The sequence below is a fragment of the Phyllobates terribilis genome, unplaced genomic scaffold (assembly GCF_046119375.1).
Source record: "Phyllobates terribilis strain yellow unplaced genomic scaffold, ASM4611937v1 Scaffold_10__3_contigs__length_209671492, whole genome shotgun sequence".
NCBI lineage: Eukaryota > Metazoa > Chordata > Amphibia > Anura > Dendrobatidae > Phyllobates > Phyllobates terribilis.
In genome coordinates this window covers 168679357-168823535 of record NW_027362770.1, presented here as the reverse complement: position 1 = coordinate 168823535, position 144179 = coordinate 168679357, and the positions used below count along the sequence as shown (strand labels likewise).

At 44.1% G+C, this 144179-nt stretch overlaps 2 protein-coding genes and 1 long non-coding RNA gene across 3 annotated transcripts; 1 reads left to right on the top strand and 2 right to left on the bottom strand.

The window, feature by feature from the left end:
* Positions 1-36556: 36556 nt before the first annotated feature.
* KDM7A (lysine demethylase 7A) lies at positions 36557-100522 on the top strand. The gene is made up of 20 exons (XM_073649341.1): positions 36557-36719; positions 57410-57495; positions 75491-75608; positions 75863-76023; positions 81161-81302; positions 81402-81588; positions 83125-83287; positions 84409-84496; positions 84726-84832; positions 84920-85011; positions 87752-87841; positions 90925-91131; positions 91336-91451; positions 94085-94245; positions 94356-94453; positions 96314-96453; positions 97130-97326; positions 97719-97801; positions 97891-98179; positions 99360-100522. Exons 1-20 carry the CDS (start codon positions 36619-36621, stop codon positions 99452-99454), a joined length of 2721 nt encoding a protein of 906 aa, XP_073505442.1. The 5' UTR covers positions 36557-36618; the 3' UTR covers positions 99455-100522.
* Positions 63444-67561, bottom strand: LOC141164209 (uncharacterized). The gene is made up of 3 exons (XR_012250882.1): positions 67407-67561; positions 65212-65344; positions 63444-63597 (listed from the first exon to the last, which is right to left on the bottom strand). It is a non-coding gene; the product is annotated as an uncharacterized lncRNA (long non-coding RNA).
* Positions 100523-107629: 7107 nt separating the features above from the next.
* On the bottom strand, positions 107630-139362 carry LOC141164208 (cystine/glutamate transporter-like). Its single transcript, XM_073649340.1, has 12 exons — positions 138666-139362; positions 121000-121126; positions 120727-120842; positions 118286-118411; positions 112830-112929; positions 112608-112652; positions 112411-112534; positions 110160-110263; positions 109862-109958; positions 108329-108478; positions 108067-108244; positions 107630-107749 (listed from the first exon to the last, which is right to left on the bottom strand). Exons 1-12 carry the CDS (start codon positions 138880-138882, stop codon positions 107685-107687), a joined length of 1449 nt encoding a protein of 482 aa, XP_073505441.1. The 5' UTR covers positions 138883-139362; the 3' UTR covers positions 107630-107684.
* Between the last annotated feature and the right edge of the window lie 4817 nt (positions 139363-144179).

Genomic DNA, 144179 nt, shown 5'->3' with positions numbered 1-144179 from the left:
ATTGTGCATGAGTGACATCATAATCCTTCATTTCTTACAAGATATGTGACATCATTCCTCTTCAGGTGTGACATCACTACCTTCTAAATATTGCTACATTGTGCAGGAGTGATGTCATTCATAAAGACAAAAATGATGACATCATTACTCCCAGGATTATTAGTTATATTATTACATCATAATCCTTCATGTTTTACAAGATATATGACATCATTCCTCTTCAGATGTGACATCACTACCTTCTAAATATTATATATATCACCGCTCTACTGGAGTGACATCACCCCTGTACAGGAAGGACATCACCCCTGTACAGGAAGGACATCACCCCTCTACAGGAAGGACATCACCCCTCTACAGGAAGGACATCACCCCTCTAAATGAAGGACATCACCCCTCTAAATGAATCATAGAATCATAGAATCATAGAATGGTAGAGTTGGAAGGGACCTCCTGGGTCATCTGGTCCAACCCCCTGCTCAAAGCAGGATTCACTAGATCATCTCAGACAGATGTCTGTCCAGCCTCTGTTTGAAGACGTCCATTGAAGGGGAACTCACCACCTCTCGTGGCCGCCTGTTCCACTCATTAATCACCCTAACTGTCAAAAAGTTTTTTCTAATATCTAATCTGTGTCTCCTCCCATTTAGTTTCATCCCATTGCTTCTAGTCTTTCCTTGTGCAAATGAGAATAAAGATGATCCTTCTACAATGTGACAGCCCTTGACATATTTGTAGACAGCTATTAAGTCTCCTCTCAGTCTTCTTTTTTGCAGGCTAAACATTCCCAAATCCTGCAACCGTTCCTCATAGGACATGGTTTGCAGACCAGTCACCATTCTGGTCGCTCTTCTCTGAACTTGCTCCAGTTTGTCTATGTCTTTTTTAAAATGTGGTGCCCAAAACTGTACACAGTATTCCAGATGAGGTCTGACCAAAGAGGAGTAAAGACCGATAATGACTTCACGTGATCTAGACTGTATGCTTCTGTTAATACATCCCAGAATTGTATTTGCCTTTTTTGCTGCTGCATCACACTGTTGACTCATGCTCAGTCTATGATCTATTAGTATACCTAAGTCTTTTTCACATGTACTGTTGCTTAGCTCTATTCCTCCCATTCTGTATATGCTTTTTTCATTTTTATTGCCCAGATGTAGTACTTTGCATTTTTCCCTGTTAAAAACCATTCTGTTGGTTGCTGCCCACTGCTCCAGTTTATTTAGGTCTTTTTGAATCCTCTCTCTCTCTTCTCTAGTATTAGCTATCCCTCCTAGCTTTGTGTCATCAGCAAATTTAATCAGTTTACCCTCAATTCCTTCATCTAAATCATTGATAAAGATGTTGAACAATACAGGTCCCAGGACGGAGCCCTGTGGTACCCCACTTGAGACATTCATCCAGCTGGATGTGAAGCCATTTACAACCACCCTTTGAGTCCGATCACTAAGCCAGTTATGAATCCACCTAACAGTTGCCTGGTCCATTGCATACTTGGTCATTTTTTCAATAAGGATGATGTGAGATACTTTAGATAGAGGGGACATCACCCCTCTACAGGAAGGACATCAACACTCTACAGGAAGGATATCACCCCTCTAAATGAAGGACATCACCCCTCTACAGGAAGGACATCACCCCTCTAAATGAAGGACATCACCCCTCTAAATGAAGGACATCACCCCTCTACAGGAATGACATCACCCCTCTAAATGAAGGACATCACCCCTCTACAGGAAGGACATCAACACTCTACAGAAGTGACATCACCAATTTGGTTTGGTTTTTATCCAAAGTCATATGGTAAGACTCGTTAAAGGGTCGATATTGACTTGTAGGATTGCTACTTCCAATAGGTGGCACTAGAGTTCAAGTCCTCTTCCTCTCTGAAGAGACAATTTGCACACTCTACAGGAGTGACATCACCACTGTACAGGAGTGACATCACCCCTCTATAGGAGTGACATCACCCCTCTACAGGAGTGACATCACCTCTCTACAGGAGTGACATCACCTCTCTACAGGAGTGATATCACCACTGTACAGGAGTGACATCACCTCTCTACAGGAGTGACATCACCTCTCTACAGGAGTGACATCACCACTGTACAGGAGTGGCATCACCACTCTACAGGAGTGACATCACCACTGTACAGGAGTGACATCACCACTTTATAGGAATGACATCACCTCTCTACAGGAGTGACATCACCACTCTATAGGAGTGACATCACCACTCTACAGTAGTGACATCACCACTCTATAGGAGTGACATCACCTCTCTACAGGAGTGACATCACCACTCTATAGGAGTGACATCACCTGTCTATAGGAGTGACATCACCACTCTATAGGAGTGACATCACCACTCTACAGGAGTGACATCACCTCTCTACAGGAGTGACATCACCACTCTATAGGAGTGACATCACCTGTCTATAGGAGTGACATCACCACTCTACAGGAGTGACATCACTACTCTACAGGAGTGACATCACCACTCTACAAGAGTGACATCACCACTCTACAAGAGTAACATCACCCCCTACAGGAGTGACATCACCACTCTACAGGAGTGACATCACCTGTCTACAGGAGTGACATCACAACTCTACAGGAGTGACATCACCTCTCTACAGGAGTGACATCACCACTCTACAGGAGTGACATCACCTGTCTACAGGAGTGACGTCACCTGTCTATAGGAGTGACATCACCACTCTACAGGAGTGACATCACAACTCTACAGGAGTGACATCACCACTCTACAGGAGTGACATCACCTCTCTACAGGAGTGACATCACCTGTCTATAGGAGTGACATCACCACTCTACAGGAGTGACATCACCTCTCTACAGGAGTGACATCACCACTCTATAGGAGTGACATCACCACTCTACAGGAGTGACATCACCTGTCTATAGGAGTGACATCACCACTCTACAGGAGTGACATCACTACTCTACAGGAGTGACATCACCACTCTACACGAGTAACATCACCCCCTACAGGAGTGACATCACCTCTCTACAGGAGTGACATCACCTCTCTACAGGAGTGATATCACCTCTCTACAGGAGTGACATCACCTCTCTACAGGAGTGACATCACCACTGTACAGGAGTGGCATCACCACTCTACAGGAGTGACATCACCACTGTACAGGAGTGACATCACCACTCTATAGGAATGACATCACCTCTCTACAGGAGTGACATCACCACTCTATAGGAGTGACATCACCACTCTACAGTAGTGACATCACCACTCTATAGGAGTGACATCACCTCTCTACAGGAGTGACATCACCACTCTATAGGAGTGACATCACCTGTCTATAGGAGTGACATCACCACTCTACAGGAGTGACATCACTACTCTACAGGAGTGACATCACCACTCTACAAGAGTAACATCACCCCCTACAGGAGTGACATCACCACTCTACAGGAGTGACATCACCTGTCTACAGGAGTGACATCACAACTCTACAGGAGTGACATCACCTCTCTACAGGAGTGACATCACCACTCTACAGGAGTGACATCACCTGTCTACAGGAGTGACATCACCACTCTATAGGAGTGACATCACCACTCTACAGGAGTGACATCACCTGTCTACAGGGGTGACATCACCTGTCTACAGGAGTGACATCACCTGTCTATAGGAGTGACATCACCACTCTACAGGAGTGACATCACCTCTCTACAGGAGTGACATCACCACTCTACAGGAGTGACATCACCTGTCTATAGGAGTGACATCACCACTCTACAGGAGTGACATCACCTCTCTACAGGAGTGACATCACCACTCTACAGGAGTGACATCACCTGTCTATAGGAGTGACATCACCACTCTACAGGAGTGACATCACCTGTCTATAGGAGTGACATCACCACTCTACACGAGTGACATCACCTCTCTACAGGAGTGACATCACCTCTCTACAGGAGTGATATCACCTCTCTACAGGAGTGACATCACCTCTCTACAGGAGTGACATCACCACTGTACAGGAGTGGCATCACCACTCTACAGGAGTGACATCACCACTGTACAGGAGTGACATCACCACTCTATAGGAATGACATCACCTCTCTACAGGAGTGACATCACCACTCTATAGGAGTGACATCACCACTCTACAGTAGTGACATCACCACTCTATAGGAGTGACATCACCTCTCTACAGGAGTGACATCACCACTCTATAGGAGTGACATCACCTGTCTATAGGAGTGACATCACCACTCTACAGGAGTGACATCACTACTCTACAGGAGTGACATCACCACTCTACAAGAGTAACATCACCCCCTACAGGAGTGACATCACCACTCTACAGGAGTGACATCACCTGTCTACAGGAGTGACATCACAACTCTACAGGAGTGACATCACCTCTCTACAGGAGTGACATCACCACTCTACAGGAGTGACATCACCTGTCTACAGGAGTGACATCACCACTCTATAGGAGTGACATCACCACTCTACAGGAGTGACATCACCTGTCTACAGGGGTGACATCACCTGTCTACAGGAGTGACATCACCTGTCTATAGGAGTGACATCACCACTCTACAGGAGTGACATCACCTCTCTACAGGAGTGACATCACCACTCTACAGGAGTGACATCACCTGTCTATAGGAGTGACATCACCACTCTACAGGAGTGACATCACCTCTCTACAGGAGTGACATCACCACTCTACAGGAGTGACATCACCTGTCTATAGGAGTGACATCACCACTCTACAGGAGTGACATCACCTGTCTATAGGAGTGACATCACCACTCTACACGAGTGACATCACCTCTCTACAGGAGTGACATCACCACTCTATAGGAGTGACATCACCTGTCTATAGGAGTGACATCACTACTCTACAGGAGTGACATCACCTGTCTATAGGAGTGACATCACCACTCTACACGAGTAACATCACCCCCTACAGGAGTGACATCACCTGTCTATAGGAGTGACATCACCACTCTACAGGAGTGACATCACCTGTCTATAGGAGTGACATCACCACTCTACAGGAGTGACATCACCTGTCTATAGGAGTGACATCACCTGTCTATAGGAGTGACATCACCACTCTACAGGAGTGACATCACCACTCTACAGGAGTGACATCACCTGTCTATAGGAGTGACATCACCTGTCTATAGGAGTGACATCACCACTCTACAGGAGTGACATCACCTCTCTACAGGAGTGACATCACCACTCTACAGGAGTGACATCACCTGTCTATAGGAGTGACATCACCACTCTACAGGAGTGACATCACCTCTCTACAGGAGTGACATCACCACTCTACAGGAGTGACAGCACCTGTCTATAGGAGTGACATCACCACTCTACAGGAGTGACATCACCTGTCTATAGGAGTGACATCACCACTCTACACGAGTAACATCACCCCCTACAGGAGTGACATCACCTGTCTATAGGAGTGACATCACCACTCTACAGGAGTGACATCACCTGTCTATAGGAGTGACATCACCACTCTACACGAGTGACATCACCTCTCTACAGGAGTGACATCACCACTCTATAGGAGTGACATCACCTGTCTATAGGAGTGACATCACCACTCTACAGGAGTGACATCACCTGTCTATAGGAGTGACATCACCACTCTACACGAGTAACATCACCCCCTACAGGAGTGACATCACCTGTCTATAGGAGTGACATCACCACTCTACAGGAGTGACATCACCTGTCTATAGGAGTGACATCACCACTCTACAGGAGTGACATCACCTCTCTACAGGAGTGACATCACCACTCTACAGGAGTGACATCACCTGTCTACAGGAGTGACGTCACCTGTCTATAGGAGTGACATCACCACTCTACAGGAGTGACATCACCTGTCTATAGGAGTGACATCACCACTCTACACGAGTGACATCACCTCTCTACAGGAGTGACATCACCACTCTATAGGAGTGACATCACCTGTCTATAGGAGTGACATCACCACTCTACAGGAGTGACATCACCTGTCTATAGGAGTGACATCACCACTCTACACGAGTAACATCACCCCCTACAGGAGTGACATCACCTGTCTATAGGAGTGACATCACCACTCTACAGGAGTGACATCACCTGTCTATAGGAGTGACATCACCACTCTACAGGAGTGATATCACCTCTCTACAGGAGTGATATCACCTGTCTATAGGAGTGACATCACCTGTCTATAGGAGTGACATCACCACTCTACAGGAGTGACATCACCACTCTACAGGAGTGACATCACCTGTCTATAGGAGTGACATCACCTGTCTATAGGAGTGACATCACCACTCTACAGGAGTGACATCACCACTCTACAAATATTACTCAACCAATACAGGGAATTAGGCAGCATTATTTTTTGGGCACACCTAGTGGGTGCTGCCGCGTTTCCTGCCGTGGGTGATGTTGATTATAAATGACAATGATGTTTTCGGCTATGTAGGGTGAAGCACACAGAGTGCTGAGATCTAGATACACCGGGCCTGAATGATTCCTCCGGGAATAAACTGCTGAAATGGAAGAAGAGAGGAAGTAAACTGTGATATATTCAGGAACTCGTCTGGATGACTTCATTCACAGTCTGTTCCCTTCTGACACATTGTGTAACAGAACACAGGGGGTTTGTGTAGGAGGCAGAAGAACAGGCCTGATGACTGCAGAAAGGAAGAAAATCACTGACGTCTGTGTTCTGGGGGACGGGGAATCCTGAATCACAAAATTGTTCCTTTTTTTTCTTATTTTTTGAAAGTCTTGTGTGGGCGGTAAAGTGACTCAGTGGTTTCTATTCAATGCCGACGAGGGGACAGCTTGCAGCCTTTACAGACGTGCATGACTCTTCTCAAAGGATTCATTATTCAGGATCAGGTTAACATAGAGAAGAAAAAGCGAATTGTATCAATCCCATCAATTAATCCTGGCAGCATGTGTTTGATTTCTCTGCAGCACTCCCGGAGGGGAAATGAAGTATTACACAACTGCCACTGAAAAAAAAATCAATGGCCATGTAATGTAAGTACAAAATGTAGTTCTTAGTGTCTGATTCATGCCTCTCTATAACTCCCCCCTGAAATCTTACCTGAAAGGTGAACCGAAATTTACAAAATCTACATTAAAAGCATTCTGATTTCTACATTCGAAGTAAAAGGGTTTATTATGCATCTGTCCTGTGTATCCCAGGCTCTGTTCTCTTCTCCTGGATCCGCTGCCATCTCTTGTGCTCCACGTCGGGTTTTGCAGGTTGCCCTTTTAAGGCCCATTGAGACACACCTGTGTCTTGGGATTGAGACTCTTGACTCCTTGTTTGGGGTTCTCCGTTATTTCTATTGCTTTCTTTCAACCCACATTCATCCCTGTTGTTCGTCTGCTCCTGAGTTTCCGGTTAGTCCCAGTCCCCACAATTCAATGTGTCTTCTGGAAGCTGCTCCAATGCCTGAGGTCCATGTGCCCACCAAGACCAGAAGCTTAGTGTCACGCAAGGTGTAGGAAAGACTAAGTACAACACGAAGTGAAGAGGGAAAGGGAGCAAAGACACTAGAGAAAGGAGGAGTGGAGACCTCCTAGGCTGATCTGATATCACCCTGTCTCCCCTATCATCCCTATATTGGTTCCTCACCATTCGACGCACAGAAACCTAAACCCTGTATTTCCCTAGAGCTTGACCCTGGATTTGGAAGGGGGAGATGAGCCCTAGTCAGTCCCCACTAACAACTAAAGACAAAAAGGGAGACAAACACGGGGAAAAAGTAACTTAGCTTGAGCCGACTTCAGAGAAATTACACCAAACGTCCTCCTAGGCACCAGGGAGGAAGTAAGCAGACTGAAATAGCTACTAGCCTTCACAAGGGAACATGTGAATATCACCGGCACCTCCCTGTAGCAAACAGAAAGTATTTAAACACCCAGGCGTGGGTATCAATTAGCAGGAGGGAGGTAGCCACTGGGTCCTAGAGTGATACAGATCTAAGAAGGCGTCTGAAATGCCAAACGGAGAGATCTTCTGCAACCAACTGCAGGGCAACTGTCTGACACATCCGTGACACTTAGTAGATCCACTTCTCCCGGTAAGCCCTTAGAGACCTATTGCCAAATTGGTAAGTAATCATCTAATCACGGGCAGATTCAAGTGATTACGGGGGGGGGGGGGGGGTCCGACCACTGGGACCCCCAATGGGGTTCTGAAATGACTCACCAAAATGGAAGGAGTACCACCTTGCCATTCTTTATTTATAGGACTGCCGGAGATAGCGCATGTGGAGAGATGATGCATGCCAAGTTGAGAATAACTCTTCAACCCCTTTGATCACTAAGTCAAACAATACCCATAATGCATTGCAGTGAACATTCGCAATGCATTATGGGTACCCTTGACTTAGTGATGAAAGGAATTGAAGTAGGGTATCATAAATAACCCCCTGACACAGGTCACATGACACGGGTGGGTGATGAATGATTAAAGTTAGCTTTTTTTTACCCCATGACAACACTTCCTGGCCTGTGTCATTTTCTGAATTTTGTAGCAATTGTATGCGATGCATTTTACTACTTGAATTAAAAGAAAATACACTCGATTTTGATTGGTTGCTGTAAGCCCCCTTTATCAATAAAGCAGAGAGACCTAGAGCAAGAAGTGTTAACTTAGGGGCAGAGGAAAACTCTTCTCACAGAAGGTCAGTAGCTTTAATTTGGCACAGGAAACGGGTAGTATAAAATAAAATAATATTTCTTCAATCTTTGGGTAGATGGCACTTATGGGGCTGTGTCAGGAATCACAGGATGGTAATGATTAAACGGGAAAAAAATAAAATATAATTAAAATAACATGTTATCATAAACTTCACACTTCCAGAAGTCAATGTGTTGTCAATCTGGCAGCGAACCAGCTGGAAGAGGAGTCGTCTCTGCCACAGAAGAAGCAGACGATCACTCAGCGCCTCCGCGTAAGCCCGAACCAAGACGGTAGGAGAATTCACGTTGCCCATGTAAGAACATTTCCTTCTTAAATACGAAAAATATGAGTCATATGTGGTCATCCAGCTTTTCCCACAGTCTGAAGCTGGAATTGTGTCTAGTTATGTAATCTCTGAGCTGTATTAGTGCTATAACACTGCCCTTATGTGCAAGAATATAACTGCTATAATACTGCTCCTATGTACAAGAATATAACTACTATAATACTGCCCCTATGTACAAGAATATAACTACTATAATACTGCTCCTATGTACAAGAATATAACTACTATAATACTGCTCCTATGTACAAGAATATAACTACTATAATACTGCTCCTATGTACAAGAATATAACTACTATAATACTGCCCCTATGTACAAGAATATAACTACTATAATACTGCTCCTATGTACAAGAATATAACTACTATAATACTGCTCCTATGTACAAGAATATAACTACTATAATACTGCTCCTATGTAGAAGAATATAACTACTATAATACTGCCCCTATGTACAAAAATATAACTACTATAATACTGCCCCTATGTACAAGAATATAACTACTATAATACTGCCCCTATGTACAAGAATATAACAACTATAATACTGCCCCTATGTACAAGAATATAACTACTATAATACTGCCCCCTATGTACAAGAATATAACTACTATAATACTGCTCCTATGTACAAGAATATAACTACTATAATACTGCCCCTATGTACAAGAATATAACTACTATAATACTGCTCCTATGTACAAGAATATAACTACTATAATACTGCTCCTATGTACAAGAATATAACTACTATAATACTGCTCCTATGTACAAGAATATAACTACTATAATACTGCTCCTATGTACAAGAATATAACTACTATAATACTGCTCCTATGTACAAGAATATAACTACTATAATACTGCCCCTATGTACAAGAATATAACTACTATAATACTGCTCCTATGTACAAGAATATAACTACTATAATACTGCTCCTATGTACAAGAATATAACTACTATAATACTGCTCCTATGTACAAGAATATAACTACTATAATACTGCCCCTATGTACAAGAATATAACTACTATAATACTGCTCCTATGTGCAAGAATATAACTACTATAATACTGCTCCTATGTACAAGAATATAACTACTATAATACTGCTCCTATGTACAAGAATATAACTACTATAATACTGCCCCTATGTACAAGAATATAACTACTATAATACTGCCCCTATGTACAAGAATATAACTACTATAATACTGCCCCTATGTACAAGAATATAACAACTATAATACTGCCCCTATGTACAAGAATATAACTACTATAATACTGCCCCCTATGTACAAGAATATAACTACTATAATACTGCCCCATATGTACAAGAATATAACTACTATAATACTGCCCCTATGCACAAGAATATAACTACTATAATACTGCCCCTATGGACAAGAATATAACTACTATAATGCTGCTACTATGTACAAGAATATAACTACTATAATACTGCCCCCTATGTACAAGAATATAACTACTATAATACAACCACCCCTATGTACAAGAATATAACTACTATAATACTGCCCCTATGTACAAGAATATAACAACTATAATACTGCCCCTATGTACAAGAATATAACTACTATAATACTGCCCCTATGTACAATAATATAGCTACTAAAATACTGCTCCTATGTACAAGAATATAACTACTATAATACTGCTCCTATGTACAAGAATATAACTACTATAATACTGCCCCTATGTACAAGAATATAACTACTATAATACTGCCCCTATGTACAAGAATATAACTACTATAATACTGCCTCTATGTACAAAAATATAACTACTATAATACTGCTCCTATATACAAGAATATAACTACTATAATACTGCTCCTATGTAAAAGAATATAACTACCATAATACTGCTCCCTATGTACAAGAATATAACTGCTATAATACTGCTCCTATGTACAAGAATATAACTACTATAATACTGCCCCTATGTACAAGAATATAACTGCTATAATACTGCTCCTATGTACAAGAATATAACTACTATAATACTGCCCCTATGTACAAGAATATAACTACTATAATACTGCCTCTATGTACAAAAATATAACTACTATAATACTGCTCCTATATACAAGAATATAACTACTATAATACTGCTCCTATGTAAAAGAATATAACTACCATAACACTGCTCCCTATGTACAAGAATATAACTACTATGATACTGCTCCTATATACAAGAATATAACTACTATAATACTGCCCTTATGTGCAAGAATATAACTACTATAATGCTGCCCCCTATGTACAAGAATATAACTACTATAATACTGCCCCTATGTACAAGAATATAACTACTAAAATACTGCTCATATGTACAAGAATATAACTACGATAATACTAACCCCTATGTAAAAGAATATAACTACTATAATACTGCCCTTATGTACAAGAATATAACTACTAAAATACTGCTCCTATGTACAAGAATATAGCTAATATAATACTACCCCCTATGTACAAAAATATAACTACTATAATACTGCTCCTATGTACAAGAATATAACTACTATAATACTGCTCCTATGTAAAAGAATATAACTACTATAATACTGCTCCCTATGTACAAGAATATAACTACTATGATACTGCTCCTATATACAAGAATATAACTACTATAATACTGCTCCTATGTACAAGAGTGTAACTACTATAATACTGCCTCCTATGTACAAGAATATAACTACTATAATACTGCTCCTATGTAAAAGAATATAACTACTATAATACTGCTTCCCATGTACAAGAATATAACTACTATGATACTGCTCCTATATACAAGAATATAACTACTATAATACTGCCCTTATGTGCAAGAATATAACTACTAAAATACTGCTCATATGTACAAGAATATAACTACGATAATACTACCCCTTATGTACAAGAATATAACTACTATAATACTGCCCTTATGTACAAGAATATAACTACTAAAATACTGCTCCTATGTACAAGAATATAGCTACTATAATACTACCCCCTATGTACAAAAATATAACTACTATAATACTGCTCCTATGTACAAGAATATAACTACTATAATACTGCTCCTATGTAAAAGAATATAGCTACTATAATACTACCCCCTATGTACAAAAATATAACTACTATAATACTGCTCCTATGTACAAGAATATAACTACTATAATACTGCTCCTATGTAAAAGAATATAACTACTATAATACTGCTCCCTATGTACAAGAATATAACTACTATGATACTGCTCCTATATACAAGAATATAACTACTATAATACTGCTCCTATGTACAAGAATATAGCTACTATAATACTACCCCCTATATACAAAAATATAACTACTATAATACTGCTCCTATGTACAAGAATATAACTACTATAATACTGCTCCTATGTACAAGAATATAACTACTATAATACTGCCCCTATGTACAAGAATATAACTACTATAATACTGCTCCTATGTACAAGAATATAACTACTATAATACTGCTCCTATGTACAAGAATATAACTACTATAATACTGCTCCTATGTACAAGAATATAACTACTATAATACTGCCCCTATGTACAAGAATATAACTACTATAATACTGCTCCTATGTACAAGAATATAACTACTATAATACTGCTCCTATGTACAAGAATATAACTACTATAATACTGCTCCTATGTAGAAGAATATAACTACTATAATACTGCCCCTATGTACAAGAATATAACTACTATAATACTGCCCCTATGTACAAGAATATAACTACTATAATACTGCCCCTATGTACAAGAATATAACAACTATAATACTGCCCCTATGTACAAGAATATAACTACTATAATACTGCCCCCTATGTACAAGAATATAACTACTATAATACTGCTCCTATGTACAAGAATATAACTACTATAATACTGCCCCTATGTACAAGAATATAACTACTATAATACTGCTCCTATGTACAAGAATATAACTACTATAATACTGCTCCTATGTACAAGAATATAACTACTATAATACTGCTCCTATGTACAAGAATATAACTACTATAATACTGCCCCTATGTACAAGAATATAACTACTATAATACTGCTCCTATGTACAAGAATATAACTACTATAATACTGCTCCTATGTACAAGAATATAACTACTATAATACTGCTCCTATGTACAAGAATATAACTACTATAATACTGCCCCTATGTACAAGAATATAACTACTATAATACTGCTCCTATGTACAAGAATATAACTACTATAATACTGCTCCTATGTACAAGAATATAACTACTATAATACTGCTCCTATGTACAAGAATATAACTACTATAATACTGCCCCTATGTACAAGAATATAACTACTATAATACTGCCCCTATGTACAAGAATATAACTACTATAATACTGCCCCTATGTACAAGAATATAACAACTATAATACTGCCCCTATGTACAAGAATATAACTACTATAATACTGCCCCCTATGTACAAGAATATAACTACTATAATACTGCCCCATATGTACAAGAATATAACTACTATAATACTGCCCCTATGCACAAGAATATAACTACTATAATACTGCCCCTATGGACAAGAATATAACTACTATAATGCTGCTACTATGTACAAGAATATAACTACTATAATACTGCCCCCTATGTACAAGAATATAACTACTATAATACAACCACCCCTATGTACAAGAATATAACTACTATAATACTGCCCCTATGTACAAGAATATAACAACTATAATACTGCCCCTATGTACAAGAATATAACTACTATAATACTGCCCCTATGTACAATAATATAGCTACTAAAATACTGCTCCTATGTACAAGAATATAACTACTATAACACTGCTCCTATGTACAAGAATATAACTACTATAATACTGCCCCTATGTACAAGAATATAACTACTATAATACTGCCCCTATGTACAAGAATATAACTACTATAATACTGCCTCTATGTACAAAAATATAACTACTATAATACTGCTCCTATATACAAGAATATAACTACTATAATACTGCTCCTATGTAAAAGAATATAACTACCATAATACTGCTCCCTATGTACAAGAATATAACTGCTATAATACTGCTCCTATGTACAAGAATATAACTACTATAATACTGCCTCTATGTACAAAAATATAACTACTATAATACTGCTCCTATATACAAGAATATAACTACTATAATACTGCTCCTATGTACAAGAGTGTAACTACTATAATACTGCCTCCTATGTACAAGAATATAACTACTATAATACTGCTCCTATGTAAAAGAATATAACTACTATAATACTGCTTCCCATGTACAAGAATATAACTACTATGATACTGCTCCTATATACAAGAATATAACTACTATAATACTGCCCTTATGTGCAAGAATATAACTACTAAAATACTGCTCATATGTACAAGAATATAACTACGATAATACTACCCCTTATGTACAAGAATATAACTACTATAATACTGCCCTTATGTACAAGAATATAACTACTAAAATACTGCTCCTATGTACAAGAATATAGCTACTATAATACTACCCCCTATGTACAAAAATATAACTACTATAATACTGCTCCTATGTACAAGAATATAACTACTATAATACTGCTCCTATGTAAAAGAATATAGCTACTATAATACTACCCCCTATGTACAAAAATATAACTACTATAATACTGCTCCTATGTACAAGAATATAACTACTATAATACTGCTCCTATGTAAAAGAATATAACTACTATAATACTGCTCCCTATGTACAAGAATATAACTACTATGATACTGCTCCTATATACAAGAATATAACTACTATAATACTGCTCCTATGTACAAGAATATAGCTACTATAATACTACCCCCTATATACAAAAATATAACTACTATAATACTGCTCCTATGTACAAGAATATAACTACTATAATACTGCTCCTATGTACAAGAATATAACTACTATAATACTGCCCCTATGTACAAGAATATAACTACTATAATACTGCTCCTATGTACAAGAATATAACTACTATAATACTGCTCCTATGTACAAGAATATAACTACTATAATACTGCTCCTATGTACAAGAATATAACTACTATAATACTGCCCCTATGTACAAGAATATAACTACTATAATACTGCTCCTATGTACAAGAATATAACTACTATAATACTGCTCCTATGTACAAGAATATAACTACTATAATACTGCTCCTATGTAGAAGAATATAACTACTATAATACTGCCCCTATGTACAAGAATATAACTACTATAATACTGCCCCTATGTACAAGAATATAACTACTATAATACTGCCCCTATGTACAAGAATATAACAACTATAATACTGCCCCTATGTACAAGAATATAACTACTATAATACTGCCCCCTATGTACAAGAATATAACTACTATAATACTGCTCCTATGTACAAGAATATAACTACTATAATACTGCCCCTATGTACAAGAATATAACTACTATAATACTGCTCCTATGTACAAGAATATAACTACTATAATACTGCTCCTATGTACAAGAATATAACTACTATAATACTGCTCCTATGTACAAGAATATAACTACTATAATACTGCCCCTATGTACAAGAATATAACTACTATAATACTGCTCCTATGTACAAGAATATAACTACTATAATACTGCTCCTATGTACAAGAATATAACTACTATAATACTGCTCCTATGTACAAGAATATAACTACTATAATACTGCCCCTATGTACAAGAATATAACTACTATAATACTGCTCCTATGTACAAGAATATAACTACTATAATACTGCTCCTATGTACAAGAATATAACTACTATAATACTGCTCCTATGTACAAGAATATAACTACTATAATACTGCCCCTATGTACAAGAATATAACTACTATAATACTGCCCCTATGTACAAGAATATAACTACTATAATACTGCCCCTATGTACAAGAATATAACAACTATAATACTGCCCCTATGTACAAGAATATAACTACTATAATACTGCCCCCTATGTACAAGAATATAACTACTATAATACTGCCCCATATGTACAAGAATATAACTACTATAATACTGCCCCTATGCACAAGAATATAACTACTATAATACTGCCCCTATGGACAAGAATATAACTACTATAATGCTGCTACTATGTACAAGAATATAACTACTATAATACTGCCCCCTATGTACAAGAATATAACTACTATAATACAACCACCCCTATGTACAAGAATATAACTACTATAATACTGCCCCTATGTACAAGAATATAACAACTATAATACTGCCCCTATGTACAAGAATATAACTACTATAATACTGCCCCTATGTACAATAATATAGCTACTAAAATACTGCTCCTATGTACAAGAATATAACTACTATAACACTGCTCCTATGTACAAGAATATAACTACTATAATACTGCCCCTATGTACAAGAATATAACTACTATAATACTGCCCCTATGTACAAGAATATAACTACTATAATACTGCCTCTATGTACAAAAATATAACTACTATAATACTGCTCCTATATACAAGAATATAACTACTATAATACTGCTCCTATGTAAAAGAATATAACTACCATAATACTGCTCCCTATGTACAAGAATATAACTGCTATAATACTGCTCCTATGTACAAGAATATAACTACTATAATACTGCCTCTATGTACAAAAATATAACTACTATAATACTGCTCCTATATACAAGAATATAACTACTATAATACTGCTCCTATGTAAAAGAATATAACTACCATAATACTGCTCCCTATGTACAAGAATATAACTACTATGATACTGCTCCTATATACAAGAATATAACTACTATAATACTGCCCTTATGTGCAAGAATATAACTACTATAATGCTGCCCCCTATGTACAAGAATATAACTACTATAATACTGCCCCTATGTACAAGAATATAACTACTAAAATACTGCTCATATGTACAAGAATATAACTACGATAATACTACCCCCTATGTAAAAGAATATAACTACTATAATACTGCCCTTATGTACAAGAATATAACTACTAAAATACTGCTCCTATGTACAAGAATATAGCTACTATAATACTACCCCCTATGTACAAAAATATAACTACTATAATACTGCTCCTATGTACAAGAATATAACTACTATAATACTGCTCCTATGTAAAAGAATATAACTACTATAATACTGCTCCCTATGTACAAGAATATAACTACTATGATACTGCTCCTATATACAAGAATATAACTACTATAATACTGCTCCTATGTACAAGAGTGTAACTACTATAATACTGCCTCCTATGTACAAGAATATAACTACTATAATACTGCTCCTATGTAAAAGAATATAACTACTATAATACTGCTTCCCATGTACAAGAATATAACTACTATGATACTGCTCCTATATACAAGAATATAACTACTATAATACTGCCCTTATGTGCAAGAATATAACTACTATAATGCTGCTCCCTATGTACAAGAATATAACTACTATAATACTGCCCCTATGTACAAGAATATAACTACTAAAATACTGCTCATATGTACAAGAATATAACTACGATAATACTACCCCTTATGTACAAGAATATAACTACTATAATACTGCCCTTATGTACAAGAATATAACTACTAAAATACTGCTCCTATGTACAAGAATATAGCTACTATAATACTACCCCCTATGTACAAAAATATAACTACTATAATACTGCTCCTATGTACAAGAATATAACTACTATAATACTGCTCCTATGTAAAAGAATATAGCTACTATAATACTACCCCCTATGTACAAAAATATAACTACTATAATACTGCTCCTATGTACAAGAATATAACTACTATAATACTGCTCCTATGTAAAAGAATATAACTACTATAATACTGCTCCCTATGTACAAGAATATAACTACTATGATACTGCTCCTATATACAAGAATATAACTACTATAATACTGCTCCTATGTACAAGAATATAACTACTATAATACTGCCTTTATGTGCAAGAATATAACTAGTATAATGCTGCCCCCTATGTACAAGAATATAACTGCTATAATACTGCCCCTATGTACAAGAATATAACTACTAAAATACTGCTCCTATGTACAAGAATATAACTACTATAATACTACCCCCTATGTACAAGAATATAACTACTATAATACTGCCCCTATGTACAAGAATATAACTACTAAAATACTGCTCCTATGTACAAGAATATAACTACTATAATACTGCTCCCTATGTACAAGAATATAACTACCATAATACTGCTCCTATGTACAAAAATATAACTACTATAATACTGCTCCTATGTACAAGAATATAACTACTATAATACTGCCCCTATGTACAAGAATATAACTACTATAATACTGCTCCTATGTACAAGAATATAACTACTATAATTCTGCTCCTATGTACAAGAATATAACTACTATAATACTACCCCCTATGTACAAAAATATAACTACTATAATACTGCTCCTATGTACAAGAATATAACTACTATAATACTGCTCCTATGTAAAAGAATATAACTACTATAATACTGCTCCCAATGTACAAGAATATAACTACTGTAGCATCGGCGTCCCTGCCTCCTGCTAGGCAGGGACGCCGTTCCCCTCACCTCTCCGCTCCGTGCCCGGTGTCTTCCTCCCGCTCTGCTGGCAGCGCGCGCTGCTTCCCGGCCTCTGTGCTTAGGTTGCGCGCGCTCCCCCTCTCTTAAAGGGACCGCGCGCGCCGTCCTAAGGAGTCCCCGGCCAATGGCCGGAGGACCTCACCATATATAAGGCACCTCCTCCAAAATGGAGGTGCCCGAGCAATGTTGTTGCAAAGCCTTTCAACTCTGCTTCAGCCCTCAGGTCCCGTTACCAGTTACCTGCCAGTCACCTGCCAGATTCCTGCTTGATACCTGCCTGATACCTGCCTGATATCTGCTTACCTGCTTGCTATCCTGTGGTCCGACAGTCTGCCTACCAGCACCTGCCAGTCTGTCTATGGATCAGTCCGCCTGCGGACCAGGAAGTACCTGCCAGATACCTGCCTGATAGCTGCCTGCCTGTCCAGAGACTCTTACTCGCTCACCTGGGAGCGTTCACCTGCTACCTGCCTGCTAGCCTACCTGGAGGCTTAGCCGTCACTTGCTGTGACCACCTGCCTGTCCAGAGACTCTTACTCGCTCACCTGGGAGCGCTTACCTGCTACCTACCTGCTAGCCTACCTGGAGGCTTAGCCGTCACTCGCTGTGACCACCTGCCTGTCCAGAGACTCTTGCCCGCTCACCTGGGAGCGCTCACCTGCTACCTGCCTGCTAGCCTACCTGGAGGCCCTGCCGTCACTTGCCGTGACCACCTGCCTGTCCAGAGTCTCTTACCTGCTGACCTGGGAGCGCTCACCTGCTACCTGCCTGCTAGCCTATCTAGAGACTTTTCCCTGCTGTCACTTGCCGTGACCACCTGCCCGTCTAGAGACTCTTACACTGCTGTCACTTGCCGTGACCATCCGCCTGTCAAGAGACTGTCCCCGTCACTTGCCGTGACTTCCTGCCTCTTCTACCCAGAGACTGTCCCTGTCACTTGCCGTGACTACCTGCCCGCCTTCCCTGGGAGCCACCCGCTTCCTTACAAGGACTGCCCCTTTGTATAGTTGCTCAGAGGTTCCACCTCCCAGACCCGTTACAGTTTGCTCGGGCCATGGAACCCGGTGGCACCCAAGCTCCCTCGCTCTCGGACCTATGCCATGAACTGTCCCGTCAGAGGTCCCAACAGGAGTCCATCCTGAGCCACCTGCGTAGTGTTAACTCCCGCCTGGACACACTGACTACATCTTCGGGACCGGCTTCCAGTCGCATGACTCCTACCCCGGCAGCGCCGCTGCCCATCAATTCCATGGCATCTCTTCCCGGTCCCCGCCTCACCGCCCCACCTCGTTTTGGCGGAGATCCCGGTCAGGCACGGGGCTTCATTAACCTGTGCACTCTGCACTTCGAACTGTTGGCACACCAGTTTTCCACCGACCGAGCCAAAGTAGCCTTCATCATGTCCCATCTCACGGGGGAGGCCCTGGCTTGGCTAAATCCTCTATGGGAGAGAGGAGACCCCCTGGTGTCCAATCTGCCAGCCTTTCTCTCGGCCTTCCGGAAAGTCTTCGACGAACCAGGACGAAAGACCTCATCCGCCTCATCTCTGCTATGCCTCCGTCAAGGGAGTCTCACCGTGGGCCAATATGCCATACGGTTCGGTACCCTTGCTTCTGAGCTTGCCTGGGATAACGACACCCTGGTGTCCGTGTTCTGGGAAGGTCTATCTGGCCGGATTAAAGATGAACTTGCCGGTTGGGACATTCCTACCACTCTCGACGACTTAATAACTCTTGCCACCCGGATTGACATCCGGTTCCAGGAGCGTACCAAAGAGGTCCCCCTTGAGAGGAGGTTTCCTCGCCTTGCTCCTACCTTCCAGAATCCCGTCACTTCTTCTGTTACTCCCCAGGCGCACTCACCCGAGCCTATGCAGGTCGACCAGACCAAGATGGTCAAAACCCGTCAAGAGTCACGCCGTGCCGAGGGGAGCTGCTTCTACTGTGGCAGTAAGGAGCACTGGATCCGTTCCTGCCCGGAGAGGTCGGGAAACGCCTGTGTCTAGGATCGCTCAGAGAGGTCACCCTAGACAGAAATAAACCCTCTCCATCTCTGATGCTGTTGGTCTCTATCATCTGCGGGGAGAACCGTTACTTTGAACTAGCTCAACTTGATTCTGGAGCTGCCGGAAATCTAATTTCTCAGTCCCTGGTAGAGAAATAAAGCATTCCCACCAAACCTCTGGCTGTACCCTTATCTGTCGCCGCCGTGGATGGGGGCCTCTTACCACATCCCATCCAACTCATCACCGAATCCATAACTCTGCAGGTGGGAATGCTGCACTCTGAGAGCATCTGCTTCCATGTTCTGCCTGGACTCTCTCACGCCCTCTTGCTAGGCCTACCTTGGCTCCAGAGACATGCACCCGTGCTTGATTGGCAGACCGGAGAAGTTCTTCGCTGGGGACAGGACTGTCATAAGACTTGTTTAGTTCCCTTTCATCCTGCTCGTCCTTCTCCTACCCCAGCCAATCTACCCGGCCTACCGGCTCCCTATTGGTCTTTTGCGGACGTCTTTAATAAAAGAGAAGCAGAGACATTACCCCCTCATAGACCATACGACTGCCCAATTGACCTGATGCCCGGCGCTACTCCTCCCTGTGGGCGTATTTACCCTTTGTCCGCTGCTGAGACCCGGTCCATGTCTGAATATATTGAGGAGAATCTGGCCCGGGGATTTATCCGGAAATCTACCTCCCCGGCGGGAGCAGGCTTCTTCTTCGTCAAAAAGAAGGACGGCTCACTCCGTCCCTGTATAGACTATAGAGGCCTTAACCTGATCACAGTGAAGAATAAATACCCCCTTCCGCTCATTCCTGAATTATTTGACTGTCTGAGGGGGGCTAGAATCTTCACCAAGCTGGACCTCCGTGGGGCGTATAATCTGGTCCGTATCCGTCAGGGGATGAATGGAAAACGGCATTCAACACCCGAGATGGCCACTAAGAATACCTTGTAATGCCCTTCGGTCTTTGTAACGCTCCCGCCGTCTTTCAAGAGTTGGTCAATGACATCTTCCGTGACCTTCTCTACTCCTGCATGGTGGTGTACCTGCACGACATCTTGGTCTTCTCTCCGGATCTTCTCACTCACCGGAGGGACGTTCGTCAGGTTCTGCTCAGGCTCAGGCAGAACCACCTCTACGCTAAATATGAGAAGTGCCTCTTTGAGCAGACCTCGCTTCCTTTTCTGGGCTACATAATCTCTCAGACCGGCCTACAAATGGACCCTGAGAAACTGTCTGCCATCCAGAAGTGGCCCCGACCAGAGGGGTTGAAGGCTATTCAGCGGTTCCTGGGCTTCGCCAACTACTACCGCCTCTTCATTCCGCACTTCTCTTCCCGGACTGCCCCTATCTCGGCGCTCACCCGTAAGGGCGCTAATCCCAGAGAATGGTCGCTCGAAGCAGAGGAGGCCTTCCTTTCCTTAAAACGAGCTTTTTCCTCCGCCCCTGTGCTGCATCGTCCGGACGGCAACAAACAATTCTTTCTAGAAGTCGACGCTTCCTCCTCCGGAGCCGGAGCAGTACTTACCCAAGAGTCGTCTTCCGGAAGAATGGTAACTTGCGGCTTCTTCTCCAAACTCTTCTCCTCTTCTGAGCGCAATTATTCTATAGGAGACCGAGAATTGTTGGCCATTAAGCTGGCACTGGAGGAGTGGCGTTACCTGCTCGAGGGGGCTCTTCACCCGGTAATAATTTACACGGACCACAAGAACTTGGCTTACCTCCAGAGTGCCCAGAGACTTAACCCGCGCCAAGCCCGGTGGTCCTTGTTCTTCGCCCGCTTTAATTTCATTCTTCATTTTCGCCCGGCTGACAAAAACATCAAAGCTGATGCCTTGTCCCGATCCTTTTTGGTCTCTGATCTTGAGGAGGAGCCTAAACACATCATCGACCCCGCCAAAGTAATGCAGGTGGCCCCCGTGAATCTAAATCGTCTTCCACCCGGTAAGACGTTCGTAACTGTTCCTGATCGTGAGAAGGTTCTACACTGGGGACACTCGTCCAAGCTAGCTGGCCACGCTGGTCAGAAAAAGACCCTCCAGCTTATTTCCCGGCATTACTGGTGGCCTACCCTGCACAAGGATGTAATAGACTTTGTTTCAGCCTGTGTGTCCTGCTCCCGCAACAAGGTTCCGAGACATCTGCCAGCCGGCCGTCTCCTTCCTCTTCCTGTACCTGCTGCCCCGTGGCAGCATATAGCTATGGACTTTATAACGGACCTCCCTGTCTCTGCCGGTTGTACGGTCATATGGGTGGTCGCTGACCGCTTTTCCAAAATGGCTCACTTTATTCCCCTGCCGGGTCTCCCGTCTGCATCAGAGTTAGCTAAAGACTTTATCCATCATGTCTTCCGTCTTCATGGTCTTCCTCTCCACATCGTATCCGACCGAGGGGTTCAGTTCACCTCTCGTTTTTGGCGAGCCATGTGTAAACTGCTGGGGGTCACCTTGGACTTTTCTTCTGCTTATCATGCACAGTCCAATGGCCAAGTAGAACGGATCAACCAAATTTTAACCAGTTACCTCCGGCACTTTGTTAATGCTCACCATTCCGACTGGGTGGACCTTTTACCGTGGGCCGAATTTTCTTACAATAATCACGAGAGCGAATCTTCCTCCAAATCCCCTTTTTTTGTAGTATTCGGTCAGCATCCTCGGATCCCATTTCCCGTCTCCGCCTCGGTGGACAATCCGGCTGCGGAATCTCTCGTTAACGAATTTTCCTCCATTTGGGAAAGTACCATATCCGCACTTCTTCAGTCATCCGAGCGGATGAAAAAACAGGCTGACAAGAGACGTCTGGATCCACCACAATTCCGTCCTGGAGATAAGGTCTGGCTCTCGTCCAAATATGTCCGGCTCAAGATTCCTTCCTACAAGTTAGGGCCTCGGTTCATCGGCTCACTGGAAGTTATCAAACAAATCAACCCGGTGGCCTATAAATTGAAACTCCCGGCCAATTTGCGGATTCCTAACTCCTTCCATGTATCTCTACTCAAACCCGTGATACTTAACTCTTTTTCCAAGTCTACAGGTAGGCCTCCTGCTCCGGTTTCCGCTGAAAACGAGTTTGAGGTAGAGAACATTCTGGCCACAAAAATGGTAAGAGGAAAAACCTTTTTTCTAGTGGATTGGAAGGGGTTTGGTCCTGAGGAGAGAACATGGGAGCCCCGGGAGAACATCCATGCCCCGCTCATCCTTGATAAATTTCTGTCTGGCCTAAAAAAGGGGGGGCCTAAAGGGGGGGGTACTGTAGCATCGGCGTCCCTGCCTCCTGCTAGGCAGGGACGCTGTTCCCCTCACTTCTCCGCTCCGTGCCCGGCGTCTTCCTCCCTCTCTGCTGGCAGCGTGCGCTGCTTCCCGGCCTCTGTGCTTAGGGCGCGCGCGCGCTCCCCCTCTCTTAAAGGGACCGCGCGCGCCGTCCTAAGGAGTCCCCGGCCAATGGCCGGAGGACCTCACCATATATAAGGCACCTCCTCCAAAATGGAGGTGCCCGAGCAATGTTGTTGCAAAGCCTTTCAACTCTGCTTCAGCCCTCAGGTCCCGTTACCAGTTACCTGCCAGTCACCTGCCAGATTCCTGCTTGATACCTGCCTGATACCTGCCTGATATCTGCTTACCTGCTTGCTATCCTGTGGTCCGACAGTCTGCCTACCAGCACCTGCCAGTCTGTCTATGGATCAGTCCGCCTGCGGATCAGGAAGTACCTGCCAGATACCTGCCTGATACCTGCCTGCCTGTCCAGAGACTCTTACTCGCTCACCTGGGAGCGCTCACCTGCTACCTACCTGCTAGCCTACCTGGAGGCTTAGCCGTCACTCGCTGTGACCACCTGCCTGTCCAGAGACTCTTGCCCGCTCACCTGGGAGCGCTCACCTGCTACCTGCCTGCTAGCCTATCTAGAGACTTTTCCCTGCTGTCACTTGCCGTGACCACCTGCCCGTCTAGAGACTCTTACACTGCTGTCACTTGCCGTGACCATCCGCCTGTCAAGAGACTGTCCCCGTCACTTGCCGTGACTTCCTGCCCCTTCTACCCACAGACTGTCCCTGTCACTTGCCGTGACTACCTGCCCACCTTCCCTGGGAGCCACCCGCTTCCTTACAAGGACTGCCCCTTTGTATAGTTGCTCAGAGGTTCCACCTCCCAGACCCGTTACAACTACTATGATACTGCTCCTATATACAAGAATATAACTACTATAATACTGCCCCCTATGTACAAGAATATAACTACTATAATACTGCCCCCTATGTACAAGAATATAACTACTATAATACTGCCCCCTATGTACAAGAATATAAATACTATAATACTGCCCCATATGTACAAGAATATAACTACTAGAATACTGCTCCTATATACAAGAATACGACTGCTATAATACTGCTCCTATGTACAAGAATATAATTACTATAATGCTGCCCCTATGTACAAGAATAGAGCTACTATAATACTGCTCACTATGTACAAGAATATAACTACTATAATACTGCCCCCTATATACAAGAATATAACTACTATAATACTGCCCCTATGTACAAGAATATAACTACTATAATACTGCCCCCTATGTACAGGAATATAACTACTATAATACTGCCCCTATGTACAAGATTATAACTACTATAATACTGCCTCTATGTACAAGAATATAACTACTATAATACTGCTCCTATGTACAAGAATATAACTACTATAATACTGCTCCTATGTACAAGATTATAACTACTATAATACTGCTCCTATATACAAGAATATAACTACTATAATACTGCTCCTATGTACAAGATTATAACTACTATAATACTGCTCCTATATACAAGAATATAACTACTATATTACTGCTCCTATATACATGAATATAACTGCTAGAATACTGCTTCTATGTACAAGAATATAACTACTATAATACTGCTCCTATGTACAAGAATATAACTACTATAATACTCTCCCTATGTACAAGAATATAACTATTATAATACTGCTCCTATGTACAAGAATATAGCTACTATAATGCTGCCCCCTATGTACAAGAATATAACTACTATAATTCTGCCCCCTATGTACAAGAATATAACTACTATAATACTGCTCCTATGTACAATAATATAACTACTATAATACTGCTCCTATGTACAAGAATATGACTACTATAATACTGCTCCTATGTACAAGAATATGACTACTATAATACTGCCCCCTATATAGAAGAATATAGCTGCTACAATACTGCTCCTATGTACAATAATATAACTACTATAATACTGCTCACTATGTACAAGAATATAACTACAATAATACTGCCCCCTATATACAAGAATATAGCTACTATAATACTGCCCCTATGTACAAGAATATAACTACTAGAATACTGTTCCCATGTACAAAATTATAACTACTATAATACTGCCCCTATGTACAAGAATAAAAGTACTATAATACTGCTCCTATATACAAGAATATAACTACTATAATACTGCCCCCTATGTACAAGAATATAACTACTATAATACTGCCCCCTATGTACAAGAATATAACTACTATAATACTGCTCCTATGTACAAGAATATAACTACTATAATACTGCTCCTATGTACAAGAATATAACTACTATAATACTGCTTCTATGTACAAGAAAATAACTACTATAATACTGCTCCCTTCGTACAAGAATATAACTACTATAATACTGCCCCCTATGTAAAAGAATATAACTACTATAATACTGCCTCCTATGTACAAGAATATGACTACTATAATACTGCCCCCTATGTACAAAAATATAACTACTATAATACTGCCCCCTATGTATAAGAATATAACTACTATAATACTGCCCCCTATGTACAGGAATATAACTACTATAATACTGCCCCTATGTACAAGATTATAACTACTATAATACTGCCTCTATGTACAAGAATATAACTACTATAATACTGCTCCTATGTACAAGAATATAACTACTATAATACTGCTCCTATGTACAAGATTATAACTACTATAATACTGCTCCTATATACAAGAATATAACTACTATAATACTGCTCCTATGTACAAGATTATAACTACTATAATACTGCTCCTATATACAAGAATATAACTACTATATTACTGCTCCTATATACATGAATATAACTGCTAGAATACTGCTTCTATGTACAAGAATATAACTACTATAATACTGCTCCTATGTACAAGAATATAACTACTATAATACTCTCCCTATGTACAAGAATATAACTATTATAATACTGCTCCTATGTACAAGAATATAGCTACTATAATGCTGCCCCCTATGTACAAGAATATAACTACTATAATTCTGCCCCCTATGTACAAGAATATAACTACTATAATACTGCTCCTATGTACAATAATATAACTACTATAATACTGCTCCTATGTACAAGAATATGACTACTATAATACTGCTCCTATGTACAAGAATATGACTACTATAATACTGCCCCCTATATAGAAGAATATAGCTGCTACAATACTGCTCCTATGTACAATAATATAACTACTATAATACTGCTCACTATGTACAAGAATATAACTACAATAATACTGCCCCCTATATACAAGAATATAGCTACTATAATACTGCCCCTATGTACAAGAATATAACTACTAGAATACTGTTCCCATGTACAAAATTATAACTACTATAATACTGCCCCTATGTACAAGAATAAAAGTACTATAATACTGCTCCTATATACAAGAATATAACTACTATAATACTGCCCCCTATGTACAAGAATATAACTACTATAATACTGCCCCCTATGTACAAGAATATAACTACTATAATACTGCTCCTATGTACAAGAATATAACTACTATAATACTGCTCCTATGTACAAGAATATAACTACTATAATACTGCTTCTATGTACAAGAAAATAACTACTATAATACTGCTCCCTTCGTACAAGAATATAACTACTATAATACTGCCCCCTATGTAAAAGAATATAACTACTATAATACTGCCTCCTATGTACAAGAATATGACTACTATAATACTGCCCCCTATGTACAAAAATATAACTACTATAATACTGCCCCCTATGTACAAGAATATAACTACTATAATACTGCCCCTATGTACAAGAATATAACTGCTATAATACTGCACCCTATGTACAAGAATATAACTACTATAATACTGCCTCCTATGTACAAGAATATAACTACTATAATACTGCCCCCTATGTACAAGAATATAACTGCTATAATACTGCCCCCTATGTGCAAGAATATAACTACTATAATACTGGCCCTATGTACAAGAATATAACTACTATAATACTTCCCCACTATGTGCAAGAATATAACTGCTATAAAACTCCTCCTATGCGCAAGAATATAACTACTATAATACTGGCCCTATGTACAAGAATATAACTGCTATAATACTGCTCACTATGTACAAGAATATAACTGCTATAATACTGCCCCCTATATACAAGAATATAAATATTATAATACTGCTCCTATGTACAAGAATATAACTACTATAATACTGCTCCTATATACAAGAATATAACTGCTATAATACTGCCCCTATGTACAAGAATATAGCTACTATAATGCTGCTCACTATGTACAGCAATATAACTACTATAATACTGCCCCCTATATACAAGAATATAACTACTATAATACTGCCCCCTATGTACAAGAATATAACTGCTATAATACTACTCCTATGTACAAGAATATAACTACTATAATACTGCTCCTATGTACAAGAATGTAACTACTATAATACTGCTCCTATGTACAAGAATATAACTACTATAACACTGCCCCCTATGTACAAGAATATAACTACTATAATACTGCCCCCTATGTACAAGAATATAACTACTATAATACTGATCCTATGTACAAGAATATAACTTCTATAATACTGCCTCTATGTACAAGAATATAACTGCTATAATACTGCTCCTATGTACAAGAATATAACTACTATAATGCTGCCCCTTATGTACATGAATATAACTACTATAATACTGCTCCTATGTACAAGAATATAACTACTATAATACTGCTCCTATGTACAAGAATATAACTGCTATAATACTGCCCCCTATGTACAATAATATAACTACTATAATACTGCCCCTATGTACAAGAATATAACTACTATAATACTGCTCCTGTGTACAAGCATATAACTGCTATAATACTGCTCCTATGTACAAGAATATAACTACTATAATACTGCTCCTATGTACAAGAATATAACTGCTATAATACTGCCCCCTATGTACAAGAATATAACTACTATAATACTGCCCCTATGTACAAGAATATAACTGCTATAATACTGCCCCCTATGTACAAGAATATAACTACTATAATACAGCTCCTATGTACAAGAATATAACTACTATAATACTGCTCCTATGTACAAGAATATAACTGTTATAATACTGCTCCTATGTACAAGAATTTAACTACTATAATACTGCCCCTATGTGCAAGAATATAACTACTATAATACTGCCTCTATGTACAAGAATATAACTACTATAATACTGCCTCTATGTACAAGAATATAGCTACTATAATACTGCCCCTATGTACAAGAATATAACTACTATAATACTGCCTCTGTGTACAGAATATAACTGCTATAATGCTGATCCTATGTACAAGAATATAACTACTATAATACTGCTCCTATGTACAAGAATATAACTGCTATAATACTGCCTCTATGTACAAGAATATAACTACTATAATACTGCCCCCTATGTACAAGAATATAACTGCTATAATACTGCCCCCTATGTACAAGAATATAACTGCTATAATACTGCCTCTATGTACAAGAATATAACTACTATAATACTGCCCCCTATGTACAAGAATATAACTACTATAATACTGCCTCTATGTACAAGAATATAACTGCTATAATACTGCCCCCTATGTACAAGAATATAACTACTATAATACTGCCCCCTATGTACAAGAATATAACTACTATAATACTGCCCCCTATGTACAAGAATATAACTACTATAATACTGCCTCTATGTACAAGAATATAACTGCTATAATACTGCCCCCTATGTACAAGAATATAACTACTATAATACTGCCCCCTATGTACAAGAATATAACTACTATAATACTGCCCCTATGTGCAAGAATATAACTACTATAATACTGCCTCTATGTACAAGAATATAACTACTATAATACTGCCTCTATGTACAAGAATATAGCTACTATAATACTGCCCCTATGTACAAGAATATAACTACTATAATACTGCCTCTATGTACAGAATATAACTGCTATAATACTGATCCTATGTACAAGAATATAACTGCTATAATACTGCTCCTATGTACAAGAATATAACTGCTATAATACTGCCTCTATGTACAAGAATATAACTACTATAATACTGCCCCCTATGTACAAGAATATAACTACTATAATACTGCCTCTATGTACAAGAATATAACTACTATAATACTGCCCCCTATGTACAAGAATATAACTACTATAATACTGCTCCTATGTGCAAGAATATAACTGCTATAATACTGCCTCTATGTACAAGAATATAACTACTATAATACTGCCCCTATGTACAAGAATATAACTGCTATAATACTGCCCCCTATGTACAAGAATATAACTGCTATAATACTGCCCCCTATGTACAAGAATATAACTACTATAATACTGCCCCCTATGTACAAGAATATAACTACTATAATACTGCCTCTATGTACAAGAATATAACTGCTATAATACTGCCCCCTATGTACAAGAATATAACTACTATAATACTGCCCCTATGTACAAGAATATAACTACTATAATACTGCCCCTATGTACAAGAATATAACTACTATAATACTGCCTCTATGTACAGAATATAACTACTATAATACTGCTCCTATGTGCAAGAATGTAACTACTATAATACTGCCTCCTATGTACAAGAATATAACTACTATAATACTGCCTCTATGTACAAGAATATAACTACTATAATACTGCTCCCTATGTACTGGAATATAACTACTATAATACTGCCCCTATATACAAGAATATAACTACTATAATACTGCCCCTATGTACAAGAATATAACTGCTATAATACTGCTCCTATGGACAAGAATATAACTACTATAATACTGCTTCTATGTACAAGAATATAACTGCTATAATACTGCTCCTATGTGCAAGAATATAACTACTATAATACTGCCCCTATGTACAAGAATATAACTGCTATAATGCTTTTGTTGCTTCTGGGCACTGAATCAATTCCACTTCTAGCAATTAAATGAATAGATACATTAGGTAACTGCTGATACAATGCTGCCCTTACATAATAGTGATCGCGGCTGTGTAATACAGCACGGACAGGCAGAGGATGCAGAGGAGGGGAATTATCTCTGCCCCAAGCAGCTTACTGTATAATTAGGTTAATGGAAATCTAGTAAGGACATTAGGTCAGAATGTGGAGCTTCGTGGGCTGTCAGTTATCTGACCACGTGTCGCCACATTGGTAATGTACGGGTCATGTGACCGGACCCCTCTGAATTAGGACATCTATATAGGTGTTATACATTAGAGTGCTACATTGGCCTCTCGAATGCAGCGCTCAACAGCCCCATAGAGAATGAATGGAGCGGCAGTCGAGCGTCCATTCTACCAAGGATCTAAGTGCCCCATGCTGACGATCAGTGCAGTTCTCCACCATTAACCATCTTGTTTTTACAGCACAACCCCTTTAAATATCGTATGACCTTTACTGATTGGTCAAGAAAGATCACCTGCCTATTGGCTATTACTCCTGTTCCCTGGTTGCATTCATTGGCACACTCTCTGCCTGACACTGTGTATGGGGGCTGTGGCTGCCACTTTCCTGAATATAGTCTTTTATTGACTTTCTGGGGGAACTTTGGGACTGTCCCTTTAATGGGGGCACACTTGGTTTGTAATGTTTTATGGATGGCACTTTGCATGGCACTGATTATGGGCACATACTCTAGCACTGATTATGGGGGCACTGTTTTTTTGGCACTTCTTATGGGGGACTCTTTAGTGAGCAGTGCTTATGGGGGACTCTTTAGTGAGCAGTGTTTATGGGGGACTCTTTCCTAAACTGCTTATGGAGGATTCTCTGAGTGGCACTGCTTATGGGGGGCTCTGTCTGGCACTGTTTATGGGGGACTGCGGCTGACACTTTCTTGGGTACTGTCTTTTACTGACTTTAATGGGGAACTTTAGGACTGTCCCTTTAATGAGGGCACAATTGGTTTGTAACATTTTATGAATGGATGGCACTCTGTACGGCACTGCTTATGGGCACATATTCTATCTATCACTGATTATGAGGGCACAGTTTTTCTGCCAATTCTTATGGGGTCCTTGTGGGGGGACGCTTTCCAAAACTGCCTATGGAGGATTCTCTAAGTGGCACTGCTTATGGGGGATTTCGATTGATCGGGGTATCGGGGATGTGGCTGGCACTGGTATATGGTAGCTATTGCTGTTATGGGGGCACTATGGCTGCCACTGTTATGGGAAGGTGTAAGTGGTACTGTTATGGGGCGCTGTATTTGTCACTGTTATGAAAACATTGAGTCTGGCACTGGTATAGGGGCACTACTGCTTTCACTGTTATAAGCAGCTCTATAGTTTTCCTTATTATGGCGGCACTATAGTTTTCCTTATTATGGGGTCACTATAGTTTTCCTTATTATGGGGTCACTATAGTTTTCCTTATTATGGGTGCTCTATAGTTTTCCTTATTATGGGGGCACTATAGTTTTCCTTATTATGGGGGCACTATAGTTTTCCCTATTATGGGGGCACTATAGTTTTCCTTATTATGGGGGCATTATAGTTTTCATTATTATGGGGGCACTATAGTTTTCATTATTATGGGGGCACTACAATTTTCCCTATTATGGGGACACTATAAATTTAATTAATATGGGGGCACTATAGTTTTTTTTATTATGGGGGCACTATAGTTTTCCTTATTATGGGGGCACTATAGTTTTCTCTATTATAGGGGTGCTATAATTTTCTTATTATGGGGGCACTATAGTTTTCCTTATTATGGCGGCACTATAGTTTTCCTTATTATGGGGTCACTATAGTTTTCCTTATTATGGGGTCACTATAGTTTTCCCTATTATGTGGGCACTATAGTTTTCCTTATTATGGGGGCACTATAGTTTTCCTTATTATGGGGGCGCTACAGTTTTCCTATTATGGGGGCACTATAGTTTTCATTATTATAGGGGATCTATAGTTTTCCCTATTATGGGGGCATTATAGTTTTCCTTATTATGGGGGCACTATAGTTTCCCCTATTATGGGGGCACTATAGTTTTCCTTATTATGGGGGCACTATAGTTTTTCCTATTATGGGGGCACTATAGTTTTCCTTATTATGGGGGCACTATAGTTTTCCTTATTATGGGGGCATTATAGTTTTCCTTATTATGGGGGCATTATAGTTTTCCTTATTATGGGGGCACTATAGTTTTCAGTATTATAGGGGCTCTATAGTTTTCCTTATTATGGGGGCACTATAGTTTTCCTTATGGGGGCACTATAGTTTTCATTATTATGGGGGCACTATAGTTTTCTCTATTATGGGGGCACTATAGTTTTCCTTATTATGGGGGCACTATAGTTTTCATTATTAAGGGGGCACTCTAGTGTTCCCTATTATGGGGGCACTATAGTTTTCCCTATTATGGGGGCACTATAGTTTTCACTATTATGGGGGCACTATAGTTTTCCTTATTATGGGGGCACTATAGTTTTCCTTATTATGGGGGCACTATAGTGTTCCCTATTATGGGGGCACTATAGTTTTCCCTATTATGGGGACACTATAGTTTTCCTTATTATGGGGGCACTATAGTGTTCCCTATTATGGGGGCACTATAGTTTTCATTATTATGGGGGCACTATAGTTTTCCCTATTATGGGGGCACTATGGCTTTCATTATTATGGAGGCACTATAGTTTTCCCTATTATGGGGGCACTATAGTTTTCCTTATTATGGGGGCACTATAGTGTTCCCTATTATGGGGGCACTATAGTTTTCCTTATTATGAGGGCACTATAGTTTTCTCTATTATAGGGGTGCTATAATTTTCTTATTATGGGGGCACTATAGTTTTCCTTATTATGGCGGCACTATAGTTTTCCTTATTATGGGGTCACTATAGTTTTCCTTATTATGGGGTCACTATAGTTTTCCCTATTATGTGGGCACTATAATTTTCCTTATTATGGGGGCACTATAGTTTTCCTTATTATGGGGGCGCTACAGTTTTCCTATTATGGGGGCACTATAGTTTTCATTATTATAGGGGATCTATAGTTTTCCCTATTATGGGGGCATTATAGTTTTCCTTATTATGGGGGCACTATAGTTTCCCCTATTATGGGGGCACTATAGTTTTCCTTATTATGGGGGCACTATAGTTTTTCCTATTATGGGGGCACTATAGTTTTCCTTATTATGGGGGCACTATAGTTTTCCTTATTATGGGGGCATTATAGTTTTCCTTAGTATGGGGGCATTATAGTTTTCCTTATTATGGGGGCACTATAGTTTTCAGTATTATAGGGGCTCTATAGTTTTCCTTATTATGGGGGCACTATAGTTTTCCTTATTATGGGGGCACTATAGTTTTCATTATTATGGGGGCACTATAGTTTTCTCTATTATGGGGGCACTATAGTTTTCCTTATTATGGGGGCACTATAGTTTTCATTATTAAGGGGGCACTCTAGTGTTCCCTATTATGGGGGCACTATAGTTTTCCCTATTATGGGGGCACTATAGTTTTCACTATTATGGGGGCACTATAGTTTTCCTTATTATGGGGGCACTATAGTTTTCCTTATTATGGGGGCACTATAGTGTTCCCTATTATGGGGGCACTATAGTTTTCCTTATTATGGGGGCACTATAGTGTTCCCTATTATGGGGGCACTATAGTTTTCCTTATTATGGGGGCACTATAGTGTTCCCTATTATGGGGGCACTATAGTTTTCCTTATTATGAGGGCACTATAGTTTTCTCTATTATAGGGGTGCTATAATTTTCTTATTATGGGGGCACTATAGTTTTCCTTATTATGGCGGCACTATAGTTTTCCTTATTATGGGGTCACTATAGTTTTCCTTATTATGGGGTCACTATAGTTTTCCCTATTATGTGGGCACTATAATTTTCCTTATTATGGGGGCACTATAGTTTTCCTTATTATGGGGGCGCTACAGTTTTCCTATTATGGGGGCACTATAGTTTTCATTATTATAGGGGATCTATAGTTTTCCCTATTATGGGGGCATTATAGTTTTCCTTATTATGGGGGCACTATAGTTTCCCCTATTATGGGGGCACTATAGTTTTCCTTATTATGGGGGCACTATAGTTTTTCCTATTATGGGGGCACTATAGTTTTCCTTATTATGGGGGCACTATAGTTTTCCTTATTATGGGGGCATTATAGTTTTCCTTAGTATGGGGGCATTATAGTTTTCCTTATTATGGGGGCACTATAGTTTTCAGTATTATAGGGGCTCTATAGTTTTCCTTATTATGGGGGCACTATAGTTTTCCTTATTATGGGGGCACTATAGTTTTCATTATTATGGGGGCACTATAGTTTTCTCTATTATGGGGGCACTATAGTTTTCCTTATTATGGGGGCACTATAGTTTTCATTATTAAGGGGGCACTCTAGTGTTCCCTATTATGGGGGCACTATAGTTTTCCCTATTATGGGGGCACTATAGTTTTCACTATTATGGGGGCACTATAGTTTTCCTTATTATGGGGGCACTATAGTTTTCCTTATTATGGGGGCACTATAGTGTTCCCTATTATGGGGGCACTATAGTTTTCATTATTATGGGGGCACTATAGTGTTCCCTATTATGGGGGCACTATAGTTTTCATTATTATGGGGGCACTATAGTTTTCCCTATTATGGGGGCACTATGGCTTTCATTATTATGGAGGCACTATAGTTTTCCCTATTATGGGGGCACTATAGTTTTCCTTATTATGGGGGCACTATAGTGTTCCCTATTATGGGGGCACTATAGTTTTCATTTTTATGGGGGCACTATAGTGTTCCCTATTATGGGGGCACTATAGTTTTCCCTATTATGGAGGCACTATAGTTTTCCCTATTATGGGGACACTATAAATTTAATTAATATGGGGGCACTAAAGTTTTCATTATTATGGGGGCACTATAGTTTTCTCTATTATGGGGGCACTATAAATTTAATTAATATGGGGGCATTAAAGTTTTCATTACTATGTGAGCACTATACTTTTCATCATTATTAGGGCACTATAGTTTTCTTTGTTATGAGGGCACTTAGGCTTTACTATTGTGAGGGCATTACTGAGTATTATTAATTATTTTTCTGCCCCATTTCTTCCTAATCAGAGAGGGCAGGATCGCTTCACTCCATTTTCATTCATGATTTCTGTTGTATCCCTTTAAATGAAGATGTCATTACACTCGGCAATTTCCGGAATGTTTCGTCACCGTTCGTCCATGATTCCTTCTCGGTTATTGCTTTGAGGCTGGCGAATGACCACGCCCCCCAGTGTACGACTTCCTCGTCCAATCAGAGTGCAGGAACTAGGGCAGAGTGTGTGTATGTGCGGAGAGGGGAGTGGGGAGGCAGGTGACACATGCGCAGTGGCGACCTCCCCCGCTCCGTGCTGTGTGTGTGATGTCTGGGCTAGAGAGTGGATTTTAAAGATGGCCGGAGCGGCTCCCGTCTACTGTGTCTGCCGGCAGCCGTACGATGTGAGCCGGTTCATGATCGAATGCGACATCTGCAAGGACTGGTTCCACAGCAGGTGAGGGGGCGCTGAGGCGGCGGTGGGGGGCTGCTGGGGGCTGAGGCTGCGGGGATCCGGGGGGACGGCTGGGACAGGGAGGATAATAACAATAAGGTGGTCTCCGAGGTGATAAGTCAGGGCCCAGGCTGGCACCCCACCAAACTGGGGGCACCAACTTCAGTGGGAGCACCAGGTCTGGGGGCACCCCCCCAAAAGTAACAACATAATATCCAAAGTGCCCCCCAAAACTGTGCGAGCCCCCAAAAGTGTCGTCATGGCTGCGGCCACAGTGGTGCCCCCCAAAAGTAGTAACGTGTCTGGTATAGAAGTGCCCTCAAAGGTAGAGACGAGCGCAGGTGTCCCCCCCCCCCCCCCCCCCCCTTTCACAAGTTGTGCCAGTTGCTTTAAGTATGACTATGCTTAGGTTATAGCAGACCCCCCCCCCCCAAAAGCTAACAGGAAAGTGATTTAACCCCCCCCCAGTTCTAAAATGTTGCCATGCCCATGTTATGGCTGACACCCCCAAAAAGTAAGGACATCACTAGTTTGTTAGTCTTGCATTGGTTTTGCCAGCTTCCAAAGACCAGCGGCATGCCTATGTTATGGCGTCTTCCAAAGACCAGCGGCATGCCTATGTTATGGCGTCTTCCAAAGACCAGCGGCATGCCTATGTTATGGCGTCTTCCAAAGACCAGCGGCATGCCTATGTTATGGCGTCTTCCAAAGACCAGCGGCATGCCTATGTTATAGCGGCTTCCAAAGCCCAGTGGCATGCCTATATTATAGCGGCTTCCAAATACTAGCGGCATGCCTATATTATAGCGGCTTCCAAATACTAGCGGCATGCCTATGTTATAGCGGCTTCCAAATACTAGCGACATGCCTATGTTATAGCGGCTTCCAAATACTAGCGGCATGCCTATGTTATAGCAGCTTCCAAAGACTAGCGGCATGCCTATGTTATAGCAGCTTCCAAAGACTAGCGGCATGCCTATGTTATAGCAGCTTCCAAAGACTAGCGGCTTGCCTATGTTATAGCGCTTCCAAAGACTAGCGGCTTGCCTATGTTATAGCAGCTTCCAAAGACTAGCGGCTTGCCTATGTTATAGCAGCTTCCAAAGACTAGCGGCTTGCCTATGTTATAGCAGCTTCCAAAGACTAGCGGCTTGCCTATGTTATAGCAGCTTCCAAAGACTAGCGGCTTGCCTATGTTATAGCAGCTTCAAAAGACTAGCGGCTTGCCTATGTTATAGCAGCTTCAAAAGACTAGCGGCTTGCCTATGTTATAGCAGCTTCAAAAGACTAGCGGCTTGCCTATGTTATAGCAGCTTCAAAAGACTAGCGGCTTGCCTATGTTATAGCAGCTTCAAAAGACTAGCGGCTTGCCTATGTTATAGCAGCTTCAAAAGACTAGCGGCTTGCCTATGTTATAGCAGCTTCAAAAGACTAGCGGCTTGCCTATGTTATAGCAGCTTCAAAAGACTAGCGGCTTGCCTATGTTATAGCAGCTTCAAAAGACTAGCGGCTTGCCTATGTTATAGCAGCTTCAAAAGACTAGCGGCATGCCTATGTTATAGCAGCTTCCAAAGACTAGCGGCATGCCTATGTTATAGCAGCTTCAAAAAACTAACAACGTGCCTACGTTATAGCAGCGCCCCTCTACATGATAAAAATTAAAAATCGCATTGCTTTATAAAGTATGGATATGCCTATGTTGTACCAGCCACCGAGACTAATAACATGCTTATGTTATAGCAAACCCCTCCTTTATTGACATCCCTACAAGTTCCTTTCTAAAGTATGACTATGCCTGTGTTATAGCAGCCACCCCCTTCTCTCCCCTGAAAGTAACAACTTGTTTAGGTTATTGGTCATGCATAGGTTATACCAGCCACTAAGACTGGTGACTTGCCTATGTTATAGCAGCCGTCCCCCCAAATAACCACTTTTCTTATCATCCTCCCACCACGTTGTGATACACGCTGCCCCCAAAACTCTCCCACTAAAGTAGAACCATGCTCATGTTCTAGCAGCCCCCAGGACTGGTGACATGCCTGTTATATCAGCGCTCCAAAACAACATTTCTTAGGTTATACCATTTCCTTTATGCCTATGTGATGGCAGTCTAGTTGTAGTTATAATCTATGTATACCGGTCCCGCCGTGATGTATAAAGAAGTTACAAAAGTGTCTGTAAGCCTAGAAAATAAGTGCCCCCCTCCCCTCCCAAAGTGGTGACTTTATAGCCCAGCTGGTATAACCTAGGTATACAGATGTGTATGGAGGAGGGAGGGTTGGTGTAAGGTTTGTACTTCTGCGTCTGTCGTTAACGACATGACTACTAGAAGTTGTGTGTGAAGTGCAGAGAGCCGGCGTGGGTTCCAATGTGACGGCTGCCGCTATAACATGTGCTTTGTGACCTTTCTGTGATGATGCAGTGTGACATCGGGCGTCTGATCGTTACACTCCCACAGACAATGGCTCATAATCACCCACATTACAAGTGGCCTTATTATCTCCCGGTGTCTTTTGTTTGCCTGTTATGTAATAACCGGCGGCGGCGGTGGTGGAATCATGCGGGCACGGAAATGACAGCTGGGAACTTTACGGACCCGAATCCGTGATCGTTAGGGACAGGAGTGCGGATCAGACATGTGGTCAGGTCCCATGTGAAATCTACGAGGAATGGGGGGGGGGGGGTGTACTTATATATTTAAGGTTTGTGGTCATTTGAACAAAGGAAGTAGTTCTTGCTCGTCCCCGCTGTCCCCATACAGGTTTTCTCCAGGTTATTGCAGCAGCCAGTTGTTTCTTATTTTTTTATTATTATTGTGTGGCTTGTTTTGCTCTGCTCTGGTTTCAGCTTTGTTTTCAGGCATCAGGCCGGGGGTATTTGCTCAGACGCCGGGGAGGAGGGAGGTTGTGATTGTAAGGGGAGCCGTCGCTGATTGACAGCATGGCTGCGAGGACATTTAAATCCTCCCATTTAAACAAAACAAGCGTGCACTCTGCTTCCCCCGGTGGCCAAAGTGATGAATCGCAGCCCGGTTTGACAATGCCTGCTGTCGTGATGTTTGGCCGCAGTCTGTGTCCTATTGTGCGTTTCTTGTTTTCTGAGCGTGAGAAGAATGTGAAGTTTTGTAATAAAGGGACCGGATTTATCCTCCCTTTTTTTTATAATTTTATAGTTACATCTTTTTATAGTTACATTGGGGGAAAAAATAAACTGATCTGTGTACGAAACCCCCATGTTGGTGTGGGGTCTTTCTAGCTCTGGTGAAAGAGTTGTCCTGTTAACAATATTTGTCTTCTATCAACTGTATAGATGATGACTGATAGCCTGTGTGAAAGGAGCTGTAGTGAGCATGTGCGACCGCCACTTCTATAGACGGTGACCAGAGCGGTGGTCGCACATGCTCACTACCACTCCATGTACATGGAGAATTGTGGGCCCCCTGTTCCTGGCGGAAGGGTTTGCCCGGGGTGGAGGGGGGCCTGCGTGTCTGCTGGCGGGAGGGTTTGCCCGGGGTGGGGGAGGGGCCTGCGTGTCTCCTGGCGGGAGGGTTTGCCCGGGGTGGAGGGGGGGCCTGCGTGTCTCCTGGCGGGAGGGTTTGCCCGGGGTGGAGGGGGGGCCTGCGTGTCTCCTGGCGGGAGGGTTTGCCCGGGGTGGAGGGGGGGCCTGCGTGTCTCCTGGCGGGAGGGTTTGCCCGGGGTGGAGGGGGGGGCCTGCGTGTCTCCTGGCGGGAGGGTTTGCCCGGGGTGGAGGGGGGGGCCTGCGTGTCTCCTGGCGGGAGGGTTTGCCCGGGGTGGAGGGGGGGGCCTGCGTGTCTCCTGGCGGGAGGGTTTGCCCGGGGTGGAGGGGGGGCCTGCGTGTCTCCTGGCGGGAGGGTTTGCCCGGGGTGGAGGGGGGGGGCCTGCGCATCTCCTGGCGGGAGGGTTTGCCCGGGGTGGGGGAGGGGCCTGCGCATCTCCTGGCGGGAGGGTTTGCCCGGGGGAGGGGGGGGGGGCCTGTGCCTCTCCTGGCGGGAGGGTTTGCCCGGGGGAGGGGGGGGGCCTGTGCCTCTCCTGGCGGGAGGGTTTGCCCAGGGTGGAGGGGGGCCTGCGCATCTCCTGGCGGGAGGGTTTGCCCGGGGTGGGGGAGGGGCCTGCGCATCTCCTGGTGGGAGGGTTTGCCCGGGGGAGGGGGGGGGGGCTGTGCCTCTCCTGGCGGGAGCGTTTGCCCCTGGGGGGCCGGCGCGTCTCGTGGATGAACAGCCCTGAAAATGGCTAGTTGCTTTTCCCTTGGGGGCGGCCTTCAACAAAGTTGCGTGTCCCGCTTTTGTGCTACTTTTAGTAGTCCGGTCATGGCTAGTGTATCGGTGGTCTCCGGTACTACAGCTCTCATCTGCCGCCTCTGCTTTCCGTAGATATTGTAATGTATTCGCCTATGATTGAGGCCGTCGGCGCTCTGCACGGCGTGCGCTCCGGGGCTTTGACAGCAGAACCTCTCTGGTGTGACGGGAAGTTTCTCAGCCTTTCAGATGTGATATTGACTCCGCTCGCTGGCATCGGCTGAGGCCGCACCGCTGATTTAGGACTGAAAAGTGGATTTTGATGATAATGCTTTATGGTGCGTGCGGGCAGTGCCAGGGACACTGATGATGGATGTCACCACTAGATTGGATTTCCCCAGGCCTGTAATATCTCCAATTCAGTGTTTGTAATGTGCTTTACTCTACGTATTTTTTTTCCCTCATTGCAGAAATAATTATCTGGGACGTTTAAGACGGATGTCCCAGCTGTCCTGAAATGAGGACCCACTAATGATCAGTTGATCACTGCAGGTCCGGCAGCTTAATCCCCCTGCAATCAGCTGGGAGTCTACAGGAAACAGGCTTCACATGAACAGAGCAACCAATCAGCGGCCACCGGCTGCAGCCGGAAACACTGTCTCCTGGTATCCTCTTCCGGCTCAGACGGAACATTACTCCTGCAGCCGGTTGGTGGCTTCTTGATTGGCTCGAGAGATTTTGTGACGTTCCCTGCCAGAAGAAAATGTTAAAAGTAGCGGCGCAGGGAAGAGACTGGCGTGGGAAGTGTGTAGCGGCGCGAGGAGGAGACTGGCGTGGGAAGTGTGTAGTGGCGCGAGTAGGAGACTGGCGTGGGAGGTGTGTAGCGGCGCGAGGAGGAGACTGGCGTGGGAGGTGTGTAGCGGCGCGAGGAGGAGACTGGCGTGGGAGGTGTGTAGCGGCGCGAGGAGGAGACTGGCGTGGGAGGTGTGTAGCGGCGCGAGGAGGAGACTGGCGTGGGAGGTGTGTAGCGGCGCGAGGAGGAGACTGGCGTGGGAGGTGTGTAGCGGCGCGAGGAGGAGACTGGCGTGGGAGGTGTGTAGCGGCGCGAGGAGGAGACTGGCGTGGGAGGTGTGTAGCGGCGTGGGAGGTGTGTAGCGGCGTGGGAGGTGTGTAGCGGCGCGAGGAGGAGACTGGCGTGGGAGGCGTGTAGCGGCGCGAGGAGGAGACTGGCGTGGGAGGCGTGTAGCGGCGCGAGGAGGAGACTGGCGTGGGAGGCGTGTAGCGGCGCGAGGAGGAGACTGGCGTGGGAGGCGTGTAGCGGCGCGAGGAGGAGACTGGCGTGGGAGGCGTGTAGCGGCGCGAGGAGGAGACTGGCGTGGGAGGCGTGTAGCGGCGCGAGGAGGAGACTGGCGTGGGAGGCGTGTAGCGGCGCGAGGAGGAGACTGGCGTGGGAGGCGTGTAGCGGCGCGAGGAGGAGACTGGCGTGGGAGGCGTGGGAGGCGTGTAGCGGCGCGAGGAGGAGACTGGCGTGGGAGGCGGGTAGCGGCGCGAGGAGGAGACTGGCGTGGGAGGCGGGTAGCGGCCCGAGGAGCAGACTGGCGTGGGAGGCGGGTAGCGGCCCGAGGAGCAGACTGGCGTGGCAGGCGTGTAGCGGCGCGAGGAGCAGACTGGCGTGGGACGCGTGTAGCGGCGCGAGGAGCAGACTGGCGTGGGACGCGGGTAGCGGCGCGAGGAGGAGACTGGCGTGGGAGGCGGGTAGCGGCCCGAGGAGCAGACTGGCGTGGGAGGCGGGTAGCGGCCCGAGGAGCAGACTGGCGTGGCAGGCGTGTAGCGGCGCGAGGAGCAGACTGGCGTGGGACGCGTGTAGCGGCGCGAGGAGCAGACTGGCGTGGGACGCGGGTAGCGGCGCGAGGAGGAGACTGGCGTGGGACGCGGGTAGCGGGTATTTTTCTTTTTTGTAAAATTTATATCCCAACTCCTCCTTTACATCTTTTCTGGGAACGCTTCTCAGGAGACCAGCCATGTCTCTCCTCTCCCTCACTGTTTAGTGTCTGATTGTGAGACAACTGGCTGCAGCAGGAGCCTCCCCCTTTTTCCTGAATGCGGACAATATTAGATATTGATGTAGCCAAGTAATGTGAAACAGACCTGACAGAAGCGACGCATCTACTTTACCCTCGTGATACCGCCACCCTCCTCCCTCCATGTGCGCCTGTTTTTGAGCGCGACTAGTAGCCCCGGGTATCCGTGAAGGTATTGTAATCGTCGTTTTGTGTGTTGAAAAGATAAAGGATTTCCTTTGATGTTGCAGAAGGGGATAATCCATCATCAATGCATCCGTGGAATTACAGAAGCTTTCTATTGTCCGCAGAGCCGCTGAATTCGGTGCGGATCGTCCTTTTGGCTGCGATAAGTTTCACCCATTGAAAGCGTCGAAATTAAGATGCGCAATGAAGTCCCTTTCAAAGATTACATTAAAATGATCCTCTACTTCAGTTTTAGATCTGTTCCTAATATTACACTGAAGTTACTCATACAGTTTTATTTACAAATCTGCCCCCGTCTTCATATATCCGCGTGGGTCCCGGGTTTTGTAGCTCGACGTAGAAGTGCGTTTCCTGTGTACGGCGGGCTGGCTAACTGGCTCATTTCAATACCTAAGTCAGCCCCCTTCTCTGTAACAGCCAATATATCCTGTATTATACTCTAGAGCTGCACTCACTATTCTGCTGGTGCAGTCACTGTGTACATACATTACATTACTGTTCCTGAGTTACATCCTGTATTATACTCCAGAGCTGCACTCACTATTCTGCTGGTGCAGTCACTGTGTACATACATTACATTACTGTTCCTGAGTTACATCCTGTATTATACTCCAGAGCTGCACTCACTATTCTGCTGGTGCAGTCACTGTGTACATACATTACATTACTGTTCCTGAGTTACATCCTGTATTATACTCCAGAGCTGCACTCACTATTCTGCTGGTGCAGTCACTGTGTACATACATTACATTACTGTTCCTGAGTTACATCCTGTATTATACTCCAGAGCTGCACTCACTATTCTGCTGGTGCAGTCACTGTGTACATACATTACATTACTGTTCCTGAGTTACATCCTGTATTATACTCTAGAGCTGCACTCACTATTCTGCTGGTGCAGTCACTGTGTACATACATTACATTACTGTTCCTGAGTTACATCCTGTATTATACTCCAGAGCTGCACTCACTATTCTGCTGGTGCAGTCACTGTGTACATACATTACATTACTGTTCCTGAGTTACATCCTGTATTATACTCCAGAGCTGCACTCACTATTCTGCTGGTGCAGTCACTGTGTACATACATTACATTACTGTTCCTGAGTTACATCCTGTATTATACCACAGAGCTGCACTCACTATTCTGCTGGTGCAGTCACTGTGTACATACATTACATTACTGATCCTGAGTTACATCCTGTATTATACTCCAGAGCTGCAGTCACTGTGTACATACATTACTGATCCTGAGTTACCTCCTGTATTATACCCCAGAGCTGCACTCACTATTCTGCTGGTGCAGTCACTGTGTACATACATTACTGATCCTGAGTTACCTCCTGTATTATACCAGAGCTGCACTCACTATTCTGCTGGTGCAGTCACTGTGTACATACATTACATTACTGTTCCTGAGTTACATCCTGTATTATACTCCAGAGCTGCACTCACTATTCTGCTGGTGCAGTCGCTGTGTACATACATTACATTACTGTTCCTGAGTTACATCCTGTATTATACTCCAGAGCTGCACTCACTATTCTGCTAGTGCAGTCACTGTGTACATACATTACATTACTGATCCTGAGTTACATCCTGTATTATACTCCAGAGCTGCAGTCACTGTGTACATACATTACTGATCCTGAGTTACCTCCTGTATTATACCCCAGAGCTGCACTCACTATTCTGCTGGTGCAGTCACTGTGTATATACATTACTGATCCTGAGTTACCTCCTGTATTATACTCCAGAGCTGCACTCACTATTCTGCTGGTGCAGTCACTGTGTACATACATTACATTACTGATCCTGAGTTACATCCTGTATTATACTCCAGAGCTGCACTCACTATTCTGCTGGTGCAGTCACTGTGTACATACATTACTGATCCTGAGTTACCTCCTGTATTATACCGTAGAGCTGCACTCACTATTCTGCTTGTGCAGTCACTGTGTACATACATTACTGATCCTGAGTTACATCTTGTATTATCCTCTAGAGCTGCACTCACTATTCTGCTGGTGTTTTTTACTTTTTCCAATGGCGACCAACAGAATTGTGAATTCAGCTCTGGGATGTTCCGTTGATGTATTACATTCAGATGCATAGGATTTGTATGTTAGGAAGTTGTTGTTTTTTTTTTTTTTTAACAAATCGAAAAGGGAATTTTCTTCCGTTGCCGCCTAATGAGAAGAAACTTGATATTTACCTGTACGTGGATTAGTGCCGGATGATGGATCCCACCGGTCGTGTCGCGCTGCTAATCAGCGAGCCTCATGTGCGGCGGTTGCCGTGTGTGTACCCGCATTGATTGTCGGTGTAAGCGACACTTGGAATCAATTGCTGTGTAAATATTTAGCGCTCTCGCAAAACGCCGTCTCGCAGCAGTTGTGCTCTTACATAATGTCCCACCTGCTGCCTCGTATTTTTGTTTTTGTTTTTTTATTTTCTCCTCTGCAGATTCGTGATGAGCTTTTCTCGTTAGGTGACTTCTTTTTTTTTTTTTTTTTTTTTTAAGTCATTTGCCTAAGCGAGTGTCTAATTTCTGTTGATTGGTGTCGGGATTCAAGTGCGGAATCATTTGGAAACGTTTCGATACACGGGGCAAGTACTAAGGAGCCTTAATGATTCCTTAGCCCATCTGGCGTCTAGAACAGTTCCCAGCGACGCGTAGTCAATTATCGGCCAGTTATGGCTGCTCCAGGAGCCCGGCAATGAGTAATATATATTGGAAATTTTATTTTTAAATTTTTCAAAAAGTTTTTGCCTTGGAATTGAAGGCTTACACCAGAAGCCGGGACCTTGTATACCATGATGGATGTGCCTAAAGGTGGCCGTAGTCCTTAGCTTCTACCTACTGTCCATCCCGGCATCAGTTCATCAGGGAGAGAGAAGCCAATGCCAAACAACTTATCTCTTGTGAGGGGGAAAAAAGAAAGGATCAAACATGTTGAAATCTGACATGCCCAATCTTTTTTTCTGAATCGGACAGTGTGTCAAACTGTCCAGTCGTCTAACTTGAATCTGACAATTTTCGTCAAGACCGGCCAACCAACTAGTGTGTATTGGTGCCTCCTGACGCTCCCACGACTGATGATTTCCGGTAGAGAAGAGTGAACTCCAACATCCGGTCCTCACGGGAGATGAGCTCCTTTCCAACGTGTGTGGCAGGTCCTTAATACCCTTTTTCCCAATTAATCAGGACCGTTGGGTTGGGAGAAAGAGTTGTCATGTGATTGATTATTCAGGTGACGGCTTTATAAGATGTTTGTCCTCCTTTTACTCTAATTATGGTGGATTTCAGGAGAGAAAGAGTGGGCATGTTGGATCTCTGTATGTCTGATCCTTTGTTCTCACCTGGGACTTAGACTGGGTTGTCACGTGGATTGTTTACAAGTAAGGCAATAAACAGTTTCTCAGACTTTTTAGACAGGCAGAAGGCAATTCCATACGCACAGAACGATTGCTAACACGATTGTCGTTGTTCTCTGCAGCACACGTGCTGCAGAGAACGATAATTTTTAGGTAAGCTTAAAAATTATTTTGCTCAATGAAGGAACGTTTTGCTTGTTCGTCTGGAGATTGTCAGGCTGTTTAGACGAGACGATAGTTAGGAAGCATTGATTATCGGCCAATCATATTCCCCATCGACGCAATACTTGGCTGAGGTGGTTGAGTTGTGTATGGGAGATGTGGTTAGGAACATGGCTGTTGACCGAACTGGTATCTAGCGAAGTCAGTGGCCTCAAACTGGGCATACTGGGAGTTTCAGTTTCTCAACAGCATAAGAACTGCAGTTTGGAGACCACTGATCTAAGGAGTCTGGCCAGTCTTCTGTCAGGCCCACTGGAAGTTCCTCGGCTTTTCTTGTGTGCCAGTCCAACCTTTTCTGACTTTTCCAATGGCGTGGACTGCATCTTAAGACAGCACCTTCTACACAAGTCTATCCTCTGATGTCCGACCCCGAAAAGGATTTCTCTTGACCTTGGTTGGCGATGGAGGAGGAGGTATAAGCGAGATGAGTTGGTGATGACCCGAAGCTCTTGAGTAATGTTTTTCATCACAGGATCTTCGTACAACGAGTAGTCCGCCTGGTCACGATGGCTCTCAGAATGGCATCTTCTGTGCGTAGGTAGCAGGTGCACATGGAAATTGTGCTCGAGAAACGATCTCTGATTGTTTCCTACCGTCCTGACGAGCTGTTTGGCTTCAGAGCTCCAAACAGATTAGATTGTTCCACTTCACAGTCCCTTGTGGAAACCATTGTCTAGAAGTGGAAGTGAGCCTGACGGGGACAGAACACCACGTACTTGGCGAATCACGGCCGAAGCTTTAGGTTTGATTGCCAGCTTTTTGTTTTTTTTGGTCAAGGTATGTTGGACTGTATCCCCTCCCGTGTTTTGGCCTCTCGAGTATCTCGGAACGGAGCAATTAATTTTTGCTTTTGAATTCTAATCTTGTCACCCACGTTGGAAATGACGTAAAATAATTAAATGTTTATTACTAGTGTTAAATGTTTACTAGTTTTAATGTTTCAAATTTTACCAAAATTTTCAATTTTCTTTATTTCCTACTTTACTTTTTTTTTAAACTTAATTTTTATTTTTTCTTAGTAGATTTTTCTATATTGAAACTGTTTGATTTCACTTCGGTTCTAACTAACACGAGACTTTGCGGCCTTTTAACACCTCTCCTCCGCCGTGCGGCCGAGCAGCCTGTATGGCTCCATTGTAACATAATCCTCCATGCTTTGTTCCTGCATAGCATCTCGGCACATTCGGCTAAGGCCAGGGCCTGGCTTCAATAATTTTTTTTTTTTTTTTTGCACCCCCTGGATATATAGCGATCGTATAAAACGCCACACCTGGCATGCAGTATGCGGTAGCGTGGAGTGTTGCAGCCCCTCCTCAATTTTTTTTTTTCCATGTGTCCTTATGTGAACTTGGCTCCTGTGTAATGGTTTTCGTTTAGTACTCCATAGCTATATATACAGTACAGACCAAAAGTTTGGACACACCTTCTCATTTAAAGATTTTTCTGTATTTTCATGACTATGAAAATTGTACATTCACACTGAAGGCATCAAAACTATGAATTAACACATGTGGAATTATATACTTAACAAAAAAGTGTGAAACAACTGAAAATATGTCTTATATTCTAGGTTCTTCAAAGTAGCCACCTTTTGCTTTGATGACTGCTTTGCACACTCTTGGCATTCTCTTGATGAGCTTCAAGAGGTAGTCACCGGAAATGGTTTTCACTTCACAGGTGTGCCCTGTCAGGTTTAATAAGTAGGATTTCTTGCCTTATAAATGGGGTTGGGACCATCAGTTGTGTTATGCAGAAGTCTGGTGGATACACAGCTGATAGTCCTACTGAATAGACTGTTAGCTGCTTTTTTCTTGCCATAATACAAATTCTAAGTAAAGAAAAACAAGTGGCCATCATTACTTTAAGAAATGAAGGTCAGTCAGTCCGAAAAATTGGGCAAACTTTGAAAGTGTCCCCAAGTGCAGTTGCAAAAACCATCTAGCGCTACAAAGAAACTGGCTCACATGAGGACCGCCCCAGGAAAGGAAGACCAAGAGTCACCTCTGCTTCTGAGGATAAGTTTATCCGAGTCACCATCCTCAGAAATCGCAGGTTAACAGCAGCTCAGATTAGAGACCAGGTCAATGCCACACAGAGTTCTAGCAGCAGACACATCTCTACAACAACTGTTAAGAGGAGACTTTGTGCAGCAGGCCTTCATGGTAAAATAGCTGCTAGGAAACCACTGCTAAGGACAGTCAACAAGACGAAGAGACTTGTTTGGGCTAAAGAACACAAGGAATGGACATTAGACCAGTGGAAATCTGTGCTTTGGTGTGATGACTCCAAATTTGAGATCTTTGGTTCCAACCACCGTGTCTTTGTGCGACGCAGAAAAGGTGAACGGATGGACTCTACATGCCTGGTTCCCACCGTGAAGCATGGAGGAGGAGGTGTGATGGTGTGGGGGTGCTTTGCTGGTGACACTGTTGGGGATTTATTCAAAATTGAAAGCATACTGAACCAGCATGGCTACCACAGCATCTTGCAGCTGCATGCTATTCCATCCGGTTTGCGTTTAGTTGGACCATCATTTATTTTTCAACAGGACAATGACCCCAAACACACCTCCAGGCTGTGTAAGGGCTATTTGACCAAAAAAGAGAGTGATGGGGTGCTACGCCAGATGACCTGGCCTCCACAGTCACCAGACCTGAACCCAATCGAGATGGTTTGGGGTGAGCTGGACCGCAGAGTGAAGGCAAAAGGGCCAACAAGTGCTAAGCATCTCTGGGAACTCCTTCAAGATTGTTGGAAGACCATTTCCGGTGACTACCTTTTGAAGCTCATCAAGAGAATGCCAAGAGTGTTCAAAGCAGTCATCAAAGCAAAAGGTGGCTACTTTGAAAAACCTAGAATATAAGACATATTTTCAGTTGTTTCACACTTTTTTGTTAAGTATATAATTCCACATGTGTTAATTCATAGTTGTGATGCCTTCAGTGTGAATGTACAATTTTCATAGTCATGAAAATACAGAAAAATCTTTAAATGAGAGGGTGTGTCCAAACTTTTGGTCTGTACTGTATAACTATATATTTTTTTTCTATGGAAATTACGAAATAGCTTTAGGGGTCATCGATGCTTTGAGTTCGGCTCATTGAGCCCCCTTGGGTTGATATATCCATATTACCGGCAGTGCATTAATTGTCGGTAAAGTGCTTATGAATGACCTGATAAATCCGACTGTCAGCGCGGTCATCGATCTCTGGGAAAATTGCACCTTCCTTCCCATCTGCTTAGACCACAGCTGAACCAAGGATCGTAGATCAGACATTGCTGAGAACATTGACAGCAGAAGTTTTTTTTTTTTTTGTCTTCAGGCTGATTTATAGGAGAGATTTTTAACCCCTTGTTAATTATTTCCCCATATTTTAGACTCCGGGAGGGCGGGGTGGTCCTAAATGAGATGAACTGTCCAATCTTGGCTGGAGGATCTTTTTTTTTTCTTTAAAATTCCTCTTTTACTCTTCCTGTGAATTCAGTACATTTCCAGGAAGAATAACAGGAGCACAGCAATGCAGGTTTCCAGGAAAAGATGCATATGGCGTGCCAACGGGGGACTTGTAGTCTTGGTGTCGGAGTCTTGTATTGCTTAGGCCCCTGAAGGTTCCTCATAGAGAATGTGACATTAAAGTGATATACAGAGGACGCCTGGGGGGGGCCGCAGCGCACTGCATTGTCTCTGCTTCCCCATTCTTTTATCACAAGGCTGGAGCTGGCCGGGCCTGTTGTGAAATATTTATCATTGCTGCCCTTTAACACACACACACAAAAAAAAGAAAAATAATCCGATCGTCAACTTGATGGTCCTATATTTTTTTTCCTATGTAACTATATATGATGACCCTTTTAAAGGGATCGGAAGTAGTAATTTTCATTTTTATAGCTGGATAGTACTAGTAAAAAGAAGCACTTTTGCAATTTAATGTTTGTTAAAATTCTTGGTAGTTTTCGAGATATCAACACTTTTTTTTTTTTTCTCTTTTGTTTATAACTTGTTGCCTAGGAGACCGACCACCATTACAGTTTAACTGCGGTGGTCAAACATGCACAGCACCTGCAAATTATTTTCTACTGCTCTTGTAAGCATTAATTTACAGCTGGACAACGCTGTCACTTCTTAAAACCACCCCCCACCCCTCCCTCCTTGTTCCCAAATAATGGTGGGGGATCTCATTGTATTGCAGTTTTTGGAGTTATTTTTCTGTCAGGACAGGTCTCTTGACTAATCCTAAGTGAGAGTTTCGATGCTGCTTTGGATGTGCACAGAGGAGAAGGGAGGAAGAGCAATTTAGGTCACCGTGTCAAGTGTGCCAACACCCCCCCTTCACTTTTTTTTTGCGTGTCTTTACCTTTAAGACACCCACATTTTCCCGATTCCCCGTGGGCGCCGTTTACTGTACTGCGTAACCACAAGGTTCATGCGATACGCTGCCATATGGTCATTCATAAATTATTAGCAGAGGTCGGTGCCATTTGCTTTTCAAGAGCCGCCGCCATGTATCATAACCGTGTAACGCAACCCCGTGAAACTTTAATGCGCGCCTCACGCCTGTATATCGTTATCCGCTCGTAAATTAAGGGAGACCCGTCCTCGTGTAAGTGACGCGCTTTCTCTACGTGTAAAGGACGTAACTGAAGCACGAGACACACCGGGGCCCGTCTTTCATGCCCCACAATATGGCGTCTTAACATATTCCCCATTTTTTTTTTTCGGCTTTTTATTATGCTTCATCGTCATATTATTCCCTGACAAAGTAGGAGTGTGTCGCAGGTTTTTTTTTCTCCCCAATATGCTGGCATAGGTCATTTTGAAACCAAAATGGTGGCAATCAGTATCCTCCAATGCCCCTAATCCTTTTGCACTTCATCGCTTTCTTATCAGTATTTTCTCATATATTCCCTATTTTTTTTTTTTTATTTTCCTTCGACTTTTTTTTACGCTTCATCCCCATATTATTCCTTGACAAAGTAGGATCGTTTCGCAGTTTGTTTTTTTTCCTGTATAGGTAGTTTCGAAAACCAAAATGGCGCCAATCAGTATCCTCCAATGCCCCTAATCCTTTTGTGGTTGATCGCTTTCTTATCAGTGTTTACTCATAGTTGCGCTAATCGCGCCAATTTTGACAATATGGCGCCAGCTTAGTATGGCGCCAGCTGAGGTCACACACAGCTTTCATATTATGATCTGGCTGATAACAGGGAACAGTAGTTTGCATCAAGCCGATGAACAGGTCGTATTGAAACTGGTCAACCTTGCACTTTTTCACCGTGACTCTCAGGTGGCACGGATGGACATTTTGTTGGCGACTGATACGTTGCGTGCTCACATAATGTGTTGACCTGGGAGATTTAAAAGATCATAAATATGATTAAACATGGCTGACGTGTACGTGATGCGTCAGTAATCCCTTCAGGTGTGAATAACTACCTATTCACATCACCTCATAGCCCTATTCTGGGGCTTATTGTGAAAATTCGGCCTGTGCTGAGAGCCATTATACTGACTAGGCCGTGTTGCCTATAGCAACCAATCAGAGCTCAGCTTCCATTTCTTCAACTGCCCTGGGAAAATGAAAGCCGCTCTGCGATTGGTTGCTAGGACCCCCAGTATTAATATATAAACAAAGCCATTTATTTTATTTTTTACACTTTATCAAAGTGCGACAGCAGGAGACCGGTCATTGCTCAGCACAGTACGGCCTGTCCGGCAATACGATTTGTGAAATAGCCTTGACGACAATCGCCACCATATTTCATGATTGTTGAGGCATTCTGGGAGGACGTTTTAACCGCACCCCGGGGGTCTCAACTTTTCTCACAAGCCTTCGGTCGGGTTCAAACGGGCAATGGCCGTACTCTCTGCAAGTTTCCCAATCCAGACATGTATGAGGTTGGAAGTTCGGGTTCGGAGACCCCCGGTCCGACCAGACATTGTGGTCCATATACAGTCCGTGAAAGACGCCGTCTGAACATGGCCTTATATAACCATTACATTATGCCACTTTCCAATATACTTTGTATATCAAACCCTCTGCTTCGTGTCAGTGAATAGATGGTCGCGTTAGGTCTATACGGATGCACAGTAGAGGCTTTTGCCGCCATATAATCCAGTCTAGACCAATCCTCCATGGTAAATTCATCAGCAGGACAAATCTTTTTTTCTACTTATTGATTGGGCTGATAACAGGGAACAATAGATTGTATCCAATTAAGCCCTTATTCAGATGCTCATATTTTTATTTTTTTCCATATTCGGAGCCTCACTTGGATGATACATCGACTGAACGCGGATGATGTCCTTTTTCCTTTATTTTTCACGAACCTATTGATTAGTCGACGAGTTTAACACGTAGCTTGGATCCAAAACCAGCGTCTCCCCTTTTTTTTTTTTTTTTTAATACTATAAGGAGTCCCATCTGTGTGAAACAAACAACTGAATGGGACCTTAGTGAATTTTTTTCTTTTTTTTCTTTTTGGTGTCTTTTATCTTGTGTTTATTTTCACCTCTCCATACACTAGACAAATAGGGCGTCTACCACAGTGGCACCTTGTAAGGAGATAAGCATCAAAGGCTTTTTGACCGCATGGGAATGTGCTAGAGATAACGCTTTACTTTTTCTTTTTCCTTTTGGCTTTACGATCTACTGGCCATGTCATTAAAAAAAAAACTTTCTCCTTTTTTTTTTTTTTTTTTTTTTTAAACAAAGTACCTCCTCCTCTGATTGCCTTTGTTCCACTGATTCTGGAACATTTTTTCTTTTTCTTCTGTGCCCCTCCATCCCAAAGTTATGCCCCCCAATAATAATGGCGCAAATGTTCTCTTTATGTGGGCGTTTACTTTTTTCTCCCCTCAAGCTAGCCAATCAAATCACGGCCACGCCTACAAGTTCTGTGGTACACACCCAGTTAGCGGAAGGGAAAATTGGCACCGTTATTTCCGGGATAACTTTGGAACGAAGGGGCACAGAAGAAAAAGAAAAACTGTTCCAGAATCAGTGGAGCAGCGACAATTGGAGGATGAAAATACAGTGAAGGGTGAAAGGTTCCCTTTTAAATGCTTTTAAGGCACAGCTCACATGAGCAATACATAGTTATACTCTCATGGAAATATCAATTCACTATATGTGTTTTCATAATTATGTCATATCTCGCCACCATCACCATACGGGTCTATGATGGATATTAACAAGGATTATTTTTTTTATTTTTTCGGTTTAGACTGCTCTCTTAAAGGCGATGTCCAGGGTTAGAAAAAAAAACATGCCATCCTCTTTTATTTCTACTTGCTGTTCCCCCTCTGCAATCTCCCTGCTGTTAATTTTTTTAATTTTTATTTTTCTTTGCTCATTTTTTTTTAATTTTTTCGAAGAGACTTTACAGCTTTAAATGCAGAATTTTTTTTTTAAAGCCAGAAGCTATGGAAACTGCATGCCACCTGGAAAAAATCTGTTCTTCATGCTATTAAGGCTGTGTGCCCACGTAGCATTTTTCAAGCGTATATGCTGCGGAATTTCCGCAGCGTAAACGCTTGAAAAACGCATGTATATCCGCACCCCATGGTCCCCAATGGGATTCCGCAAGTTCTATGCACATGTTGCGGATTTTTCCGCAGCGTTTATGCCGCGTTCAAAAATCCGCAGCATGTCATTTAATTTTGCGTTTCCGCAAGCGGAATTGCCTTAGTCCAATGCATAAAAAACGCAAGGCAATTCCGCATGTGGAAAACGCGTGATAAACGCGCGAAAAATGCGCGATAAACGCGTGCGGAATTCCGCATGCGTTTTTCCGGGAGAGGACTTGCATTTATGCAGCAGAAATTTTCTGCTTCATAAATGCAACGTGGGCACATAGCCTTAGAGAGTCAGGCAGATGTGGAAGAAACACAGCTGTTTAACTTTTTTTTTTTTCTTTTTTTTTTTCTTCGGTGTTGTTCACTCTTTTGAGTTTTTTTATTTTTTTTAAAGGGGCAGCACCCTTTTGTAGCAGATCGTTCTGAAGTTGGCACTAGGTGGCGATGATTCATGCAATGCCGTTTTTGTCGCAGCTTACAAGATTTTGTGTGGTTATGTTCTTAAAGGGTTTGTCTTAGTATAGTCATTGGTGACATGTGGCTAGTATATGCAATCAGGAGATGGTCTAACTGCCGATCACTAGAAAGTACCATGCCGCTTCGTTACCTGACGATACCTCTATTTTTTTTTAGGGTGGGTGAAGAGGGAATGCAATTATACTGGTGGTAACCGACAACCTAATATGGCCACATTTTTGGCAGAAAAAGTAGACTCTGCCTGTTTTTTTATTTAAAAAAAATAAAAAAACCTTCAGCTCATCACTATAATCTGTTGCTTTCGGTCAATTTCCTTTTTGCTTTTTAAAGGTATGTACCTCATCCAATTTTTGCCGTTTCACTGATTCCGGAACAGTTTTTCTTTTTCTTCTGCGACCTTCCGTTCAAAAGTTATGCCCCCCCGGAAATAACGGTGCAAATGTTCCCTTCAGAACTTCTCTGGGGGCGTGGCCATGTTTTGATTGGCCAGCATCAGAGGAGAAATTGGAAACGCCCACACACAGAAGTGCTCTGGTAGTTGAAGGAGAAAATTTTCATAATTAATGCCCAGGGGCATAACTTTGGAACGGAGGGTCACAGAAGAAAAAGAAAAATTGTTCCGGAATCCGTGAAGCCGCAGCAATCGGAATTTAAATTTAGAAATCCAGAGAGAGGTCACCTTTAAATGGCGTTTTTATAAGGCCCTGTTTACATTAGGAATACTCGGACATTGTATTCATATTTCTGTCCAATTTCGTCAACATTACAAGGACATTTGTTACCCACCACTTGAGAACACTGATTGCATCCAGTGTTTTTAAAGGGGTGTTTCTTGCTTTTCAGCTTGTTGCAAAAGACTCAATCCTGACTGATCATCATCAGATCATGTTCCGGTATTGCTCTGAACATACATTTGACTGCAGTGATCTACTAATTGCTCAGCCTCCTGCAGTCTGCACAGCCGGGAGCCGTCACTGATAAAATTTTCTGTCTGCAGTTGTGTGTTGGGTTCTTTTTTTTGTGCATTTTGAAGGGAATTGCCCTAATTACGTTGTGCAGCCTGTTTCCTGTAATTAAGATCAAAGCAGCGTTTCTCTCCTTTACAGCTCTCTATAATAGGAGATCACTGAGGCAGCAGATTCCCTTTGGCTGCATCTTCACGATTTTGTAGCTATTTTTTACAGGGAACTAAATGCCCTATAAAGCCATTTTATGCTGCATTACGATTCAGGGTTGCAATTAATTTTTTTTTTATTTTTTTTATTACTCTTGAAATTCTACTTTTTGGTACATTTAGTCCATAGAGGGTAAAATCGCTATTTATTATTGCTGCAGACTAGATTCGGTCAAAAATTCTTTGCTTCTCCCTGAGAATTCTATTTCATGAATATAATGCCAGAATAACAGTAAAAACTGACACATGGAGAATATTGCATAGGATATGCAACAGATGTGTGTGTGACTAGAGGAGGATAAGTAATGATTGCAACTCTGAATTGTTTTAAATGTAGTTTTAGACTGTGACATGAGATGTTAAGGAACCAAAGTGGGCATGATTTCAAGAAAAATATCCCTTTTTTTTTTTTTCTTTTGACCCTTGGCATCTGCTTATCGCTCCCGCTAGTTTTGACTTTTTTGGACGAGTGTTGGCAGGTCTGTCGCTAAACAATTTTATGCCGCACTCTGGAAACAGTTGCTGCTGGTGAAGGAGGGAGAGGACCTGTTACCGACGCAGCGTGCTACGTTTTTCCTTATATCGATGAATATGTCATGGCTAGGTTATTCGGAAAGTGATCTATGTCATTTAACCATCAATTTGTAGGGATGGCCCTTGGATTCCACTAGTCTGTAGACTGAGGCTTCTTTTCTTGGTTTCCCACAGGACCTTCCACATTCCTGTATTAGAAAGATGCCTAAAAGCGGACTGCCTGTCTCCATGTCAAAAGATGGCCAGTTTTTGGTCTTATCTTATTCCTGGCGCTCCCCTGAGTATTCCGCTTTTTTCTTTTTTAAAATCCGCCTCACGGTTCCAGAGATATAAGCCTTTTTATTTAGGGCCAATTTTTATGCTCTTTACCAAGTGGGCGTAGCTCGCATGATTCCTCGGGGGCGTGACTTTTAGCTTCAGAAGTAAATAAAAAGGCCAATATCTCTGGAACCGTATGGCGGATTTTAAAAAGGAAAAAAGCGCAATATTCAGCTGAGCTGCAGGAGTAGATTCAGGCCAAAATCTGGCCACACTTGACTTGATGACAGGTCCCCTTTAAAGGGAAAGCTCTTAAAGGGACGCTCTACAGTGCAACTCCCAGAATGTTAAGACGTCCAAAAAAATGCGCTCAGCTGCCCCATAGAGAATAAATGGAGCAGCAGTCGAACTTGCAGGTATAAAAGTGCCCCCTTCTCCCAATTTGTGCAGGTACAAAATTTGTAGTGTTTTATGATTTAATTTCATAAATGTTTTATTTACAAATTCTGACTTACTAAAACTTTTCCTTTTTTTTTTTTCCTGCTCCTACAGCTGTGTAAAAGTTGAAGAGCATCAGGCGGCTGATATCGACCTCTATCACTGTCCGAACTGTGAAGTGCTTCACGGGCCCTCCCAGTGTAAGTATATGGAGCTCTTGGGTCTCTCGGGGGGGGGGTGGAGGGGGCCCGATGTGTAACTTTTTTTTTTTTTTTTTACTAACACCAATGACACATATATGATCCCAGTTTTCTATGAGACATTTCCTGGAGAGTACATGAGCAGGCTGCCGCAGGCGCGTCCATGATTGCTGCCTGTAGACCACGCGTGTCTGAGTCAGCCTCCTTCGCTCAGTCATGTAGGTGCAGGTCACCCTTCTATAAAGCCCTAGCAGATTTTTTTTTCTCACTAGGGATGAACAAAAGTCCTTTATTTGTAGTTACGGAAGTCGAGATAATCTCCTTATTGCGCTGGGCTTGCCTGATTATTTTACCATTATGTATGTATGTATGTACACTGCTCAAAAACATAAAGGGAACACTCAAATAACACATCCTAGATCTGAATGAATGAAATATTCTCATTGAATACTTTGTTCTGTACAAAGTTGAATGTGCTGACAACAAAATCACACAAAAATCATCAATGGAAATCAAATTTATTAACCAATGGAGGCCTGGATTTGGAGTCACCCCCAAAATTAAAGTGGAGAAACACTCTACAGGCTGATCTGACTTTGATGTAATGTCCTTAAAAACAAGTCAAAATGAGGCTGAGTATTGTGTGTGGCCTCCACGTGCCTGTATGACCTCTCTACAACGCCTGGGCATGCTCCTGATGAGGCTGAGTATTGTGTGCGGCCTCCACGTGCCTGTATGACCTCCCTACAACGCCTGGGCATGCTCCTGATGAGGCTGAGTATTGTGTGTGGCCTCCACGTGCCTGTATGACCTCCCTACAACGCCTGGGCATGCTCCTGATGAGGTTGCGGATGGTCTCCTGTGGTATCTCCTCCCAGACCTGGACTAAAGCATCCGCCAACTCCTGGACAGTCTGTGGAGCAACTTGACGTTGGTGGATGGAGCGAGACATGATGTCCCAGATGTGCTCAATCGGATTCAGGTCTGGGGAACGGGCGGGCCAGTCCATAGCTTCAATGCCTTCATCTTGCAGGAACTGCTGACACACTCCAGCCACATGAGGTCTGGCATTGTCCTGCATTAGGAGGAACCCAGGGCCAACCGCACCAGCATATAGTCTCACAAGGGGTCGGAGGATCAGTCAGGCTACCTCTGGCGAGCACATGGAGGGCTGTGCAGCCCTCCAAAGAAATGCCACCCCACACCATTACTGACCCACTGCCAAACCGGTCATGCTGAAGGATGTTGCAGGCAGCAGATCGCTCTCCACGGCGTCTCCAGACTCTGTCACGTCTGTCACATGTGCTCAGTGTGAACCTGCTTTCATCTGTGAAGAGCACAGGGCGCCAGTGGTGACTTTGCCAATCCTGGTGTTCTGTGGCAAATGCCAAGCGTCCTGCACGGTGTTGGGCTGTGAGCACAACCCCCATCTGTGGACGTCAGGCCCTCATACCACCCTCATGGAGTCGGTTTCTAACCGTTTGTGCAGACACATGCACATTTGTGGCCTGCTGGAGGTCATTTTGCTGGGCTCTGGCAGTGCTCCTCCTGTTCCTCCTTGCACAAGGCGGAGGTAGCGGTCCTGCTGCTGGGTTGTTGCCCTCCTACGGCCCCCTCCACGTCTCCTGGTGTACTGGCCTGTCTCCTGGTAGCGCCTCCAGCCTCTGGACACTACGCTGACAGACACAGCAAATCTTCTTGCCACAGCTCGCATTGATGTGCCATCCTGGATGAGCTGCACTACCTGCACAACTTCTGTGGGTTGTAGAGTCCGTCTCATGCTACCACGAGTGTGAAAGCACAACCAACATTCAAAAGTGACCAAAACATCAGCCAGAAAGCATTGGTACTGAGATGTGGTCTGTGGTCCCCACCTGCAGAACCACTCCTTTATTGAGGGTGTCTTGATAATTGCCAATAATTTCCATCTATTGTCTATTCCATTTGCACAACAGCATGTGACATTGATTGTCAATCAGTGTTGCTTCCTAAGTGGACAGTTTGATTTCACAGAAGTTTGATTTACTTGGAGTTATATTCTGTTGTTTAAGTGTTCCCTTTATTTTTTTGAACAGTGTGTGTATATGATATAGATAGAATATACATACACACACACTGTTCAAAAAAAATAAAGGGAACACTTAAACAACAGAATATATCTATATATATATATAATAGTCTGTCTGTCTGTCTGTCTGTCTGTCTTGGAAATCCCGCGTCGCTCTTTGGTCCAGCAGCGGCCAATCAGCGCCGTGGGATTTCTGAAAAAAGATGGCGGCCGTTAGCGGCTCATAGTGCGGGACGGAGATGCAACCGGGAGATGACCGCGCGAGGCGCTCATCTCCCGGCCGGTAGCAGCAGAAGGACCGCCGGCGCCGCTGACCTCCATGCGGAAGGGAGGACCGGGGAGCGGCGCTGCGGGTCGGGATACTTCTGCTGCGAGCAGCCGCTCATCTCCAGGCTTCTCGCAACGGAAGTAGCCGCACAGGTAGCGGCGCTCCCCGGTCCTCACCAATACGATTCGCTGATTGGTCGCGATCTCTCGCCGCGACCAATCACTGATCTTGGCCCAAAAGTTAAACACCGCTGTGCTGATTGGTCGCGGCCGCTGCCCGCGACCAATCACCGATCTTGGCGCCACATTTAAACAACGCTCTGATCTCCCGACGGCAAGTGTGAACGGAGGACCGAGGAGCGGCGCCGCCACCGGTCGGGATGCTTCTGCTACGAGCAGCCGCTCATCTCCCAGCTGCTTGCAGCGGAAGTAGCCGCACAAGCAGCGCCGCTTCACGGTCCTCACTAATACGACGCTGATTGGTTGCGGCCGCCGGACGCGACCAATTAGCGATATGGGCGGCAAATTGAAACCCCGCTCTGCTGATTGGTCGCGTTGGCTGGCCACGACCAAGCAGTGATATTGGCGCCAAATTTAAACAGCGCTCTGCTGATTAGTCGCAACCACCGGCCATGAGCAATCAGCGATATTGGCGCCAAATTTAAACACCGCTCTGCTGATTGGTCGCGGTTACCGGTCCCGAATAATCAGCATTATTGGCGCCAAATTTAAATAACGCTCTGCTGATTGCACCCTGTCAGCCGCATACATATTCTAGAATACCCGATGCTTTAGAATCGGGCCACCATCTAGTGTGTGTGTATGTATGTATGTATATGTATATGTATGTATATATATATATATATATATATCTATATCTATATCTATCTATCTATCTATATCCTTCTTGGCTTTCTCCTCTTACTTTGGGCTTTTGCAGCTTCCACCTGGTACTGAACAGCAGATCTGTCCGCATACATAACAGTTTTTTAATTAAAAAAACAGCAGATTTGATCTCTAAACCCCGGAAACTACTGGACTGTTTCAACTCCTACCGGTTACTCAGTAACAGATCTGACCACATATGTAGCAGACTAGTTAGGGGAGGTCATTTTGATAGAAAATTGAGCGGTTTTGCCCTTTAGGAGTATGGAAATGGTGGGCTGTTGCAGCTCCCACCTGGTACTGAGTAGCAGATCTGTCATAACCTACTGTATGCAGCCGTATGATTAGGGGAACGTTTCTATAGAAAACTGGTAAAGAGTAGGAAAAAGCTGGGCTGTTGCAGCTTACACCTGGTATTGAGTATGTATGTAGCAAAGAGGGATATTTCTATATAAACCGGTTCAGGGGCCAAGGAAAAGTTGGGCTGTTACAGCTTCCACCTGGTATTGATTAGCTGGCTTTTCTTTGTATGTAGCTGTATAATTTGGAAGACTGAACAGACATTCAGGGGCCCGATAAAGCTGGATGGCTTGTTTGAACTTTAAGATATATATTTGTCTTGTGTTGTATACATACAGTCATGGCCAAAAGTGTTGACACCCTTTAAATTGTTCCAGAAAATGAAGTATTCCCCCCCCCCCCCCAAAAAAAAAAATTGCTGCAATTACACATGTTTTGTTATACACATGTTTATTTCCTTTGTGTGTATTGGAACAGCACAAAAACAGGAAAAATAGGCAAATTAGACATTTCACACAAAACCCAAGAAATGGCCCAGACAAAATTGTTGGCACTCTGAACGTAATATTTGGTTGCACACCCTTTGGAATAAATAACTGCATCAGTCGCTTCTTACATCTCTCAGCTGGAATCTTGGACTCTTCTTTTGCAAACTGCTTCGGGTCTCTCATATCTGAAGGCGTCTTCTCCCAACAGCAATTACAAGATCTCTCCACAGGTGATCATTAGGATTTAGATCCGGACTCATTGCTGCCACTTCAGAATTCTCCAGCGCTTTGTTTCCATCCACTTCTGGGGGCTTCTTGAAGTAGGTTTGGGGTCATTGTCTTGCTGGAAGACCCATGACCTAAGACGCAAACCCAGCTTTCTAATACTGGGCACTACATTGCGACCCAAAATCGTTTTGGTAATCTTCAGATTTCATGATGCCTTGCACACAGTCAAGGCACCGAGTGCAAGAGGCAGCAAAACAACCTCAAAACATCTTTGAATCTCCACCATATTTGACTGTAGGTACTGTGTTATTTTCTTTGTAGGCCTCATTTCACTTTCGGTAAAGAATGATGTGCTTTACCAAAAAGCTCTATCTTGGTCTTCTCTGTTCACTAGACACTTTCTCAGAAGGATTTTGGCTTATGTACATTTTAGCAAACTGCTGTCTTTTTTTTTTTTCTTTTTTGTCTGTTTTAGCAGTGGGGTCCTCCTGGGTGTCCTGCCATAGCTTTTCATTTCATTCAAATGTGGACAGAGAGATCACTCTGACACTGATGCACCCTGAGCTGCGGGACAGCTTGAATTTCTTTGGACCTTGATTGGGGCTGCTTATCCACCATCCGGACTATCCTACGTTGCTATCTTTCATCAGTCTTTCTCTGCTATCCACGTCCAGAAAGATTAGCTACAGTGCCATGGGTTGTAAACTTCTTGATTATGTTGGACAAAGGAACATCAAGATCTCTGGAGATGGACTTGAGAACCAAAATTGTTATACAATATCAACAATCTCAAGGTTACAAGTCATCAGACAGTTCTCTTCTCCTCTTTCTGTTCTTCATGCTTGGTTTCAATGCAAGGACTGAGTCAACACCCGTTACTTGCCACAGGCGAGTTAGGACGAGCATCACATGGTTGAAATAAAGTTGTGTATCCACAATTTTGGAAAGGTGCCAACAATTTTGGGGATTTGTGTGAAACTGTGTCCAATTTGCCTTTTTTGTGTTGTTCGAATGCACGTAAAGGGAATAAACATGTGTATAACAAAATGTTTAATTGCAATAATTTTCTGGGAGAAATACTTCATTTTCTGGAACAATTTCAAGGGTGCCAACACTTTCGGCCATGACTGTATAATATAGGTCCGCGGTCTCATTGAATGCTTTACATGATTCTCCACGTTCCTTTTTTTTATTTTGTTATACATGGACCCGGCAACCTATTATAATGTATTATTACATGCGGGTAGTGGTAGTGAGTTTATATGGCTTTTCTTACGATGTGTTGGTTTCTTTTTTCCTCCTTGCGTGATGACAGTAATTATTTTGCCCTGCCGGCGGAGTCGGCGTTGTGTGCTTTGCCTTGTGGCAGATAAAGGCAAGTGAGGACAATGCAGCCGCTCTGCTTACAGGCATCTCTGGTATTTATGTCTCACCCCGCATGCTCAGTCGTGGGCGCTATCCCGGCTATAAGCCATCTTCCGTGGTAAATGGATTTTAAAACTGGTGCTCGCTGATAAAATATCCTCCGGGAAACAACAAAAAAAAATTCTATTCAGATCACACCGTAATACAAGATCTTAATGGCCCGGGTCATCTAATGTGTATATCGGCGGCAGAGCCAGACAGTCTGCTTTCCGTCATAATTTTTTTATTTGTTAAAAGTAAAATTGATTATCGCAGAAGGTTAAGCACTCTGCTCTGAAACCGGCATTCGCTGTAATGGAGAGATAACTGGATCATTGATTCGGTGACATGTCGGCTGCGGCTCTTCTTAATGACATACAGTAATGTTCCCTGAATGGAACGAGCCTCTGCGTCTTGTCTGGTTTTATCATATTCGGTCCGTGACATTTCAAAGCTGATGGACTGAAAGAGAAAATAAAGTGATATAGCCGTGCTAAAATTCATACAATTTGGCATTGCTCGAGCCTGACCTATCTAAGCTCTGTCCCTCTCCTCGGCCGGGAAGGGGCCGGCGCTCGGTCCCTCTCCTCGGCCGGGAAGGGGCCGGCGCTCGGTCCCTCTCCTCGGCCGGGAAGGGGCCGGCGCTCGGTCCCTCTCCTCGGCCGGGAAGGGGCCGGCGCTCGGTCCCTCTCCTCGGCCGGGAAGGGGCCGGCGCTCGGTCCCTCTCCTCGGCCGGGAAGGGGCCGGCGCTCGGTCCCTCTCCTCGGCCGGGAAGGGGCCGGCGCTCGGTCCCTCTCCTCGGCCGGGAAGGGGCCGGCGCTCGGTCCCTCTCCTCGGCCGGGAAGGGGCCGGCGCTCGGTCCCTCTCCTCGGCCGGGAAGGGGCCGGCGCTCGGTCCCTCTCCTCGGCCGGGAAGGGGCCGGCGCTCGGTCCCTCTCCTCGGCCGGGAAGGGGCCGGCGCTCGGTCCCTCTCCTCGGCCGGGAAGGGGCCGGCGCTCGGTCCCTCTCCTCGGCCGGGAAGGGGCCGGCGCTCGGTCCCTCTCCTCGGCCGGGAAGGGGCCGGCGCTCGGTCCCTCTCCTCGGCCGGGAAGGGGCCGGCGCTCGGTCCCTCTCCTCGGCCGGGAAGGGGCCGGCGCTCGGTCCCTCTCTTCAATGGTCACCTAGTCAGTGGATAGGGCATACTTTCTTTGAAGCCTGGAATACCCCTTTAAAAGTAAAAATAAATATCTAGATATAGATATATTATATAAAAATGTAGAAATTGTTTTTTTTTTTTTTTCTTTTACAAAAATAATCTGAGTCAGCACTAGGTATACACGCTATGTAGTTGCTTGTCTCTGCCTGTCATATAGAAACATTCCTGTGATTTGCCTGCAGTGTTTGACTGTCCTAGATACAAGATTGTCAGGTAACATCAGGCATCTGTATATGAAAAGGTGATAAACACTTAATTTCTCTTTTTTATTTTTCCTTCATTTAAAGGGATTGACCTTTAAAAAAAACAAACCCCAAAAAAAAAATTTGTAGTTTTTTGGGTTTTTTTTATATCTCGGTCCTCATAAAACAAAATTGGTGATCTCGCAATTTTCATATTAGACTCTTTTTTTTGTTTATTTTTTTTATACTCTAAACTTTCAGTCCTTTCCAAAAAGAGTTTTCAGCAGGCACATTATCCTCAGAAGCATAATTAAAATGAAGGGCAGCACCTCTATTCACAGGATGCACCAGTCTGTGATGTCACAGCTCCTCCTCCTCCTTCCTTTGCACACGCTCATTAGATGCTTTGATACAAAAGATAGGGGCAGAGTCATTGCTGCTAATGTTCATGTAGGTTTCCTCAAATAGGAAGAGTCTAACAAAAAATAAATAAATAAACCCAGTGGCCAATGTGAAATTGAAAGATTTTACTTTTTTTTTTATTTTTAACATTGTGATGTGGAAAAGAAAAGAATATTTCCTCCTGTGAACATTTTACACTTTTTTTATGTATATAATAAAGCTACCAAAAGCAAATTCCACAAGATTAACTGCATACATTTGACGAATCTCTTAGATCTAATGTGACTGGTGTACTTACTATGAAAAACCCATGTCAGAATGGTTGTGTAATCCATTTTGAAAATTTATGCTCCATTTCCGCCCACCTATCCTGATGGGACAGCTCCTCAGTGTCCCTCCTCCTCTGCTGCTGATACCTCACGCTGCTCAGTCTGGGTGGGAAGAAAAGGAATACAATTATACTGATTTCATGCAATAGCCAGGTTAAAAAAATTGTCATAACGGCTGGATTATGCATCCAATGTAGCATAGATTATTTTAAGTAAATAAAATAGCCTCATTGGGTCTAACATCTATTTGGTAAGCACATTTCCAGATGCATTTACATTACTGATCCTGGGTTACCCCCTGTATTATACTCCAGAGCTGCACTCACTATTCTGCTGGTGCAGTCACTGTGTGCATACATTACATTACTGATCCTGAGTTACATCCTGTATTATACTCCAGAGCTGCACTCACTATTCAGCTGGTGGAGTCACTGTGTACATACATTACATTACTGATCCTGAGTTACATCCTGTATTATATTCCAGAGCTGCACTCACTATTCTGAAAATCTAAAAATGTAGTCTTCATTTGCTGGACCGAACATTCTCCGGTGTCTTGCAGTCTGTCTGTGCGATTTATCAGACCCATCGCACTATGGTCGCCTGCGTCCCCTTACGGACCTTATTGACATTTCATTGCTCCCACAAAAGTCTTTGTTTGGACAGGAAAAATAGCAACAGAGGAACCTGCAAGATCCTTCAGTGCAAATGAATATGAGCTTGCTGATAGTTTCCGATAAGATGCTCTAAGATGATGTGTGTGTGTGTGTGTGTGTATATACAGTACAGACCAAAAGTTTGGACACACCTTCTCATTTAAAGATTTTTCTGTATTTTCATGACTATGAAAATTGTACATTCACACTGAAGGCATCAAAACTATGAATTAACACATGTGGAATTATATACTTAACAAAAAAGTGTGAAACAACTGAAAATATGTCTTATATTCTAGGTTCTTCAAAATAGCCACCTTTTGCTTTGATGACTGCTTTGCACACTCTTGGCATTCTCTTGATGAGCTTCAAGAGGTAGTCACCGGAAATGGTTTTCACTTCACAGGTGTGCCCTGTCAGGTTTAATAAGTGGGATTTCTTGCCTTATAAATGGGGTTGGGACCATCAGTTATGTTGTGCAGAAGTCTGGTGGATACACAGCTGATAGTCCTACTGAATAGACTGTTAGAATTTGTATTATGGCAAGAAAAAAGCAGCTAAGTAAAGAAAAACGAGTGGCCATCATTACTTTAAGAAATGAAGGTCAGTCAGTCAGTCCGAAAAATTGGGCAAACTTTGAATGTGTCCTCAAGTGCAGTTGCAAAAACCATCAAGCGCTACAAAGGAACTGGCTCACATGAGGACCGCCCCAGGAAAGGAAGACCAAGAGTCACCTCTGCTTCTGAGGATAAGCTTATCCGAGTCACCAGCCTCAGAAATCGCAGGTTATCAGCAGCTCAGATTAGAGACCAGGTCAATGAGACTTGTTTGGGCTAAAGAACACAAGGAATGGGCTTTATACCAGTGGAAATCTGTGCTTTGGTCTGAGTCCAAATTTGAGATCTTTGGTTCCAACCACCGTGTCTTTGTGCGACGCAGAAAAGGTGAACAGATGGACTCTACATGCCTGGTTCCCTCCGTGAAGCATGGAGGAGGAGGTGTGATGGTGTGGGGGTGCTTTGCTGGTGACACTGTTGGGGATTTATTCAAAATTGAAGGCATACTGAACCAGCATGGCTACCACAGCATCTTGCAGCGGCATGCTATTCCATCCGGTTTGCGTTTAGTTGGACCATCATTTATTTTTCAACAGGACAATGACCCCAAACCCACCTCCAGGCTGTGTAAGGGCTATTTGACCAAGAAGGAGAGTGATGGGGTGCTACGCCAGATGACCTGGCCTCCACAGTCACCAGACCTGAACCCAATCGAGATGGTTTGGGGTGAGCTGGACCGCAGAGTGAAGGCAAAAGGGCCAACAAGTGCTAAGCATCTCTGGGAACTCCTTCAAGATTGTGGGAAGACCATTTCCGGTGACTACCTCTTGAAGCTCATCAAGAGAATGCCGAGAGTGTGCAAAGCAGTCATCAAAGCAAAAATATATCTATCATTTTTTCTTTTCTGGTTTTGGTTTTTGTATGCTCTGACGGTCACATCTGTGCTCTGACCAGTCCGTGTCGGGGCGATGAGCAGCTGGGTCGTCTATGAGATGTGTAGACAGCTGCTTCCCCTATATCACTGCAGTCCTATGTAAACAGGTCACATATCTGCGCTCCGGAGGTATTCGCGTAGCCTTGGATTATCTGCCGCTCGGGGCTCAGTTCTAGGAAAAAGTGTTTTTCTTTTTTTCTTTTTTCTTTTATGCTTTGAATTGATGAGGCTGACTTTTTTTTTTTTTTTTCTCTCCTCCATAAACCATTCACCTTTCGACTTTCACCTGCTCTGAATGTCGATGGTAACGTTTCACCTTGTACATTGTCCTCCCGTTCTCTGTCCTTGCAGGAAGTGGATTATTGCGGAGAGCGTGAATTTCATTAAATCCTTTGACCTCCAAACACCCAGCAGTCAGACGGTGTGCGCTTAGCACACAATGCCCTTTTTCATTTTTTTTAAATACAATTTTTTTTATACTTGCTGACTTTATTTTTATTCTTATAGAGCATTAGTTTTGTTGTCTTTGTTCTTACTTTTTTTTTTTTTTCTCTACATTCACGTTTTCTTGATTGTTTTTTTTTTTCTCTTTCATTTATAGCAGGAATGTCAAACTCAAATACACAGAGGGCCAAAATTAAAAGCTTAGACAAAGTCGCGGCCAGCCTTGATCTTTATTAAAAACATGTCTACAATTGAGGTTTTTCCAAAATCATCAAGTAGAACAATGAGCTTTTGCATATGGAAACAAACTTAAAGGGGTTGTCCCACGAACAACCCTCCACATGTATGGTGACCCTAACACCGTATGATTCCCCAACTGTAATCTCCACACAACCCTCCATACAATATAATGGGCCCCACATAGTCCTCCATACAGTATAATGGCCCCATATAGTCCTCCATACAGAATAGTGGACCCCACACAGTCCTCCATACAGAATAGTGGGCCCCACACAGTCCTCCATACAGAATAGTGGGCTCCATACAGTAGGATGGGCCCCACACAGTCCTCCATACAGTAGGATGGGCCCCACACAGTCGTCCATACAGTAGGATGGGCCCCACACAGTCGTCCATACAGTAGGATGGGCCCCACACAGTCGTCCATACAGTAGGATGGGTCCCACCTACAGTGGGTACGGAAAGTATTCAGACCCCTTTAAATTTTTCACTCTTTGTTTCATTGCAGCCATTTGGTAAAGTCTAAAAAGTTCTTTTCTTTCTCATTAAAGTACACTCTGCACCCCATCTTGACTGAAAAAAAAAAATATGTAGAAATTTTTGCAAATTTATTTAAAAAAAGAAAAACTGAAATATCACATGGTCATAAGTATTCAGACCCTTTGCTCAGTATTGAGTAGAAGCCCCCTTTTGAGCTAGTACAGCCATGAGTCTTCTTGGGAATGATGCAACAAGTTTTTCACCCCTGGATTTGGGGATCCTCTGCCATTCTTCCTTGCAGATCCTCTCCGGTTCCGTCAGGTTGGATGGTGAACGATGGTGGACAGCAGGGGCGTACATAGGAATCATGGGGCCCCATAGCTGAAGCTCTAATTGCCCCCGCCCCGCCCCCACCCCCAAAAAAAATGTAAATAATTGTTGGGGTCATCAAAGATCAGATCTCACAACTTTCCATCCCTTACATAGTAATTTTCCTCCTGCTGACGTCCTAGATTTCTTTCATTGCCCCATAAAGTGTGATGCCAATAAAAAGGCCCCCCAAACACAGTATGAAACCCCCATGGTGAATTCCTCCACATGCACAGTATAATGACCCTACTGTACCCCACCTCAGCTCCCAGGGTAAAGTATGCTGACCCCAACACAGTATGATCCCCCAACTGTGAGCCGCTAGAGAGGATGGTACATAATAAGGGAGGGTGTTATACATAATAAAAGAGCAAACTATATAACTAAGGATGGCGCTATACATAATAAGTGAGTACACTATATACTAAGGGACTGTGCTATACATAATAAGTGAGTACACTATATACTAAGGGACTGTGCTATACATAATAAGGCTACATTCCTGCATCTGTGTGCAGTGTCGGTGTGCTGCCCTGTTTTACTGACGCATTGAGCATGTCCTATTCTAATCCTCAAAATCGGATCAGAACAGGACATTCTCTGACCCTTAGATCTCATTCTCAGATCCGTGATTTTCATGGATGTGTGAATGGATCTATAAAACTGTACGAGTCCGTGGACCATCCGATAAAAAGACCTGGCAGCACACGGACATTTCACACAAATGTGAGAATGCAGCCTAAGGGATTTTACAGATAACATCATCACTGCAAGTCACACAGCGCAGATACAGAATAATATTTACATCCAGGCATTTACCGCTGACGTCTCATCTGATCAGAGTCAGTTTCTGCTGCTTCTTCTCCATCTGGTCGGACCTTCATGTCGACATCTCCCAGCCACGACTCGTCTTGTCACGATGATCTCCAGCCTAGAAAATAACAAGGTCACATATTGTATGCATACATGTGTCTCCCCCGCTCTGCGCCCCTGAATACAGATATGTACCCCCCCCATTAATATACTATTAGCCACTTAGTAATCAAAATATAAAGTGATAAGCAGCACTGTGCCCCCTATTAACTATAATCTCCACCAGCCAATAATATAAATTATTCAGTCTCTGTGATTCTCCCCAATTAACTGTAAAGCTATGTGCACACGGAAAACATACAAGGCTTCACAGTACAAGCAAAGTGAAACCCCCCTAATTGCTCTGTCCCACCACCCCCGTCGTTGCTCTGTCCCACCACCCCCGTCGTTGCTCTGTCCCACCACCCCCGTCGTTGCTCTGTCCCACCACCCCCATCATTACTCTCTCCCACCGCCTCCATCAATACTCTGTCCCAGCGCCTCCATCATTGCTCTGTCCCAGCGCCTCCATCATTGCTCTGTCCCAGCACCTCCATCATTGCTCTGTCCCAGCACCTCCATCATTGCTCTGTCCCAGCACCTCCATCATTGCTCTGTCCCAGCACCTCCATCATTGCTCTGTCCCAGCACCTCCATCATTGCTCTGTCCCAGCACCTCCATCATTGCTCTGTCCCAGCACCTCCATCATTGCTCTGTCCCAGCACCTCCATCATTGCTCTGTCCCAGCACCTCCATCATTGCTCTGTCCCAGCACCTCCATCTGTGACTTGCCACAATTCTGTCTCTGAGCTCCTTGGGCAGTTCCTTTGAGCTCATGATTCTCATTTGGTCTGACATGCACTGTGAGCTGTGAGGTCTTATATAGACAGGTGTGCGCCTTTCCAAATCAAGTCCTATCAGTTTAATTAAACACAGCTGGACTCCAATGTAGGAGTAGAACCATCTCAAGGAGGATCACAAGGAAATGGACAGCATGTGACTTAAATATAAGTGTCTGAGCAAAGGGTCTGAATACTTATGACCATGTGATATTTCAGTTTTTCTTTTTTAATAAATTTGCAAAAATTTCTACATTTCTGTTTTTTTCATTCAAGATGGGGACAGAGTGGACTTTAATGAGAAAAAGATTAACTTTTTAGAATTTACCAAATGGCTGCAATGAAACAGTGAAAAATTTAAAGGGGTCTGAATACTTTCCGTACCCAATGTAGTCCTCCTCACAGAATAATGGGCCCCACATAGTCCTCCACACAGTAGAATGGCCCCCACATAAAAAATGCATACGTTCCTCCTCGTTAGCCCACTGCTCTGGTCTCTGCGGTGCATCTCCCGATCCTCTGCATTGCTCGGCACAGCAGGCACGTTGTAATGCAGTCATCGTGCCCGCTGCGTGGAGACGTCGATGCAGAGAGAGAATGATGGTGGAGGGAGCGGGCCAAATATACTCATCATCCTGGTAGATGGCAACAGATTTTTTTCAAGAATGTCTTGGTTCATTTGTTCTTTCATCCTTCCTTTAATTGTGTGAAGTTTGCCAGTGCCATATGATGGAAAACTGCCCCACACCAAGATGTTCCCACCTCCACACTTCACTGTTGGTATGGTGTTTTTGGGGTGTTATGTAGTGCCTTTTGGCCTATAAAGCATGGTGTGTATTATGGCATCCAGAGAGTTCAATTTTGGTCTCATCTGACCTGACTATATTCTCCCAGTATTTCACAGGCTTGTCTAAATGTTGTTGAGGAAACTTTAAACTCGCTTGAACATGCTTTTTGTTCAGCAATGGAATCTTGCTTGGTTGGTGAGTGTGCATACAGGCCATGAAGGTTGAGTGCATTACTTATAGTTTTCTGTGAAACAATTGTACCTGCTGATTCCAGGTCTTTCTGTAGCTCTCCACAGGTGGTCCTTGCCTCTTGGAACAACTCTTCCTTGTTGTGGCCGATTTTTGGTAAAATGATGTTCTTTCCACTTCTGGATTATGGCCCCCTACAGTGTTCGCTGGAACCTTCAGTCGTTTATAAATTCTTCTGTAACCAATGCCATCAGTATGTTTTGCAACAATAAGGTTGCAAAGGTCTTGAGACAGCTCACTGGTTTTACTTCTCATGAGATGTTTGTGGCACCTTTGTAATAAGACACTTTTTTATAGGCCATCAGGTGAACCAGCTGATATTATTTATCACTCAGTGGCAGGATTGCTAATTACTGGTAGGTGTCAGCTGGTGTCATGACTTTCTTTGGCTTTTTGCACTTCTTTCTTCATATGTTCAATACTTTTTCCCTGTGTCATTTCTCATTATTACACAACTTAAACTATGGTGATTTCTTTGCCTGTGTGGATTGGATGGGTTGTTACCGACATCTGGTGAGAATTTCATATCAATAGAGCCTTTAGAAATAGATTTGCTTAGAAAATTAGTGACGTGTTGTTCCCTACTTATTTCACCCTTTTTATATATTATTATTTTATTGCATTACTTTTTGTTCTTTAATTTTTAGGTTTTCCTCTTAGTAACTGAAAGGTGTGATAATGATGTTCTTGAGATTCCCCCCTCCTTATCTTGACTTTTTGAGAGTTTACAAAGAAGGCAACCAGGCCCCTGGGCACTTGACCTCTAGTGTACCTTGACCTGAATTTGCTTCTTCGAATGAACTGTTTTAACTTAAAAATCTCTTGTTCTGGGAGCTGCGGTGCAGAGTGACACGGGATTAAATTACCTTCATTTAACTCCTCGGCGCCAGCGTGTTTAAACGCTCGCAGTAGGCTCTGTGCCAACAAACTGCTAGCAGAAGGGAATATGAAAGTTGGATTTTCTTTGTTTTTTTTTTTTTTTCTTCTTTTAATTGGCAAATTACATGGCAGGGGACTTTGATAGAACTACCGTTTTTTGCTTTTTTTTGTAGTATACAGAGTGGTGTGTATATTATGGCTCTAACAGTTCTCACTGGAACATTCAGTAGTTTAGAAATTCTTCTGTAACCAATGCCATCAGTATGTTTTGCAACAGTAAGGTCGCAATGGTCTTGAGACAGTTCACTGTTTTAATCCATCATGAGATGTTTCTTGTGATCAGTATTTGTTTTGCAACAATAATGCTCTGAAGGTCTTGACACAACTTGCATGATTCTTCCTGTGTGGCACCTTGGTAATGAGACACCTTTTAATAGGCCATCAGTGGAACCTGCTGATATTTATTATATATATATTATGCCTCTCCACGGATGCAGTCACATCTGAAATAAGGCTGTATTCACATGACAAAGTACGGACCGGCCATGGTATCCTAACCCGAACTCAACAGTCTTATCTTCTCCCAGTTCGAGTCAGGAGATCCGTGGTCGGTCCATGCATGGACATATGAGTTTTTCATAGCGGTTGGATAGTCCGTTCTTTCACACAAGACCAAATCCTATATAGCAAAATGACTAAATTATGTCTGCTTGCTGCCACCACTAGGGGGAGCTTATGAGTTGACTGTATATTAATTTACTATTGAGTCCAATGTATAATTAGTATACAACTTTTCTATTTCTAAGGGAAAGAAACTTCTGCTCAGATGTAATTGTGAAGGCTGCAGCCATTCAGTGGTCAAGGATTGGCTGCAGCCGTCACGTGACATTGTTTAATTTGGGAGTTTAGTGGGGAGACACATAGCTAGAAGCAGAGCGGTGGCCCAGGAGGTAAGTATAGATCTTTATAACTTAAGCTGCTCCTTGGACAACCTCTGAAATCCCAAATTGGCAAAGGTTGGGGGGGGGGTCTCAAATATCCAAAAATATATGATCTGCATTTGGATGGAAGACCAGGCTCCATGTCTGGTCCTCTTTGAACTTCTCTGTGGGATTACCCCTCGATACCGACATCCCCAGATCTATAATCGAGTCCAACATTACCCATGTTTTAGTGGGAAACCTTATAACGATCCCCAAAATCTTCCCTAGCACCAAAGTTTGGAGGTGACAAGTTTAGGTTAAGTCATGTCGAGGTTTGGTCTGAGAAGACTTTGGACTTTGATGGGTCAGTTACCCAAAGTAAATTTCTACCTGGAGTTTCTGTGACCGGCAGTGTCACCATATACACCCCGTGCCTACCTGCATATAAGCCACATGGAGATACCACCCATGTTGCCACCTGACGTCTCTGAAAAACTTCTTGATGGAGAACCTCCGGCAGCTGCTATTTTTGTTATCCTCACCATTTTTGCCATAAAAAAAGTCCTGAATGTCTGTGGGACTTTAATTTTTAATGTTCTAGGCTTTTACAATTTTTTTTTTTTTTACTTTTTGGCTCCGTTCTAGAACCACATTGTTCTTCTTGCTCTGACAACTCTACAGTAATTATCACTTTTGGGGCTCGGCCAAGTGATAACTGGTACATGAGCATCTGTGTAATTTCCATAATGATCGTAATCATTTGACACATCCTGTTGAATGATTCGCTAGCGCCGATGTACCGACCAGCACTCGCCATCTTTGTTTATCCATTCGGTTAAAAACCCTTCGAAGAGCCTTGACGTGTCCTTTTGTAAATGAGCTGCAATGCAAGAGGCAACCCGTGAATGGGTGTCTTTCTGTTTTTTTTGGAGGGGAAAAAAGCGACCTTGTTTGTTCTAATTTTGTATTTTATGTGTTCATCCATTGGAGTGAAGCACAATGTCACCATTGTAGAAAAGCAAATTGTCTTCTCTTCTCGTAGGCAATGTCACCTGTCACACTCCCTTTAAAGAGGACCTGTCACACTCCCTTTAAAGAGGACCTGTCACACTCCCTTTAAAGAGGACCTGTCACTTGTTATAACTATTTTTTTTTTACTTGGTGTAAATGCCGCTGTTCTCCTGAATCCGGCGATGTTTTTCTTTTCTTCCTGCGCTTCTCCGTTCCTGAGATTCGGCCTCTTCTTTTCTGTACATAAATCTATTCTTGTTAGCCAAGTGGGTGTGCTATACATGGACACACCCACAAAAGAGTTTATGTACACAACCAGTTGGCTAAAAAGACTAGATTAACAGTTAGAAAGAGAGGGCCGTATCTCGGGGACGGAGAGGCGCAAGAACAAAAGAAAAACATCGCCGGATTCAGGAGAACAGAAGCATTTACAGCAGGTAAAAAAAAATAGTTATAACAAGTGACAGGTCCTCTTTAAAGGGAGTGTGACAGGTCCTCTTTAAAGGGAGTGTGACAGGTCCTCTTTAAAGGGAGTCTGGCAGCTTGTATATGTTATGGAATTTTTGGGCAGTATTTTAAAGAGCAGGAGAAGCTGAGCAGATTGATATTGAGATTAGTGGGAAAAGATTCATTAGCACTTGCAATTTTTATCCTTTGGAGTCGAGTGGGCGGTACTTTTCTGTGATTGATGACTAAGCCCCGCCTACTTGACTAAAGCCTAGAAAGAGCAGAGATTTTGAATAATTATTGTTAAATTGCTCTTTTCCCACAAGCCTATATATCAATCTGCTCGTCTCCTCTTGCTCTATAAGATGCCGCATGCAGATCGGACACCTTGTTCACCGTGACAGGATCCCTTTAAGAGATCGGGGATTGACGATTTACCCTGATTTTTCACTGTCCATTGTTTCCATTGAATCTCTTGAAGATTTCTCAGTTGTAGTAAAATGCGTCAGTCCCTGTTGTCTGTGTCCTTTCCACGTTTTACCATTGTGTCCACTAATTGTTATCCCTGGCTCCCCCTAGTGAAGAAGAGGAGGAACTGGCATAGACATGACTACACCGAGGCGGACGATGGCAGCAAGCCAGTTCAAGCAGGAACGTGGACCTTTGTGCAGCAACTTCGAGCCCGGTCCTTCCCAAGGTATGTGTGGTGGCGATGTCAAGTGGTGCACATTGAGAAGAACGCCACTCCCTCAAATCACATGGTCGCCACTTTGGCTTTAAGAACCCTTGAAATCAGCTGTTCTCGCCAGCGTTTCAGCCAAACAGAACAGCGACCCCCGTAATTAGAGAACAATCCTTAGTGGGTACTTCACGTTGACATCCATGACCCCGAAATAGAGCAACCCCTTTAACGGCCAATATATCCAATGACATCACTTACTCATTTTGCAGCGCCGATGATATCATTTTACGGATGAACGGCAGCCACCTGACACAGCGGTACTTGGAGAAGCATGGATTCAACAGTCCAATCATCGTGCCACAGATGGACGGCCTGGGCCTCAGACTCCCACCTCCCACTTTTTCGGTTATGGATGTGGAGCGATATGTTGGTAAGGATCCAGGTACTTTTTATGATGCCCATGAAGATGATTAATATGGTTAGTGGACATGAAGTTAAGCCCTGATTATACTCCCAAGTAGTCCACTATTTGGGCTAGCCACCAGGAGCACCATTAGTCAGGGGTATAGAGTGGCACCAATGTCTTGGAAGCCTTATGTCTAAGTGGCTCCGGTGTCTGGGCGTTCTCATGTGAAAATGGTGCAAATTTCTTGTCAGCCTCATTGAATAGTGGCACCGAGGTCTTGGCTCCAGCCTCATGGGGGCGTAGTAGTGGCGCCGAGGTCTTGGCTCCAGCCTCATGGGGGGGGGGGGGGAGGGGAGTAGTGGCGCCGAGGTCTTCGCTCCAGCCTCATGGGGGGGAATAGTGGCGCCGAGGTCTTTGCTCCAGCCTCATGGGGGGGAGTAGTGGCGCCGAGGTCTTGGCTCCAGCCTCATGGGGGGGAGTAGTGGCGCCGAGGTCTTGGCTCCAGCCTCATGGGGGGGAGTAGTGGCGCCGAGGTCTTGGCTCCAGCCTCATGGGGGGGAGTAGTGGCGCCGAGGTCTTGGCTCCAGCCTCATGGGGGGGAGTAGTGGCGCCGAGGTCTTGGCTCCAGCCTCATGGGGGGGGGGGGTGGCGCCGAGGTCTTGGCTCCAGCCTCATGGGGGGGGGGTGGCGCCGAGGTCTTGGCTCCAGCCTCATGGGGGGGGGGGGGGGTGGCGCCGAGGTCTTGGCTCCAGCCTCATGGGGGGGGGGGGGGTGGCGCCGAGGTCTTGGCTCCAGCCTCATGGGGGGGGGGGGGGGGGGAGTGGCGCCGAGGTCTTGGCTCCAGCCTCATGGGGGGGGGGGGGGGGAGTGGCGCCGAGGTCTTGGCTCCAGCCTCATGGGGGGGGGGGTGGCGCCGAGGTCGGTCTTGGCTCCAGCCTCATGGGGGGGGGGGGGGGGGTGGCGCCGAGGTCGGTCTTGGCTCCAGCCTCATGGGGGGGGGGGTGGCGCCGAGGTCGGTCTTGGCTCCAGCCTCATGGGGGGGGGGGGGGGGGGGGTGGCGCCGAGGTCGGTCTTGGCTCCAGCCTCATGGGGGGGGGGGGAGTAGTGGCGCCGAGGTCTTGGCTCCAGCCTCATGGGGGGGGGGGGAGTAGTGGCGCCGAGGTCTTGGCTCCAGCCTCATATGGTGGGGGGGGGGGGGGGGGAGAGAGAGAGTGGCGCCGAGGTCTTGGCTCCAGCCTCATGGGGGGGGGGGGGGGGAGTGGCGCCGAGGTCTTGGCTCCAGCCTCATGGGGGGGGGGGGGGGGGGGAGAGTGGCGCCGAGGTCTTGGCTCCAGCCTCATGGGGGGGGGGGGAGTGGCGCCGAGGTCTTGGCTCCAGCCTCATGGGGGGGGGGGGGGAGTGGCGCCGAGGTCTTGGCTCCAGCCTCATGGGGGGGGGGGGGGGAGAGTGGCGCCGAGGTCTTGGCTCCAGCCTCATGGGGGGGGGGGGGGGTGGCGCCGAGGTCTTGGCTCCAGCCTCATGGGGGGGGGGGGGGGGGAGTGGCGCCGAGGTCTTGGCTCCAGCCTCATGGGGGGGGGGGGGGAGTGGCGCCGAGGTCTTGGCTCCAGCCTCATGGGGGGGGGGGGGGGGGGGAGTGGCGCCGAGGTCTTGGCTCCAGCCTCATGGAGGAAAGTTATCTTGGCTTCCACCATGTGCTGCTTATTCAAAATCATGAATAATCTGAATCGATCCTCGGTCAGTTGTGTGTGGCTGCTCACTTTCCCTACAGTGGCCTCTTCTGGAGAAGATTTAGACCGTTGTGCACGGGTTCCTCTCGAAATGTCTCGTTCCTTTTTTTATTTCACGACCGCACACCCATAAAAATAATAATGGCAGTAATTGCGCCTGACGATTGCTCCGTGGCCATGGCGGTGCCGCTGCACAGATGTGAGCCGCGGATGTGATATAATTAGATGACGGCATCTGAGCCATACATTATGTGAAGATCGTCTCTCTGCGCTCTTTCAGCGCCGTTGTGGGATTTTTGTAGGATTAACCCGCAATATGTTCTTCCTTCGTTCCCCCCGTTTTCCACAAGGTCCAGGATGCCAGGCTTTTTAATCTAGCTTTGGCCGCTTTCCCATTTCCATCTTTGGCTCGCTTATTACGTCTGGAACGGGGATTACTTGTTTATTTCTACTTTATGGGCTCAATTATCCAATACTCCGGAACGCTTCCTGGCAAACCGTGCCATTAGGACAGCAGATGGCACAATGCCCATGGGTGAAGCAAACGCGCATGTTAATGTGCTTGGTCGGAGATGTGCGCAGATTCGACAGACGAAGGTAGAGTAAGGCTTTCCCATCCCTAGAGACCTGACGAAATTAAAAAGGGGTCGCTTTGGTCACGACGATTCACTTTGACGAGTGGAATAAATCTGTTTTCGGTCACGTCCATGCAAATGCGTCTGGATCTGAAGGAAATGGATCCGAGAGACAGTTCATGCCATTCACAATGTCGCCCATCTCCTCCGGAAGCAAAAGATCAGGCACATTGGGGGGAGGCCACCATAGCCATTAGCTTTTGTATCTATGGTACTCCCAATAGTTATACAGTGCTCCCTTATCTCCGGTACTCCAATAGGAATGCGGTGCTCCCTTATCTCCGGTACTCCAATAGGAATGCGGTGCTCCCGTATCTCCGGTACTCCAATAGGAATGCGGTGCTCCCGTATCTCCGGTACTCCAATAGGAATGCGGTGCTCCCGTATCTCCGGTACTCCAATAGGAATGCGGTGCTCCCGTATCTCCGGTACTCCAATAGGAATGCGGTGCTCCCGTATCTCCGGTACTCCAATAGGAATGCGGTGCTCCCGTATCTCCGGTACTCCAATAGGAATGCGGTGCTCCCGTATCTCCGGTACTCCAATAGGAATGCGGTGCTCCCGTATCTCCGGTACTCCAATAGGAATGCGGTGCTCCCGTATCTCCGGTACTCCAATAGGAATGCGGTGCTCCCGTATCTCCGGTACTCCAATAGGAATGCGGTGCTCCCGTATCTCCGGTACTCCAATAGGAATGCGGTGCTCCCGTATCTCCGGTACTCCAATAGGAATGCGGTGCTCCCGTATCTCCGGTACTCCAATAGGAATGCGGTGCTCCCGGAGCTCCGGTACTCCAATAGGAATGCGGTGCTCCCGGAGCTCCGGTACTCCAATAGGAATGCGGTGCTCCCGGAGCTCCGGTACTCCAATAGGAATGCGGTGCTCCCGGAGCTCCGGTACTCCAATAGGAATGCGGTGCTCCCGTATCTCCGGTACTCCAATAGGAATGCGGTGCTCCCGTATCTCCGGTACTCCAATAGGAATGCGGTGCTCCCGTATCTCCGGTACTCCAATAGGAATGCGGTGCTCCCGTATCTCCGGTACTCCAATAGGAATGCGGTGCTCCCGTATCTCCGGTACTCCAATAGGAATGCGGTGCTCCCGTATCTCCGGTACTCCAATAGGAATGCGGTGCTCCCGTATCTCCGGTACTCCAATAGGAATGCGGTGCTCCCGTATCTCCGGTACTCCAATAGGAATGCGGTGCTCCCGTATCTCCGGTACTCCAATAGGAATGCGGTGCTCCCGTATCTCCGGTACTCCAATAGGAATGCGGTGCTCCCGTATCTCCGGTACTCCAATAGGAATGCGGTGCTCCCGTATCTCCGGTACTCCAATAGGAATGCGGTGCTCCCGTATCTCCGGTACTCCAATAGGAATGCGGTGCTCCCGTATCTCCGGTACTCCAATAGGAATGCGGTGCTCCCGTATCTCCGGTACTCCAATAGGAATGCGGTGCTCCCGTATCTCCGGTACTCCAATAGGAATGCGGTGCTCCCGTATCTCCGGTACTCCAATAGGAATGCGATGTTCCCGTATCTCCGGTACTCCAATAGGAATGCGGTGCTCCCGTATCTCCGGTACTCCAATAGGAGTGCTGTGCTCCCGTATCTCCGGTACTCCCAATAGGAATGCGGTGCTCCCGTATCTCCGGTACTCCCAATAGGAATGCGGTGCTCCCGTATCTCCGGTACTCCCAATAGGAATGCGGTGCTCCCGTATCTCCGGTACTCCCAATAGGAATGCGGTGCTCCCGTATCTCCGGTACTCCAATAGGAATGCTGTGCTCCCGTATCTCCGGTACTCCAATAGGAATGCTGTGCTCCCGTATCTCCGGTACTCCAATAGGAATGCTGTGCTCCCGTATCTCCGGTACTCCAATAGGAATGCTGTGCTCCCGTATCTCCGGTACTCCAATAGCAATGCGGTGCTCCCGTATCTCCGCTGCCCCAATAGCAATGCGGTGCTCCCGTATCTCCGCTGCCCCAATAGCAATGCGGTGCTCCCGTATCTCCGCTGCCCCAATAGCAATGCGGTGCTCCCGTATCTCCGCTGCCCCAATAGCAATGCGGTGCTCCCGTATCTCCGCTGCCCCTATAGGAATGCGGTGCTCCCGTATCTCGGCTGCCCCAATAGGAATGCGGTGCTCCCGTATCTCGGCTGCCCCAATAGGAATGCGGTGCTCCCGTATCTCGGCTGCCCCAATAGAAATGCGATGTTCCCGTATCTCCGCTGCCCCAATAGGAATGCGGTGCTCCCGTATCTCCGCTGCCCCAATAGGAATGCGGTGCTCCCGTATCTCCGCTGCCCCAATAGGAATGCGGTGCTCCCGATATCTCCGCTGCCCCAATAGGAATGCGGTGCTCCCGATATCTCCGCTGCCCCTATAGGAATGCGGTGCTCCCGTATCTCCGCTGCCCCAACAGGAATGCGGTGCTCCCGTATCTCCGCTGCCCCAATAGGAATGCGGTGCTCCCGATATCTCCGGTACCCCAATAGGAATGCGGTGCACCCATATATATGGTATCCAATAGGAATACAGTACTTATCTGCCACCAATTCAGATCTAACTTGTATCACCAGCGTAGACTTCACACAAGTTTCATTTAGCAGTAGATCTTTTCCTAAAAGGATCAGGCATATTGAAACTCAAATGCCCAATCCTGTGTTATACGAATAACTGTCATAAACGTTAGTTAGCAGCTGCCACCAAAACCTAATATGTAGTCAGCCTGTCTAACACCAACTCACTGAAATACTATATTCCGCTCCTTTAATTTGCCGCAATCCTTTTTGCAGGTGGGGACAAGATCATAGATGTCATCGATGTGGCGAGGCAAGCCGACAGCAAGATGAAGCTCCGAAATTTTGTAAAATACTTCATGAACTCCGACCGACCCAAAGTATTAAACGTCATCAGCCTGGAGTTCTCCGACACCAAGTAAGTTCTTAAAGGAACAGTGTACCTTTTTAAAGACATTTCCGCACCCCGTCCAATAGACGTTCGAGACTCATTTTTTATTTTTTTTTGCCATTTTAGGATGTCAGAGTTGGTTAAAGTACCAGATATCGGTAAAAAATTGTCTTGGGTAGAGAATTATTGGCCGGACGACTCCGTCTTCACAAAGCCCTTTGTTCAAAAGTATTGCCTGATGGGAGTGGAGGACAGCTACACCGATTTCCACATAGACTTTGGTGGCACTTCCGTCTGGTATCACGTCTTATGGGTAAGTGTCATACGTAGTGCCCTGTGTGAATGGAGGGATAGCATCGCACGCGCAACACAGCTCCGTTTCTAGTCTATGGGACTGATGGAGATGGCGCAGTATTCCAGTATCTCCAATAGACAATGACTGGAGCGATGTCGCGGATGCACGGGCGTCACGTCACCGATCCTGAGAACGGGGAGCTGGAGTTCTCTGTTTGAAAGGAGTTATGGCAGCATGGTTTTTCTCTATGGGACTGATGGAGATGGTGTAATACAGTGCTCCAATATCTCCAGTACTCCGGTAGGAATACAGTGTTCCAGTGTCTCAGGTGCCCTGGCAGGGGTATGGTGCTCCCGTGTCTCCGGTGCCCCCGGCAGGGGTATGGTGCTCCCGCGTCTCCGGTGCCCCCGGCAGGAGTACGGTGCCCCGGCGCCTCCGGTGCCCCCGGCAGGGGTACGGTGCCCCCGGCAGGGGTACGGTGCCCCCGGGCCTCCGGTGCCCCCGGCAGGGGTACGGTGCCCCCGGGCCTCCGGTGCCCCCGGTAGGGGTACGGTGCCCCCGGTAGGGGTACGGTGCCCCCGGCAGGGGTACGGTGCTCTCGTACTCCAATAGACACCTGAACTGAGATGTGTCACGAATACACGGCCATCCGGACACGACTCTGAGCAGAGGGAGCTGGAGTTCCCTGCTTGAAAGGAGTGATGGCCTCGCGTGCATGAGCAATCCTGCTTCATTCCTTGTTTATGGGTCGGCCGATGTCTCCGGTGCTCCCAATAGGCAATAAGCGGAGCTGTGTCGCGAATGCACGGACATCAAGACTCCACCCCTGAGAAGAAGGAGCTGGAGTTATTTCCTAGAAAGGAGTGATGGTAGCACAGGTACACTACCGCACCATATCTCCAGTAGTCCAATATACAATGAATGGAACTGCTCCATTTCTTGTCTGTGGGACTGCCATGGATGAGGTGCTGTACTATGTTATCTCCAGCAGTCCAATAGACAATAAATACAGCTATATTGCGCATGCTCAGCAATCATGTCACCGATCTTAAGGCGGCACTAGAGTTCTCTACCGGAAAGGACTGATGGTACTGCATGCGCAGCACTGGTCTATTGGACTGCTGGAGATGGCATAGTACAGCACCCTAATCTCCATCAGTCCCATAGACCAGAAATGGGCCAGTTCTGTGTACGCGCTACCTCCACTCCTTTCTGGTAGAGAACTCCAGTGCCGCCTTAAGATCGGTGACATGATGGCCGCGCATGCACAATCTAGCTGTATTCATTGTCTATTGGACTTCTGGAGATAGCAATAAATGCAGCTATATTGCGCATGCGCGACCATCAGGACACCGATCTCGAGAAGAGGCTGCTGATGCTTCCTGCTTGATTGGAGTGATGATCGCGCATGCGCAGTAAATCTTTACTACTATGGCAGTCCAGTAGACAATGAATGGGAGGGATAATGCGCAGGCATTGCCCCATTTTTAGGCTTTTGTTGGGTCCCAGAATTTGGGGCTGACCCCAAATATAATGGTGTTTTTTCACTTGCAGGGGGAGAAGATTTTCTACTTGATAAAGCCCACGGATGAGAACCTGGCCCTGTACGAATCGTGGAGCTCTTCAGTTACCCAAAGCGAGGAGTTTTTTGGGGACAAGGTGGATAACTGTTACAAGTGCGTGCTGAAACAGGGGCACACGCTCTTTCTCCCAACAGGTAAATCGAGTTTGTCATGCTGGACCTCCATCAGATGACACGGATTAGAAATATACTCTACAGACCAAAAGTTTGGACACACCTTCTCATTTAAAGATTTTTCTGTATTTTCATGACTTTGAAAATTGTACATTCACACTGAAGGCATCAAAACTATGAATTAACACATGTGGAATTATATACTTAACAAAAATATGTCTTATATTCTAGGTTCTTCAAAGTAGCCACCTTTTGCTTTGATGACTGCTTTGCACACTCTTGGCATTCTCTTGATGAGCTTCAAGAAGTAGTCACCGGAAATGGTCTTCACTTCACAGGTGTGCCCTGTCAGGTTTAATAAGTGGGATTTCATGCCTTATAAATGGGGTTGGGACCATCAGTTGTGTTGTGCAGAAGTCTGGTGGATACACAGCTGATAGTCCTACTGAATAGACTATTGGCTGCTTTTTTTCTTGCTATAATACAAATTCTAACAGTCTATTCAGTAGGACTATCAGCTGTGTATCCACCAGACTTCTGCACAACACAACTGATGGTCCCAACCCCATTTATAAGGCAAGAAATCCCACTTATTAAACCTGACAGGGCACACCTGTGAAGTAAAAACCATTTCCGGTGACTACCTCTTGAAGCTCATCAAGAGAATGCCAAGAGTGTGCAAAGCAGTCATCAAAGCAAAAGATGGCTACTTTGAAGAACCTAGAATATAAGACATATTTTCAGTTGTGTCACACCCTTTTGTTAAGTATATAATTCCACATGTGTTAATTCATAGTTTTGATGCCTTCAGTGTGAATGTACAATTTTCAAAGTCATGAAAATACAGAAAAATGTTTAAATGAGGTGTGTCCAAACTTTTGGTCTGTACTGTATGTGTATATATATTTTTTGTAATAAAAAAAAAAAACAGTGCCACCCTTGTCTACAGGTAGATTGTGGTATTGCAGCTCAGCCCCATTCACTTCAGTGGAGCTGAGCTGCAGTGCCGGTCACAACCTGTAGACAGGTGTGGTGTTGTTTTTGTAAAGAAAGCCACCATTTTTTTTTTCGGGGTTTTACCAAACTATTTTCATGATTTTTGTACTGCATTTCGGATATTTTAATATATTTTTTTCTTACAGGCTGGATTCACGCCGTCCTCACGTCTCAGGATTGCATGGCCTTTGGTGGGAACTTTCTGCACAACCTAAACATTGGCATGCAGCTCAGGTAAAAAAATTATTTTTTTTACCTTTTTCTGATACAAAGTTCCAAATCTTCAGCTTTGACTAACATGAATGCTAAAATTCTGGTTTCCTGCAGCCACCACCAGAGGGAGTACACCGCATACTACTTTGTGATTAAACTCAATGTATAGTCTGTATGCAGTGGCTCCCCCTAGTGTTGATTTTTTTTTTTTTTTTTTTTTAAATTGACCAAGATCAATCTTCTTTATTAGGTGTTACGAGATGGAAAAAAGATTGAAGACCCCAGATCTCTTCAAGTTCCCTTTCTTCGAGGCAATTTGTTGGTTTGTGGCCAAAAACCTACTTGAAACTTTGAAAGGTAAAAGTCGTCGAAGGCTCCAAATTTTATTACTGCCGATCAATAGCCGAGATGATTGCCTGACCACTCTTACTTTAACTCTTGCAGAGCTCAGAGAAGATGGCTTCCATCCTCCGAATTATTTAAAGCAAGGCGTGAAGGCGTTAATTACCGCTCTGAAGAGCTGGATGAAGAAAGAAGTAAGTGACTGTTATCGGGATCTGGCTGTTAGGGTTATTAAAGGGAATGTGTCATCAATAAATCACCTATTGTTTAAATCTATTTTTTTTATTTATTTATTTTTTTAATCCTAAATTTATTTTTAATTTTTTTTTAGAATATTTGTTTCAATTTTCCCATATCTCTATATGAAAAAAAAAATCGAAAATGAATTTTCACATAATTACTAGGCTTAATACTAGACTCACACATCCTGTTCTGTAGAGAAAGCTTTTCAGTAATCTCATTATCATCACAGACAGGATTGCAATGACTGATAACACCTCTGTATACAGTACAGTCATGGCCAAAAGTATTGAGAATGAGACAAATAGTAATTTTTCCAAAGTTTACTGCTTCATTTTTTGTAATGGCAATTTGCATATACTCCTGAATATCAAAGAGTGATCAGCTTAACAGCAATTACTGTACTTGCAAAGTCAATATTTGCCCAGAAAATGAACTTTAACCCCCAAAACACATTTCAACATCATTGCAGTCCTGCCTTAAAAGGAGCAGCTAACATCGTTTTAGTGATTGATCCATTAACACAGGTGTGGGTGTTGATGAGGACAGGGCTGGCGATCAATCAGTCATGATTAAGTAAGAATGACATCACTGGACACTTTAAAAGGAGGCTGGTTCTTGGTATCATTGTTTGTCTTCAGTTAACCATGGTTATCTCTAAAGAAACTCGTGCAGCCATCATTGCACTGCACAAAAATGGCCTAACAGGGAAGAGTATCGCAGCTACAAAGATTGCACCTCAGTCAACAATCTATCGCATCATCAAGAACTTCAAGGAGAGAGCTACCATTGTTGTCAAAAAGGCTCCAGGGCGCCCAAGAAAGACCAGCAAGCGCCAGGACCCTATCTTAAAACTGTTTCAGCTGCGGGATCGGACTACCAGCAGTGCCGAGCTTGCTCAGGAATGGCAGCAGGCTGGTGTGAGTGCTTCTGCACGCACTGTGAGGCGGAGACTCTTTGAGCAAGGGCTGGTTTCAAGGAGGGCAGCAAAGAAGCCACTTCTCTCCAGAAAAAACATCAGGGACCGACTGATATTCTGCAAAAGGTACAGGGAGTGGACTGCTGAGGACTGGGGCAAAGTCATTTTCTCTGATGAATCCCCTTTTCGATTGTTTGGGACATCTGGAAAACAGCTTATTCGGAGAAGAAGAGGTGAGCGCTACCACCAGTCTTGTCTCATGCCAACTGTAAAGCATCCTGAAACCATTCATGTGTGGGGTTGCTTCTCAGCCAAGGGAATTGGCTCACTCACAGTCTTGCCTAAAAACACAGCCATGAATAAAGAATGGTACCAGAATGTCCTCCAAGAGCAACTTCTCCCAACCGTCCAAGAGCAGTTTGGCGCCCAACAATGCCTTTTCCAGCATGATGGAGCACCTTGCCATAAAGCAAAGGTGATAACTAAATGGCTCATGGAACAAAACATAGAGATTTTGGGTCCATGGCCTGGAAACTCCCCAGATCTTAATCCCATTGTGAACTTGTGGTCAATCATCAAGAGACGGGTGGACAAACAAAAACCAACAAATTGTGGCAAAATGCAAGCATTGATTATGCAAGAATGGACTGCTATCAGTCAGGATTTGGTCCAAAAGTTGATTGAGAGCATGCCAGGGAGAATTACAGAGGTCTTGAAGAAGAAGGGGCAACACTGCAAATATTGACTTGCTGCATTAACTCATTCTAACTGTCAATATAACCTATTGGTACTCATAATATGACTGCAATTATATTTCTGTATGTGATATAAACATCAGACAAACACTAATAAAAACCAGAGGCCAGCAGATCATGGGAAAATATAATTTTGGTGTCATTCTCAAAACTTTTGGCCATGACTGTAGATAACACAGGATCCACCATTCACAATAGGTGATGTCACAGCTCACCTCCTCCTCCTGTACTATGACTATATACAGTAGATAACACAGGATCCCCCATTCACAATAGGAGATGTCACAGCTCACCTCCTCCTCCTGTGCAATGACTGATAACAGCTCTATATACAGTAGATGTCACAGCTCACCTCCTCCCCCTCCTGTACACTGACCTTTACCCAGGTTAGAGCATGCTCAGATGACGCTTCTATACAAACATGGACGGAGTCAGTATTTGCTGCTTGTGCCCCATTCGCCCAACAGGCAGCAGCGGTCTAATATTAGTCCTAGTGGCCCATGTGAAAATTTCAAGATTTTTTTTATTTATTTATTTTTTAAATATACAGTATATAGTGATCTGAAAATTAAGTAAAAATAATTGAAATGTGAAAAAGAAAACAAAAAATTACCATAAAAAATTTTTTGGGATGACCCATTCCCTGTAAGAAGCGATCAGTTGTGATCTCTGGGTAAACCTGTCAGTAAGTGTTTTATTTTCCTGCAGTGCCCCCAAAGGGCAACTTGCGTATTGCACTGTGCCCATTAAAATGATTAGGTTTGGCTGTGTAATACAGGACGGGTGTGGGAGACGTTACACTGTAGGGGGTGAAGAGGTTGGGGTCGTACCCGGGCCTTAGAGCTTAGTTGGGGGGGGGCATATAAGAAGATCAATGCTATTAAAGAGCCGATTTATTGTTGGGCACCCAGAGACCCCCCCCCACCATTTTCTTGTAGGGTGTATGATCAGTCTAGTGGGGGGCTTGCGGGTGGGCGTACAGTAACGTGACCCTCTCCTGACACTCCTCTCGCTCTCCAGTCTGTAGCAGAACATGCTTTTGAAATCCCAGAAAACATCAGACCCGGGAATCTCGTTAAAGAGCTGTCTAAAGTGATTCGCTCTGTGGAGGTGAGTGCCTGACACTGGTGGTAATAGCCAAGATGGGGGGGTACAGCGCCACTCCTTGTTGAACCCCGTCTATATAAAATATCCCATAATCCACAAAGGTTTAGAAAATTTATATTTATTAAGTTGTGTTTTTTTTTTTAGATGTTTTGTGTGCGCAGAATAAGTTAACTGAGCTTCCATTAGTGAGCTCATTCTGATGGGAATTTGTAAGTGGTTATCTGTCTTTTTTTTTATTTTTTTATAATTATTCCTATAGCACCAACTTTATTTTATTTTCTCTGTGCTGGTTGGTGTGGTCTGTGGTTCTAAGTGAGCACAAAGGGGTTCAGAAAAAGACAGGTAATACATCAGTGAGCTCATTCATCAGTCTTTTTCTGAACCCCTCTTTGCTCATTTACAACCACAGACTACATGAAATTTGACTTGAAGTTTGAGATCATAAATTAACACAAAGGAGCTTTAAAAAAAAAAAAAAAAAAAAAGCCGTTAAAAACTTTGTTTTTTTTTTAAGCTCCTCTGTGCTGATGTATGACCTCATCAAAGTTCATGTTAGATTTGATGTGGTTCTAAATGAGCACAGGGGTGTTCAAAATAAAAACAGATCCCGCAGTGAACTCATTCTGATCTCTCTTTCTGAACCCCTCCGTGCTCATTTATAATCATATGAAATCTGACTAACTTTAATGAGGTCATAAATCAACACAGAGGAGCTTAAAAGAAAAACATAAGTAGTTGAAGTTTGTAATTTATTTATTTATTTTTTTAAGCTCCGCCGTGCTGATTTATGACCTCATCAGAGTTTGTTTGATTTGATACAGATAAGGCCTCTTTCACACTTCATTGTGTCCGGTACGTGGCGTGTGGTGACAGTTTCCACATGTACTGGAGACACTGACACTTGTAGACCCATTCAAATCTATGGGTCTGTGCATATGTCAGCGTGTTCCCACGTTCCGTGTGTTCCACACGCTGACATGTCCGTTTTTTACACTCTGCACGGTCCGCAAAATGTCTCCCACTGAACGCACACGGATGACATCCGTGTGTCATCAGTGTGACTTGTACCGGTGCCTGGGGATCCGTGTACAGTTAGCGCTGTTCCCAAGCGCCGGGTGCTGAACGCTGCCCTCATCATTGTCCCTTGCTCGCGCTGTGATCAGCACGAGCAAGGGACAATGTTGAGAGTAGTATTGTCGGCTCCCAGTGTCAATGTGTAAAAATAAGAATAAAATAATCCTTATACTCACCTGTCCGGAGATGTACCCCGCTGTAATCCATGTGATCGCTGATGCTGAGGAGCCGGGCCGAATGAGCCGCTCCAGCAAGGAGGCCTCGGAGCTGCGCTGAGCTCAGAAGCGGTGTCCTGTCACTCAGTGAGCTCCGCTCAGTGCAGGCCCCCGCTCACTAGAGCAGCTTATTCTCCCCGGCTCCTCAGCGTCAGTGGTCGCATGGATTACAGCCGGGGACGTCTCTGGATAGGTGAGTATAAGGATTCTATTTTATTCTTCGTTTTACAGTTGGACACAGCGGGGGCAGACTACAACTCTCCTCATTAACCCCTGCTGGTGCTGATCGCAGCGCCGGCAGGGGACTATGATGATGGCAGTGTTCAACACCCGACGCTTGGGAACAGCGCTAACTGTACCGCTCATTCCCAAATAGTGCCACACTGACTCCTCCAGTACGGGTTTTTCCGGTACCAGAAATATCCGGACGTGTGAAACCGGCCTAAGAACGAGTTCACTGTCGGATTATCTGTCTTATTCTGATCCTCTTTGTGCTCATTTATAACCACACCAAACAGCACAGAGGGAAAAAAAAGACAAACGTTTACAAACTCCCATCAGAATGAGCTCACTGATGGATCCTCTGTTAACTCATTCTACAGCCAGCAATGTGTGTAAAAAAAAAAAATAAAATAAAAAAATAAATAAATAAAAAATAATTTTTTTTAATGAATACCAATTCTGAAAGTTTACTTCTTGCCTGTTGTACCTCGGCAGCACACGCAATTTGCTTTCCCTTACTGATGCTTTTGCTTCCTATGTGGAATTTCTATCTTGGGACCTGTAAATTCAATTAGCTGTTATTGCCTAATCCAGAGATCATGCGGGGGACCGCGGACTCCCTGCGGACCTGGTATTGTGAAATCGCATTACCTCACTGAGCCGCTTTGTGGAGCACAGTGACTTTCTTTTTTATTTTTTTTGTACTTGACAAACAACATTTATTATTGGGAAATAGTTTGGATAAAAGCCATAATGGTCTGATAACAAGATAAACGCTGGAGATTCACGGCTGCCCCCGATCCTCGGTGTCGGGTGGGGAAGGGGGTCACATATTACCGTTACACCAAACTGACAGTCTATTTAAAGGGAATGTTTGTCATTGTACACTCAGCACAAAGGATACATTATTGGAAACCGTCAGCAAGCATGCAATCAGACACACTCCTATAATGTAGGGAATTATGCAGTTTTCCTATCTATAAGATCGTTATACAATGACTGATGTCTAAACACTTGTGAATGGCACTGACTAAGCAGGAAATGCTGGGAGATTTCAGCTCTGAAGTCAGCAGTATTGTGAATGCAGCTCTGGAGTACTATGTAGTATGTAAAAGGAAGGGAAATTGAAGTTAAATGGTACTGGATAGGCTGAATATATTTTGTTGAATACAATTGTACACTTTCTAGTAGTATTGGAAACCATCAGCAAGCTTGTTGTTGGGCACACTCCTAAGCCCCCTATGATGCACAGTTCACCCTACCTCATTGCCTGATGTCAAAACAACACTTTTAACAATGCAAATCCCCCATCCCCCTAAAAAAAAATCCACTATATGCAGGGAATGCTATGAGATTTCAGCTCTGAAGTCTCCAGAATTATGAATGCAGCTACTTTAGTGCAGGGTAGTGATATGTTTTCATGCATTAGATTATTAGATTTTACATCAACACTTTCCAGAATGCAAATCACAGGAGACATCGAGTGATTCCAGCTCCGAAGTTTGCAGAATTGTGAGCGCAGCTCTGGAAAACTTTATACGGTACGTAAAATGAATGTATGCACTTGGATTGCAGGAGGAGGGGAGCAAGCCAGTCAAATCTCAGGGAATCCATGGGCTGTGTCCACTCTCCCGATCCTCGCACGAGACGTCATCTCATCATTCCAAGCGGAAAGCCAGGCGGCTGCGGGACCACGCGAGCAAAGCCCCCTCCAACCTCGACATCCTGGAGCATCACACCAAGGAGGTGCTGAAAAGGTTGGAGATGTCTCCATGGCAAGAGGCAAGTGTCCACGATCAGCGCCGCCACACTGGACCAGAGGTCGTGTCTGATATTGCAGCCTGGCTCCATCAAAGTGAATGGGGCAGACATGCAGTACCGCATGCAACCTGCGGATAAATGTGGCACTGGTTTTTTTTTGGTGGGGGACAAGTCAATTATTCTAATTCTGTAAACCCTTTTAATCAACATATGGCTTCTTCTTAGGATATGGGCACTTATAAACTGAATATGAAGTCCTTGCAGCCTTCATCAACAGTGCCGGACAAGAAAACGGAAGAAAATGATGTCTGTCTGCTGCTCTCCAATGGAAGGATAGTAAGGTGTGTGTACACAGTGACTGTTCCAGCAGAATAGTGAGTGCAGCTCTGGAGTACAATACAGGATGTAACTCAGGATCAGTAATGTAATGTACAGTACAGACCAAAAGTTTGGACACAGCTTCTCATTTAAAGATTTTTCTGTATTTTCATGACTATGAAAATTGTACATTCACACTGAAGGCATCAAAACTATGACTTAACACATGTGGAATTATATACTTAACAAAAAAGTGTGAAACAGCTGAAAATATGTCTTATATTCTAGGTTCTTCAAAGTAGCCACCTTTTGCATTGATGACTGCTTTGCACACTCTTGGCATTCTCTTGATGAGCTTCAAGAGGTAGTCACCGGAAATGGTTTTCACTTCACAGGTGTGCCCTGTCAGGTTTAATAAGTGGGATTTCCTGCCTTATAAATGGGGTTGGGACCATCAGTTGTGTTGTGCAGAAGTCTGGTGGATACACAGCTGATAGTCCTACTGAATAGACTGTTAGCTGCTTTTTTCTTGCCATAATACAAATTCTAAGTAAAGAAAAACGAGTGGCCATCATTACTTTAAGAAATGAAGGTCAATCAGTCCGAAAAATTGGGCAAACTTTGAATGTGTCCCCAAGTGCAGCTGCAAAAACCATCAAGCGCTACAAAGAAACTGGCTCACATGAGGACCGCCCCAGGAAAGGAAGACCAAGAGTCACCTCTGCTTCTGAGGATAAGCTTATCCGAGTCACCAGCCTCAGAAATTGCAGGTTAACAGCAGCTCAGATTAGAGACCAGGTCAATGCCACACAGAGTTCTAGCAGCAGACACATCTCTACAACAACTGTTAAGAGGAGACTTTGTGCCGCAGGCCTTCATGGTAAAATAGCTGCTAGGAAACCTCTGCTAAGGACAGGCAACAAGCAGAAGAGACTTGTTTGGGCTAAAGAACACAAGGAATGGACATTAGACCAGTGGAAATCTGTGCTTTGGTCTGATGAGTCCAAATTTGAGATCTTTGGATCCAACCACTGTGTCTTTGTGCGACGCAGAAAAGGTGAACGGATGGACTCTACATGCCTGGTTCCCACCGTGAAGCATGGAGGAGGAGGTGTGATGGTGTGGGGGTGCTTTGCTGGTGACACTGTTGGGAATTATTCAAAATTGAAGGCATACTGAACCAGCATGGCTACCACAGCATCTTGCAGCGGCATGCTATTCCATCCGGTTTGCGTTTAGTTGGACCATCATTTATTTTTCAACAGGACAATGACCCCAAACACACCTCCAGGCTGTGTAAGGGCTATTTGACCAAGAAGGAGAGTGATGGGGGGCTACGCCTGATGACCTGGCCTCCACAGTCACCAGACCTGAACCCAATCGAGATGGTTTGGGGTGAGCTGGACCGCAGAGTGAAGGCAAAAGGGCCAACAAGTGCTAAGCATCTCTGGGAACTCCTTCAAGATTGTTGGAAGACCATTTCCGGTGACTACCTCTTGAAGCTCATCAAGAGAATGCCAAGAGTGTGCAAAGCAGTCATCAAAGCAAAAGGTGGCTACTTTGAAGAACCTAGAATATAAGACATATTTTCAGTTGTTTCACACTTTTTTGTTAAGTATATAATTCCACATGTGTTAATTCATAGTTTTGATGCCTTCAGTGTGAATGTACAATTTTCATAGTTATGAAAATACAGAAATTTCTTTAAATGAGAAGGTGTGTCCAAACTTTTGGTCTGTACTGTATGTACACAGTGACTGCAACAGCAGAATAGTGAGTGTAGCTCTGGAGTATAATACAGGATGTAACTCCGGATCAGTAATATATGTACACAGTGACTGCACCAGCAGAATAGTGAGTGCAGCTCTGGAGTATAATACAGGATGTAACTCAGGATCAGTAATGTAATGTATGTACACAGTGACTCCACCAGCAGAATAGTGAGTGCAGCTCTGGGGTATAATACAGGATATAACTCAGGATCAGTAATGTAATGTATGTACACAGTGACTCCACCAGCAGAATAGTGAGTGCAGCTCTGGAGTATAATACAGGATGTAACTCAGGATCAGTACAGGATCATTAAAATATGTATACAGTGACTCCACCAGCAGAATAGTGAGTGCAGCTCTGGAGTATAATACAGGATGTAACTCAGGATCAGTACAGGATCAGTAATGTAATGTATGTACACAGTGACTCCACCAGCAGAATAGTGAGTGCAGCTCTGGAGTATAATACAGGATGTAACTCCGGATCAGTAATATATGTACACAGTGACTGCACCAGCAGAATAGTGAGTGCAGCTCTGGAGTATAATACAGGATGTAACTCAGGATCAGTAATGTAATGTATGTACACAGTGACTGCACCAGCAGAATAGTGAGTGCAGCTCTGGAGTATAATACAGGATGTAACTCCGGATCAGTAATATATGTACACAGTGACTGCACCAGCAGAATAGTGAGTGCAGCTCTGAAGTATAATACAGGAGGTAACTCCGGATCAGTAATATATGTACACAGTGACTGTACCAGCAGAATAGTGAGTGCAGCTCTGGAGTATAATACAGGATATAACTCTGGATCAGTGATACATGTATACAGTGACTTACATTTTTATCTGGCTTCATCCTTTTATGTTTCATCGTACACAGAGATGAGCGGCAGCCGTTCACTGACCGGAGTCTTTACACTGCGGATAGCGAGGACGAAGATGATCGAGCGCGATCGAAAAAGACAAAGGACATAAAACCGGAGAAGCCGTGCTCCAGCTCGGAGGCAGATGATAAAGCCGATAATCAGAAACCACTAAATAGTGCGTGTGTGTATATGTAATATATGTGCAGGGATGAAGCATATTTCCCCTCCCCCGCACATACAACGTGGTCAATTAACTTTCCTCTTTTCTTTTTTTTTTTGTTTCAGTGTTTTTTGAAAGTGTCAAGTCAGAGCTCAGGTACGGAGCCGCCGAATACTCCGATATTTCTGATTCTGAAGGATCCGAAGCCGATTGCACTAATCAGGTGGGTGATTCTGAGTTTTTTTTCTTTTCCTTGTTTTACTTTTCCCATCTACAGTCGCATGTTTGTGCACCCCTGGTCAAAATTACTGTTATTGTTAACAGTTAAGCAAGTTGAAGATGAAATGATCTCTAAAAGGCCTAAAGTTAGATGAAACATTTCCTTTGTATTTTAGGCGAAAAAAAAAAGTCATTTTTTTAAATTTTAAAAATTACTAAAAGGAAAATGGGCCGATGCAAAAGTTTGGGCGCCCCTGGAGATCTGTGTGCTCAGATAACTTTGACCAAGGTTTCAGACCTTGATTAACCTGTTAGGGTTATGACTTGTTCACTATCATCGTTAGGAAAGGCCAGGTGATGCAAATTTCCCAGCTTTATAAAAACCCAGCATCCTCTGACCTTTTGCCGTCGGTTCTTCTAAGCAGCTGCCTAGCACAATGAAAATGGTGGAGGCCCACAAAGCAGGAGATGGCTATAAGAAGATAGCAAAGCATTTTCAAGTTGCCCTTTCCTCACTTCGAAGTGTAATTAAGAAATGGCAGTTACCAGGAACAGTGGAGGTCAAGATAAGGTCTGGAAGACCAAGCAAACTTTCAGTGAGAGCTGCTAGTAGGATTTCTGGAGAGGCAAATCAGAAACCCCGCTTGACTGTAAAAGACCTTCAGAAAGATTTAGCAGACTCTGGAGTTGTGGTACATTGTTCTACTGTTCAGAGACACCTGCATAAATATGGAAAGTCCTCAGAAGAAAACCTCTCCTGTGTCCTCACCATAAAATTCAGCATCAGAAATATGCAAAAGAACATCTAAAGAAGCTTCATGCATTTTGGAAACAAGTCCTGTGGACTGATGAGGTTAAAATAGAACTCTTTGTCCACAATGCTCAAAGGTATGTGTGGAGATAAAAGGGCGCAGACTTGCAGGAAAAGAACATCTCGCCAACCATTAAGCATGGGGGTGGATCAGTCATGCCAATGGCACGGGAAACACTTCACGGGTAGAGGGAAGTATGGATTCAATGAAATTTCAATAAGTTCTTGATGCAAACATAACATCATCTGTATAAAAAAAAAAAAAGCTGAATTTGAAAAGAGGATCTACAAATGGCTAATGATCCTAAACACGTGTCAAAGTCCACAATAGACGACCTCAAAAGGCACAAGCTGAAAGTTTTACAATGGCTCTCACAGTCCCATGATGTGAACATCATTGAAAATCTGTGGCTAGACCTCAAAATAGCAGAGCATGCAAGACGACCCAGGAATCTCACAGAACTGGAAGAATGTTCCAAGGAAGAATGGATGTGTGGAGAAATAAGGGCACCAAATTTGAGGAAAAGAACATCCCGCCAATCATTAAGCATGGTGGTGGATCAGTCATGCTTCATTCACGGGTAGGAAGAATGGATTAAATGAAATTTCAAAAAATTCTTCATGCAAGTTGCTTAGCTGTTCACAATAACAGTAATTTTGACCAGGGGTGCCCAAACTTTTGCATGCCATTGTACATAAGGGTAATATTCCAGAACCATCTCCCCATTTCCACCGCATCACCAACACCATGAATCGCATGGGTGATGCATAATTCAGCGCCGTGTGTACGTTCTCACTATCGGCTTATGTGTAGAAAAAGGATCCTCAGCCGATCAATATTTTCTTCTTAAGTGATAAAGGTCATTAGGCTTCATGATCTCCATTTCCTTTCTGCGCCGATGTCCCTTGTTGCTGCCATTACTGGAAATGTTCTCGGCTGTTCTGGGAATTCCTCGGCTCCAGAAGTGTAGTCTGCATGGCGCTTTATCTGCCTCTCTTGCAGCGCCACCTAGTGGATACGTCACAATTTAACGTTCTGCGTTGTCTTTGCAGAAAAGCGTCTCGGAGGATTCGGACAGCTCGGGTGACGAGGAGCCGCAGGAGGACACAACAGATTTCAAGGAGGAGGACCCCGAGACCACCGGAGATGAAGATCACTGCTGGTCTGCTGGTGAAATGCCACGGGAAAAAAGGCAAGAATCTGCACGTTTTCTTATAGGGCCCTTTCCCTTTTGGTGATTACCCTTTCCCTTCAGTGGCCAGTTTTGTTCGGCCATGGGATTTGTGATCTTGGGCATCACAAGTCCATTTGGCCAAGGGGGGTCCATAGACCAATTTTTGCCTGGCGGAGGAGTAGAGTGGGGGAGGGTTACAGGTCAGGTTTCAGCCTGCAGTGAAACTGTATCCTCACTGATCGTCTTTAAATTAGACAACCCCTTTAACTTGCTCCTAGGAGGGTGATCAATTCCGTAGTCTAAAATATCCATCTCCCAGATCCTATCCCAATATGTAGTAGGTGTAATAATAATATTAGCAAAATATCTCCAATTAGAAATGTAGTATAGTTCTTCTGATTCGCTATGTTGCATGCCCCATGTGTAGGGCATTGCGTAGCTTGGGTATCCATGGTTACGACCACTCATATAGTGTTAGTTAGTTATTAGTGGTGATAACCATGGATACCTAAGCTACTGCAATGCCCTGCACATGGGGTAAGTGACATAGCTAATCAGAAGAACTGTACTACATTTCTAATTTGAGATATTTTACCAAAGTTGTTGTTCTTATTAGACCTGCTACATATTGTGATAGAGTCTTGGCGATGGGAAAACCCTTTTTAATGTTTTTTTTTTGTTTGCTTTTTTTCAGTGAATTTCCGAGCTCGACCAGCACGGTGGAGGACGCAGTGGAGGGCATGCTGACAATGGCTTCTTTGCACTACCCCTCTCGGCCTCCGGCAGAGGCAAGGAGCACAGGCTGCAAAATGGGGATCGTCTACCCTCAGCTGCACATCAAGTTCTCTCAGGAGAAGGCGGACTGTCAAGAGCCGAAATTGCTGAACAATGGTAAGAAATGTTAAGACTGGGGGCCTATAACCAAACTGAGAGGTTCCTTTAAGAACATGATCCCCCCCCCCCTACCCTTCTGAGATATTAGGGGTAAACAAAAGTTAAAGGGTTTGTCCAGAAATGATGTACTGATCGCCTATCCTTCTTCAGGCTTGATTATCAATATCAGATTGATGGGGGTCAGACATCCAGGGGTCTTGCAGCTCAGATCACCATCACTTTCATAGATGCTGCAGTACCTGAGAACGGCCACTACTTGCTCTATGGAGCTCTTTACTTCCAACAGCCACAGGAACCACCAGCTGTCGGACCAGGGGAGGGGAGATCCTCTTCATACTATATGGACCTGGGTGATATTGTGAGGTCTGACTGGTGATTTTTGTCTTCAGGTCACCGCAGCAGTGCGGACGCAGGGCTGACCACTTCAGATTGGATGAGTCAGATGGATTCGTCGTGCAGGTCGGACCGTCAGGTAAGTAACACGGCGGTGTGCGAGTCGCGGTGACTTGGTCACGGTTTGGCGGTCCTTATTTTTACTTCTCTCCTTCATACTTGGCGCAGGACTTCTGCAAAGCCGCGAAATCTCAGAGGAGCGAACATTCTTCGGACTCCGGCGGACATCCTCACAAGATCAAACGCTATTCTGAAAGTGATGGCTGGGACTCGCCGAGATACCACCATGATGAGAAATACGAGCAGGAGGGCAGCCTGAGTCCCGGGGACTGCGACTTCAGCGAAGGAAGCCTGAGTCCAGACCGGATATACGGAGACACCTCGCCAACTGTGCCCCTGCACCCGACTAAGAGACCTGCCTCAAACCCACCCCCTATTAGTAACCAGGCAACGAAAGGTACGGAGATCGGGGTCCTGAAAGGGGTACTTCCATCTCCTTAATGATCAAGAGGGATCGCTGTGGCCTGATCATTGGGACCCCCCACCGATCCAGAGAGTGAAGGAATTGGCTGCAATTTCCTGCACAGGGAGGTGGAGGTTATAGAGGTCGGACGGAACAAAGGTGATGATGTCATGGCCACCAGTCCAGTCACCTGACCTGTGTAGCCACGGATTGGCTGCATGGTCAGGTGACTGTGGTGTCACTTCCCATTCGGTAGAGCCTGCAATGCTGGAACGGAAACAAGTGACTTTTTTTTTTTTTTCTTCTTAAGGCTGACACCACCCCCATAAAGTTTAAAAATATACAGGATAATCCCTTTAAATGGGGTGTGGGGGGCCCTTTAATGGGATGGGTTTTACACTACCGCTCACTGCTTTTTGTTCCGAGGTTGACCTAACTTCAGGAAGCTGCTACCCCTTATGGTTTTCACTGCTCACAGCTGCAGGTTTGTTACAATTGTGTACAGTGAGCTAAACAGTCCGGACTCCAAGCTTATAACTACACTATCAGGAAAGGACGGAGATTTGTGCTGCTGATATATTGAGATCACAGTCCAGTGTCTAGACTGGAAACAACTGTAACAAATCCTCAGCGGTGAAAAATTTAAAAGAATCACTTGCCTTTGTTTTACCTGGTGTAAATGCCGCCGTTTTCCTGAATCCGGCGATGTTTTTCTCCTCTTCCTACGCCTCTCCATTCCTGAGATATGGCCTCCTCTTCCCGCTATATAAATCTAGGCTTGTTAGCCAAAGGGGCATGATCCTCAAGAGCCACGCCCACCGATAAGTTGAGGAGTACGCCCGCTTGGATAATAAGACTCGATATATATTGGAAAAAGAAGGGACCATATCTCAGGAACGGAGAGGCGCAGGAACAAAAGAAAAACATCGCCGGATTCAGGAGAACAGCGGCATTCACATTAAAGTACATTTATGGCAAGTGACCGGTCTTTAAGGTAAGAACATCGTCGCCAGCTTGGTAACAACACACGTGCCAGCGTTTTATCCAGTTTCCGGTGTCTACACGGGTTCTCCCTGAACTGGCATCCACTGTTTAGAATGGAGGCAATGAATGGTGAAATTAATTGTACATCTTTTATACATGTTTTATGTTTTTGTTTGTTTTTTTTATGCAGGTAAACGGCCAAAGAAGGGCATGGCGACCGCCAAGCAACGCCTGGGCAAAATCCTGAAGCTCAATCGACACGGTCACGCTCGCTTCTTCGTTTGATGACCGCTTTCTCGCAATTTTTCATCCATACAACAGTATTGAGGAGCGCGTAGGCCTGGAGCCTTCTGCCCGTCCTCTAAAAAGGGTGGACCTACGAGTACCACACCAAACACTGCCTGACGAACAAAAATAGTTTGTTTTTTGTTTTTATTTTATTTCTTTGGGGTTTTGTTTGCTTACACTGTGCCACAGCCACTCAGCAATAACCAGAGGAGGAGAATGGTCGAACCAAGGATCCTCGTGTGGTCGCCAGATGTTTTTACACCTTCTGGAATCAGAATCGCATTTTCTTCTGATTTTTTTTCTTTCTCTGTATTTTTTACTTTGCGCAGCTGGGAACGGATCGGGGCGGGTGCTCGGTGTTCTTCAATAATTTATTGTTACTTTTTTGTTTTTAGATTTTTTTTTTTTTGCTTCCAGAGAAACCTATTATTTTTTTTTTTTTTTTTTCTTTGGTCATTTTTAATTATTTATTTCAGAAAAATTCTGAGGGTCGTATTAATTTTTTTTTTTTTTTTTAGATTTTTAAATGTGAAATTTATTATTATTTTTTTTTTATTATTTGGTGTGGTGAAAGGGAGGGCCACAATTTTTTGGGGAAGATTTGCTTTCTTTTTACTTGATATTCAGGATGTAGTCTTAAACAGGGATTTGATGCAGTTTTTTTTTTTTTTTGTTCCTCTTTGTAAATTAACGTGAAATGTTATTTTATTTGCTGTTTTTAATCATTTTTTTTATTTTATTTTTATTGTAACTTGTAAGCTATTGGCAGTGTCATGGCCAAGCGAAAAGTCAACACTGTATTTTATTAATAGGTGGGAGATGATCTTTTTTTTTTTCTCTATGATCTTCCTGGGAGATATAAGGGCTAAGCTAATTTTGCTGTTTTTTGTTGTTTTTTTTTTATGTTTTTTTTTTTTACAAGTCATTTTAGCCAAGTTTTTCCTAGTATTTGTAGGGTGTTCAGTTTGGTGCTAAAAGGAGTTTTGTTGGTTTCTGTTCTAGACTTTTTTTTTTTTTTCATTTTTTTGTAGGATTTATTTATTTTATTTTTTTTTCATTTTTTTTTTTTATTTTAATACATCTTTGGAAAAATGGCTCCTTTTTATATTGCAGTCTTATGGAAATGCTTTGCGCTAACTAAAAACTGCATTATTTGGAGTCTTTTTTTTTTTTTTTTTTTTTTTTTTTTTTTTTGGGGGGGTGGTTTTGTTTTTATTTAGTGTGTTTTTTTTTTTTTTTTTTTTTTTTTTTTTTTTTTTTTTTTTAAACTATAAAAGCTTTATCGATCTAGAAGTTGCATCAAACAAAGCAGCCTTTCAATAAAACTGCGTGGATCTCAGGGTATACGAATTTTGGAAGTTTTGGCAGAAAGGTGCCGGGTACCTGATTTCAGGTTATGTAAGCCCCCCCCATCACCAATCTTCTGCAACCCCCCCCCACCCTTACTTGGCATTACATGTTCCACCATTGGCTCATAGGGAAGAAAAAAACAAAAAAAGAAAAGGACTTTTATTCACTGAGCCGGTTTCACACGTTGTATATGTTTCGTTTCTCTATGATGTGTTTTCTTTGTTTCTGTATATGTTTGCATCAACTTTTGCCCCCCTTTTTTTTTTTTTTCTGTGCCAGTCTCCACAAATGCCAGTTTCGATTCACTTGTATATAAAGCCGATGCTAAATTTTTGTAATATAAAATTAAATATTTAAGGTTTTTTTTTTCCTTTTTTTTAAATTTTATTTTATGTATTTGTTTCACTGTGTTTTTGACAATGGATAGTAATTTGTGATTTAAAAAAAAACCTTTTAATGCCGCCATTCACTTCATTAATGATACCAGCAAGATAAAAAGCCATTGAGAGCTTTCGTGGCTCGTGTTTACAGTTTTCTCACCGAATCCCCATTTTAAACATTTTTACTGCCCCCCCCCCCCCATATAAGTATTGAATTTTTTATTTTTTTTTATTTTTTTTATTTTATAAATTTTGGTCAAAAAGTAAATTTTTTTTTTTCATCTGAACTCTGTCCATATTACAATATTGAATGATCGCAAAATCTTAAGAATAAATTTCCCACCTTTGATAGAAGCCTAAAAAAAATAATTAAAAAAAAATCTAATTTTATATTTCCGTAAAAATGAACATAACCTGCATATATAATTTCAATTGGCTTTTTTTTTTACTGAACATTATTATTTTCTGAGCTTTCGTAGACCCCCCCCCCCCCCACCTTTTAAAAAGAAAAAAAAAATCCAAACCAAAGAAATCTATTCTCAGAGATATACCGTAGTGTCAAAGGGTGAGGGCAAGCAAGACTTTACACAATTTTCTACATATGAACACATGATTTGTGGGTTTTTTTTTCCCCATAACTTTAAAGATTATTGCAGGTTAAAAAAAAAAAAAAAAAAAGTTTAAATCGAAAGCACTTAAAAATAGTTAATTAAAATAGTATAAAAAATGACCAATTATACATATACATTTTTTTTTTTTAAATAAAATGATGTACAATACAAAGTTATATTGTGGTGCCGTGTTAGCCAGAAAAATCGACGTAAATACTTCTATGCCCAAAAAATGACCAAAAGTATTCTCGGAGTGATACCTTTTATTGGCTAACCAGCAAAAATATATATATGCAAGCTTTCAGAGCACAGAGGCTCCTTCTTCAGGCAGGATTACAAATGAATTAATGATTATTAAACTATTCATGGAGTGATTATCTTTTTTTTTTTCTGGTTAGCCAATAAAGGTATCACTCCAAGAATAGTTTTTTTTAATTGTAATAATTATTAATTCATTTGTAATCCCGCCTGAAGAAGGAGCCTCTGTGCTCTGAAAGCTTGCATATATATTTTTTTTCTGGTTGGCCAATAAAAGGTATCACTCCAAGAATACTTTTGTCATTTTTGGGCATAAAAGTATTTACATTGATTTTTTTTTTTTTTTTCTTTTAAATACTAAAAAAAAGTTGTTTCTTTGTCAATTTTTATATTATTTTTTTTTTAATTAAATCTTATATTTTTTGTTCTTTAATTTAATTTTATTTTTGTTATTTATTTTGGGAAACTGCTAAACCGCCAAGATTTGTGCTCTTGTTTGCAGGAGTTATTTGCACTGAATGCATCTGATCATACAGTAACTAACAATTGGAGGACATTATGGAACTTGTAGTGTTTTTTTTTTTTTTTTTTACAATGATGGGATTCTGAATTTTTATACAGAATATACCAAATGTGATTTCAGCCTACAAAAAAAAAAAAAAAAAAAACGGATTCTAGCGGCGACTGAGATGAACATTTTTATCCGAGAACGTGATTTATACTCCTCCTTTGCTCTTCATGTGACTTTCTATTGAGCTTCACGGCTACGACAAAGCACCTCAGTTACTTACCTATGCAGCGTAAAAGCGTCTACAAATGCCTACGTATACATTGCTATTTATGAGCCACAAATCACCATACTGTGTCCTGAGTTTCTGTATTTGTAAGCAGGCGAGGATTTTTATTTTATTTATTTCTTTTATTTTTTCATTTTTCACATTTTGGAAAAATAAAAAAAAAAAATTGTGAAAAACACAAAACAAAGGGACTCTCTAACAACTAACCATTAAACTGTCACCTCTTGATCAGTAGATGGGGATGGGTTTCTGGACCATCTGACTGTGTTTTTTGCTACTTGGAATGCTTTGTGAAATGTAGGTGAACAGGATAAACCAAGAACCCTGACAGTGGTAAAATTTTTCAATTTTTCACTTTTTTTTTTTTTTCGAACATGTTCTGTAGATTTACCCACTTCTGATTATCTTTTCCTTCTTAATTTTAAATGAAGGAAATTATTAAAAAATTTTAATCTACCCGTAAAAAAAAATTGGCCTAAAATTTTTGGGAAATATTTCTATATTTTTTTTTTAAATGGGGGGAAAAAAAGTTGCAAAATTAATAACCATGAATAACTGAGAAAAAAATATACATTTTAAAAATGTAATATATTATTGTCCCCCTTTTTTTTTTGGGAGCGCACTTCAGTATTTCCCCGCAGCGTACCTTGAACCTGATGATCTTTGTGCTGTAGACATAGAGAAGGGTCTTTATGAATCTAGCTTTAAAGACAAGTATTTAAAGTTGTGTGTTTTATACCTATCCTGTTCACCTGCAGGCAGGAATTAGTGTATATAATATAGAATTTATAGAGATCTCCTTTTTGTATGTTTTTCTGTTTTTTTTACGGTGGCTCGAGAAGCACACAGTCATTGGTGTGTTTGTTTGTTTTTATATATATTTTTTTGTTGCTCACATTATATCCTTGTTGATTATGCATTTTCTGTATTTTATGAATTTCGATGAATTATTGTATTTTTTTTTTTTATTAATTTATATGTAGGTAATAGTTGTGTTTTTTTTTTTCTTTTCTTTTTCACCAGATTTGTGTGCTCCTTTTATCTTTGAATGTGTAAATATCAGATTTGTAAATAATAAGGGCTTGTTTTGAGGAAAAAAAAATTCTGAATCATCCCCGTTGTGTGTCATTATTTCCTCGACAAAGAGTGGGTGACTTAACTGAATCCACAAAAAAAACGCACAAGCGCTCATTGTTTTGTCTTCACATAACTTTACATTTACCTTTTTATGCACCCCTGCACTAATAATCTTGACCATCTGTCTCTAACCTTCCCGATGAATATCCAACCAAGAATAGAGTCTTTGGTAAAAGTTTCACCCATGTGGCCTTAAGTTGCTTGTGACAGAAGCAGTGTACAAAAAAAACACAAGCGATCAACCTTTGTCTTTACGTAACGGACTCTACCAAAATGGACCCCTGCACTAATAATCTTGGTTATTCGTCTCTATTCTTGGTTGGATATTCTTTGAAAATGTTAGTGTTAAGGGGACGGTTGCAAACAACTTTATTTAATAATCGAAAGCAACCGAACCCGGGGTCCGCGATGCAGCCTAGAGGCCTGCGGCCGAACACCTTCCGGGTAAGAGGGTAAAACAACCAACTTAAAGTGTAAATCCCTCCCGTGTTGCTGCACACTGGAACGGGAAAAGGGATTCGCACTATCTCCGTTAACGGCACGAGAGATGTGCGACAAATAACGTAGCTTTAGTTAACTGCACAGAAGCTACGCAGCAGGCGCTAGGTAGTGTGTGTGACTCGCGCCGGCATGTACGTGCTCCCAGCTGATGTGCGACCGGACTGCGGAGTAACTCTCCACGTGATTAACAGGCGGTACCAGGGATATGGAGCCCGCAGTCTGCTCGGGGTGCATAGCGACCCCCTTGTCGGAGCCAGACTGTCAAACGGGAACTACCTACCTCCCTCCAGTTAAGACTGCCTATCCCCAGCTAAACCTGCCTGTCCGAAGCTAGGCCTGCCTAAGCGACCTGTGCTAAACAGCCGAGCGAACTCTGGCAGCGGCAGGTCACGGAGAGAGCAGCTAGAGAGCACGTGGAGCCCAAACGGACAAGCGTCCACACAGTAACACAACCTTAGCTCAATGATCAGAGCGCACCACCATGCTTGTGGGCGGGCTATTTAAAGACTAAGCCCTGCCCTTAGTCGCATCATTGGTCGCACTACTGATGATGTCACCCGCGGCCAATCAGGCGGTGCCAGGTCACCGGATCAGCTGACGCCAAACCACCAATCACAGTCCGCCATGTCACGGGCATGCTCAGTGCAGTGCACCCTGGACCAAGGCTGTAGCAGCCCTGTTCCTTCCCGCAGCCGATGCTTAACGCTAGTAGGAACAAAGACCCAAGAGGCAGCCTGTGCATCTTGTGCACTAGTTAGGCGATGGGACCGGCAGTGATGCTGAGCAGTGTCTGCTCTGGCTGGAGCTGAATGGGAGACCACAGAAACCACTGATGAGTCTGACCCAATTTCAGATCCAGCACATGCCTGAAGCCTAACATTATCCCCTCTTCTAACATCCTCCTCCACTTGACGCTCATATTCCTCAATGAGCAGGGGAGCATGAATGTGGTCCATCGGTTCCCAGGAGCAAACCTCAGATCCATGGCCCCTCCAGTGTACCAGATAATATTTTTTCCCACGAACCAATTTAGACCCCACAATCGCCTGCACCTCGAGATCATCACCCCTGGTGTCTGAAGCAGGTTGGGGTTCAGAGAATCTTGTCAGGCGAACGGACTTAAGGAGCAACACATGAAAAGTGCCGTGCATCCTCAGGTGTCGTGGTAACTGTAAACGGTACACTACGGGATTTACTTGGGCCAAAATTTTAAAAGGACCAATAAAACGGGAGGTAAACTTAGCAGATTCCCCACGTACTCTGATATTGCGAGTCACACTCTGTCGCCCGGAAAGAATATGGGAGCTGGGCGATGATGAAAGTCAGCGGACTCTCTCATCCGATTTTTGGAGACCAAAATAGCATCCTGGGTATGGTCCCCAACCTCCCGCGCTTCCAGAGCCCAATCTCGGACCCCAGATTCCACCGAGGGAACTGGCATAGGGACTGTAACGCACAAATGTTGACCATTATTCAGAAGAAACTGAGTCTGACCTGTGGAATCCGCCATGGATAACGGATGAAGAGAACCAGCCGTCCTTTGACAGGACGATTTATCTCTCGCACAGGAGACGCACGCTTAAACATATTCCTTAACGTCTTGGTGCAACCGAGGCCACCAATATTACCGTTGGAGAGACTTCATGGTATGTTTGACCCCAAAATGACCCCCGATCTTAGAGGCATGCGTCCAGGAGAGCACCTCATTTTGTAGATTAGAAGGAACGAACGTCCTCCCGGGAGGAACCTGGTTTAGGGACACTGGAGCCACCGTCCGCATACTCTCCGAAGGAATGATAAGCCTGGGCTCGTCATTGTCCTCAGTCGTATCCGTGGACCGTAACGAAGCGTCTGCCCAAGAGACAGCCTGTGCATCTTGTGCACTAGTTAGGCGATGGGACCGGCGGCGATGCGGAGCAGTGTCTGCCCTGGCTGGAGCTGAATGGGAGACCACAGAAACCACTGATGATTCTGACCCATTTTCAGATCCAGCACACGCCTGAAGCCTAACACTTAGTCTTCATGTAAGTTTCACCCATGTGTCCTTAAGTTTCTTGTCAGTAAAATGGTAATTACATGCACATACACTACTGGTTTTACTCGGGGGAATGTGATTGGGATGGTGGATGCCCTATCCTTTTGTTATCAACGAAGGCAAGTGGTCACTTGCTCCCTATTCAGATCACGTGAATGCTCGACTGAGCAGAGCATAAATGGTTATGGTATGGTCAGGAGGAATTTCCATCACTAGATTAACAGCTATCTTACTATAGTTTTAGTTTTCGTGGCAGGGAAGGTTAAAGAGTCTTTGACTAAGTTTCACCAGTTTCACCTATGTGGCCTTAAGTTATGTGTGACAGCAGCATTTTTTAAAAAAAAAAAAAAAAAAAAAAAAAAAGTTTGTACCTGAATTTACCTTGTATGGATCCCTGTACTGATAATCTTGGCCATTTGTCTCTATTCTTGGTTGGATATTCTTTGGGAAGGTTAGAGTCTTTGTGTAAGTTTCACCCATGTGGCCTTAAGCTACTTGTGACAGAAGCAGTGTATGAAAAAAAGCATAAGCGATCAACCTTCTTCTTTATGTAACAGAGTTGACCTAAATGGACCCCCTAATCTAATAATCTTGGCCAGCTGTCTCTATTCTTGGTTGAATATCATCTAAATAGTTAAGGCTACTTGGGTGAAACTTATACAAAGATTAAGTTACTCGTGAGTGAAATGGTAATTACATGCACGTACACTGCTTCTGGCTTTACTCAGGGATAGGAATGATTGAGATGTTGGATTTTAACATGCCCAATCCTTTTGTTATGTACTTGCTCCTTATTTAGATCACATGCATGCTCGACTGAGCAGATCGCACATGGGTATGGTAGGGTCTGGAGGAATTTCCATCACTGGATTAACAGCTGTCTTTTACTATAGTTTTCGTGGTTGTTTTCATGTATATTAGATGCCATTAATACTACTTGGGTCACATATTACAAAGGGGCCTTCTACACCCCCCTAAGGAACCATTGTTGGTGCGATTGATTACCTCCTCTGTACCCTCTGGCCACAACCAAGGACCTATGTTTGGTTCAGTAGGGTTGGCGGACTTATAAATGAAACTGGCTTATACTCCATCACTTTATTATGTACAAGGTGGAATGTGGAGGACAGATGTGTGATGTTAGCAGATCTTCATATCTTAGTAGGTTTTTATTTCTTGGGGGATAACTTCCATCAGTACTTGCAGCTTCAACGTCAAAAGATCTGAAAAGATTTGATAAAAAAAAAAAAATCAGAACTTAGAGACACAAATAACTGGATTAGTCTCCAGAGCTGCATTCACAATTTTGCTGTAAGCCATTAACAAGCTTATCTATGTAGCATTTAATGCTACTATTTGGGTATTATGATTGCAATATTCTGTGCACTGTATGGCAGTAGTATATGAACACTATTGAACAGTTATCCAAAGGAATCTGCATTAAGCTGACCCCAGCCCTAGGTACCACCCATTTTCTTATTTCCCAAAAAGTGGACAATAAGTATCTATTTCTGCAAGATAAGAACCATAGTCTACTTACTGATGGCTTCCCTCAGCCTTGGGGGCAATTGCTGCTTGTGGATGGTTAAGTAATACACTGGCAAACCGCTTAATGTGATGAGGCAGCCAATGCCGGTATTCACTGGGTCAGAGTATAGCGACATGCCCACAATGAAAAGGCACATGGTGCTGAACACTATGGGAAAAATCAGTGGGACCTTCAAAAAAATCAAAAAGGGCAGACATGGTCAAAGCCTAACAGTTAAAGGTGGAAATGCAGTAAGTGGTAGAAAGCAACAAACCTTAAAGGGTCGGGGGAGATCAGGATGTCTCCGATGATGAATAATTAGGCCAATGGTGACTAATCCCATAAAAAACCAGCGAGAAAAACTGTAGAAGTTCAGGAGTCCGTAGATATCCCCAATACCGATCATTAAGAAAACCAGCGGCATCTGCAGACAAGATACCGATGCAGTAATGTCAGCGGATATTTACGGTCAAGACGTGTAACTAGAAGCCTCTGGGCCAAAATACACATGTGCAGAGGGATCTTTTGAGCCCCTTCAAGAAGCAAGGCCTGGGTGTGATTTCTACCTCTAACCCCCCTGTAGCAACGCCCCTCAGGAACCAAGGCCTGGGGATGGCTGCCACCTCTGTAGCAACGCCCTTCAGGAACCAAGGCCTGGGGATGGCTGCCACCTCTGTAGCAACGCCCTTCAGGAACCAAGGCCTGGGGGTGGCTGTTACCTCTGCGCCTCTGTAGCAACACCCCTCAGGAACCAAGGCCTGGGTGTGGCTGCTACCTCTGCGCCTCTGTAGCAACACCCCTCAGGAACCAAGGCCTGGGGGTGGCTGTTACCTCTGCGCCTCTGTAGCAACACCCCTCAGGAACCAAGGCCTGGGTGTGGCTGCTACCTCTGCGCCTCGGTAGCAACGCCCCTCAGGAACCCAGGCCTGGGGGTGGCTGCTAGCTCTGCGCCGCTGTAGCAACGCCCCTCAGGAACTAAGGCCTGAGTGTGGCGGCTACCTCTGCACACTTGTAGAGACGTCCCTCAAGAACCAAGGCCTGAATGTGGCTGCCACCTCTGTACCCCTTTAGCAATGCCCCTCAGGAACCAAAGCCTGGGTGTGACTGCTACCTTTGCGCCTCTGTAGCAACACCCCTCAGGAACCAAGGCCTGGGTGTGGCTGCTACCTCTGTGCCTCTGTAGCAACGCCCGTCAGGAACCAAGGCCTGGGGGTGGCTGCTACCTCTGCGCCTCGGTAGCAACGCCCCTCAGGAACCAAGGCCTGGGGGTGGCTACTACCTCTGCGTCCCTGTAGCAACACCCCTCAGGAACCAAGGCCTGGGTGTGGCGGCTACCTTTGCACACTTGTAGAGACGTCCCTCAAGAACCAAGGCCTGAATGTGGCTGCCATCTCTGTACCCCTTTAGCAATGCCCCTCAGGAACCAAAGCCTGGGTGTGACTGCTACCTCTGCACTCCACCACTAAGGAGCTAAGGCCAAAGTGGGTCTGCTACCTCTGTACCCTGTATAACAATGCCCCCCAAGAACCAAGACTGAGTGAAAGCTGCCTCTGCACCCCTATAGTAATGACCCATGAATACTTTAAAACTATACCCTTTAGGAACCAAGGCCTTGGTGCGATTGCTACCTCTGCACTGTCATAGCAACGCCCCTTAGCTGAGCCTTCGTTGCTATGTCCCTTGGGAACCAAGGACCATGTGGAACTGCTACCTTGTCTGCCAACCCCTGCAGGGGAAAGTGAAGCGTTGTGGGATCAAACTATACGTTTTTGGGTTTTTTTAAATGCAAAAAATGTGGAAATCCTACCATTAGTAACAGGGCCGGAAGAGGTGTGTGTCTTCTGATGTGGATCATCGAGAACAAATTAGGCCAATGTCCTTCCCTGGAGGCCGCGAAAAGCATCCTAATTATGAGAAACCGCATTTAATAAAATTTCTGTCGTCACCCTTCTACCGTCCATCATGGTGACGGAGGTGACACCCATAGAAGTGAATGGAGTGGAGTTCATGGTCCATTCTCAATGGGGGGGACATGTCTCATGATTAGTGGGGGTCACAAATGGCTCAGAAATAAAAATGAAGACCATGGACTTTAGATTATGTACCTAGAGGAAGCAAAAATTCCACCATTCAAGGCCCCAAAGCATGACATGGCCACCAATAAGGAGATGACGGGAGAGATTTGATGCAGAGTATGGTCAGCGAAGCTCTAAAAAGAGAAGAAGATGAGTGTTATATACTAATGACACAGGATGATGCTTTTAGGATGTCCACATTTATTATTAAAGAGATCCAAATTCCCTGATTTGCTTCAGCCACCAAATGAAATTATGAAAATTCTAATTGCTTGTAGCCACCACTAGGGGGAGCTCACTGTATACAGATTTATTATTAGGCTCTCTATGGAGTGAGCTCCCTCTAGTGGTGGCTGCAGACAGCCAGAATATTATCATTCTGTCAGCATTGGGGGAAATTTGAAGCAATGCATCAGAAAAACGGAGCATAAGGATAAATTAATATACAATTTATATTATTATATTTATATTACAGTCATATGAAAAAGTTTGGGCACCCCTATTAATCTTAAGCTTAATGTTTTATAAAAATTGGTGTTTTTGCAACAGCTATTTCAGTTTGATATATGTAATAACTGTTGGACACAGTAATGTTTCTGCCTTGAAATGAGGTTTATTGTACTAACAGAAAATGTGCAATCTGCATTCAAACAAAATTTGACAGGTGCATAAGTATGGGCACCCTTATCATTTTCTTGTTTTAAATACTCCTACCTACTTTTTACTGACTTGCTAAAGCACTTTTTTTGGTTTTGTAACCTCATTAAGCTTTGAACTTCATAGCCAGGTGTATGCAATCATGAGAAAGGCTACTTAAAGTGGCCACTTTGCAAGTTGTTCTCCTGTTTGAATTTCCTCTGTAGAGTGGCATCATGGGCTCCTCAAAAAAAACTGTCAAATGATCTGAAAACAAAGATTATTCAACATAGTTGTTCAGGGGAAGGATACAAAAAGCTGGCTCAGAGATTTAACCTGTCAGTTTCCACTGTGAGAAACATAGTAAGGAAATGGAAGAACACAGTGACAGTTCTTGTTAAGGCCAGAAGTGGCAGGCCAAGAAAAACATCAGAAAGGCAGAGAAGAAGAATGGTGAGATCAGTCAAGGACAATCCTCAGACCACCTCCAGAGAGCTGCAGCATCAACTTGCTGCAGATGGTGTCACTGTGCATCGGTCAACTATACAACGCACTTTGCACAAGGAGAAGCTGTATGGGAGAGTGATGCGAAAGAAGCCGTTTCTGCAAGCATGCCACAAACAGAGTCCGCAGAGGTATGCTAAAGCACATTTGGAGAAGCCAATTTCTTTTTGGAAGAAGGTCCTGTGGACAGATGAAACCAAGACTGAGTTTTTTGGTCATACAAAAAGGCGTTATGCATGGTGGCAAAAAAAACACAGCACTCCAAGAAAAACACTTGCTACCCACAGTAAAATTTGGTGGAGGTTCCATCATGCTTTGGGGTTGTGTGGTCAATGCTAGCACTGGGAATCTTGTTACAGTTGAGGGACGCATGGATTCCACTCAGTATCAGCAGATTCTTGACAATAGTGTTCAAGAATCAGTGATAAAGTTGAAGTTACGCAGTGGATGGATCTTTCAGCAAGACAATGATCCAAAACACCGCTCCAAATCTACTCAGGCATTCATGCAGAGGAACAATTGCAATGTTCTGGAATGGCCATCCCAGTCCCCAGACCTGAATATCATTGAACATCTGTGGGATCATTTGAAGAGTGCTGTCCATGCTCAGCGACCATCAAACTTAACTGAACTGGAATTGTTTTGTAAAGAGGAATGGTCAAAAATACCTTCATCCAGGATCCAGGAACTCATTAAAAGCTACAGGAAGCGACTAGAGGCTGTTATTTTTGCAAAAGGAGGATCTACTAAATATTAATGTCACTTTTCTGGTGAGGTGCCCATACTTATGCACCTGTCAAATTTTGTTTGAATGCAGATTGCACATTTTCTGTTAGTACAATAAACCTCATTTCACGGCAGAAACATTACTGTGTCCAACAGTTATTACATATATCAAACTGAAATAGCTGTTGCAAAAACACCAATTTTTATAAAACATTAAGCTTAAGAATAATAGGGGTGCCCAAACTTTTTCATATGACTGTATATATAATTATTATATAAATTATATAATTATTTTTATTTTATAATTATATAAATTATATAATATTAGATATTATTATAAATAAATATTATAAAATTAATCGGCTACCCTTCCAGTATGGCTGACTCTACCGTGATAGAAAGAGACATCACTCACCATGGCCACGGCTTCTGAGGTCAGAACTTCGTTGGTGGTCAGGATGGTGTAGTAGGAGACATTGGTGAGGAGGTAGCAGATTGTGACGACGATAAGTGAGACGATCACAGTGATCGGGATGTTCCTGGGGAAAAACAAAATTATTTTTTAATTTAAAAAAAAAAATGCATCTCAGGATTTTTTTTTAACCTTTTTACCTTTCTGGATTAATAACTTCTTCAGTGACGAAGGTAATGTAAAACCTGGAAAAAAGGTAATAAAATATGTAAAAAATGGAATTTTGTGTTCAATCTAGAAAAAGAGTGCCTTGCAAAAGTATTCACACTCTTAATTTCATAGAAAAGTCAATAGGAGTCATAAACTAGGCGGCAACCCATAGCTACAACTTATATGTAATCCATCGGATCAGAGTCATTTACCAGCCTCCAAAGGCGAACATTCCCGAATAAAACGCCAGGGGAATTTTATCCAGAGCCAATGAACTTGTATCGAATGCATCTTGGAAGTTTTCGGTCATTCCTGAAATGTAAGGTTCCATCAAGTCTTGGAAAATAAAACTATAGCAAGCCTTGGTAACAATTCTATAAAATTTCACCAAAATTACACACCAAACAAACTGCTCAAATAATACCAACATACAGTACTGAAGTAATACCAACATAAACTGCTCATATAATACAAACATACAGTACTGAAATAATACAACCACGCAATACTCATAATACCATCACATACTGCTCATATATGACCAATATACAGTAACTAGATGGTGGCCCGATTCTAACGCATCGGGTATTCTAGAATATGTATGCGGCCGTCCGTGTTCAATCAGCAGAGCGCTGTTTAAATTTGGCGTCAAAATCGCTGATTGATCGCAGCCGGCAACCGCGACTAATCAGCAAAGCGGTGTTTAAATTTGCCGGAAATATCGGTGATTGGTCGTGGGTGGCGGCCGCGACCAATCAGCTAACTGTGTTAGTGAGGACGGGAGAGCTTGTTTAAATTTGTCCCTAAAATCGCTGATTAGTCGCGACCGCGACCAATCAGCAAAACGGTGTTTAAATTTGGCGCCAATATCGCCGATTGGTCGCGACCGGCCACCGCGACAAATCAGCAGAGTGGGGTTTAATTTTGGCGCCAATAATGCTGATTGGTCGCGGCCAGCGACCGCGACCAATCAGCAGAGGGGCGTTTACATTTGCCGCCCATATCGCTGATTGGTCGCGGCCGGCCACCGCGACCAATCAGCAGAGCGGCGTTTAAATTTGCCGCCCATATCGCTGATTGGTCGCGGCCGGCCACCGCGACCAAGCAGCAGAGCGGCGTTTAAATTTGCCGCTCATATCGCTGATTGGTCGTGGCCGGCCACCGCGACCAATCAGCGTCGTATTAGTGTGGGCCCAGGAGCGGCGCTGCTTGTGCGGCTCCGTATTAGTGTGGGCCCAGGAGCGGCGCTGCCTGTGCGGCTCCTTCTGCTGCGAGAAGCCGGGAGATGAGCGGCTGTTCGCAGCAGAAGCATCCCGACCGGCGCCGCTCCCCGGTCCTCCGTTCACACTTGCTGTCGGGAGATCAGCGGGCAAAGCCGCTGATCTTCTGACGTTAGCGGCATGGAGGTCAGCGGCGCCGGTCGGGGTAGTTGTGCTGCTAGCGCCGCTCATCTCCCCGCTGTATCGCCGCTGACCTCCGTCCGGCAGATAAGCCGCTAACGGCCGCCATCTTTTTTCTGAAATCCCGCGTCGCTGATTGGCCGCGGCCGGACCAATGAGTGACGCGGGATTTCCTGGACAGACAGACAGACAGACAGACAGACAGACGGGATAACACAATTATATATATACAGTACAGACCAAAAGTTTGGACACACCTTCTCATTTAAAGATTTTTCTGTATTTTCATGACTATGAAAATTGTACATTCACACTGCAGGCATCAAAACTATAAATTAACACATGTGGAATTATATACTTAACAAAAAAGTGTGAAACAGCTGAAAATATGTCTTATATTCTAGGTTCTTCAAAGTAGCCACCTTTGGCTTTGATGACTGCTTTGCACACTCTTGGCATTCTCTTGATGAGCTTCAAGAGGTAGTCACCGGAAATGGTCTTCCAACAATCTTGAAGGAGTTCCCAGAGATGCTTAGCACTTGTTGGCCCTTTTGCCTTCACTCTGCGGTCCAGCTCACCCCAAACCATCTCGATTGGGTTCAGGTCTGGTGACTGTGGAGGCCAGGTCATCTGGCGTAGCACCCCATCACTCTCCTTCTTGGTCAAATAGCCCTTACACAGCCTGGAGGTGTGTTTGGGGTCATTGTCCTGTTGAAAAATAAATGATGGTCCAACTAAACACAAACCGGATGGAATAGCATGCCGCTGCAAGATGCTGTGGTAGCCATGCTGGTTCAGTATGCCTTCAATTTTGAATAAATCCCCAACAGTGTCACCAGCAAAGCACCCCCACACCATCACACCTCCTCCTCCTCCATGCTTCATGGTGGGAACCAGGCATGTAGAGTCCATCCGTTCACCTTTTCTGCGTCACACAAAGACACGGTGGTTGGAACCAAAGATCTCAAATTTGGACTCATCAGACCAAAGCACAGATTTCTACTGGTCTAATGTCCATTTCTTGTGTTCTTTAGCCCGAACAAGTCTCTTCTGCTTGTTGCCTGTCCTTAGCAGTGGTTTCCTAGCAGCTATTTTACCATGAAGGTCTGCTGCACAGTCTCCTCTTAACAGTTGTTGATGAGATGTGTCTGCTGCTAGAACTCTGTGTGGCATTGACCTGGTCTCTAATCTGAGCTGCTGTTAACCTGCGATTTCTGAGGCTGGTGACTCGGATAAACTTATCCTCAGAAGCAGAGGTGACTCTTGGTCTTCCTTTCCTGGGGCGGTCCTCATGTGAGCCAGTTTCTTTGTAGCGCTTGATGGTTTTTGCAACTGCACTTGGGGACACTTTCAAAGTTTGCCCAATTTTTCGCACTGACTGACCTTCATTTCTTAAAGTAATGATGGCCACTCGTTTTTCTTTACTTAGCTGCTTTTTTTCTTGCCATAATACAAATTCTAACAGTCTATTCAGTAGGACTATCAGCTGTGTATCCACCTGACTTGCACAACACAACTGATGGTCCCTACCCCATTTATAAGGCAAGAAATCCCACTTATTAAACCTGACAGGGCACACCTGTGAAGTGAAAACCATTTCCGGTGACTACCTCTTGAAGCTCATCAAGAGAATGCCAAGAGTGTGCAAAGCAGTCATCAAAGCAAAAGGTGGCTACTTTGAAGAACCTAGAATATAAGACATATTTTCAGTTGTTTCACACTTTTTTGTTAAGTATATAATTCCACATGTGTTAATTCATAGTTTTGATGCCTTCAGTGTGAATGTACAATTTTCAAAGTCATGAAAATACAGAAAAATCTTTAAATGAGAAGGTGTGTCCAAACTTTTGGTCTGTACTGTAGATGAAAAAATACCACCATAAACTGCTCATATAATACTGATATATGGTACTAAATTAATACCACCTTACCATGCTCATATAATACAAACATATAATACTCGTAATAAAAATCATGCAGCAGTTAAATAATACCACCACACAGTGCTTACATAATACCAAAATACAATACTCAATATCGCCAGTCTGTGCTCATATAATACCAACATACAGTACTAAATTAATACCATCTCACCATGCTCATATAATACAAACTTACAATACGCGTAACACATACATACACATACAGTGGTTAAATAATACCACCACACAGTGCTTACATAATACCAAAATACAATACTCAATTAATATCTCCAATCTGTGCACATATAATACCAACATCCAATGCTTAAATAAAATCACTATGCAATACTCAAATAATACCACCTCACCATGCACATATAATACAAAAATACTGTATAGTATTGGAAAAAAAAGCATTACACAATACCACCACAAATTGCTCATACAATACCAACATACGCTACCTAAATAATACCAACATGCAGTGCTCATTTAATACAAATATACAGTACTGAACTAATACCACAACATACTGCTCATATACACTGCTCAAAAAAATAAAGGGAACACTTAAACAACAGAATATAACTCCAAGTAAATCAAACTTTTGTGAAATCAAACTGTCCACTTAGGAAGCAACACTGATTGACAATCAATTTCACATGCTGTTGTGCAAATGGAAGACAATAGATGGAAATTATTGGCAATTATCAAGACACCCTCAATAAAGGAGTGGTTCTGCAGGTGGGGACCACAGACCACATATCAGTGCCAATGCTTTCTGGCTGATGTTTTGGTCACTTTTGAATGTTGGTTATGCTTTCACACTCGTGGTAGCATGAGACGGACTCTACAACCCACAGAAGTTGCTCAGGTAGTGCAGCTCATCCAGGATGGCACATCAATGCGAGCTGTGGCAAGAAGGTTTGCTGTGTCTGTCAGCGTAGTGTCCAGAGGCTGGAGGCACTACCAGGAGACAGGCCAGTACACCAGGAGACGTGGAGGGGGCTGTAGGAGGGCAACAACCCAGCAGCAGGACCGCTACCTCCAACTTTGTGCAAGGAGGAACAGCTGGAGCACTGCCAGAGCCCTGCAAAATGACCTCCAGCAGGTCACAAATGTGCATGTGTCTGCACAAACGGTTAGAAACCGACTCCATGATGGTGGTATGAGGGCCAGACGTCCACAGATGAAGGTTGTGCTCACAGCCCAACACAAACCAGGATGCTTGGCATTTGCCACAGAACACCAGGATTGGCAAAGTCGCCACTGGCGCCCTGTGCTCTTCACAGATGAAAGCAGGTTCACACTGAGCACATGTGACAGAGTCTGGAGACGCCGTGGAGAGCGATCTGCTGCCTGCAACATCCTTCAGCATGACCAGTTTGGCAGTGGGTCAGTAATGGTGTGGGGTGGCATTTCTTTGGAGGGCCGCACAGCCCTCCATGTGCTCGCCAGAGGTAGCCTGACTGCCATTAGGTACCGAGATGAGATCCTCAGACCCCTTGTGAGACCATATGCTGGTGTGGTTGGCCCTGGGTTCCTCCTAATGCAGGACAATGCCAGACCTCATGTGGCTGGACTGTGTCAGCAGTTCCTGCAAGATGAAAGCATTGAAGCTATGGACTGGCCCGCCCGTTCCCCAGACCTGAATCCGATTGAGCACATCTGGGACATCATGTCTCGCTCCATTCACCAACGTCACGTTGCACCACAGACTGTCCAAGAGTTGGCGAATGCTTTAGTCCAGATCTGGGAGGAGATCTCACAGGAGACCATCCGCAACCTCATCAGGAGCATGCCCAGGCGTTGTAGCGAGGTCATACAGGCACGTGGAGGCCACACACAATACTGAGTCTCATCAGGAGCATGCCCAGGCGTTGTAGGGAGGTCATACAGGCACGTGGAGGCCACACACAATACTAAGACTCATTTTGACTTGTTTTAAGGACATTACATCAAAGTTGGATCAGCCTGTAGTGTGTTTTTCCACTTTAATTTTGGGGGTGACTCCAAATCCAGGCCTCCATTGGTTAATAAATGTGATTTCCATTGATGATTTTTATGTGATTTTGTTGTCAGCACATTCAACTTTGTACAGAACAAAGTATTCAATGAGAATATTCCATTCATTCAGATCTAGGATGTGTTATGTGAGTGTTCCCTTTATTTTTTTGAGCAGTGTATATATCCCCTTCCCCGTAGCACCATGACAATTTAGTTTCCAATTATCCAGGGCAAAGAAATAAAAGTAATTCAAAACGTTACAGGAGATTTCAATTAGGATCAAGTAAAAGTTCAGCCGTTCCATATATATTTATAAATGTACTCACACACGTGTCTTACCTCCTGCTAAAGCCACCATCCCAGGTATAATAATCAATACAATAGCCAATAACTTCAGAACTGTAAAGGCGGTCTGGAGATTTGCTGACCAACTAACACTCCAACAATTCAAAGCAATGAGGAATGCTGCAGGGAAGGAAAGGTCATGTGTATGCAATAATATAACTCCTATAATACTGCTCCTATGTACAAGAATATTACTACTACAACCCCTGGCAAAAATTATGGAATCACCGGGCTCGGAGGATGTTCATTGAGTTGTTTAATGTTGTTGAAAAAAAAGCAGATCACAGACATGGCACAAAACTAAAGTCACTTCAAATGGCAACTTTATGACTTTAAGAAACACTAAAAGAAATCAAGATTAAAAATGTGGTACTCAGTAAGGGTAATTTTTTTCAGACCACGCAGAGGGAAAAAATTATGGAATCACTCAATTCTGAGGAAAAAATTATGGAATCATGAAAAACAAACACACAAAAGACCACTCCAATACATCACTAGTATTTTGTTGCACCACCTCTGGCTTTAATAACAGCTTGCAGTCTCTGAGGCATGGACTTAATGAGTGACAAACAGTACTCTTCATCAATCTGGCTCCAACTTTCTCTGATTGCTGTTGCCAGATCAGCTTTGCAGGTTGGAGCCTTGTCATGGACCATTTTTTTCAACTTCCACCAAAGATTTTCAATTGGCTTGAGATCCGGACTATTTGCAGGCATCAAGGAATGTTTTCACAGTTTTTGCTCTATGGCAGGATGCATTATCATCTTGAAAAATGATGTCATCATCCCCAAACATCCTTTCAATTGATGGGATAAGAAAACTGTCCAAAATATCAATGTAAACTTGGGCATTTATTGAAGATGTAATGACAGCCGTCTCCCCAGTGCCTTTACCTGACATGCAGCCCCATATCATCAATGACTGTGGAAATTTGCATGTTCTCTTCATGCAGTCATCTTTATAAATCTCATTGGAACGGCACCAAACAAAAGTTCCAGCATCATCACCTTGCCCAATGCAGATTCGCGATTCATCACTGAATATGACTTTCATCCAGTCATCCACAGTCCACGATTGCTTTTCCTTAGCCCATTGTAACCTTGTGTTTTTCTGTTTAGGTGTTAATGATGGCTTTTGTTTAGCTTTTCTGTATGTAAATCCCATTTCCTTTAGGCAGTTTCTTACAGTTCGGTCACAGACATTGACTCCAGTTTCCTCCCATTCGTTCCTCATTTGTTTTGTTGTGCATTTCCTGTTTTGGAGACATATTGCTTTACGTTTCCGGTCTTGACGCTTTGATGTCTTCCTTGGTCTACCAGTATGTTTGCCTTTAACAACCTTCCCATGTTGTTTGTATTTGGTCCAGATTTTAGACACAGCTGACTGTGAACAACCAACATCTTTTGCAACATTGCGTGATGATTTACCTTCTTTTAAGAGTTTGATAATCCTCTCCTTTGTTTCAATTGACATCTCTCATGTTAGAGCCATGATTCATGTCAGGCCATTTGGTGCAACAGCTCTCCAAGGTGTGATCACTCCTTTTTAGATGCAGACTAACGAGCAGATCTAATTTGATGCAGGTGTTAGTTTTGGAAATTAAAATTTACAGGGTGATTCCATAATTTTTTCCTCAGAATTGAGTGATTCCATATTTTTTCCCTCTGCTTGGTCTGAAAAAAATTACCCTTACTGAGTACCACATTTTTAATCTTGATTTCTTTTAGTGTTTCTTAAAGCCCTAAAGTTGCCATTTGAAATTACTTTAGTTTTGTGCCATGTCTGTGATCTGCTTTTTTTCAACAACATTAAACAACTGAATGAACATCCTCCGAGCCCGGTGATTCCATCATTTTTGCCAGGGGTTGTATAATACTGCCCCTATGTACAAGAATATAACTACTATAATACTGCCCCCTATGTACAAGAATATAACTACTATAATACTGCCCCTATGTACAAGAATATAACTACTATAATACTGCCCCCTGTGTACAAGAATATAACTACTATAATACTGCCCCTATGTACAAGAATATAACTACTATAATACTGCTACTATGTACAAGAATATAACTACTATAATACTGCTCCTATGTACAGGAATATAACTACTATAATATTGCCCCTATGTACAAGAATATAACTACTATAATACTGCTACTATGTACAAGAATATAACTACTATAATACTGCCCCTATGTACAAGAATATAACTACTATAATACTGCCCCTATGTACAAGAATATAACTACTATAATACTGCTACTATGTACAAGAATATAACTACTATAATACTGCCCCCTATGTACAAGAATATAACTACTATAATACTGCCCCTATGTACAAGAATATAACTACTATAATACTGCTCCTATATACAAGAATATAACTACTATAATATGTACAGGAGGGAGAATATACACACAACTTACCAATGCCGAGAGCACTGACAAGTTTGACAGTGATGTCCGGGGCATTGCAAGGTACATATAGAGGCTCTATTAAGTATCGACCGAATGCTAAACACACCATAGCGATATTTGCTGGCCTGAAAGTAAGTGCACAGGTGATATACATTGATTCTGCTGTATGTACAAGAATGTTTTCATTCATTAAATGCAAGCAGAGATCTTGGAATGGTGAGAAATGGACACAATATATAAACACAACATTGTAAACTTTCAAAAGAAAGAGGAGAATATCACCGGATCATCACAAATTCAGACCAAAGTCTCAGGAAGGCTGGAACGGGGCCGAGGGTCTCTAGTAAATAGATGTAGTGGCCTCCAGACTTTTTGATAGAGGTGCCCAGGTCTGCATATGACAATGCCCCTAAAACACAAGAAGAGAGATCAATGAGAATATATAAAAATTAAGACTGCGTCCTGGCCCCCATTCCTGGCTTCTGATCACCAGGCCCCATACACCAGTAAGGGCAGTAATGTCCTGATGGTGGCCCTGAGTGGGAGGGATGAGTGCAGACACAGTATGGTGAGTGGGGGAAGAGTGCAGACACAGTATGGTGAGTGGGGGGAAGGATGCGGACACAGTATGAGTAGTGAGGGGAAAAATTTATGCAGACACAGTATACGGAGCGAGGGTGATGGGATGGGTATGGACACAGTATGGGGAATTGGGGGGGATGGGTGAGGAGGCAGTATGGAGAGTGAGTGGGTAAATATATGAGGAGACAGCATGGTTAGCAGGCAGGATATGAGAGGAGACTGTATGAGGAGGGAGGGGGAAATGCGTAAGGAGACTATTGAGGGGAATAGTATGAGGAGACTGTATGGGGGGAGAAAAGTGTGAGTGGGCACAGAATAGAGACTTAGTAGTGTGGGGGGTAGTATGGGATGACAGTGTAAGGTCACAGCTAGGAGGGGACGTGTGATGAGGGGGCACAGTATGGAAAGGAGAGGTCAGTGTGGAGGACATGTACCATCAGAGGGACAGTGTGGGGGTGATATTTTGTGCAGGGAATATAGTGAGGGGCAATTATTTATTTAGGGGCTCAGCGTAGGGCAGATATTCTTATTCAGGAGCATTATAATGACACTGCTATCTTTAAGAGCATCATGTGGATGAGCTGCAGAAGACCGGAGAAGATGGAAGTCTGTAGAGATGAGCTGTGGATGAGAAGAGTCATCATGTGTCTGGACAAGATGAAGAAGAAAGAGAATGACTCCAGAGACAACGTCATCTATCAGGTACCTGGATGTAAATGTTTTTTGTGATGCTGACTAATTCTCATATTTTTATATATTTTAGGAGCATTAAAGGGGTTTTCCAAGTTTGTGATGAGTCTGCAGTCATTCTATGTGACTGCAGACTTCAGAATTCTCACAGTGCACACTGCACGCTGTCAGGACTCTCTGATGCTGGCGATTTGCATACATGCGGTCACATGCCGACTAGACATGTGTGGCCTCACTCAATGAAAATGAGCGTCTAGTCAGAATGTGGCAAGAAGTATACAAATCGCATGCTTGTGCTCACATGACCGTCTGCTTTTGCCACTGGCAAGGGAGAATCTTAAAAGTGTGCAGTGCATGCGCAGTGAGAATTCAGAAGCCTGTGGTCAGACACAGTGACTGCAGACTTTCATCTCAAACCCGGACGAGCCCTGTAATTATAAAATGAAGTCCTGTAGCCAATCCTAACAGCATGTAATATCCTCACTGTCAGGATTCAGCTCTGCTTGCTGGTCCCAGCAGTCATCACATGGACACTGCACTCTTGTGATTTTCATGCTTACGGTCACGTGATAATGAGCTTCTCCTTCTGCGTCTCTCACATTTTTCACTGAACATTGAGAGAATTAGGCAGAGCAGCTCGTCGGCACGTGACTAAGTGTGCAAATCACCAAACGGAATTTTTCACAGTGTTTTCTCTCCCTGGAGCTCCCTGCTGAATTCTTGTTTTTCTCTTGCGGGTCAGACAGCTGCGCTACTTCTTCTGCCAAAAATATTTCCCTAACAAACACTTTCAGCATAAAATCCTTCTGAAATCGAGACTCCATGGGGCAGATTTATTAAGACTGGTGTTGTAAGCACCAGTATTAATGTAGGGATGTATATACAGTGCCTACAAGTAGTATTCAACCCCCTGCAGATTTAGCTGGTTTGATAAGATGCAAATAAGTTAGAGCCTTCAAACTGCATTCGAGAGTAGGTTTTATGAACAGAAGCATAAATCTTACAAACCAAAAAGTTATGTTGCTCAGTTGAATTTTATTAAATTTTAAACATAAAAGTGTGGGTCAATTATTATTCAACCCCTATGTTTAATATTTTGTGGAATAACCCTTGTTTGCAATTACAGCTAATAATCGTCTTTTATAAGACCTGATCAGGCCGGCACAGGTCTGTGGAGTTATCTTGGCCCACTCCTCCATGCAGATCTTCTCCAAGTTATCTAGGTTCTTTGGGTGTCTCATGTGGACTTTATTCTTGAGCTCCTTCCACAAGTTTTCAATTGGGTTAAGGTCAGGAGACTGACTAGGCCACTCCAACACCTTGACTTTTTCCCTCTTGAACCAGGCCTTGGTTTTCTTGGCTGTGTGCTTTGGGTCGTTGTCTTGTTGGAAGATGAAATTACGACCCATCTTAAGATCCTTGATGGAGGAGCGGAGGTTCTTGGCCAAAATCTTCAGGTAGGCCGTGCTATCCATCTTCCCATGGATGCGGACCAGATGGCCAGGCCCCTTGGCAGAGAAACAGCCCCACAGCATGATGCTGCCACCACCATGCTTGACTGTAGGGATGGTATTCTTGGGGTCGTATGCAGTGCCATCCAGTCTCCAAACGTCACGTGTGTTGTTGGCACCAAAGATCTCGATCTTGGTCTCATCAGACCATAGAACCTTGAACCAGTCTGTCTCAGAGTCCTCCAAGTGATCATGAGCAAACTGTAGACGAGCCTTGACATGACACTTTGAAAGTAAAGGTACCTTACGGGCTCGTCTGGAACGGAGACCATTGCGGTGGAGTACGTTACTTATGGTATTGACTGAAACCAATGTCCCCACTGCCATGAGATCTTCCCGGAGCTCCTTCCTTGTTGTCCTTGGGTTAGCCTTGACTCTTCGGACAAGCCTGGCCTCGGCACAGGAGGACACTTTCAAAGGCTGTCCAGGCCGTGGAAGGCTAACAGTAGTTCCATAAGCCTTCCACTTACGGATGATGCTCCCAACAGTGGAGACAGGTAGGCCCAACTCCTTGGAAAGGGTTTTGTACCCCTTGCCAGCCTTGTGACCCTCCACGATCTTGTCTCTGATGGCCTTGGAATGCTCTTTTGTCTTTCCCATGTTGACCATGTCTGAGTGCTGTTCACAAGTTTGGGGAGGGTCTTAAATAGTCAGAAAAGGCTGGCAAAAGAGATCTTTAATCCACACATGTGAAGCTCATTATTCTTGGTGCCTGAACTACTTCTTAATACTTTAGAGGGACCAAACAGAATTCTTGTGGTTTGAGGGGTTAAATAATAAATGACACTCTGAATTAACTTTTAACGTTTTAAAAAAACAAACAAACAAAAAAACAAAAACAAAATTTGCTGCAGAGCATTTCCCACTTCCAGGCTGATCTACAGTACAAATGTCACAATGCCAAGTTAATTCCGCATGTGTCAACCAGCTAAATCTGCAGGGGGTTGAATACTACTTGTAGGCACTGTACACAGTGACTGAGCCAGCAGAATAGTGAGTGCAGCTCTGGAGTATAATACAGGATGTAACTCAGGATCAGTACAGGATCAGTAATGTAATGTATGTACACAGTGACTCCACCAGCAGAATAGGGAGTGCAGCTCTGGAGTATAATACAGAATGTAACTCAGGATCAGTAATGTAATGTATGTACACAGTGACTGCACCAGCAGAATAGGGAGTGCAGCTCTGGAATATAATACAGGATGTAACTCAGGATCAGTAATGTAATGTATGTACACAGTGACTGCACCAGCAGAATAGGGAGTGCAGCTCTGGAGTATAATACAGGAGGTAACTCAGGATCAGAAATGTAATGTATGTACACAGTGACTCCACCAGCAGAATAATGAGTGCAGCTCTGGAGTATAATACAGGATGTAACTCAGGATCAGTACAGGATCAGTAATGTAATGTATGCACACAGTGACTGCACCAGCAGAATAGTGAGTGCAGCTCTGGGGTATAATACAGGATGTAACTCAGGATCAGTAATGTAATGTATGTACACAGTGACTGCACCAGCAGAATAGTGAGAGCAGCTCTGGAGTATAATACAGGATGTAACTCAGGATCAGTAATGTAATGTATGTACACAGTGACTGCACCAGCAGAATAATGAGTGCAGCTCTGGGGTATAATACAGGATGTAACTCAGGATCAGTAATGTAATGTATGCACACAGTGACTGCACCATCAGAATAGTGAGTGCAGCTCTGGGGTATAATACAGGATGTAACTCAGGATCAGTAATGTAATGTATGTACACAGTGACTGCACCAGCAGAATAGTGAGAGCAGCTCTGGAGTATAATACAGGATGTAACTCAGGATCAGTAATGTAATGTATGTACACCATGACTGCACCAGCAGAATAGTGAGAGCAGCTCTGGAGTATAATACAGGATGTAACTCAGGATCAGTAATGTAATGTATGTACACAGTGACTCCACCAGCAGAATAATGAGTGCAGCTCTGGAGTATAATACAGGATGTAACTCAGGATCAGTACAGGATCAGTAATGTAATGTATGTACAGAGTGACTGCACCAGCAGAATAGTGAGTGCAGCTCTGGAGTATAATACAGGATGTAACTCAGGATCAGTAATGTAATGTATGTACACAGTGAGTGCACCAGCAGAATAGTGAGTGCAGCTCTGGAGTATAATACAGGATGTAACTCAGGATGAGCAATGTAATGTATGTACACAGTGATTGCACCAGCAATCTTTCTAGGATGTAACTCAGGATCAGTAATGTAATGTATGTACAGAGTGACTGCACCAGCAGAATAGTGAGTGCAGCTCTGGAGTATAATACAGGATGTAACTCAGGATCAGTAATGTAATGTATGTACACAGTGAGTGCACCAGCAGAATAGTGAGTGCAGCTCTGGAGTATAATACAGGATGTAACTCAGGATCAGTACAGGATCAGTAATGTAATGTATGTACAGAGTGACTGCACCAGCAGAATAGTGAGTGCAGCTCTGGAGTATAATACAGGATGTAACTCAGGATCAGTAATGTAATGTATGTACACAGTGAGTGCACCAGCAGAATAGTGAGTGCAGCTCTGGAGTATAATACAGGATGTAACTCAGGATGAGCAATGTAATGTATGTACACAGTGATTGCACCAGCAATCTTTCTAGGATGTAACTCAGGATCAGTAATGTAATGTATGTACAGAGTGACTGCACCAGCAGAATAGTGAGTGCAGCTCTGGAGTATAATACAGGATGTAACTCAGGATCAGTAATGTAATGTTTGTACGCAGTGACTGCACCAGCAGAATAGTGTGTGCAGCTCTGATCAGCTGCTGCTCAGTGTGCTGATTACGGGTGTGGTGGCTGCAGATCCTGCTGTGTGCTCCTGATCTCTCTGAGAACTAACACCTCTCCACCTGTGGACCAGCTCTCTCTCCTACCCAGGGAGGGAGCGGGTTTCTGGGATGAGTGATGGAGCCAAGTCCCAGGCTTCTGCTTCCCGAACCAGGCCGGCGGGGGGCAGAAGAAACCAGCAACCGGCCTGCACATCGGAGGACTCGGGGGTGAGATGCTCCACCAGGAGTCGCAGCAATGTGGCTCCTACTCCCCCCGGGACTGTGGAGACTCCCAGAAGCCGCAAGGCTTCCAGCATGGAGGTAAAGCCTGACAACGGCGTGCATGATGGCGCTCCTTCCGGAGGAAAGCTGAGTGCTCACGGAAGAGAGGCCGACCTCACTGAGGGGGGTTGGGCGCTATTCCACCTCCGTGAGTATGAAGATGCAAGTAAGCTGGTCAGGAGACTTCGGGAGGAGCTGCGCTGCACAAGCGCAAAAGCTGCGGGGGCCTCCAAAAAGAGGAAGGCTAAACTCCAGGCGGAGGTAAAGAAGCTCACCAGTGAGATTCACCTGCTAGAACTAAGGAAAGCCACCATCAGAGAGCAGAGTGGTCCATTCAAGGAAAAGCTGATAAATGAAGACCGCTACAGAGAAATGGCTGATACCAGAGAGCAAAGGCAGATGGGGCTGCAGCCTGAGAGCCAGGTGGATGATGAGAGTGATGATGACCAGCAGGAAGCCCCACCTGGCAGCCTGCAAAGTCACCCGCAGGCCACGTGCAGCGAGCTCCCTGCAGGACAGGCGGCAATGACATCCGGTCACAGTTCTGCCGGCTCTGGGGAGGACAGTGACAGCAGCGACCAGGGAGGGGCGCTAATGGCAGAGATAAAGCTCCTGGAGTCCCCAGTGTGCCTCCAAAACTTCCATCTTGGTGATGATCTACCAGAAGAGGCACCTGGGGGCCACAAAAAGGCTAAGAAGACCAAGCCAAAGCTGCAGGAAGAGGTAAGCTATGTCTATGCCCCCCTCCCTGTACCCCCTGAGTCGGCGGCAGGTTGAGCTCGCTGTATAAGCCCCGTTGCCCAGCCCGGGTTCTGCTGTGGATCCAGTGCAAAGGCGCGGGGAGATTGCACAGCGCGGTATTGAGGCGCAAAGCTCCGTCTCTGCTTGTAGTAGCGGGGACGCAGCAGGAGGTGCATCAGCCGAGAGGCTGGACAGTGAGGGCGGCCCGGCGGCGGGCGTTCCGTCAGGCCACGATGCTGTGGTGCGCTCCTCAGTGGGAGGGGGAGCGGCCCGGTGTCGGGGGCAGCTCCGGTAGCCTCGGCGCCTCTGAATGCTGTTGCCGCTGATCACTTAGTTGAGGAGCGGCGGCAGTGTGAGGGGGCTGTCGGGGCTGAGCGTTCCAGTCCTCCCACCAAAGTGCTATTCTGTGTTGGCGCCGCTGGTCAGGAAGATTCTGATGCTAAAGATCAGTGGCGCCTCACAGTGGCTAAAGATCAGCGGCGCATCACTACAAATTCAAAACAGCGGAAATTACCGACTGATGATGTGGAGGGCACACACAAAGACAGGGGTGAGGTCGCCTCCAGTTCTATGGAGGTGACTGAGCCCCTTGTGCCTGATGCGGAGGTCAAAAGGTCTTCCACTATTGTCACTGGTCCAGCAGGAATGAATGTGGTGGTGGGTGTGAATGAGGCCAATTCATTGTCTAGTGGTGTTGTTGCTGGTTTGGTGGAGGGTGAGATGGAGGTGGGTAATAGTGATGCTGTTGGGGCTGATGTAGTCACTGGTCCGGTTGCCCCCCCCGGGGGTGGCAACGCCTGTCCAGAGTTATTCCAGTGTCACCTCCGGGGCAAATAGGGCATCCTCCTCGTCTCCTGGCTTTGGGGACGGCATGTTGCAAAGGTGCCTTCTGGAGGCTCTAAAGAAGGGGGAGAGATCACTAATGGTAGAGGGTCGAGAGGTTGATCTATCCTTCTGGATAGAGAGGCATGGCCTCGGGGCCTTCCGAGAGCAAAAAGGGGGGAAAACAGTGTGGTCCCTCCCAACAGCCGGGCCGGGCAGTGTGCGTAGGAATGTGGTCCGTCTTCGGTGGAGGGGCAGTGATGCATGTCCTCCAAGGTCTAAAGTTGTGGAGCTCCTGCTGAGGATGGGCTTCAAGGCAATTGACATCTACGCCTTGATACATCCCTATTCCACACCTGAGTTTGATGTCAGCTTTGTTTGGCTGGAGGGGCTTGAGCTCTTCTGGACGAATTATGAGTTGGCAAAGAATGAGCCCGGCTGGAGAGACTTTGCCATTCAGGCAGTGTCTCGCCAAAACCAGATCAAGAAAGTGACCATGATGACTCGTAACGAGTCGCTTTCTTGTTATGACATCATGACGTGGCTTGGTCGGTATGGTGGAGATGGTGGAGATGCCAAAGAAAAACCGCGACGAGTTTGGTATCTGGTCAGGGGCCTGGACGTTTATGGTAAAACTTAAGCGTTCAGGTGGTACGGTTGCCCACATTCCATCATCCGCCTTCGTGGGTAGGGATCGTATCCTGGTCTTCTACCAGGGGCAACCGAAGCTCTGTCACAGGTGCGGCGACCCCACACACTTCAGTTCAAATTGCACTGTGCAGAAATGTACGTTGTGTGGGGGTGTCGGCCATCTTGCTGCCTCTTGTGTGGAGATTAGGTGCCACCTGTGTGGTGAGTTAGGTCACCCATTCAGCCGTTGTCCTCGCTCCTTCGTAATGCAGTCGAGACCCCGGTGGGAGAAAGCCGTGAGGCCGATTCTGCTGGGGAGGGGACTAGCAGGGGTGGGGGAGCTGAGGGGCCAGGGAAGAAAAGCAATAAAAGACGCCTGCCCAGCTGAGGTGTCTAGACAAGCGCAGACAGGAGAGGGAGCGAGGCAAGCCACAGGATACTGGGGCGGCCCCTGTCCTGGATGCCAGTGTTGCTGCTGAGGCCCCGAGGGATGATGAGTTGGATGAGGAGGTCAGGAGGATCCACAGGGAGGAAACTGCCTCTGCCTCAGAATCCTCCCATTATGAAAGTATGGATGAGGATAATAAGCGGTGGCTAGAGAACAAGCGTAAGCTCGGCACCAAAAAGAAGAGAAAGAAGGGAGATAAAACATCTTCTCCCGCTCTGACCAAGGTACCTAAGGAAGGTAAAACTGACTCCCCTCTAGTTGGTCTTTCTAACCGGTTCCAAGCCCTTGATAACATCTCTTCCTCAGAAGAGGAGGCTGAGGGTGAGGTTCCGGCTTCGGCTGAGCTTACAGGAGGCGCCGAGTCTCCTTCTCCTAGGGATGCAAGGTCCTTGGGGGGAGGGACTGGCCCAGAGTCCGGAGACGAGGACGAAAAAAAAAGGAAAAATGTGTGAATGGACACCTCTGTGTCATTAAAGAGGGGGAAGGACTCCTCCTCTGAGGCAGAGGATAAGGGGAGTGGGAAGAAGAAAGCCATCTAACTCAATCACCAATGATGGCGGTACCCACTCCGTTGACACTGGCGTCCATTAATGTCGCCAGCATTAAGTCAAATATAGCTAGATTTGCGGCCTTTGATTTTCTCAGCCGGGTTGAAGCTGACATTTTCTTTTTGCAAGAGACCAGGCTGCCAAATATGGCAGACGTGTTTGAAGCAAAGAGGGAGTGGAGATTCGGGCCCTCCTATTGGTCTCTTGCGGCTGAGCCGTATAGTGGAGTGGCGGTCCTTTTTACCGCACCGGTAGAATGCCGACGGGTTATTGAGCTAGAAATGGGGAGGTGCCTGATATTAGATGTCCCCATGAAGGGACAGGAGCTTCGGCTCATTAACATGTATGGCCCCAATCTAAGTGGGACCGGAAGTGTCTCTTTATGAGGATCAAGCCCTACCTTTTTATGAGTCGGCAGGTCGTTTTGGGAGGGGACTTCAACACTGTCACGAGGCCCCGGGATAGAGGAGGTTCCAGAGACAAGCTGACTTATGATATCGTCGCCCTTAATAGTATAGCTAGTGAGGCTCGCCTGGTGGATGTCCACATCCGGCACACCCCAGGCCACGAGGGGTTCACCTATCATAGAGGTAACTGTAGGTCAAGGATAGACAGGTTTTATTTAAAGGAGGAAGCCGTCTCTTCAGCAGTATCTGTTGTTGAGGTGGAGTTCTCCAATCACTGTTTGATTTTGTTTTCTCTGAATGTTACAGAGACCCCCCGGATGGGAAGAGGCTTTAGGAGGCTCAATTCGTCTCTCTTGGAAGAAGCGGAGATAAGACAGTCCTTTGAGGATTTTCTTCAGAGCCAGGTACCCTTACTGGATCTTTGTAGTAGTAAGTCAGAGTGGTGGGAGATGTTCAAGAAAAGGGTGGCGAGATTCTTCCGCCAGCTCTCGAGCCTCAGGAGCCTGGACAGGTACCGCTTGTATCAGGGCCTGAGGAGGAAACTTGAGCATCTTGTCTCAACTGGAGGTAGCCGCGAAGAGATCTCCAGAGTGAAATCTTTGCTAATGAGGTGTCAGTATGATAGACACACATCTTTGGTTTTTAAGAGGGATTATGAGAAGTACCGCTCGCCCGACCCTTACAGAAACTGCAAGATGTCAGTGAATAGTAAAGTTGTTACAGGACTGGTTGACACTGCGGGGTCCCTGAAAAGATCCAGATCAGGGATCCTGGAGGTTGTCAGATCCTTCTACTCGCACCTCTTGGGGAAGAGGGATCTTGATTGGGATGAGATGTCGGCTTTTCTGGCTGAAGCCGTCCCCGAACCAGGGGTAGACCCCTCTCTTGGCGTTTTGACAGAGATGATCAGGGAAGAGGAAGTTAAGTTGGCGATTGAAGGGCTTGCCCTAAAGAAATCTCCCGGTCCAGATGGCTTAACATCTGAATTCTATAAGACCTTTAAGGACGCCTTGGTTCCCCTCTTGACTGAGGTATTCAATGAGTCTTTTCTCGGGCACTCTGCCAAAGTCAATGAGGAGGTCTGCCCTGATCATCTTGTCAAAGGGTAAGGACTCATCTTGCATTGAGAATTGGCATCCCATAGCGCTTCTCAATGCAGACAGGAAGGTTTTGGCAAAGGTGCTGTTTAATCGGCTGGTGAAATTTGTGCCCCGACTCCTTTCGGGAGCCCAGCATTGCTCTGTTCCAGGCCGCAGTACAATTAGTGCTGTACTCTGTGTCTGAGAGGCGGTGGAGCAGGGTAGGGCTGGCCACTGGAAGGGGTATATGCTGTCATTGGACCAGGCAAAAGCGTTTGATCGGGTTAATCATGAGTACCTCTGGTCTGTCCTTTTGAGGTATGGCCTGCCGGTGGGGTTTGTTGATTGGCTTAACACCTTGTACACTGGGGCAGAGAGTTTCAAGCTTGTGAACGGTTGGATTGGCAGCTCTTTTGAGGTTGGGTGTGGTGTTCGCCAGGGTTGTCCCTTGAGCCCGCTGCTGTACGTGTTTGCGATTGACCCACTTCTTAGGAGGGTGGAGCGTGGACCGTTGGCTGGGATCGGGATGGACCGGGCAGCACCGGAAGCCACTCTGAGAGTGGTGGCGTATGCCGATGACGTCACCGTTTTTGTTTCCTCTGATGGGGAGGCAGAATGGCTGATGTCAGAGGTAAATCGCTACTCGGAGGCATCTGGGTCCAAGATCAACCGGGATAAGTGTGACAGTCTCTGGCTGGGAGGAGGAGATTCTGGTTTTGATCTCCCGGACACCCTTCCAGGACCCAAAGTCTCTGCAAAAGTACTTGGCATCGAATTTGGCCAGGGGGATTATCCCAAACAAAATTGGGACAGCAGGCTGGAGATCGCCACTCAGAAGGTGAACCAATGGAAGGGTTGGTCTTTGACCCTAAGGGAAAGGGTAAACCTGATTAAAACCTACCTGCTCCCTTTGCTGATCTATCTGGGCAGTGTGTGCATCTTGCCGGAGCCTCTCTGGACTCGAGTCTACAGTTTGTTCTTCCAACTGTTATGGGGGAATAGACTGAACCTGGTCAAGAGGGAGGTTACTTACCGTAAGAGGAGACTAGGAGGGTTGGGTATGGTCAACCCTGTGGTATTCCTTGTGAATACCTTCATTAAGATCAATATTGCAAACCTCTGGAAAGAGAGGGCTCCTCCGTGGGTATTCTCCTGTAGGGGATGGTTTCAGCCTTTCTTCCAGGAATGGGAGACAGGAGGGCAAGTGAAGGATCTACGCACACCGCATGGACATCTCCTGGCTTACGCTACCGTGGTTCTGAAGGTAATTCGCCGGTGGGGTCTGGGAATGTGGGAGGTCAGGACTCTGCCAAGGAAGCTCCTTGACAAAAGGGTTCTGTTGACCCATTTTCAGAGGCCTCTGGCGCTCAGGGATCGCCCAAGTCGGGATCTTGAAGTGGGTCTGCATCTTTTGAATTCTATCAGGATCCCCTCGAAGTTTTGGGACTTGGCTTGGAGCTGCTTCCATGGGAAACTGTGTGTGAGGGACAATCTGAAGTGTAGGAGCTCTGAGGACAGGAACTGTCCTCGGGAGCATTGTGGTACCATGCTAGAAAGCATGGACCACTTCCTGCTTCGTTGTCCCTTTAACACAGAGGTGTACAACAGGGTGGGCACCTCCATTGGCTGGCCCCGGCTGGCTGGTCTCTCTTATGCGGAATGGGCCTATGGAGCATTCGGGGACCTGGGTGGTCGGGGCCGCTGCACCTTATTTCTAGTTAGCGCAGTGGTTAGGTATCACACGTGGAACGCACGGTGCTTAGTATCGACACAACGGAAAATCCTCCCAGTGGACGATGTGTTTAGGACCATACTCGGTGACCTGGTGAAGGTGTGTTCTCTGGAGTATGAGAGACTGGGCACACGTAGGGCCGCTCTCCTCTGGAGGGGCTTTTCTTTTAGTGTGCCCTAGTCTGGTCATCTCCTCTCCTGGTGGTGGGCTGCTGCTGACACCATAGATTTTTGTTTTGTTTTGATCAGTAGACAGTGATGTAGGACTGCAGGCACCGAACTTGGGCTTTGTCAGTTGTGGTTATTGTATTGTTTGATATTGTATTGTTTGTTTCTGTATATATTGTTTATAAAGATACGGATTTGGGTGTAGGTGTTAGGTTGGGTGGTGAGAAAAGGGGGGAGGTGGGTTCATCTTGTGGGACACTGATTATTTGGGTGAAAAACTGGCACTGCCTGATCTGGCCTATGGACGTTGGACATGGACTGAGGCATGAGACGCAGGACCAGCTCTCAGGTCAGTGCCGGGGTTGGGACTGGTGGACTCGAGTGTGGGATGTTTTGTTTTGTCTTGTATATATTTGTATAGTTAGTATTTATTTTAATATTATTTATAAAATAAAAAAAAATAAAGTGTATATGCAGGGTGGTCCAAAAGTAGGTGGACAGAAAGTGTAATAAGGTTATGAAGGGGGAGATTTATCAAACAAAATCCAGTAATTTTAGATAACATTATGTTGAGTGATGAAGCTTCTTTCAAATTATCCGGCCATATTAACATAATTGTATTTACTGGTATAATGAGAACATGCATTTAACATTATTGAAACAACTAAATGAGCCTGGAGTCAATGTTTGGGGTGGTATTTCAAGTTTTGGTGTTTTAGGACCAATATTTTTTGATGGAACAGTCACAGGAGATAAGTGTCTCGAAATTCTAATGAATCAAGTTGTTCCCCAGTTACAGCAACAGCCTAATTCAAATGACCTTTATTTCCAACAAGATGGGGCCCCTCCACATTATTCAAGAGTGGTCCGAGAGTATCCTGATGAAACATTTCCTGATAAATGGATTGGCCGAAGAGACCCACTTGATTGGCCGACACGTTCACCAGACTTGACCCCAAAGGATTTTTTCTTTTGGGGAGTACTCAAGGACAAAGTTTATGGTTGAAAACCAAAAAGTGTCAGTGATTTGAAAACTTACATAAGAGATGCATTTCAAGAAATTAATACCCAAAGAGACTTGTGCAAAAAAGTTTGTCGAAGCGCAAGAGGCAGACTTCAAAGCTGTGCAAATTGTAATGGAAAACAGTGTGAGCACCTGCGGTGATAAAATTTAAGGGCTTTTGTATTATTGTTCAGAATAAAATTTAATTGACAATGTTATGCTTGTGTTAGTAAATATAATTATATATATAAATCAAAATAAATGTTATTATTTTCTGTCCACCTACTTTTGGACCACCCTGTGTATATTAGTTTGTATATAATTTTGTCGGCTATTGTTTATTTTACTTATTATATTGTTATTATTTTTTTGGTAACCGGACCAGATGTCATAGTGTAAGTAGTTGTTATTCTGTATATCTACTATATAATTGTCTTATCCCGTCTGTCTGTCTGTCTTTCTGTCTGTCTGTCTGTCCTGGAAATCCCGCGTCGCTCATTGGTCCAGCAGCGGGATTTCTGAAAAAAGATAGCGGCCGTTAGCGGCTCATCTGCGGTACGGAGCTCAGAGGCGATGCAGCCGGGAGATGAGCACCGCGAGGCGCTCATCTCCCGGCCGGTAACAGCAGAAGGACCTCGACCGCCGGACCCATCTGCGGGACGGAGATGCAGCCGGGAGATGACCGGCGCGAGGCGCTCATCTCCCGGCTGGTAGCAACGGAAGGACCGCCGGCGTCGCTGACATCCATGCGGAAGGGAGGACCGGGGAGCGGCGCTGCGGGTCGAGATACTTCTGCTGCGAGCGCCCGCTCATGTCCCGGGTTCTCGCTGCGGAAGTACCCGCACAGGCAGCGCCGCGCCCCGGTCCTCCCCAAGACGATTCAATGATTGGTCGCAGTCTTCGGACCCGACCAATCACTGATCTTACCACAAAAGTTAAACACTACTGTGCTGATTGGTCGCGGACCCTGCCCGCAACCAATCACCGATTTGGGCGCCAAATTTAAATATCGGCCGCGACCAATCACCGATCTTGGCTCCACATTTAAACACCGCTGTACTGATTGGTCGCGGACGCTATTTAAATGTGGCGCCAAAATCGGTGATTGGTCGCGCCCAGCGTCGGCGACCAATCAGCACAGCGGTGTTTAAATGTGGAGCCAAGATCGGTGATTGGTCGCGGCCGATATTTAAATATGGCGCCCAAATCGGTGATTGGTCACGGGCAGGGCCAACGACCAATCAGCGATTTTTAACACAAATGTCCGGACCTTTGTAACACCATGCGGATACTGTGGGGATATCAGCGGCTAGGGTGTCAAGGGAGGACCGGGGAGCGGCGCTGCGGGTCGGGATACTTCTGCTGCGAGCAGTCGCTCATCTCCCGGCCGCGACCAATCAGCATTATTGGCACCAAATTTAAACAACGATCTGCTGATTGGTGGCGGCCGCGACCAATCAGCGAGACTGGCGCCAAATTTAAACAACGCTCTGCTGATTGGTCGCGGCCACCGGCCGGCCGCGACCAATCAGCAAGATTGCCGCCAAATTTAAACAACGCTCTGCTGATTGGTCGCGGCCGCTGACCTCCATTCCGCTAACGTTGGAAGACCGGGGAGCAGCGCCGCCGGTCGGGATGCTTCTGCTGCGAGCAGCCGCTCATCTCCCGGCTTCTCGCAGCAGAAGTAGCCGCACAAGCAGCGCCGCTCCCGGGCCCACACTAATACGACGCTGATTGGTCGCGGCCGGCCACCGCGACCAATCAGCGATTTTGGTGCCAAATTGAAACACCGCTCTGCGGATTGGTGGCGGTTGCCGCCGCGACCAATCAGCATTATTGGCGCCAAATTTAAACCCCGCTCTGCTGATTGGTCGCTGTGGCCAGCCGCGACCAATCAGCGTTATGGGCGGCAAATGTAAACGCCGCTCTGCTGATTGGTCGCAGTCGCCAGCCGCGACCAATCAGCATTATTGGCGCCAAAATTAAACCCCGATCTGCTGATTGGCCGGCCGCGACCATTCAGCGATTTTGGCACAAATTTTAAACACCGCTCTGCTGATTGGTCGCGGCTGCCAGCCGCGACCAACAAGCCAGATTAGCGCCAGATTTAAACAGCGCTCTGCTGATTGGTCGCGGCCGCCGGCCAGCCGCAACCAATCAGCGAGATTGGCGCCAAATTTAAACAACACTCTGCTGATTGGTCGCGGTGGCCGGCCGCGACCAATCAGCGATATGGGTGGCAAATGTAAACGCCGCTCTGCTGATTGGTCGCGGTCGCCGGCCGCGACTAATCCGCATTATTGGCGCCAAAATCAGCGAGATTGGCGCCAAATTTAAACACCTCTCTGTTGATTGGTCGCAACCGCCAGCTACGACCAATCAGCATTATTGGCGCCAAATTTAAACACCGCTCTGCTGATTGGTCGCGACCTCCAGCCGCGACCAATCTGCGATATTGGCGCCAAATTGAAACACCGCTCTGCTGATTGGTCGCAACCGCCGGCCGCGACCAATCAGCATTATTGGCGCCAAATTTAAACCCCGCTCTGCTGATTGGTCGCTACTGCCGGCCGCGACCAATCAGCGATATTGGCGGCAAATTTAAACATCGTTTTGCTGATTGGTGGCGGTCGCGACTAATCAGCGATTTTAGGGCCAAATTTTAACAAGCTCTCCGGTCCTCACTAACACAGTTAGCTGATTGGTCGCGGCCACCACCCGCGACCAATCACCGATATTGCCGCCAAATTTAAACACCGTTTTGCTGATTGGTCGCGGTTGCCGGCCGCGACCAATCAGCGATTTTGGCGCCAAATTTAAACAACGCTCTGCTGACTGCGCCCGGTCGGCCGCATACATATTCTAGAATACCCGATGCGTTAGAATTGGGCCACCATCTAGTATGTATAATATGTGTGTGAGGAGAGAGGGAGCGGCTGGACCAGTTTCATTACATTGTTTATTTTGAGGGCATTAATTTTGATATGTTTCTGTTATTATTATTGTTATGTTTTTCATTTTTATAATAAAAAGATCTACAGGATGTAACTCAGGATCAGTAATGTAATGTATGTACACAGTGACTGCACCAGCAGAATAGTGAGTGCAGCTCTGGAGTATAATACAGGATGTAACTCAGGATCAGTAATGTAATGTATGTACACCGTGACTGCACCAGCAGAACAGTGAGTGCAGCTCTGGAGTATAATACATGATGTAACTCAGGATCAGTAATGTAATGTATGTACACAGTGACTGCAGCAGCAGAATAGTGAGTGCAGCTCTGGAGTATAATACAGGATGTAACTCAGGATCAGTACAGGACCAGTAATGTAATGTATGTACACAGTGACTGCACCAGCAGAATAGGGAGTGCAGCTCTGGAGTATAATACAGGATGTATCTCAGGATCAGTACAGGATCAGTAATGTAATGTATGTACACAGTGACTCCACCAGCAGAATAGTGAGTGCTGCTCTGGAGTATAATACAGGATGTAACTCAGGATCAGTAATGTAATGTATGTACACAGTGACTGCACCAGCAGAATAGTGAGTGCAGCTCTGGAGTATAATACAGGATGTAACTCAGGATCAGTAATGTAATGTATGTACACAGTGACTGCACCAGCAGAATAGTGAGTGCAGCTCTGGAGTATAATACAGGATGTAACTCAGGATCAGTAATGTAATGTATGTACACCGTGACTGCACCAGCAGAACAGTGAGTGCAGCTCTGGAGTATAATACATGATGTAACTCAGGATCAGTAATGTAATGTATGTACACAGTGACTGCAGCAGCAGAATAGTGAGTGCAGCTCTGGAGTATAATACAGGATGTAACTCAGGATCAGTACAGGACCAGTAATGTAATGTATGTACACAGTGACTGCACCAGCAGAATAGGGAGTGCAGCTCTGGAGTATAATACAGGATGTATCTCAGGATCAGTACAGGATCAGTAATGTAATGTATGTACACAGTGACTACACCAGCAGAATAGTGAGTGCAGCTCTGGAGTATAATACAGGATGTAACTCAGGATTAGTAATGTAATGTATGTACACAGTGACTGCAGCAGCAGAATAGTGAGTGCAGCTCTGGAGTATAATACAGGATGTGACTCAGGATCAGTACAGGATAAGTAGAGTAATACATTTACAAAGTAATTTAACTAAATGCAGATTCATATAGTGGACCTACAGTTCAAAGTTCAGGATGAAGCCCATTGAGCTCTGTAACCGTAGCAGAAATAGATTCATGGTGTAACTCTGGGGTACAATTTTGGAGTTGCACTTAGGCCCCAGGTACCTGAGGTTTCTTAAAGGCCAATGTGCTACAAAGCATGAGCGACGATGATTCTTCTTGCAGGTTTTCCCCTGGGGGGCCAGGAGGTCTAAGGTCCATCTGTGTCTCATAAGGAGGGTCCCTGTTTTCTGAAGCACATAACATGGAGGAGTAAGTGGCGATGTACGTACTCACCACACATGGAGAGAATACCACAGGCCACCCAGATCAGGAGGGACAATCCTACGTTGCCAGAGTTTTTTAGGACCCCCTTAGGAGATATAAAGATGCCACTTCCAATGATCGTCCCAATGGTCAAGGAGATGGCACGAAGCAGGGTAATCTTCTTCCTCAGGTACACGGCCCCATCCCCGGTCTTCACATCCGCAGAAGTCTCCTGAGATGTCCCCATCCCTGTGTACAGTCAGAGTTCTCCGTTCAGATCCTCAGGTTTTTGGATGTGAAGGATCAGTGTAATAATCATGGATTAAAAACAAGGCTGTGTATCCTGGGCCCCTTGTCACAGCCCCCGTATCGCAGGAAGTCTCACGGTTGGGTTCGGTCATTCATGAGCACATCGTCATTCCCCCTTACATCTGCACTCACATGGGGTGGAGATCAAGTCCCACAGCTCAGTCTGATCCAAACTAGCCAACTTTTAGAAAAGGAGATCAAGGAGAACCTGAAAAGTACCATAAAAAGTGGTGCACACTGCACAAAAGTTTTTCCCTCAACTATCAGAGACCCCCTAAATACTTCCAGACCCTTTTAACTAACAGAAGCCCCCTAAATACATACAGACCCTAGGCCAGACACCCTCAACTAACATAGACCCCCAAATATAGACCGACCCCTTCAACTGGCAGAGATCTCCTAAATATATACAGAACCTAGACCAAACCCCTTTTACGTACAGCCCCCAAACCAGACTCCCTCAAATATCAGGACCCCCTGAATTCTTAGAGACCCTATTTAACTAACAGAAGCCCCCTAAATATATACAGACTCTAAACCACACCCCTCAACTAACATAGACTCCCTAAATATAGACAGAACTCTTCAACTGAGACCTCTTAAATATATACAACCCCCAGAACAAATATCAGAGACCCCAGACCAGTCCCCTCTAACTAAAATAAACCTCTAAATACATACAGACCTCAAACCAGACTTATTTAACTAACAGAAGCCCTCTAAATACAAACAGACCCTCAACCAGACCCCCTCAACTAACACAGACCCCCAAATATAGACAGACCCTTTCAACTACCAGAGATCTCCTAAATATATACAGAGCCCAAACCAGAACCCTTTAACTTACACCCCCCAGACCAGAATCCCTCAAGTATCAACCTTCTAAATAGTTACACACCTCAGACCTGACCCCTTTAACTAAATTAGACCCCAGATCAAACCCCTTGAACTAACAGAAGCCCCCTAAATATATACTGACCCCAGACCAGACTCCTTCAATTTACAGCCTCCAGAACAGACCCTTTAAACTATCAGACCCCTTAAATACTTACAAACCCCAAACCAGACCCCTTTGCCTAACAGAAGCCCCCTAAATACATTCACAGATCCTAGACCAAACAACCACAACTAGCAGAGATCCTCTAAATACTTACAGACCCCAGACCACACCCCCTAAACAGATACAGATCCAAGACCAGACCCACTATACAAATACACACTCGGGTCAGCTCCTTTAAATAATTGTATAAGCCCCAGACTCTATAAATAAAAAAGACCCCAGACCAGCCACATAACGAACAGAAACCTTAGACCACACCACCTAAACAAGTACAGACTCCTAGACCTCCCCAAGTAACAGAGATACAGACCCAAGACCAGATGCACTTAACAAACAAATACCCCAGACCTGAACCCTTAAATGAATACAGTCCCCAGTCCAGATCCCCCTAAACAAGTATAGACTTCATACCAGACCCTTTAAATAAATTCATACCTAAACTCCCTAAATAAAATCCCAAACCAGCACAACAAATCCTGGGTCAGATTTCCTTGCACATGGGGTAAGCGACATAGCTAATTAGAAGAACTATACAAAATTTCTAATTGGAGGTATTTGCTAATATTATTATTATTACACCTACTACATATTGGGATAAATGTTTAAAAAAATTCATATAAAATGGTGGTCATTAAAAAGGTTGCTTCTGGTCTGTACCACCCGCTCTTCCAAAGAGCCTAGTGGGTCCTGCTGTGGCTATAGCACTATACCTGTGCAACATTAGGGCCATAGGGTGACTGATCGACGCAAGGCAAAGTACAAAAGGTATCTGGTTCAAAAAGAGGAGTCTTGTAACGAGCTTTATAGAGCTTTAATGGGTATTTCTATAATTTAATGCTATGACCTAAAATTGGGATAAGCAATAACATGATCATTGAGGGGTGACCACTGGGAACCATGTCATGGAGAATCATGTCTTGGAGAATCATGGTGAATGAAGAGACAAAGGTCTTATTAGCTCCTGCACATAGGTGCAACCAGCGCAACGACATCTCATTTCGGAGGATTAGGTGTGACCAGGAAGTCAAATTGTAGAAGGAACTATGGGATGGCGAGGAAATGATGTCAGGTGGACAACTTTCCCATGTAGACATCTGGTGTCTCAGGCTGGGGGTCTCACCTGGAACTCTGCCTCCAGGGTTCAATGCCTCTGGAGATTAAGCCATGTGTGGCCAGGTGACAACTAAACCTTGTCACACAGATTAGAAATATGTCAGCCGAACCAGCCGATATCGATTGGTTCGGCCAACGGTCTAATGTGTATGGAAGTGCCGGCCAAATAATGGTCAGGAGTGATATAGATCACGCATGGACTGCCGATCGCATTGTTTCCCCTGAGATAAGCCGCCGGCCGACGTGTCTGTCAGAAGCTTTTTCATAGAGAACATAGGAGCGCTCAGCCAAGCGAGCGCTCCGGAGTATGGAAGAATTAGTTGAGATGGCTGTCAGCCTAACCTTGGTGGAGGTAAGTCTTTCTAGCTCCTTCAGACCACATATCTCCATGACATCAGACGACAGCTTCATACTCAGCTGCACCCCTCTCTCTCTACGTGGGCCATCTCTCTATAGGCCATCTCACCTGTGTTGGCCATCAACACTATATGTGCCATCTGTCCCTAAATGCTATCTCACGTCTTTGTGACATCTCTCCCTAGAGACCATCACTCCTCTGCAGGCCATCTTTCTCTATAGGTCATCACTCCTATGCGGGCCGTCTCTCTCTACAGGCCATCTCACCCTGTGGGCCATTTCTCAATACAGGCCATCACTCTTCCGTGGGCCCTCTCTCTTTACAGGCCATCTCCCCTGTGTCAGACATCTTTCTCTACAGACCATCTCACCTCTGCAGGCAATCACTCTTTTGTGGGCCTTCTCTCCTTACAGGCGACCATCTCTCCTTACAGGCCATCTCCACCATGTGGGCCATCTCATCTCTGCAGTCCAACTCTCTATACAGGCCATATAACCTCTGTGAGCCATCAATCATTAAGGGCCATCTCAGCTCTTCGGGCCATCAATCATTACAAGCCATCTCACCTCAGCGAGTAATCATTACAAGCCATCTCACCTCTGTAGGCTATCTTCCTGGCATCAGGTAGGGAGCCTCCAATCACCTGCTAGACCTCCACTGTTCAATAGCCAAACTTGCCACTGCCTCATACAACACTCCTGTAACTCTAGAAGTGTCTCCACTGTCACTTCAAGGGGACCCAACATGACACCTCTACCAGTCCTTTCGGTGGTCCAGCAACTCTTACTTTTTCAGTGCCACTGCTCCAGTTCTTCTTCAGTGGCCACAGTCAGTTACAGCACTCCATTTTTGGAGACTTAGGTGCCACATCTTACAAGACTTTCAACGATCAGTAAGTCTTGGCGTATCTTAGTAATATATTCTCACTTCCCAAGTGGGAAACCCCTTTTAATTTTTTCCTAAGTCGAAACCTACGACAAACGCTCATGAAGGGTCATTGTTGGCCATTTCTATTTTGATCCTATAACCTTATATCATTAAAACAAATTGGAGGTGCAAATTAGGTGTGTAGACATTTGAAACCAGATCCTATAGATAAAATTAATTTGAAATGTCAAATGAGGTGACTTTGAAAAGAAAATTTCAACCATTTTCTATCCATAGCTCCTATACTGGTCTATGTGTCTCCACGGTAACAGACTACAAACAAACCCTGTGTAGTCAGATCCTGCAATCACGATATCATCTACAAGTATTTTAATGTTCTAATCTCTTTGCTTTCTAGATAAAATGGTGTTTCCCCATTACACCAGACTGAGAAAGCTGAGAGACAATCTCTAAACAGTATTGGCGGCCATATTGGTTGTCATTGTGCTCATCTTAGGATATTAGATGATTCCTAAAATCTGTTCTGGATGCACAGATTAATTGCGCTCCCGTGAACAGTGGGGGCCATCGAGGCTCCGTGTGACCACAGCTTCATCTCAGTGTTTCCCGGTCACTTCATGTTTGTGTAGCTTACTCCAACCATCTGGAAGGAGCGACGCGCGGCCCGGCGTCCACATAGCGGGTTCTGTATTCTGCCAATTATAATCTCCCTGGGGTACAACTGCCCCCTTCAACAAAACAAGGGGATGTTTGTTACTGGAGGAGGATCTGAAATCCAAGTACAAAACAAACGTTCCCCTCAAGCCGGGAATGACATACAGTAATCATTAAAATGTAGGGGAAAAATATGAAAAAAATGTTCATCATTATATCCGCAAAAACATAAAATCTATAAAAATTAAAAAAAAAAAAAAGAAAAAAGAAAACCATAAATGATATGCATAACCAACCACAACATAAAACTGTACCTCAGGCCAAAATGACGTTTTCGATACCAAATAAACCAGGGAGAAGAATTAAATCTTTTTTTCGATAGAATACCTAAAAAAAAAAAATAATAAAGTCAATAAACAAAAAAAAAATTGTACAATTTTAATAAACAACCACAACACTAAGTTTACCTTAAGCTGGAGTGACAATAAACTGTATGGAAAAATAAAAATTTTCATCATTTATATAATGTTCAGATACTGTATATATGAGAAAATATAAAAAAAAAAAAATACTTAAAAAAAAATAAAGCAAAACAAGATTGTACAATTTGAATAACCAACCACAAAACTAAGTTTATCTCAAGCCGGAATGACATACTTGGAATTTCATGTAAAAATGTGCATTATACTGTATATACGAAAAAGTGTAAAAAAAAAAAATAATAATAATAATAATAATCCCAGAAATATATGGATTGGATATGATTTATATATCTAAGCATATACCAAAGTTGTGATTTAAGAATGAACCCATTTTTAAATCCCCCAAAATATGAAAAATTATTCTTTCCAAATATATATATATATTAAACAAAAATTACAGCAAAAATTCTAAAAAAAAAACCAAACAAAAAAAATTCAAACTAAATTTGTAGGAAAAAAACCCCAAATATATTAAAATGTATTAAACCAAAGAGACGTTTTCAATGATTTCTGAACATGAATGTGGTTTTTGGATAGACTCCAAAAAAAAACAAAAAAGAAAAATTTCATTCTGACATGGAAAAATCGAACACAAGTTTCCATTAAAAAAAAAATTAAATCGGTGTTATATTAAAACCATTTTTGTGGTATTTATGTACCAAAAATGTAGCCCCCATATA

Coding starts and splice junctions, on each gene's coding strand:
- KDM7A (XM_073649341.1), top strand. CDS start 36,619: ATGGCCGGAGCGGCTCCCGTCTACTGTGTCTGCCGGCAGCCGTACGAT. Junction 75,609..75,862: donor CGAGCCCGGTCCTTCCCAAG/GTATGTGTGGTG, acceptor CTCATTTTGCAG/CGCCGATGATATCATTTTAC. Junction 81,303..81,401: donor CTGGAGTTCTCCGACACCAA/GTAAGTTCTTAA, acceptor TTGCCATTTTAG/GATGTCAGAGTTGGTTAAAG.
- LOC141164208 (XM_073649340.1), bottom strand. CDS start 138,882: ATGGGGACATCTCAGGAGACTTCTGCGGATGTGAAGACCGGGGATGGG. Junction 112,653..112,829: donor ATGTTCGCCTTTGGAGGCTG/GTAAATGACTCT, acceptor CCTTTTTTCCAG/GTTTTACATTACCTTCGTCA. Junction 108,479..109,861: donor TTCCGGCCCTGTTACTAATG/GTAGGATTTCCA, acceptor TCTTGTCTGCAG/ATGCCGCTGGTTTTCTTAAT.